Below are 144,179 nucleotides of genomic sequence, written 5' to 3' on the forward strand. Positions count from 1 at the left end.
TTAACCCACCTCTGAAACCCGAGCAAGAAAAAAAGAAGAATATCTGTGCATGGTTTTGAAAAACCATCCGTCCTGGATTTTGTGTCTGACTTTTGACAGAATGTGCTCATTTTAGATGCAGCGCTAATTCATGTATTTATTATTTTCTGCTATAGTGACATCATTAATTGGTCAGTGTGTCGGTACTCGAGGTCTGACTTGTTAAAATTGTCCTCATAGTCAGCCAGCCAACCAGTGAGTCTGACTCTATCATTGTTTGTGTAATTTGTTGTGCTATTTCAATTGAACACATCAGCATTTACCAGGATTATATGGGCATCGTTAAGGCTAATTGGTAAAAAGGTGCCTTATGTGCAAACACATGGTGTAAACAAATACATCCAGAGTGTCTTTTCCTCACATGCGTTGGCTGGTCTTATAGGATTAATTCCTTTATGGTATTTCAGCTCTGGGTAATCATATTGTATAAGTACTCCTCATGGTCCAGCGCAAAGGATCCCTTCTACTCCTTTTATGTACATCTTATTATGTAATGAATCTGGCAGTTAATTTTATGGTAATCACAGCTCCATTTTCCCAAGGTTACTCACAAAGTCGTGTCTTTTGTGCACTAAATTGAGTTGAAGTTGCTATCAGGGGATCAGAGGTAATTGCCATTACTCAGTACAGTAAAACTGGCCACAGGTGAGTCGATAACAGGGACAAAGGGCTATCTTCATTAGGTTTCAAAGTCAGCTCTTTAATGGAGTGGTTGAACTTGTTTGACCACGAGACTCTATGAGAAGAGCGGTCCTCCACAACTTCCATAATGCACTTTCATAATTCATCAAAAACACTGAATCTTTCAAGAGGCATCTGTCATCAGCTTAGATTTTTATGGACAATAGGCTGCCTTGCAGTTCACCCAACGGTTTACAGACAGGTTGAGCAGCAGATGAGATTTGAACATAAGACGCTGCATTAGGATGCCTGTCAAATCTGTCAAATTTCCCCAAACAGTGTGTGCAAGCCCCTCCTCATGATGAATTAATGATTAATCAGGATTTTGAAAAACAGTCTGTGAAGTGAATGACTGAAGAATAATGAGATTGTCTTTGATCATTTTACATTGGCACACGTGAGTAGTAAGTCATTTGAATTCAGCTATTGAAATTCGCTGTAAGCTGCAAGATCATTAAATGTTCCTCGAAAAGATCTCCACATCAACAAACCCACTAGTGAATCGCTGATATCCAGGAAGATTTAAGTTAGAGCTCTCCTGCGCTGCAGCAGTCTCTCAGGCCTGCTCTGACATCCGATCCTCCATGTGGACAAACCATTATTATGTCTATGATTGGACTCCCTGTGTGGGAATACCCAGCGCTCTCCTCTCTGACTGTGTGAGCCTAATGCTGTGTGGCAGGTCCGGCACTCCACTGCCTAAACACATCTGTCATGTTTTGTCATAGTGACACAGCAACCAGCTGACTCCCACCTCTGTGACAGGGTATACTATATCACACTGCAGATCTTTGTGCATGAAAACATGTGCAAAGGACAGAGACAGACAGAGGTGGAGATGTAGGGGTAATAGAACCTTAATATTGAGCACTATCAAGAAAAATGCATGCATAAACAGAACAGGATGTAGAAGGGACAAAGAGCAAAATGGGAGAGAGGCTGAACAAAGCAGAATAGCATTTATACAAGCCGAAAGAAAAAAAGAAAAAATGTACCCACATCCCTAACAGGTCCAATCTTGGCCATCCTGCTGGCCCAGTGGTCTGACTCACACCACCTAACTCTACAGCTTCCTCAATCTGAGTCTGAGCGAGCGGCGAGCGGCGAGCGTTGGTCTCTTCCCATGTTCCTTGTTATCTGTCCTGTTGTCTAATTACAGAAAAATGCCAAAAAAGCCTTTCAACTCTGGCATGTGCCCTATTTTATGTTTACTTCAACAAGATAAAATGGCAACAGTAATATCTGAGAATCTAATCGATAAACAACAGTATGATGGAAAAAAATTAAATATACTTCAAAGCCTTCTTACCCATCCGAAACTGCTCTTATCTAACAGCCTGTGCAAAAATATTGTCTTTGATTCACTTTCAACTCAAGTTACTCCGCGAGTATTGATAACAACAGGAATTGATTAGGTCTAGCCCAGAAAAGTGAAACAAATCGGTAAGATGTCCGCTGGCTACCTCTGCATGTTATGTTCACTTGGGCCTCTGTTTACCCTTTAGCATCCAAAGTCCAATATGGACTAGAGGCATTTAGCAATAAACAGTGTGTCCAAAGAAAAGTTTATGCTTCCCGTAACACACAAACACAAAAGTATACCCTAAGTGTAAGTTAGAAAGCTGTAAAAATAAAAAATAAAAAGTTTCAATAAAGTGAGAGGTAATGTGAATAATGTGAAGCTGATTAAGAGGAGGCATCCTTATATGCAAGACTTCATCTTTGTGCTCAAGAATCCCTGAGGGTTGTTCATGGATTTTGATGGGCAGTACCCCAATGGATCACTTTAGCACGGCTACATTTAGCATTGTATCTCCCTGTAGGAGAAAATAGCTATTAGTAGCTTTTTAAATGATCCACACGCATGCACATGTCTGAGGATTGTTTGTGCCTTAAGCTATGGTAACTAAGGCTTCACAGTGTGGAGAACGGAAATGTTAATAAATGAAGATGTGATGGGTTCACACTGGAAATCTCAGGGCTCAAATCTGTAAGAGAGTCCCTGACTTTCGGAATATGGTTTTCGTCACAGAGCGCTGTTGGATCATGACATTTTTTTTCTATTATTTGATGGATTCATTTGTAGTAAATTACATTCTTTATTTTGAGTTTTCTGACCTATCAGGAAACAATTTTGAACCTAGTCCAAATTTAGAAAATAAACCAAAATTGGTGAATAAATACATCTTTATTTCAAAATAAATACAAAGAACAGGACTGTAGCAAATAAAAACTGCAGCAACCTTATTGCTGCAAGCAATAAATCTGCATTTTGGAGAGACTGAGCTATTGTTTGCCAGCGGGTAAACACTTAAAGTCCCACACATACATACGTTTTGAAATTGGACTAAAAATAACCCATTTTAAGAGAGGAAGAGTGGTCATTTCAGTGACACTCTTTAAACTACAGGAAACAACATGTCTGGAGCCAAATGAAACCTGCTGGCAGCCTGGCAAATGCTCTTTTGATCATTGCAACATGCATGAGGTCATTTACTTATTGCACAGTGGCCTGTGGGCTTTTAATGCCAGCTTCAGCCACGGGGTTTCTGAGAAGTGCACGTGGGTATAATTCTTTGCTCTCAATGCTGAGCACTTACAGTACAGAGACAACAAGCTAAGTTGAAACACTTGTTCCCAGTGGCCAGGCAGCGTGAGTGACATGGATGAAGGAGAGAAAGCCGACTGTCACTCAAGATTTTCTTGCCTGTCATCAGGAATGTGGCGCTTGTCATCACATCGAGCAGATGACGGGTCACAGGTGGAGCTAAAAGTGGGAACAGCTATGGAGAGAGTTAGCTGAGACTGACAGGATGAACAGAGCAATTAGAGTACCTGCCAAGGGTTTTTGAGTTCACTAGAGGTGAGGATAATCTAAGAGACAAAATGTATCTGTTCCCTTTAGTCTTTCCATTTTAATCTCTGCATGTTTTTGTCAAATATTCACTACCTCCTCATGGTCTCCATGGCTCAACATTTTAAAAGCAACAGGGTTCAATTATTTATTTATTACTAAACAGTGACTCTCGGTATTTGCTCAGGTGCCTTTTACTAGGTGGATTGCTTATTTCATTTCCCCAAATTACCTAATTTATCACCAACCTAAAATCAATTTCATTGTTCAGCCTAGAACTAAGTCATAAAAAAGTAGTTTTTTCTCCCTTCAAAACGTGTAAAATAAGTATTTGAAGTACCTTTGTGACAAAGTGTTATGCCTATGTCATGTGGGCTATCTATATACCTTCTGTGCTGTATGTGAATATTGAATGATAAATTGCAGGTACTTCCCCCATTGCTCTTTGTAAAGCCTAACGAATGAAGGGGTCACGTTCAGAGCAACGACATCTCCGAGTGTGTTGGCTCTCTAAACAGCAGGAAACAAACATGGCCCCTCTCCAGGAACACAAGATGGCAGAGGCAGATGGCCAATTACAACCCATAATGCCTAATTGTAAATGATGAGGCAGGTGTCAAATTAAGCCTACCTACAAATGCAGGGGAATTCATAACCCACTGCACGAGCTGAAAGTATGCTGTAGTCTTTTAGGGAAGTTGCAGATAGAACTTACAATTAATTTATATAAGTAAAAGACTGTTTCGGGATAGTTTAATGAAATAAACTCCCAGTGAGAAAAACTACTTTGTAAAGATTAGTAAAAAACATCATGGTTTGGCTTAAAAAGACGACAAAAACTAAAACATTGCAAAACAAAAATGCAACAAAAGTACTTTATGTTAAGGCAACAAAACTACTACTTGGTTATGTATAGGCAACATTATGTTTTGGATCACACTGGACATCGACAGCAGTCTCTGTAAAAACCTTGTATTTTTTCAACCCATACACCACAAAATCCTCCCTGTGCAGACTTCAAGGAACTCAATTGAAATGTATTTGTGATACCTCAAAGGCAAACATAGTACACAACAAAATAAGTAGCCTTCGAACCATATTTCACAATGCAGTTTTGTTGTAATGGAAGAAAACTTTTTGGAGACAGGGCTGCACATGGACAGTGTTTCAGAGTAATCTAGAGTCTCTCTACAAAAGAAAGGTGTGAGTCAAAGTTGTCTTGGGCATTGTGGGAAACCATGATAGTTCTAACATTTGTTGATGTTCAGACGGTAACAAATGTATTTCTGCGCTGGATAATTTATTCATTACCTTTCTTCAGCTGATGCAGTTGCAATGTGGCACTCGTGTGTCTTTGTAGAAGGGAATTTCTGTATCTGTGGTCCACATCTGTTGGTCTGGTCAATAGTAGTTGTACACTAAAACACTTTTCATGTGTTCATTTGTTTCCTTTCAAGTCTGTTTCTTGTAAACCATAAGCTTAAAACCATGTCCCCAGGTGAGTCATGTGGAGGGTACCTTTTTTTTTTTTTTTTAACCCTTTCCTTGTGTCAGCAAAGTGGGCACTGTGTCCGTATACTCAGGACAAAGTCAAACACAGTGGGTGTTGGCTTACGCCAGGGTGGTCGCTTCTCACCAAATATGTTTGTGATTTTTCAAGGACAGAATCGCAGGGCCCAGCTGGGGTGATGGAGAAAATACTGTTTGGAATCCTCAGAATTGCGTCTTCTCTTTGCAGATGATGTGGTTCTGTTAGCTCCATCAGACCTGCAACATGTACTGGGGCAGTTTACAGCCGAATGTGAAGTGGTTGGGATGAAAGTCAGTACCTCCAAGTCTGAGGCCATAGTTCTCTGCCGGTAAATGGCGAAATGTGCCCTGCAGGATGAGAGTGATTAACTGCCCTATCAAAGACAACAACATGGCTCTGCAGTGAAGGTGTTTTGACATCAATGAGTCACTCAAGGTTGTTGCTACAAGGCCTTAGGAGGGCACTTTGTATGTCTCAGTCAGTTAACCAAGTCTACATTGCTCTCTGTTTGCTCCTCACTCTCCCCTCACAGGTCACTGTGTCCCCAATCTCCTCCTCGTCCTTCCAAACCTGATTATTGGCCCTCCATCCAGACACGGTCACTTCTGTTAATTAGAACAAACCTTTTAGTCGTTGAACATACGTCTTCTCTTCTCACGCCGGCCAAGGCCGGAGCACACTTCCCGCAGACCATCATTAATTTGAAGTGTCTAGCCTTTCTGTCTTCTCTCAACCCCTGCCACCTCTCTGTGGTGGCTGCACAGCTCCTGTCCAAAAGCATCGAGCTGCTAAATGGCCACAACCAACCATCCGGAACGACCGGGCAGTGAATATTAAAAATCCATCAAGCAGCAAATCAACAAGCCAGTACATGGCAAACACTATTATTTTCATATGGTGTTACTGTCACCCTTGGCCCTCCATTAACACTGTGGTGTTATAAAGAAAGTGAATCAGCGCCATTATTGTGTCTGAGAACCAACAACCTATTAGGGACTTTTGACCTGCTGGTTCAACATGCTGTCACGGCCTTCACGACAACAATGTTGAGAAAGAGAGACTGTGTGTGTGTGTGTGGTGTGTGTGTGTGTGTGTGTGTGTGTGTGTGTGTGTGTGTGTGTGTGTGTGTGTGTGTGTGTGTGTGTGTGTGGGAATGATACAGTGACTAAAACACAGATAGAACAAATCAACAAACTTCAGAAGAACACCCACAGCTCAGTAAAAAAAAAACACAGGGATTCTGAGAGCCTTGGACAAAGCAAAGATGTTGATTGCTTGCACTCATAGCCAAAGGTTGTCCCTATAAAAGCTTGCCCTTTCCTGAGCAGCCTGGCCTCTCGCTCATATGAGCACGCTTATACGCTTTTAACGATGCTCTCTACCATCTCTGTGCTCAGCCTTCGCCCCAGGAAAACACTATTCCATTAACCCCCTCCCCCTTCCTCAGAGCAACACACAAACATATTTGATGAAGCTGTACCGTATGTAGAAATCTGCTGGGGGGGTGTCTAGTCAGGCCTTAGGTGCTGGGTGGGGTCATACAGGTGGAGTTCTGGGAATTTAGGTTTGTACAGTGCAAATGCACAGAGGGGGGAAGAAAGATTGGAAGATGAAATAGAACTAAAACTCCGGCTGTTTGATGACCTCAATGTCAGAATGCACAGCTGGGGACTGAAGAAAAAGACAAATAAAGGAATGGAGAGAGAAGGATCGAGATAGACCAAGGATATATATACGCACATATCTCTCTGCTATTATAGGGCTGTCTGTGATATTGTATATTGGCTGACCAAGAGGGAGAGGAGGTGATTGTTGTGTTGGGGAATTACGCTTCTCTCCAAACAGCGGATTTGGAGCAGTGAAAATGAAATGACTAATAGTTTTGTTTATTTCAATAAGATAATTAGATCATTGATAATAAAATGTATTCCTATTAATCAGCAAAAACTGAGTCATTTATCATCATTTTCCTAGTACCACATTGAACATATTTAGCATGGCAAGTACATTTTTCACGGGAAACAATTAAAACATGAACAATATTCAGAGGGACTAAATGAACAGGGCTTGTTCTTGAATGAAAATTAAAAAAAGCTCCTCTCTTTCACCTTCAATGGATTGTTGTAACACCTATTCTCCATAAAATAGCAGTAAACCACTGGCAGCAGTGGTTGCCAGAATCCAACAGTTATTTCAGAGTGGCAAAACCGTAATTTAATTCAGAAGTATATTAACTTTAATTGTAGTACCATATTGTACAGTATAAATGTGAAGTTCACGGTTTAACCCTGTAGAAAACATGTCCGTTATACACTGTATTTCTGCAGTTATGCCTTTGTAATCGTCATTGATGTTTTTTAAATGTATGTTTTATAGTACACTTCTGTAAGGTTTTCTCCATATTGACAAAAGCTACTGTAAAGTGAAGACATATGATGTAAAAAACAATGTCTCTTTTATATTTGTTGCGTAACGCATTAAAACCATTCAACCCCTAGCACAATAGAAGAGGAGACAAGTGACAGCTTTAGGGAACAGAACATTTATTAAAAGGCAGCATTGTAAAAAAAATAAAAAAAATCAAAAGGTATTATTTAGCTCAGAATCTATCCAGTGCATACCCTTTCACAGGGCACCAATGGAAATTAAACCTACATCTCGAACAGCTTTTGCTAACTAGCTATGTAGATATTAGAAATACACAAAAAATTACCATTCAGCAAGTTCAGATTCACTGACTGAAATGTGTACAAAACCACACGTTACTATAATTGGCCAATTCCCCCAAAAAGAGGAAAATATCTCCTCCACTATTGCAGCAAAATACACGTTTAGTTTATATTTGCTAGTATTAGGCAAGTTTAGCATCAGCATTGACTTAATGAATCTACTCAACAGTAAGCTGTTATATAGAAATAATCAAACATCTCAAAGTGATTTACTTAAAATGTTGTGTCTGCCATATGCTTGCTAGAAGTTCCTCTATAATCTAATCATAATCAAACCCTAGTCACAAATATTTTATTTCATCCTCTCAACATGATATTTATAACCTTTTTGTTTGATTCCAGAATGGAGGATGAACAATGATTAAATAGAGGTTGCATATGGTTTCTCTGACTCCATTATTTCTGGTAAAATGAAAATACTGCATACTACTGTCAAATCTGTAAGTAGTCTGCTGTTGATGCTCAGTGTTGTTTTGGCTCCAAAAAGCAAAATCTACATTATATTATTGTATTTTACAATACTATTTGAGTTTGGCTTTACTTTTTTCAGCATTTTTTTAATATTAAAGTCTTCTGCGACAACTTACTCCTGTTGCTGCCATCTGTGTTCCTTGTTTACGTCTAAGTCGGCCGTGTTCTGTGGCTCTCCAGTATTTTTCTCCATTGTTTGGTTGATAGGGGCTTCAGTGAGTCGCCAGAATGCTCGCCATGCCATGCACAATAAAGAGACAGAGCATCCCGAGAGAGCTAGCCTTTGGCAAAGGACTCTGTCCCCCTGACCAACTCCATGCAGCCAGCTGAGAGTCCCGCTTCGCCTGCCCACTCCACAGCATATGGAAGCAAAGTTCTGCCAATGGTGCAAATGCTAGTTTAGATCCATCTGCGCCCAACTGTCAAAAGGTGGCACCTGAGGCCAAGTCTCCCCATACTAAACTCTGCTACTATCAGACCACGGGTGCGCTGAAGAGAAACTGCTGCAATATAAGCTTCTCCTCCCTCCAGCCAACGTGATAAGTATTTCATCTCTCCCAATCTCCAAAACCATTTGCACACACATCCATAAAAAAGTGAAATGATAACCCTGTATTGTTTGTAAATGCGGGTGTTATTGTTGATATATACTTCCAAGTCTCATAAGAGGGACCAAATTGAATTTTGAAATTATTATTATACATGTTTTTGACACAGCGTTGTTTTTTTATTCCTTATGCAAATAAATGAACAGCGGCCGCTGACTCTGATGCTCCTTCTCTCCCTGCCACAGGGCAGACATTAGTGTCACACTCTCTTCAATAGAGGCATGTCATAAAAGACACATCAATAACCAGAGACGTCTCGATGTTCTCCATTATTATTTTTTCTTTAATGCCAGCAGAGGCATGATTTAATGCCTCTCCCATTTTTCTCCTGCCTGCTGTCTGTGGAGTTTCATTAGCATACAAAGCCCTGTTTTAGAAGTGGGGGGGTTCTGGTAGATAGCAGCCAGCCAGTTAGCTCATCTTACTAACCCTCTTTGTGTGCGCTTCCCGCTGCCAGGGCTAAAGATGATGGTTTTGTGGCATGTTTGGGAGGCTCTGTCCCATTAATCCTTCCCATACAGCGCTCTAAACCCAGCAGAGCACTATTCTACTGCAGAGCTGCTCAGATGGGCCCCGATACTATAAGAAAGAGGGTCTAAGACAAGCAGCATTTGGCAAGGGAATATAGAAGTTGGACAAAGGTAAAAAGTCATTCAGGCATCTGTGCTTACTCAGCTGAGTTTGTATGTATGTGAGTGAGAGAGAGAGAGAGAGAGAGAGACAGAGAGAGAAAGAGAGATGCAGCAAGAATATAAACTCTGCTTAGATGGGCGGTTTTATTTTTGGGAAATCATTCCACGCCTTTCATAACAGGCATCTCCTCCTATTCCATCTGGGAGATGGTGCTCGCTTTTTTTTTTTTTTTTGTATGCCACGCCTGTCATGCGCTTCGGGGCTGCAGTGTAAACTTGCTGCCAGGCTTAGCCTGAAAAATGCATCTCTATGCAGGGAGGTGCTTCCTTCAGCAGCATGGCTGTTGTGTTCCCTCATCCTTCCAAGTATCTCCAGCATCTTCAAGCCCTTCCAGCTCTCCCTCACCTAAATGGGAAGCATCTGCAATGTCAGGGGGAGACAGGGGAGCTGCAGACATCCAGTCAACAAGCTATTCATTTTCCTTCAGCCTTGCCTCCCTAACCGTGACGAGTTCTCTCACACTAACAGAAACAAGACAGCAGGCACACACACACACACACACACACAAACACACAAAATTATGGAGGTCCCACAAAATTTGGCAGAATATCTCAAATTCAGACTGGAGGGCCTCCAAAGTCCAAAGTAAATTTAATGTCAGACTTAATATCTACTCAAGCCAATACAGCCAATACCTTTCAAGGCTACTATTTAACATAAGTAACACTTTTCCATGCCAGACAGCTGCAGCCGTGACCTGCCGTCAACGTAGGAGTGAATTGGTGTCACTTTAATTTGCCCATATAGAATCTGGTGTGAAACCGCCATAAACTTAAAATGTCAGCTTGCACCAAGCGCTGTCATAGCAAGAGGAGGCGCGTGTGCTATGCGTGTAAAGGTGGTTATTGTAGATGTTTGAGGGTGCAGAGGAAATAAAAAGCCCTCCATTATAATGTGCTACCTAGCTCAGAGGAAGAAGCCATATGAGGTGTGTAATGACATTTAGCGCTAGCATAGAACTGGGAATATATCTAATTACCAGGCTAATCATCAAGGAAGCTGTGGGCTGATCCAAAAGGCAAAAAGAAAGAGGTCACGGAAAAAACGACAGGATATTCAGTTGCGTGCAATATCTGCCTACATCAACACTAAGTGTTAGTGTCACCATTGTACATTTCTACACTGCTCGCACCCAAACATGTGGAGCGCACATTCGCAATACGGCTCCCTACGGCTAGTGCAGCTGTTTGCTTTAATAACTTGCATTAGAGTAAGCACATCCCTGGAGGGCGGTACTCCGAGATGGAAGTCTAACGCTTCCATCTCCCTAGGTCACAGCGCCCAATCCCTCACACTGGCAAGCCAACACTTGGACATGGAGCAAATCTAGGGCACTGTGTGCTCATGTTCGATCTTATCACACTTGTGTAAATTTCCTTCAACGCTGTAAAAAGTTATGCCTTAGCTGGCTAAGGGCGCGAGGTGAGTGTCTGGAAGAAGTTTCCCGCGTGGAGTGTGCGTATGTGTGTGTGTGTGTGTGTGTGTGTGTGTGTGTGTTCTTGAGCTTCGCAGGACATCTGACAGGCCAGTGTGCCTGCGGATTAGAGGGGCCTCTGTTTGGGTGGCTGCATAATTAGGACAACTCTGTTGACAGTGCTGCAAAGTGGCCTGCTGCTTCAACACCACACATATTCCCCCTTCTCTGCTCCCCCGTACTTCCATTTTATGGGTCCTCCCCACATTAAGCCCAGCCTTGGAACAAAACCAACCTAAATGAGGTAACTTAGGGAGGTGATGGATGCTGGTGGGTGGTAAACATTCAACTCTAAGTATGGTGAAGGGCAGAGAGGCAAGACTGTTTCAAATCAGCTAAATTAGATATATTGTTACATTAGATGGCATGATGGTTTTAAGAGTCCTGGGTTTCTAGTAACTTCTGGCTCCATGTTGTTTCCCCTTGTGTGTGTGTGTCCTTCCAACAATCCACACGCATGAGATCAGGTCAACTGGAAACTTTAAATTGTCTTTAGTCGTCACTGCATTTCCTTGTTTACTTTCTAACCCTCCTATCGACTGACAAGCTATCCAGAGTGCTTTAACGCCTTTCTCCTTATGCATGCTGGGATGGACTTCAGTTCCCTGTGACCTTCAGTGGGAATAAGCATGTGGTGTTTGGATAGTTCCACGGACTCATGGCTCAAGGGTTATAAACATGACCTCTGTAGATTGACTGAGGAAGAAATTTGGGGAATTGAATGAAGATATGAAATATTTACGTCTTGAAGCAAAAAACAAACAACAAAAAAACATTATTTTCTTGCTTCTTTACTTCATTTGTTCGAGGCCCTCACCAGAAAGAAGAGAATTTGACTGCTCCACAGAGAGCAGTTGTCATACTGTAAACTACAACAACCTGTCTAATTGAGCCGCGCAGCTCAACACCATCCTCTTGCCAAAACCAGCCAGGAAGTGCTCGATTGAACTGTGAGTGGAGACCCGTATGTATGTGTGTGTGTGTGTGTGTGTGTGTGTGTGTGTGTGTGTGTGTGGGTGGGTGTTTGGCTGGCTGTAAGACGAGGGATCCTGGCTGTGATGGAATGCTCCGTGGCGAGGTCTGTCATCCTGTTGTGCTCCAGGTAATAGCTGACATTTCTTCATTTGTGCACCTAATTGCTGATTTACACTGCCTCTAATGGCATGTGAAGTCAGATCCAGACTCTGTAATGGGCAAGGGAATCTAGCCAGAAGTGTCCGAACGGCTCACTCTCCTTCTCTGTCTCTCCCCCCTCCTCTCTACCTCTCTGTCTCTTCCACTCTTCCGTAGCTGGCTGACATCTTCTTTGCATCCTTTATTTATGCACTCTTTCATCAGTATGGCGTCCTCTTGGCAAAATGCCAAGTCAAATTGTCACTTAAGATCAGAGATGAGTTTATCTCTCTCTCTCACTCTCTTGCCACCTCCCCCCCCCCTCGTTTCTTCTTTTTTCCCCCTTTTTTTTGGCTGCCTTCACATCTTCCCAATCCCGTCATGGGATGACTTGTGCAGTCCCTGCATACAGAGGCTAACAAACGGTTTAGAGATCACTTGACTGGAAAGAATGTAAAGCAGGGTGGCAGAACGTGAGTCAATGGCTCGGCTTAAACTGACACCAAGCAGAATCACGTTATACACCATTTTCCCTGCATTTAGTGAGGATTATGACATTTGGAAAGAGGACACAATATGTTTTGTTTATCATTAGGGAAGCAAAGCAATACAAAATGAATATTTTCCATATGAAATGAACCCCAATCAGTAACACAATAAAGTTACAACATTACTGCCTGGTACCATCTTTCTTTATTTCATGTGGTTATGAGGTGGAGACAAAGAGATGGAGGGAGGGATCAACCATTTATTGCAGCATAAGGCCCAAGTCATTTCCTGGAAATGAACACACACTGGGGTGTGATATATGGGATCTCCTCTTCCATGTAACGGCAATCTAAGTGTCCTTTATGATTTCATTCAAAATCCCTCGTCCTTGTGTGGTGCAACTAAACACGTTAAGGCAAAATGACGGATGGTCCCTGTGAGTGTAAGGAAAGCGGGTGGAGGATACAATATGTATTCTCCACCCGCCGGGTGGGGGATTGGAGGGTTCCTATTAATTATAGTGAAAGGAATTCGACCCGCTGCATATTGTTCAGGTCTGCGAGATGAGCGCTGCAATGCTTGCATGCATGTGCATGTGTGTGTGAGTGTGTGATGGCTCAAGTGTCCCATTGTGGCATGCCAGTGTTGTACGAAACAAAACTGACTTTAATGGCTGCCTTAATGAAAGGCGTGGGCCCTAATTAAGCCCTCTCTACATTGGTGGTGACTCTCACTCTGAGTTCCCCAAAGGCCTGTCCCATCTCTTCCTCTACTACATGTTGCATTGACATCTAAGAGCTTCCTCTAATGGTTAAATTGTGTCTGGTATGTATGTTTGTCTGTGCCAACATATGCTCGAGCAGCAAAGCTTTCGTAACACAAAGTCAACTGTCAGCTTCTTTCTTGTGGCAGCGCATAAGCACTGAACCATGTGTGAATCTTTGGTTCATCCGGGACCTCGTCTTAAGGTGCGAAATACGACATTCAGAGCATTAAAATAGCAGCAAACAACTATTTGCTATGTTAAGATATAACGGAGTAATGTCTACATGAGCAGAGAATGAAGTCACTCTCCCTCCTGAGCTTCTCCTCACTTTGTTTAAATGGCCGGGCCTGTCACGCGTTATTCTAGAGCATGTTGGTGCATGTGAGCGTGCCTCACTGGTTAGCTAACTGACGCCACCTTCCACGTGCTCATACAGCAGTTACAGCTAATAACGCTGTCCCCACTGACGGCATTTACGCAGAAGCCTAGCGGCAACCCTCCAGTTCCCCCTCAGGTAAACACGGCAAGCTCGTACAGCACTCTTGGCGTAATTTGCACTTCAAGTGCTTTCAGCATCTTTGATGAAGAATATTATTGATTGGAGTAATGTTAGGCTCGGTAATTCCTAATTGTTTTTTGCAGCACATGCTCAAAGAAAACTCAGCAAGTAAAACAGCAAGCTGAGAATTGTGTTTGTGAGTTTAGAATTCACAACATGTCCATCCATGACTCTTGTTTTTAACCTTTTGCCAAGGTAATGACTTTCCCCAAACATAACATCATGAATAGGAGAAGCATGGAGGGTGAGCTGACCTCCTGGGTGTTCTTTAGCAATGTGACAAAGTGTGGTGGCATCCAGACAAAGTGACTCTTTGAATTATTAAAGGTTTTGGACATGTGCACACCAAGCAGTGATTGATGGTCACACAGACATAGCTATGTCATCTTCTCATCTTCCTCATAAACACACAGGAAAGCAATCATTCTCCGTCGGTCACATACACGCACTACACCTACAGGATGAAAGTGTTATTAATTGCGAGAATGTTTTGCAGTTGTATGGGCCAATCTCTGGTTATTTTTGTGTATTTAATTGCCAGCCATGACCTTCAGCTGTGTTTAAGTGCAAAGCAAACATTTGATATAAAAACAGTCCACATATCTCGACGGCATGGTTTCCACTCTTCTCCCATCTTTTTTTGTTTTGCTTGCTTTAATCATGTTTCTCTAGCTAGCTGTCACAAGTAAATAATGAGTAGACTCAAGATGTCTTTGATTTGCACGGCCTTAGCCGGGTCACAGCTCAATTGGCACAGACGAGAAAAAAATCAGCCTATTTGCGGAGGGCTCATTAGAAGCCTTGCAGTGCGAAGCCGGGGTCACTGGATGATATTGAGTCTTTTTTTATTGAAAACCCCTTGATCCTGGAGATCATGAAAAAATATGCTCAACCATGATGGCAAGAGAGAGGGGAACGATTTCTCCAGATGACAAATTATAGGCTTCGGGCTTGGAGAAAAGAGAGAGGCAAAGGGTGAATACAGCCATGCAGAAGGGAGAAGGAGGGAGAGGACATAATCTATACCTATGTGACTCCAAAGCCCGCAGATGAAAAGTCACATCATGTCAGACCCAGTTTTGATGCATGCTGGCCACAGATGAGGCAGCTGGCAGATATACTGTGGGTAAGAAGGCTATTCGATCAACATTTCCAAAAGGGATTTCAACATCAATGTTTAAGTGCATGTAAATCATTTCTATCTCTCAGAGCCAACTGTGAGAGTGAAGACAAGCAGCCATTAGCTTAGCAGAAACACAGTACCTGTCCTTGTTGTGCAGGATAACATTTGTAAACCTCACTCCTGCCCCTTTTCTGTTCATATACGTTCTTACTGCTCATATATTTTATGTTGCAGACGGAATCATATCCCTTATAAAGATTACATTATTATATATAAAACATTGGCTTCAAGCAACTGCAGCTCTACTTTGGTTTCCTGTCTGGACTCCCAATGCTAATCTGATTCACAGTAGCACTCAACTCATATTACTTCTCAAACTTTGTTTCCGTCTGCCCTGGTGCATAACAAACAACTTCAAAAAATCTGTGGATGTATGTGTGTGAATGTGCGTATTCACAGATATAGCATGGTTTATAGGATTAACACTGATCAATGAATACATCAGCAACATTTGGTGCATCATAAGAAACATCCTTCCAACAGTTGTAGAGGATACCATGCTCTGTTGGCCCCAAAACATCACATTGTAGTAAAATGACTCGTAGTTTCCTTTTCTTTTTTTGTCCCGTGCTGAAATATTGTGCTGTTAGTTATTTCTCAGTTGTGGTTGACTTCTATTAATAATGCTATATTCAATTATCACAGAAAGTGTCTTCTCTCAGCCTCCATTCTTCTGGCACCACCCGTTCCTCTCATCCCTCTTTCTGCCCGTTCTCTACATGGCAATTTCATTACCTCGGAGATACAGGGATACCGGCAATAATTATTCATAAAAAATATGCACCTGCAAATTAATGGACAGGCATTATGCATACTGCTCCATCCTGGTAATGTATATGGAGGATTTTTTAACTCAGGGTAACACCCGCACACAGGTTAGGACCTGCAACTTATTATTCATATTCAGCACTTTTTCAGCCAAGGTTAAATGCAGGTATGGAAGAACAAAGTGGTAATAATGGTGTCACTACAAGGGATATATGTTAATGCACACTGTTCATTTATGTCAGAATCACCACTTATATACAGCACTCAAGAATTTTCCTATCAGGCTCAGCCCTTGGTTTATACATTCTTTTTAGTTATTCACCTAGGCTCTGGCAGAAGCAATTTGCAGTTTAGCAGCAACTTGTCTGGTGCTTAAAACTAAACATAAATGGTTTTGGACAACTTTAATCATATGCATTTGAACAACCATTAATCAGTAGCAGAGAGGGGGATTCAAGTCTAGGAGTTGAGATTCAAGTCACACTTAAAACGCAAACACAGTTACTTCAGACTTGGCTTGAGACTCATCCTCAAAAACTTGAGACCCAACTCTGACTCAAGATCTGAGACTCGTGAACTATTCATCATTCATCATTACATCATTTTCTGCATTATTGACGCACCGGTACCAAGGTATGGTTAGTTAATATATTGTGATTTTATTCATAAAGATTCTTTCTCCGTGATTTAATAATATAATAAAATGTTGATATTCTCAACGGCCTCATCTTTTTCCTTCCGTCATTATGCCGTTGCATTTCCTGCATTACGTTGTCCAATCACTAGCTTGCTAAATTGTTAGCCTTTTGGCGTCCAGGTTGCCGTTGCTTAGCAGCTGTATTCTCAAAACGTAACCACTTGAACACCAAGCTTATCGACTACGCCACTTCCAATAACGAACCCATGTTAACGAGCTCCATTTGAAGGCAGCAATCGTCTGTTGATCACAGGTCATGACACCTGCTGTCAGCAACCGCATAATTAACCGTTGCAATCCAGTCATATGTGTGGCGCATATGACAGCAGTGGGGAAAAGCTGTGAAAAAAAAAAAAAAAAAAAAAAGGCTGGCTAACATATAGAGAGACGGAGAGAAAGAAATTGAGATAGAGGTGAAGTCAAGCAGAGTCAGAGGAAGCTCAGGACAGAAGCTTCAGGTTGTGACATGTTAATTGCTCCTCTGCAGCCAGGTGCAAGAGAGAGTTGTCATCCTGTAAGTTTCTAAAACAGCCTGGGAGTCATGGCTCCACTCTTCTTCATTCACGACTGAAGGGTACTGACACAAACAAACACACGTCTACACAATCACACACACACACACACAAGCACTGTCTGCGTTGGCACAACAGCATGTGATGTTTATCATCCCAAAGGGCATCACGACACACCGCCAGTCCAACTCACTCCAACTGATTGCAGCCAACTCGCTAACTGAGATGTAGTTGAAACCTCACCTCCCCATGCCACCGTTCATTTATAGCCCTTTTTCGAACAGCAGGTGTGGTGCTTTTTCGAGTATCTTTGCAGGTCAGATTTTACGACCTATAATTCCTGCCCTCCAAAATGTCACTCCTCCTGTGGTGGTACTTTCACCAAGAAATATCAGGATGGATATTCTAGTGATGACTTTTTTTTGTTTTTTAAAAGCCTTGAAACTGGTCACAAGGTCATATTTTGAATCATAAAGATTGCATACCTTGAGTAGAAAACAACTCAGGGATGTGTAAGTAAGACATTGCCACAAAAAAAAAACATGCAAGGCAACAGGAGGGAAGTCACACTGTGAGGACTAGCTTTCTAAAGGTCAGACTGTCAGTTGCTGGGCAGCCACTCTAATCTCCACTGACCTGACCTTCAATGGCACAACATTATCTCCATTAGTGTCTACAAAAGCAGCACTCCATTTATATGCGGGCACATCCATATTTATATGCCCGTATGTTTGTGTCTGCACCTGATTGTGTTTATATGCCTGTGTGTGTTTTGTGAGAGGCTGGCAGAATTTCCTTGCATTTGGCATTCTGCCCGGCAATGGGACAAAGGCTCTCACAACCAAGGCAAAGGCAGCCAAAGGTAATAGCCAAGGGTAACTCTATGAGTGCTGGAGACACTAGGCCGTTACAGCGACCAGGCAGAAAACATGCCCAGAAAAGCCTGTAAGTGCCCAGAAAAAAACTGCAGAGGACCACGACTGCTTCTTGTTGAGACGGCCCTTAATTGGTTTGGAACCCATGTCATCACCACTTAGAGTAATTTAAGATATGCCTCCGCTACCCGGTAGCCACGCATGCACGCTAAGTGGTGAGGTGGTGAGGACCCACCCTTGATCATGAACAGGTTTAAATGGAATATTGTTTGATATAATATGGTGTAGCTGGTCTCTGGAGAGAACTCTCCAGTGGATGGTAACGTTTTTATGCCTGCTTTTCATGCTTTGGATTCTATCTGTAACGGTCACTATTCCCAACCAGCTCTCACCCAACTGAGTTAAAAGTGTGGAGGAAGCAAAGATGAGGGTGTCATGTTTTTTTTTTTTTTTTCAAATGCTCAACTGCATCTTTCTAGTGTTTCACCTGCATATATCACAGGATATAGCAATGCTAAAATCAAATTAGAAAAAATGAGAAAGAGTAAAAGCTAGAGATAATGTTGGATGGGAGTTTAGAGGTAACGTTAGGAGGAGTGTGGGGGTTCAAAGCTCTTTCCCTACCGGCAGCTGAATTATTGCCCAAGGCACTGCCGACGGCAAAAGAAAAGTTCAAGAGGTGTGGAAAAAAGACGAGAGGAGTAGTCTTGGGGGGAAAAAAAGGCTTTCTTGGGGCTTCACAGTCTAGTAACCAGGATGCTGAGTTGGATGTGGCAAAATGCCCCAGGGGAGGCCAGGAGCACTGAGAGACAGTAACCTAAGATGAGAGGTACCTGAGCTTCAGCATCAAACCACTCTTGTGATCCACCAAAGGCTCTTATATGGCTTCTGTGTTCGCTGACTGTTTCCCCAACAATGGCCATCAGAAGCGATCCTCAAAGTCCGGTCAGGCCAATCTCACTGATCGTGATAGACACCAGTCAAGCAGAGTGAATTTAGGTCTTTTTAAGTCCTCGCTGCCTTTAAAAATGTATTATCATTTGGTTTAAGGATTAAAACGTCCCCTTTTTTATTTGCATTGAGGAAGATTTATAGCATCTGTTGAAGGCAGAACATTTCACGTAGCAGCGTTTGACTAAGGTGAAGGGTCCCACACTACTCTTGAGTATGGTGTATTTATTTCCACGTTTGATAAACAACTTTTTCTATAAATGGATCTGTTTAGAATACTCTGTGATTCCAAATAGGAAATGATAAAAGTAGAGGAGAGCATTTTCAATTACTTTTAAGGCTTTTTGCCCAGAGAGTTTCTGGCAAAGCTTTTCCTATCATTACCCCCCCATTTATATTACTGCCTTAAGTCCCCTAAATCCTACGACTACTGCATCTCACACAGCTGTGCACTTTTATGGCATTTGCTAATGTACTGTAAATGACATAAAATATGATAAGCTTAGTTTTCTGCCAGCTCTCGCTTTATATCATTTTTTACACCATTATGAATTCCCATTTATTTATTTGAAGGCAGGTGCAATTTTATGTCCTCTCCATGGCTGTAAAGTGCTACTTTGAAATGCAAATGAAGCTTTGATTGAGAGAATTTCATGGGAAGGGTGATGTGTATGAGGTGGTAGTGTGAAAGCAAGTCCAAGGGGAGATGTTTTGTGGTCCCATTTGGGGCTTGGTGATGTATTACCGGAGAACCACGCGGGCTGGTAGAGGACGCTCTAGGACACGCTGTTGAGCTCCTAACTCAAGTGCCATTCGTGACGTAAAGTCTTTGCAGACCATCAACTCTTTTGTGTCCTCATCGTAAACCACACCTCTTTTAAAAGCCGAGTTCCAACCACACTACAGCTTTCTGTCGTTTTTCACCACTTTAAAGACATTGCCTAAAGCTTTCTGAAAATAATATTTTTTTCGGCCCTTTTAAGGCTAGATTTCAAAGAAAGGCTTTGAGAATCCAAATGAAATTACAGGATGGAGTGTCTGCTTATTGCCTTATATGCACTTAAAGGTAGGGTGTATACTTGAAAGGTAATGGCTTTCTGCGGTCAAGTGGTATGGTGGCTCCCACACTGAAATGGATCTTTACTCCTTTCTTGACAGACTCCTCTTAGTGAAGGTGTGGCATAATGTAGTTCCGACTCGGGCCTCTTATCTCGTGTCAGTGGATTCCTGCACACCTTGATAAGGCCTCCTTTTCCTCCCTTGTCTTGTAACAACATTCCACTCTGTCTGACAGGTACTGTAGCCAGCAGGAGTCTGCCTCTCATCTCTCTGCACACACACACACACACACACACACACACATTGGCTTTCTCCACTTTTCCAAAAAGCTTTTTTTTTCTCACTAATGTAGCAGAAAGCGCTCGCAGCGATGGACATGCATTTGGTTAAATCCAAAATGTATTGCACTCATCCTCATCACCTGCGTTTATGTGTGGAGCTGCTGACGCCTTACAACCTGCTAACTGGACGGCTTAACTTAAATAGTCTCTAATGGAACAATGGAGGTTTTCATTAAAGCCCCGTTGTAATAAAAGTAAGTGGGCTGTGGTGACAAACCTCTAGTCAGTATCAGTGTGGTTGGGTCGATGTCATGTCGTGCCAGGGTTTGCATTCATCTGGCTGAGTTTGATCGAAGGTTACTATTATATAACCCTAGTTATATAACCACAGGCAGAGCACTATACCAATGGGGCCTTTCAACTCCTCTTTGGTTTTCTGAAGAGGGAGTAGGATGGTTTAGGAGCAGGGTGGGCTAGCATTATATACTGTGGGGTTTGTGAATATTCTGAGAGGCACATCCTGATTGGCTGGCTACATTTGTGCAAGTTTTCAGTGAGCGAAGTGATTGGAGGAGAGTATTACCCATAGAGTCCAGTAGAGGGCTCTACCTGTGCTTTGAGAACTCGGGTTAGAATATTTTTACCTTTGTAACAGTCTATTGAGTTGTTTGTTGTTGGAATTTGAACATGACACAAGTATATGGGTGTTGAGGGGAAACATCTTAGCCCTTCTTTTGATTTTTTGCGTCATTTTCAAATGCCGGATTTTTCAGTCACCTTCTCCTGAGCACTATTTTTTCCTTTTAGATAGTTAGTTCAATTAGGCAGCATGTGACGCATGCATGAGAGCATTCAGCAACACGAATTGTCTCAAATGTAGTAGCACAACTATGGCCTAACACTACCTAAGAAATGGTGTTACTCTATCTGCTTTCACTCTCTGCAGATAAATGCGGAAATCCTGGAAATGAACATTAATCCTATTTTAATGCCACATTTACAAGATAAAATAAATTAAGAGATCAGACGACCTTTAACTATAACTGACACTTACACAACACTCGCATAAGCACAAATGGGAATACAATTTTTCATTTCTAATACAACATAACATTGTAATTGAGAAGGCAGGGATCCTTATTGCAACATTTATGAACATTTATGGTAAAGGCGGAATGTCTGAGTTGCCTGTAATGGCCATGGCTGAGCCACTGACGCTGTGATTTAACCTGGCACTTTGGCAGTGGCGAGCCTCTCCTCCAAATCAAGGCTAAGTGGCGGATTCATCAGTGCCCTGTCGAGATAAAACACTCGCCGGGCGGTGACACGGAGATGAGGCCCTGATTGGGACAAATACATCTCCCTCTGGTGTCAGCTCTCATTCACCGGTCTGAGCGCAGGCAGAAAGAAAGACAAATGTTTTGATTAGGGGTCTCTTTCAATGTCACAGCAGCCAGCGAAGAAGAATGAGATGAGGCTGTCTCCAAGGGAAGCAAATAGTTGAAGACGATGAGAGGAAAATGGATGTCTCCACTGTATGGAGGCTGGCGAATGGGGATTTTATGAGTCGGAGAAAGCTCAGCGAGAACATCGCTTTTAATGAGACTGCATTCCTTTTTTTCTAGAAGAACATTTAGATTTCTGCTTGACGGTTGTTAAAATTCAGGATGTAATGAAAATGATCTTTCAGAAAAGTAACAGTGACACTGGTTATGTCAGTTATTCTTAAAGTGGCAGAGGGTTATGGCTGCAATGCAGTTAGAGGAGTGTTTCTAACCTAAAAGTTAGTGAAAATATCCTGTTTAGTTACCAATTAGCTGTGTGATTTGCAATGATTAACACATTGCTTATCTCCTCATCCTCACAGTGTTGTTGCTATCATGGAATCTGGGTGTGAGTGAAGCAACACGAAACAAGTCTGTGTTGATTTATTTCATCACAGATAATTATAGGACCATTAATCACTGGAAGTGGATAATTATAAATCCATCTCAACTGAAGAAATGTGAGCATTAACTGCTGCGTCCCTTGAGAAATTGGACGAGCGGGGCTCTCATCCCTCTTTCTATTTCATTCTTTCTACTCTAATCCGTTGAAGGAAACAGGAAATGGGAAATATGTTGAAGTATGCCATCTCAGAGAGGAATCTACCTTGAAAAAAGTGATGTGACAATGTTTTCCAATTCTATCTGTTTGTCTATCTTCTATCTATTAATATTATCTATTCATATTTCTCTTCACATTGTGGATTTTCCTCTTGAACTATTTTAATAAAGAAATGTAGCCTAGATATAGACATCACCAAATGTACAAGTAATGTATTTATTACCAAAGAAAATGTGTAATTAAGGAAAAAAAGACGCATAAAGGGAAGTTATTCATTAACTAATAATTCAGGGATATTATTAAGTATATGAAACATATTATTCTCAAGTAAAGTTATTATCCCAAAGTAAGAATGAATAAATACAACCTCCGATTTCTTAAAGCATTGCGACTTGTTAGAAACATCTCATTAAACCTTTACATGAGGTGGACACCATTCTTAACCAACCCCAGCACACAGATACATCTCTTTGTCTTCATTTTCCAAGGGCTTTGATCTACCTCTTGATTTAATCTCACTCAAAGAGAGACCGCTCCAAGTCTTGAAAGTCAAGGTACACTTTTATCTTGTCAGCCTTTCAAAATATGAGTTATGGCTGGACAAAAGGCAGCTTAATGTGACTTTCTGTGCCTGTGACATATCATGTAATGGAAAAATGGGACTCTCTCTCTCAAAATATATGAAATGCCCTATTGGACAAAGGCCTTCTCTCCATCGCATCCATCAAATCAGCCACCTGAGTCTGTTTCAAATGCTCATCATTCCTAAATGAACATGATCAATCCCAATATAGGCTCAGTTTGAACACCCTTCAAGGTCCCTCCCTAGACCAAAAATATTCCCTTTGCAAATCATCAAGTGTCTTCACATCATACACTCAGTAAACACTCGAGTGTTCTTGTGTCAGCAAAGAGACAATGGCAAGGCTGGCCTTGAGCTCTAAAAACAAACATTCAAACAAACAAACCAGTGACAGACAGCACCGAAGAGGAGGGGGCGATGAAGTGGTCAGAGTTGAAGAAAGAAAAGATGTAATAATGGAGGAAAGAAACAGAAGGTACCCTTCCTTTTCAATCAGGCCCCATCTGAAGGCCCAAACGGCTTCCCCTCTCCTTCTCCCCCCCCTCATTTGCATCTCTTTTATGTCCCTGCTTCCTATTATTGAAATGTGTACGCTAAAAAAAAAAAAAAAAAAAAAAAAAAAAAAAAAAAAAGTCTGGTTTGCAAAGCGAGCCGCTCCATTTCCCCACACTTTTTTAATCAATACCAGCCAGCGGAGGAGGGTTATGTGGCGTTCAGTCACATTTATGCTAACTAGAATATTTGAACCGTTCTCTTTGAGCTGGAGTTACCTTGGAAACCAGCCCACAGGAGTTGCTGCTTTATAACAGTAATTACAATCAGCGATCAGACTAGGTCTTGTATTTCCAGAACAAAGCTCACATACATCATGTGAGTGGACTACTTTATTTGTTTGGTGTCACACTACATGGACTTCTTAGAGGCTGACAACCTTAACAACCTTTAGATAGCATTAGATAACTATCTCTATATATCCTTAGGTTAACCCTCCTGTCGGGTTCGTTTCTCCCCCCTTACTTTAGTGTTCCCGGTCAAATTTGACCGGTCTGTTTTAACTGCTCTTACATTAACACGAAAACCATTAATCATCACCAAATTTTATTTAACACCTTTTTAAGCTGTAAACGATGACATGAATAACTGCTGTGAATATACAAAGAATAGACACTGAAAATGTATCGCTAAATTAGGTCTAGAGCCTTTCTAGACCTAATTTAGCGTCTCATCAGTCGCCTACTCATTGTGTTCACAGAGCAAAATGAGAGCAAGGCACAAATAAAGGTTTATATAGGGGGAAAGTGAGAAGATAGGAAACATTGTTTAGTCTGGAAGGTGTGGTTCACGTGGGGGGATGGCACATAAGCACGGGATAGAGATGGGTTCCCATAACAAACACTTTTTATGGGAGTTTGAAATGTGTTTGAAATGTGTACAACTTTATATATGGGGCTGTGATATATAGCCCCATATATATATATATATAATTATATATAATGAAAGTGAAAGTGGTGATCAGCAATTTTATATGTCCAAATGCCTAGTGTGGAGGATATCATAAGGCCTTGAGGCAATCAGATGTAAAACACAATATTTATGATTGATTAAAGTTGTAAATCAGATTTGACCCGAACACGACAGGAGGGTTAAAACAGGTTTCTTTGTTTACTGCTATGGATTTTTGAAGAGGAGAAGAATCCGTTCCATGGCTCATGACGTCTTGATGACCTTTGGCCCGACGGTATTTGAACTGCCAGAAAAGATGCAGCATAGAGAGAGTTAATAACCTGTTTGTGGCCCCTGATATTCCAGTTTCTGATGTCCATGGAATCTCACTTCGTCTGGCTGTATAGCTGATGAAAAAGTGAGTGCCTGCAGGGCCTCCCCGCTGTTGCCATTTGTAATTTTTAGAAGTCATCATCGGAGACCATCCGTCTTGATTATGCCTTGGCAACTGTCATGCTCCACTAATGCACAGTGTGAGAGAGGGCATAAATACAACGTATTCCAGCAGCACTGATGTTTATCTTCCCTGCTTCATGAATTTGCATTCCCACAGACAAATCTTCCTAATAATGGCAGCCATCTCAAAGCACAGATAGGCTGGGCGTATTATCAGTCTGCATACAACAGTGTTTGTTTTACAAGTGGACAGGCAGGGAAAAAGGATTTGAACATTCTGAAGAGGAAGACAGATTGATAGTAATACATGCCTCCTCTAATGGGCTTGATAGAGCTTCATGAAATATTCATTATTGGTAACTATTGTTGTAACATTGCCAGCTCCATCTGAGGGATTGCATTTTTATAATAATGAAGTAGCCCATGTAACAAAAAAGCCTAGCTGCTCTGAGAAATAGGGCATCAAAACCTTGGTGAAAGCAGGTTGGAAAATTTCACAAACCAGCATCTGACAAAAAAAATTGAAAAAATTCCATTATTACAGTGAATACATGTGCAACCCAGAGCAGAGCACAAATAACATGGCATACCATTGAGGCCCTGTCATTCATGTGGGGTTCTTCTCTGTCTGAAGTTACACTTCTTTTGTTGGTCACATGTAATTTCCCTCTTTTGAAAACACACAGAAGGCAATTTCTTTCAGAATGACCTATTACTTCTGGATTGATAAAATTGAATTGAATAAATTTGATTATAAAACATAGTTGATCAACGTTTGACATTCTGTGTCCACGACGAGTATTTAGTTTGCTATTTTCCTGCAATATTTCTTGTCACACATTTGCAGTAATGTTGCTTTAAATTCTCAGAAAATCGCTTGCTTTTCCTGCCTCCTTGCCGGCCCCAGCTGTGGTCGGAGGCATTATGTTTTCGGGTTGTCTGTCCGTCTGTAAGTACTTGTGAACGCACTATCTCAGAAATCTGGCACATATACTCATGGATGAGGTGACAATAAACTGGAGTTCAAAGGTCAAAGTCACTGTGATGTCACGTTCGTCCCATTTTTGTGAACCTCCAATTTCTATCTCAGAGTAAGCCCTTGAGTAAACTCCACCTGTACTCAAGGTTGAACAGATTGTGATGGTCAAAAGTCAAGGTCACTGTGACCTCAGAATACTGGCTTTTGGCCACAACTCAATAATTCATATGCTAATGATGACAATTTCACATAAATGTCTAATAGGAAAAAATAACAAAATGATGACGCTTTGGACTGCCATGGATGTAAAACTGCAACATAACTGGTTGACAGAGGCATATAACAGTAAGACGTAATTATAGTTTCAAATTTGATAAATGGAATGCATTTATCACCAATCTGAAACTGACTTTCACCAACATGGATGGGAGTCATATAACCACAGGCAAGACAGAAGACATTGTTATGTGTTTTTTTTTATGGATTGATGAAGCTAACAGCTGCATGCTTCACTGACATTCACAAATTAATGATCATGTTGCAGATAATTAAGTGCACAAATCATGGCCTTTAGACCTATTGTGAGAATGAAAGAATGCATGCTGGATTTGTGGGTTTATTACTAATCAGTGTCTGATGACAGGGACACAAATATTTTTCACTGCTTCAGAGGAGTAGCAGGCCTGGTGGGGAGATGGATATGGTGTGCATAGCAACAGGCAAGTTTCAGTAGCACTTCAGATAGGGTAATCCATATTGCAGGAGATTTGTGTTTTTTTTATTGACATACGGACTAGAAAAGACACAGTTGGAGTCCTTTTACAGGAGTTAAGTTATAATTTACAAAGCTTTGGAAAGGCTAAAGAAAGAGTCTATTCATGTGCTTGAAAAATGAAAGTTTTCTGGTTCCTATGGGGTGCATCTGTTCTTTGTGGTTTAAACAAAAGGACTAGCAGGGGCCCCCGCAGGGCAAGTGGGTGATGTTTTTCATTTGACTTATAGGTCATGGTGGTCATTGCAATAGGATCTATAAGAATAGCTTGATTTAGTCTCTGAAATCACACTTTTATCAAAAAGCAAAGCACCAGTGGATTCAAAGAAGATAAAAAATAAACCTCTCCGACTCAGTCCAACCCCCCAGCCTCCACCCCGCCCCACCTGTTTTTTTCTCACCTCAATGCCTCCACTTATAAAAGAATGAAATCTACCTGCAGTAATTCCATAAAAAAAAGAAACCGTGGTCATTGACTACCAAACTACAATACATAATAACCAAGTCACCCACCCCTCCATATTCTGAAGCCATCCCGTGCTTCTAAATTGCTGGTATGAAATGCCCAGGCCAGAGGGGTAATAGTTTTTGATAATGATCCTGGGCTAAGCTTTGGTGCTGTGTGGCCACATGCCTCACACACAGCATGCTGATTATTTCTCTGAAGTGGCATGGATGTGTGTCCGTAATGGTAATTTCCAGGCCTGATTGGCACAGAGCGATGAAATTGGGGGCAGTTAGCTCTGAGGGGAAAATAGTGCTGGAGTGTGTGGAAATGCAGCAGCCGGCCAATGGTAAACAAATTATCTGAAGTGAAATGACAACATTAGGCACTGCAAAGTGCCGGTCCACATTATGAATATGGCTGCGTGCACAGTCTTTAACTACCTGCTTTTTCCCTCCATTTGAAACAACTGGGCAGTCCTTATTAAAGATCTCTGGCCTCAACTTAAATGCAGGGCATTCAGTCAAAACCAGCGTCTATGATTTGATGCACATACATATATTCAATAAGGGTAGTGTGCATACACAGGGGTTTCACACTTACTTACTTGAATATATAAAAGATAAATATATGTGGAATGAGAAATTTTTCATCTGCATTTGAAAGTGGATGATTTATAGACAAGCTTTGAGCTCTTCGCTCTGGGATGGAAGTGATTCTGAGATAGAAAAAAGGAAGATGAACTTCGTATGTTATTACTTTTTCAAAATCTTCGGTGTGTATTTAAGGAAAGGTGTCTGTTAGATAACGTGTGGATTAGCTCTTATGAAAGATTTCAGCAAAACCACAACGCTCGATTTAACAAATCCAACGTGCTGAAGTGAAACATTTCTCTGTTATTGTACCTAATCTTCCCAGACAATATACGAACTGAGTAGTTAACTTTTTTTCATCACTTAAAGTTCTATTCATCGTGCGGATTTAGCTGTTGCAAAGTGAGAAAACCTGCTGTTTTGTCGAGGCTGTTTTCTGTAGCGACAGACGAAAGGTGTCTTTTTTTTTTAACTCCGTGTCCCCAATTTACAGAGCCTTACCCCTGAAGGCATGGCTCATTGGGTTCACAGCAAATTGAGTTTTTCATTTTTTAATATTTCTTTATTTTTGTTTCATTTTTTAACAAGCTTTTTGATAAACCCCATTAGGATGATCAATAAAGCATTATTAACGTGGATCTTCAGCTCTACGGGCATCTGAGTACAATTACCCTCCTCCGGTCGAATTACTGTCAGTGAGGGAGTTAAAAGTGAGGTGGTTAATTCTTAATTGGGCATTTTTGTCATGTAAATATTTTTCATGAATAAGTGAGGGGACAGGGGCTGTCTTCACGCTGTTGCATTTCATGCCTGCCAGAAAATAAAGAAGAGGTAGATTAGGGATGGGCACAGTTTTTTTTTTTGGCCAACGCTGTGATGCCCAGTGAAGGATGAATGTGGCAGATGTGACAGAGATGTATTGGGTGCAGAGGAGATGGATGAATGAATGGTGCCACCTTGATGTAAGTGCCAGCCTTCTCAAACACATCACCTTTATTTCTCGATGAAGACTCAGCCAGGCTTTAAATTGAATGAAGGAGTTCACTTTTTAACTGCTCAAATGGCAAGCGCAAGCTCGTGTCAGTTAAGTCTTCATCACCGGTGTATTTTAATAGGCCTTCTAGGACATCGATTTTCGAATGGCAACTGTACAAACCTTCAGCAAAATTTGCTGAGATTAAACTTAATACAGAGGTAGGACCAAGTCCAAATTCGAGACAGCATTATCTGAAGTGACATTCAAGGTCCTTAAACTTTGGTTTCTAGCAATAAAACGTGTTCTCAACTGGCAGCCCCTTGTTTGAGAACAGTCTTTGTGGGCTCCATCTGCAATTTTAATTGGCTGCTGGTAGTTGTTGAGTTCTCACCGTGCTTCCTACAAGTAGCAACCTTGCTACAAGTAAAACATTATGTTGGATCATCAGGGTTCATTGTTTTTAACTTCAGAGTCACAGAAGACATTATGTCCTCCCAGGCCGAGTTGTTCTTCCCGATGAAAACTGATCTCTGCGTGTGCAAAATCACACGAGTCGCAGCTCAAGTTCAAATGAAGCCACGCAAAATGGCTCACATGAGCGCATTTGTGTTAGAGATGTGCAATTACAGTTTATTAATATTTTTAAAGGGAGGGGGTGTTTGTCTCACAGCAAAGTATGACAGAGAAGTAGCATGAACTCCTACTGCAAATGATGTCTGTGTTCAGAAAAGTAATCAAAAGTATAAAACACCTAAAAATGTTCAAGCTGATACTGCACTGCTCCAATTTATTTTTTTCTTCTTCTTAATAACGCATGAGGCGAGGAGTCCAGAGAAGCGGGGTAGGAGCGAGGGTATAGGCCGATTGTAGAAAGTACCCAGGCACGTGTGCTGCCAACAGAGACATCCCTCCAATGTTAAATCAATTTCAGCAAAAGGCTGAACTGTTTGATAATATCGGTCGTGACTGAGCAGATACAAGATTCCCTGGCGTTTACATTGTTTTTCCGGAACATGCCAAGAGAGATCTGTCGAGTAGCTGTCCATGCGGTATGTTTAGCGTGCTTCATCTGCGTGCTGACTGTGTGGTGGAGTACAGCCGAGATAAGCTCCTCACGTGGGAACACAGCCAGGGCTGAACAAAGCTGTCTAGGTTTGAAGGGCAGTACATATGGTGAGATGAAGTCTCACCTAGCGAGCGTCACCCACAATATACACGCACACTTAGGTAGGGCCTTGTGAGCCATGGAGAAGCTCAAAATGATGAAAAGCCCATTATATGCTTTGAGGTACAGCGTATTACTCTTTGTCTGATGTTGGTGTAGTAATAGATATATATTAAAATGAGATAGGATTGCGTTTTTCTGTCCATGTGTGTAATGTGGAGCTGTGTGCATGAATTAATATTAAAACTTCTGCTTACATCTCAAACAAGCTATCCATCACAGGGAATTCGGTTCAAGGCTGAACAAAAAAAAAAAAGACTTGTAGGGATTCTAATGGCATTTTCCAACTAAATTAAAATCATTTTTTTGTATGACAACAATCATTCCTCTGAAATCGTAGAACAAAGCTAATCAATTTCCTTGTCTGCAAAAGGATAAGTCATTTCCTTTGAATATGAAACCAAGCATACAAAGAGCTGCAGGAGATGACTGCAATGTGATACAAAGATGTTGCGAGATGAAAACACGGTTTCACGCTCTCCGCTGTCTTTGCTCTGCTTATTATTGTAATTCACTACATGTTATTCTTCTATCAGCTTTTTATTTGCATGTGATTAAGTTAAAAAAAAATAAAAAATGTGTATGAGAGAGCCCCTTTCAGCATAGCAAGAATACATGCTCCAGTTTGTACGTGTGCCTGTGTTCATCCTGCTCCTCATATCAAGCAGAATGGATAAGTTATTCAAGAAGAAGGCAGACATTCTGTTAAAACTTAGAAGTATAAAAATAAGAAATAGCTGCAAACAAAACTGTCTCAGTAAAGTGTAAGAGGAAAAGTGACACTTTTAAGCTCTTGCTGCAGTTCGTGCTCCTGAATCAGACCGTCGCTGTACAAATGCATGTCACAGTGTGTGTGTGTGTGTGTGTGTGTGTGTGTGTGTGTGTGTGTGTGTGTGTGTGTGTGTGTGTGTGTGTGTGTGTGTGTGTGTGTGTGTACGCTTTAGTTGATAGGCAACCTGCCAGTGTTTCTAACTACACATCAGTACCACTCTGTACCCTCCACTCTGATCCACAACACTACCCCTCTCAGCAGCCGCCATACCCCTCCCCATTAACACACCCTGTGCCTCTAATGGAGTTCACTGCACACCACTTTCCGCCTGAGCATGCAGTGGAGGAGTGCAGCTAATAGCAGTTGCGCAGTTGGAATACATGGGTGTGAGCTGGAGTTAATGTATGCCACTAGAGCAGTGTTGGCAGACAAGATTGTGTTATCTGCCGTGGTGTGTAAGAGCCCAGCCCATCTGTACAGTGACATCCTTCATAAATGAACCAAGCTGAGCTGTGACGGCTGTCTCCTATAGCCTGTGCTTCAGTCCTGGTGCTGCACTGACACCTCTGATATATGTACAGTATCTTGTCTCCGCATCATGAATAGTAAAAAAGAATGTGCCACGTCTGTGGATCACCCTTTAGGGTACTTTCAACATGAGTTTGACAAGAGGGTTTGAGTGAAATTGGTGGAAATGGGCATATGGCGCACTTCCCCTTAATTTCCCCTTCATTCAGCACTCGAGACGATGAAAGCAGGTGTTTGTAAAGCCACGCTCATTCCCCTCTTTGATCTTGAATTTCCTTATGCCCCCTTCCCCTGACCATGTTGAAAATGATGTTAGGATTTAAATGGGTCAGAACTAACCTTCCCTTTCTTCTTTTGTTACAAAGGTGCGGCGGCCATGTTCTCCCAGCAGCCTCAGGACTTGGTGGTGGTGGCAGGCCAGCCGGTGACGTTACCATGCACCATCCCTGGTTACCATGGCGTTGTCCTATGGATCAAAGATGGCCTGGCGCTGGGCGTTGGCAGAGACCTTGCTGGTAAGTAACAGCCTTTATCCCCTTGAGCGTGTCATCATTAGTTTCCTCTATTAATTACACTCTCTGCTATAACTGTCATATTGAAATGGTCACTTTTTTATTATCTCAAGCCCCCACATGTCAACATCCTACCCTCTGCCAAATATATCACTCCACATGCAGGAGGTCTCATAATACTGTGTTACAACAGAAGTATTACATTACAAGTGTTATGAGAGACATTGGTAATTATATCACTCAACATGACCAAAACAGGATCTAAAAATGTATTCCTGTCTCTGTGTTAGGTGCAGTACTAAATCACTAGTATTTTTTGTTTGGCAGAGAAGCACAAACATCCGAATGAAATGCAAAATCAATAGTGGCACTGGTCTTTCTCTGGTACTTCAGGCTGCTAAATGGCTTTTTGAAGAGTAGCTGGCATCATCTAATTACACTGCACCTCATGTATAATTGCCTTAATTGTTTAATTTGGAGTAAAAGTGACTACTGCATTGTCATTTAGTAGCCTGTTGTTCCACCACTGGAGACTTTATGTATATTTATGACCTTGATGAATTTCAAGGAAGCACATCACTCCTCTAAATAAACATTTACAACCTTTGAAGCACTGAGCTATTGAATAGAAAAAAATCCATAAAAGTGTTCTAGGCATGCATCATTTACTGAAATGATCATTAAGTTCTCCCGAAAAAGAGATCCATTTGAATCTGTACACAGCACTCTATACACAGTATGGTGCATTTTGCTATAACGGCGTAGTCTTAACTTTAGACCTTTCTAATTTACCTTACAAAGAACCCTGTGCGACCTCAAATAATTCTAGAGTAATTGCAATTCACAGCCACAGAATATCCAACTGCTGCCGTTATTGAAACACAAAAGCCTCCTGATCAGGAACGATTATATCATTATTTCATGTGAGATTGGGATTTCTTCTACCCTCTGACCTTTAATAATCGGAGGCCCTCCCTGTTGCCGATGTGGTCCGTAATTAAACCTCAGTGGCTGACAGAGCCCCAGTAAAACCATCCTATTCCCTCTTCAGGTTCTTATCAGGCCCAGGGGAGACTGAGAGGTTGCAGTAAACAATGGTCCCACAGTCTTCGAGGCGCTTTTGAAGGAAAAAGAGGGAAGACAGGGAGAGTACTTATGATTGCTAGAGACAGATTGAGAGGAAGAGGAAGGACGGATGAGCGAGCACAGTTTTATTTGGGGTCATGGTGGAGCAGAGATGTTGAGTTTGTTTCATATACTTCGATTTTTATTGATTTTAAGTGGCAACAGACACGATTTTTTGTTGTTTCCACTTCAACAAGAGGAGACAATCAAGATGAAATCTCATTTCAACAAGGGGAAAAGACAGAGAAAGGAATAGAACAGAGAAAAAGGTAGAGAACTATGGGTCACTACGTCCAAGTGGACTACACTAGTATGACCTTTAACAGTTTGGCAGTCATTGACAAGATGCAGTAGTCTTTCTCCACAACAATTTTCTTCTTATTTGGCTGGCTAATCAGGGCCAAGATGTAGGGTTGGAGTGATCTTTCTACCGGTAAATCCTTTCAAAGATGCACTTGGTTTTGTATGAGGAGGTGTAGCTGCCTGCCTGGAGAAGATAGGTCGCTAAAATCAACAGTATGATACGGACAGGGGGGCTGAGTGCCTTCTATTGAGACGAATGACACTCTTTCCAAATAAAGAGCTCCACAGCTGTTCTTTTTATCACTCCTGCCTACATAAACAAGCGATGCATGCGGCAGTTAAAGAGTGACGGTACATCCACTGCAAGATGTACACAATGAAAGGAAAGTGGCAGCTGTATACATAAAAAGTGCGACGAATCAAATGTTGCACGGAGCATTTCAATAATATAGGTCTGCTCGGCTATTCATAGAAAAGAAGCTGCGTCGGCAAACGGTGTTCTCCGCCTGGGACCTGTTTCCATTCACAGGAGCAGTGATTAAAACCGAGAGAACTCTTTCACCATTCAGTGCAAGAAATCATGGCACAAAAGCCCTATGATTCCTATCCGTCCCTGAATTTCCAATTTATTCCCCTTGGGTGTCACGCGTTTCCACTCAAATCAAATAAAAGCAAAGTAGCCCCATAACCACTCAGAACATACCAATCAATGTCATGAATATGCATGGCAGAGAATGTATCTGCTACGCATAAAGATGGTGTCAACAGACAAAAGCAGCTGTAAGTGAATTCCCCCCGGGCAACGCAGTAGAGACGGAGAAGGAAGTGTTTGTATACATTATGACGTGCACTTGGGCTTCAACAGCCAGCATGTGACTCTCGTGAGAGCCAAATGAACACCGGTCACCTGTGCACAGCTGCAGCTAAACTGTTTCTATCCCCTGGTGGTTACACTGTGTGAAACACGTTCTAGGTGAATGCTATAAATCATTAGGCCACGCCTCAACTGTCTGTATACTCACATGCACACACACACACACACATGCACGTGGACCATTGATCCAGCCTCAAGACAAATCCATTGCCCTCTGATGGATTCATTACTCCTTAATGGGCTTATTTTACATTGTTTGCTTTGGGTAACACATTGTGTCTTTGGAATTTGCTGAGACCTAAGATCAATGGTCCTTTAGAGGTACACATCACATGTGCAGAGGTGATCCGTCTTCATATGTGTGCGAGTATCATTTAAGTCATATTGACGAAAAGTGTGATCGAGGTGCTTATAAGGTGACAAAAAAGCCCATTACAATACGTTTCCATTGTTGGAAAATGAGATTATGATATTCTTATCGCTACTGTCCAACACAAATGCAAATTACTTTTCCTTTCGGATCCAGCTAATGCACGGAGATGAGACTGGAACAGAGCCATATCCTCACACAGCAAAATTATTCTTAGTTTGCCAGAGGCACAGATGAGGTAATTGGCCAGATCATCTGTTTGTGTATTAGAACTTTACATGACTTACATTACAACAATTAAAACAAGCAAAACAAAAGTGCATTCCGGTTCTGGGGAAGGTACTAAACTTGCTCGATGGACTGGAGTCAACTCAAGGTCACGTCATCCAGAATGTGCAATAATCATTACCCCTTGTGATCTGCAATGACATTATTGCTTTGAATCTCATCAATGAACATAAAATAGAAGCCAAATGGTACTCTGGGTGACCTTGTGCACACTCTGATGTGTCCTCTATTTTAGGCATTATCCTGAGCAGGAAAAAGCTTTTCTTTTTCAGCCAGTGGTTATTAATGTTATTAATAGAAGCTTTTAGTTGTGATCCGGGTTTCTATTAACCCTGTTACATTTACAACCTGTGTTACTGAAGCCGTGCTATCGCTCAGTGTAGGACACATTGTGGCAAGTACTGTTAAAATTCAAAGAAAGGACACATTTTATGGTGCGTCTGTGTGACTTGTTTTCCTACAAAACATCTTCTCTCCGGCTTTAATGTTTATGTTTAGGCGTTCTTTTGTCCTTCGTCCTCCCACTGTATAGACCCCTTAAGATTAAAGGCTACACGTAGGAGGATGAAATGTAGAGTGGCTTAATCGGATGTAACTCACCCCACCAGCATAAAATGAGGCTCACTTCATGCTCTATTACAGGCAACTGGATTCAATGGAGCAATAGTCAGTAATTGGACTTTGAGCATATGATGAGTTTTTTGCAGTAGACAAATTCAAGGATTTAAAAGCTGCCCAGTCTGTTCCTTTTCGGGCACTAAAACGTATTACCAGCCTGTAAAACCTTTACAGTGAAAGACTGGAGTGTTTGGGGATCTCTGAAGTGAGCATGAGTCATAGCTGTTACTGAGAAATCAATATTTTTCCTCCCCAACATTTGTTGGCATTGACCGGACAGTTGGATGGATACTGACGAAAATGACGTATGAAGTGTGTTGAGGTGAAAGTGAGAAATTTATTTTACAAAGCAACACAGTTCTAGTGAGGCTAAGTCTTGCTGTACAATTCTCCAATCCTATCCACATTTTTTTTATCATTGATCAGTTACTGAGGGACCAATAGAGGAATAAGCAATTCTCAGCTGGAAATTGGTGATATATTTTGGAGTGCTTTTTTTTTTTTTATGAACAGACATTCTCATTTCATTCCACATGCTGTATCACCAATAATTAGAAAGATGGAGGGGGAGAAAAAGAAAAGGGATCTTCAGAGACGAGCAATTCTAAAAGCATGAGAAATAACCCATAAAGCTTTCCAGTCGAACACATTCTTCTTCCTGCTTATTTGCCCTGGTGGGGGATGCACTCCACAACACACTCTCAATGCATATTTCGATGATAGTTAGGGGGATATCTTTTAAAAACCTTCTCACTTGACTTGTGTGAAATGCCTAGGTCTCTTGGATATTGCTCTGCTTTCTGCCATTATTAAACTATAAATCATTTCACAGAGCAATGCTGAAACAACTCAAACTCTAGCTGTTCCTGTTTACGGCTGCAGTAAAACATAATTTTGCAGAATGCAGCAACCTCCACAGCAGGTCATTAACATTGCCAGGAGTGCTATAAAAACATGTTTTATAGTATTCATGTTTTAATCTTGTATAAGAATGCATTCTGAGTAAATAAGCAAATGAACAATCAAAAACTATACTCACCTATAAAGTAATCTTTAATATTCACCTGCTGATTGTTTGATTTATCTGGTTACGCAGCTCGATTACAGCATGCTTAAAGCCAATGTGTCTTTTTGTAATGTTTCATTGTTTCAATAAATGTGCAAAAGCTTTCAAACTTGGCAAATGAGCCATATTTTGATTTTTCGAAGGTGATTAAAATGAACAAATGTGTTTGCCCTGCAGGCTATCCTCGTTACACAGTGATTGGCGACCACGGTTCAGGAGAGCATCATTTGCGGATCCAGCGCGTGGAGCTGATGGATGACTCTGTGTTTGAGTGCCAGGCTGTCCAGGCTGCCATGAGGTCCCGTCCTGCCCGTCTGACTGTGCTGGGTGAGTCCGAAATTGAACACACACAGAGTCCAAACAACACCCCTGTTCTAGCGCCAAACGCCCCCAATCGCTGAGTTTTTCAAAAGCAACTCATGGAAAAGGCTCCGCTGGCGTCACTGGCTTCTCACTCTCTCATTAGTTTTTAAGTGTTTCATGTTAGTTTAGGAGTGCTTCTGAGGATTTAAGGGGCTTTAAGCTCGTATGCGTCCTCCCATAAATACTGGCCAGAAGCACCACCAGAGCTCTAGGGGCCCTAACAAAAGTGGTGCTTCACAGCAATAAAAGTATACACTATGTGTCCTTGTTCACTTCCCAATTACACAGAAAGTATGAATACGGGTACACGCTCAAACAAAAGGGGTTCACCTGCGGTCTTACTCAAAACATGATAAAATATTCCGCAGTGTAGCCAAGAGAACAAAGGATATCATTTCTATTTAAATCATCAGAAAGGTATTAAATCAGTGCTAATATTTCCCATTTGGCAGACTGTGTCAATATGACTAAACTTGACGGACCCTTACTTTTCCACTTTAATTTCCTTCCTCTGCATGCGGCTCCCATTCTCTATTATTACTACAAGCTTGAGAGGTTACTTGTTCTTAATTAAACTTCATTGGGTTATCATTCAGCAAGGCCATTTCTGCCTTATTGGGTGACACCAGTGAAATCGCTGGCTTGCGTCTCTTTCTTTGGCCTTTTCCAACCTCCTGCTGCGTTCCGGTCTCCCACTGCCTCTCACAACCTCCCTCACTGGAGGATTCGCTGGAATAATAGCAAAGTCAATGACAGAGGAAAGGAGAACAAGGGAGAAGGAATGAGGAGAAGAAAAGCGTGGAGGGAGAGAGGGGCATCTGCCATGCAGTATCCTCGCCACAAGCGACTGATCCGCCTTATTGATCCAGCCTAATGAAAAGTGAAACTAACGATTTGTAGGGGAGCAGGCAGCAGGAGTAAAAAGAGAGAGCGGAAGACAAATTGCAGCATAGCGTTGCTCTGGCTGCCAAGCCCCCTGCAAATGGATATGAGTGAATAATTATGGATACTTCTGGAGCTGAAAAATGCAACTGCACTTTCTTTCCTTCCACTACTGTCCTTCGTTCACTACTTTGTTCAAATCTTTCAAAGTTTAGCTCCTCTGTGCTTTTCACTGAAACTTTGCCTATTGATCACAGTGTCAAGGAGAGAATAATTGTGTATTTTTATGGTTTTGCAAGGTCATTGTCAGTGTTTGTGATCAATTCCGCCGTTAAACTAGGTCCAATTTAGGGCATTTTATGTTCCAACAATATCGCTAAACATCATATCTAATGCCAGTTTCTTTAGGGCTTCAAAGCATCCTTGGTAGGTTTCTTAAATGTGCGAAACTGCCATTTCCTTTCTTTCGAACAGCTGCCATACACAGCAGATGCAAATAATTCTGTTTTCTTCTTTTAATCCCCTTGACACTGTGCTTTTCTGATTTGGCAAGCCCTACGCTGACTACTCACAGTAATTAAAACAAAGAAACAAATTATTTTGCAAATGCTTGACTTTGGAATGCAAGCGACGTACAGCAGCAGCAAGTGGCCCTACTATATTTAAATAACCAATCAGTGGTGAGACAGGGGAAGCCTTTATTACCTTTCGGCTGATTAAAGGGTGAGAGAGTTTATCCCCCCCCCCACGAGCCCAAATAGAAGGTGTTTGTTTAATCCCCTGCTGAGCTAGCTGACTCCTGAATGCACTGCCAGGGAGAACTGCAGGGTGACACACACACAAGGTAATGGAGGAAATATATGCAAGGCCTGTGTCACTGCAAACTCCAAGCTGTCAATTACTTGCCAGTGGTGACAGAGTGTGTCTATCGACTTGGAAGACAGCTACGGCCTCACACACCTACACACACACACACACACACACACACACACACACACACACACACACACACACACACAAACACAAATACATAGGCCTATACACAATATACTTACACACACACACACACACACACACACACACACACACACACACACACTGCCTGCCTGCCTGCCTTCTTCGAGCTGACAGCAGAATAAATCTAAAATTCTCCCCCCTCCATCTTTCATAACTCAATATCAGCCCCAAACTCCTCCATGTGCCATACCAGAGGAACTTCTCTCCTCTTGACTTTGATAGGCTCGGAAATAACGGAACATAAATATTTACTAGCACATAGAGAAACCCCTCTATCACTGCCAAAGAACACATACTCTGCTTTTCCTTTCACTGATTTGCTGATTTCGACCTTGAAAAAGCCAAACAGTTGGATTTGAGCCAGAGACAGAGCAGCAGTGACCTCACCTGACCAGCACCATTTGCGAGAAAGTGTGTAATAAGAGGCAAAAGCGTTTGTTTTCGCTTCCATTCATTTCAGCCAATACATCAAGTGTGGAAGTGATGCGATTGGAGAGGAAAACACTGACAATGTCAACATTTATAAAGAATAATGAAGTTCCTTCGTTAAAAAAAAAAAAGCTCTGGGAGCAAAATGGATGGTGAACTTAACCCTTCGGAGCGTTGGCATGGCCCGCAGGCTTACCCCTCAGATGCCAAAAGAGAACCAAGGTCTTGTGAATTAGTCATGAAGGAAGGGAATGGAAGGTTTCAGGTCCAAAAAAGACCCCTGAGGCTAATTATATCCCTTGCAGCAAGTTGGCACTGCTCCAGACCCTTGCTCTAATCTTTCTACCTTAGGTTGGGGACCAGTAGAACAAAGGGAACGGAGATCACCGTTGTTTGATTAAGGTCTCTGGCTGGAAAAGTATTTTGAGGCGTTGTTTTTTTGGTTTTTTTTGTGAACCGGAAGCGTGTTTATCTTTTGGACAACGGAAAATGTGTCATAACGTCAAAATGAAATGAGGTGCCATTTATTGACTCATCGCTGACATTTCAACACATCAGCTTCTGTCTTAGATGTTTTTGTTTCTCTGTCTCTGTCGTCCTTTCTCTCACTCTGTCTTTTATTTGCTGTATGACTCACCAAAATCATTCCTAGTTAATGCAGAGCCATGGCTTTCTTCGGTTAATAAATTCTCCTAATTTAAAAGACCAAATTAAAAGGATGCACAATTAATGCACAGACGCTTCGTACACTCTGTGAATTTAAGTTTTTTAAAATTGCTCATCAGGTATTTACTTTACCAGCAATAAATTTACCAAAGTGGTGGAAAACGCATTCATTCTCAAATCATTAATTGGAGCTGAACTGCTGTCACTGTAGTTTTCATGCAGGGTTTCTCACACAAACTCACCGACAGCCCTTTTGTCAATTCACCCTGATACTCAAAACATTGAGATTATTACTTTTTTTAATAATTACAAGATCCACAGGATGTGGTTAAGTGCAAGCTGCACTGTGCCCAGTGAAGTGACATGAAGGTCGTATTGTAGACGACACTATTGAGTTCAGGCAGAAGCTGGGAAATGCTTTTAGAGGTTAACCTTACTTAACAGTGCTTAATTAAATATTTCACTAAGAATAACACATAGCTGTCAGGTTCTGTAATACCGTGTAATGTAGTATTAATACCACACATTATTATGTATCAAGCAATACTAGTCTTTGTATAAACTACTTATCTTTTTGTCCAAATCAAATACATTTTTAAGTAAAGTAAAACATTTTTTATTATGTCGATTAAGCAAAACTAGTGTTTTACAATGGTTTTAAAGCCATAGTTCAAGCCATTCAAATCACATACACCCCATCCCCAGTTTCTATTGGAAGATTGTTTTAATATTTGGGACAAATACTGTTACTGCACCAAATATTTTAGTTGTTGAGTGAATAAGAGGTTTTTCTCCATCCAAACACATATTCTGGTTCAAGAGAGTAGCCTGGGAATATGTAAACCTTATCTGCCAATCCTTGGCTTTATAGCCATCTGATAGAGCCAAGGCTGATGTGGTCCAATGCATCCCTCAACACTCATGGTGTTACTTCAGATTGGAATGGAGTAAATATAACAGGGTCATTGTTTGGTTTGGAAGTACCTAAGAAAATCGGCTGGTATTAAAAAAAATGCTTCCTGTTAATGAAAGAATGGTTTGGAACAAATGCAGATTGCAAATCTTTAAACTCTATATTTTCATGTTAAGAGATTAACTTAATGTTTTATTGTTTGTATCCCAGATTTAATTATGCAGCATTTACATCAGCTCACAACTGCTACATTTAATTAAATACATGTTGTTCTTTTTTCATTTCATAACTGGGTTGGCTTGTAGCAAAGTTTTGTTTTAAAATTTGTTTTTAAATTGTCTCTGAAGACATTTCCAATGTGTCTGTGTTTAGTTATATAATACGATTTAATTATCACAATACTTTTAATGTTAAAAGAGTACATAAAGGTACACTCAGTATGTGAGTGGGAAGCTGCTGTGAGTCAGTCTTCCCGGCATGCTATTTAGTTAGCATTGCTAGGAACCCATATCTGACTCATTATATTATTACAATGAGCTGTGTGTAGTCGTTACAAGGGATGAAATCTGAAAGACCTTCCACAAGATCTTTCAAAATGACAGGCAATCATAAACACAGTATGATGCTGGTCTTCTGACAAACATAATTGATGGCATGCCATTCGAATGAGCCATTGTATGCAAGATGTTTGTTTTCCCTTTCCTGCATTGTTAATGTTTTGGACCCACGCTTCAGCAACAATTTCCACGTACACAAAAGCCCAAGGGTATCTTTTGTTATTGCCGTTTCCAATTGCCAAAGCTGAATCAGCCATTTATGTGGCTGAATTCATTATTTCTCAAGGATCACACTGGCATCCTTGTTAGTAATGTGTATGGACTTTGAGGGCAGGGTAAAAAAAGATAAAAATAGCTTCATTACTGAGGAATTAGAAGTGTTTGTGCTGAAAACAAGACACAGATAATGTTCCACATGTTCCACAAATGTGTGTTTTGTCTGAAGCGCTGTCCGTGGTGCTAGCCCTGTTCTCCACTGAGAGTGTGTGAGCTGTTTCACTGCTAAGCCAGTGATACTCTTCACAGCGAATGGGAAATGATGGGTCTGTAATAAGAGACATTATTCAAAACTGCTGGCCTGACTATATAACAATAACAATATGCAATTTGGCTATTGTTAATGTTGTATAGTAGAAAAAAAGCTTATGCAAAGTAGTAAACTCCTCTGTTGTCTATTCACCTGTGCTGTTATTATTTTTTGGGGCATGCAGCATTTTATCTAAGTTGAGTCTCAGGGTAGCCTCTGTGGTTTTTGCATTGTGACAGCTCAGCAGGGCTAGAAGTAACTTTAGTCAGTCTGCTGTTTAAGGAGTGGTTTTTCCTCTATACCCCTTATAATCTTTATTTGATCATAGAAAAGTCATATCCTAAGCCTGAGTGGTACTGTATTTGTGTATGTGAGCCAATTTCAGAGACACAAAGCAGCAGCCTCCCGTGTAAGTAACCAATTTGTCTCTTACAAAAGTTAATTTAGGTCTAGCCAAGCATCTCAGTAAGAGTATAAGATAGAGATAAGGTGTCCTAAACGGCAGTCATTGTAGGAGAAAAATATGACTAATGCACACTGTATATTGCGCTGACTTTTTCTGCCATTTAGTCAGAAACACGAGACGGAATGATAACTGCATCTTTGATATCAGCGAGGCTGTGAACAGGTGCGCTATTATGGTAGACAGACTGTATGTACAATGTTTTATCTTCTCCGAGTTTCGACAGGAGGAGAAAAGACACGAATACATCTGTGCTCTGCAAAACAACAACAACTGTGTACAGGTGCTGAGCTGATTTGAATTCAGACTACTTTGTGAATAGGCTTGTTTCAGCTCACTGTAATTGTTGTTAGCGAACTAATGATTGGCGTTACGAAAGCTCTGGAGCCACATTTGCAGAATTTTTAACTTTCTTTATGGAACCTAAATCCCAAATTCGCTGCCTCTCACCCTAAGACACACACACACACACACACACACACACACACACACACACACACACACACACACACACATACGTACACACATAGTGCAACACAGCTGTTTTTTGAGCAGCGATGTCAGCACCCCAGTCTGTGGAAAGCAGCTTCTCGGGCTGCACATGGCTGCGCTGTGAAGGAGCAGGCTCTGCACGTTTCTGACAACTCTGGCATCCCTCAACTCCTCATCTCATCTTCATCCTTCCATCCCTCCATTTTATTTGGCACTGCTTAGTAGGTAGATCCTGACACCAACACAACCAAAGGATCAAAGATGAGATATACGCACACTAAGATCTATGCAGTTTTTCAATTTATTTAAGCTGTAGGACTAACAGAGCTTCATCAGAGCATATATATCACATGCATCATACGAAGCTTAATACTGCACTTGTAAAATTGTTAAAGTGTGTTTATGTGAACTTTGTCTGACTTTGAATCTTCTATTTCTTATCTTCTTTACCGCCATTTCTTCCACTTTCTTTCCCATATCTGCCCTCCCAGTTACTTATTGTTTGCCATGTGGTAGCACACACATTCCTGCAAATAAGTTTTATTTATTTATTTTTGCCTTTACATCTTGTACAGTCTGCCATACCGTTTGTGATTGCCATCTGTGATCCTTTTTTTTTTATTTATTTTTTTTTACAGTAAAGTGGTTTTGTGTATTTCTTTCACTTTCTTTTTCATTAATCTCTCTCACCCTCTTTCTCTTCTCTTGTGTGTGTGTGCGTGTGCTCACACATGGCTTAGGATCATCTGGCTTTCAAACAGATGTACAGTGACAGGATTTGAAGAGGGTCGGTGATTTGGGCCAGTGAGCCACGCATGTTCCCTGCATCCACCTGCGCTGGGTATTCCTCTCCTCTCCCTTTTACCTTCTTTTGTCTATCTATCACAAACCCTGCAAGCTGTCGCGATGGGGTGACAGACGGCCCGTGCAAGCATCCCTCTGAAATAGACAGGCAAGTCAGGGAGCTCATTGTTGTTCGGGACACGTCTGCTGAAGCGCAGCGCTACAGCAGCTCCACATTGCCAGCCTCGCCTCCCCCTACACCATCCAGACTCCTTGCGAGGAGCACCTCACTCATTCATTCGCCTCCAAATTGCTTTTTCTCCCTCGCTCGCGCTCCTGGAAAGCCGGGGCGCTTCACAGGATTTCTTCGCCTGCTATTGAGAAGTTCTCCCAATATTGGTTTGGCTCAGAAAGCCCAGCAGGTACACCGGCAACAACACCGGGTGTTACCAGCCTGAAGAGGACTTCTCAGCCAAGCTTTTCCCTCACATAAAGTTTTATGTTTTATGTTTGGGGAATTTTATGTTTGGTGACTTGGGAATTCATATATATTACGGGACAAAAGGCAGCTTTACGAGCCCCAGGGTTTATTTAGGCCCGTCTTGGAGGTGACGGACTTATCGCCTTGCTCTGTTGAGATAATTACACATCAATACGCCTTTGACTCATTTATGGATATCTTTGATTATGCAGTAAAAGGAAATGATCTCACTGAAGTCCAGGCTTTCTGACATCACTGTGTCTTTTTCTTTTTAATTTTGACTGAGGTGACCAGGGTGGGGTTTATACTCAGATATGTCTAGCATTGGTAGATTTGCAGAAATATATACATCTTATCTCAGATTGGGTGAGGTAACGGACCTCCATAAATTGTTAACCGCCTTAAGACAAATTACCAATCTTAGGGACTGGAATGAGTTCATGTAAATTGGGATGGACTATTTCGATTTCTCTGTCAAACCAAAAATTATAGCTTGGAGCTTTATACCCACTATAATATATATGCCAAATGAGGTCATGGGTCAAAGTAACTCCAATAAACTCTTTCATATGATAAAAGTAATGAACTGTCTGTTTCTTACTACTATCTTTAAGTCTTTAGTTGAAACCCAACACCTTAGGTTTTTGGTTAATACAGACATGCCAAAGAAAAAAGCACAAACTCCTTTATGATTGATCGGCTTTCATCTTTAGTTTGTATAAAACCTGCAATCACTGAAATGTGTCTGAATGTGGGTGTCTGTGCGTATGCATGCAGACGGAGTCCATGTCTGTGCTGGGAAAATGCAAATTTGGGAAAGTGTTGAAAGAGATTACAATATTATCCCTAAGAAGAAAGTAGTGAGTGGAGCAGGGTTTGCAGTGAGTCAGCCCTGTAATTAAAGAGAAGCGATCAATCTGTACCACTGACCACACTACTTATGCCAAGTCCATCGAATGGCTGCAGTAAAGAGCTAATTTAGAACCATTAGGGACTGCCGAGTTTGCAAACAGCCCAGTAATGATGATGGCTGATTCAAGTTCAAGGCTTGGCCTCTGTATAACTGTCAGACCTGACAGTTATAAGGCAGAATCAGGGGAAGATCTCAGAAGAAGAGAAAAAGCTAAATATTTATTTAAAATATTTTTCCTTAGTCAAAATTTGTATTAAATGGGTGTTGGGTTATCGGTCAAACCCTCTGGTTTCTTCAGCAGACATAAAGGCTTTCACCTGCCAAGAACAAGAGCACAAAAGCTTCTTCTTTTACCAGACTATTGTGTAATTGTGTCTAACTGGCTTTTAGCCTTGGTGAGAGGCTTTCTTCCATGTTCTTTAATGATGGCGATTTAAAAAAAAAAAAAAAAAAAAAAAAAAAGATCCCAAAGGAGCACAAGCCGAGAGCCTTTTACATGTGCTAGTTACACAGAAAACAATTTCAGTCCAGACTGTCAGAAAACTGTCTTCACAGTGGCACTCAGTAAGACCTCAAACACAATGGAGGACAGATATACAAAGGTTTAGATGCAGGATGGAGGCAGCCAGGCATGTCCGTCTCCTTCCTTGTCTGCTCTTCGTCAGTGTCTTGCTGGCAGGCCGCCCATCCGAGGGGACATGACCTGAAAGTGTAACAGGGCTCAGTTTGGTCTGCCTGTGACCTCTCTGTCGTGTACCTCCACTATGCACGCCATCCTCTTGCATCTTATGCTCTGACATCCCTCAATGGAAAATGTACAGGTGAATAATAGAAGCCAACTGAGACTATAAAGGTCACACTGTGACTTACTGAAACAGTCTGCAAGGGTATAACCTTTCATCCCCGTTCATTAGTGGGGCCACCTTCTGAGGTAGCAACTATTTATAGAAAGCAATATATATTAGTGTGTTAATAGGAAGAATGTTTACCCTGAGAGAGAAAGGAAGCCTCTGTTGTCTCTGAGAGTTTTAAGCATAGATTGTTAATAAGAAGTGGACATGGTCACATTGACGTGACAAATTGGTTTGTGGACTGACGTTTTGAAGCCTCGAATTCGTCATTTTGGCCATGGCCATCTTGTCTTTTGTCTGTCGCATCTTGTTTTTTTTTCCCGATAAGACATCTTTCTCTGACAAAATTGTTTCAATTAACTTTCATGGACTAAGAACACAGTGTGAAAGGGTTAAAGTTGTACAAACAAAATGTGAACAATACCCACACTGGAAAACACAATGGGAGCAACCTGTCAATCACAAGTTTACCACGCCCTAAAGCATACCCTGCTTTATCCTTTATTTTTACACTAAATGGGACCATAATTTACGAAATGAAAATCGCACTGCATTGAAGAAGACTTGAAACTAGAAATTGAGACCATAAACTCATGGTTACAATAATTACCGAGGTAACAAATCAAGTAATAAGTAGGGTCATGTTTTTACAGACTTGTTAACAACCGGACTTCTTTGAGCATCAGGGCCCTGCTGGCCATTACAAATGTAGCGAATTTAAGGCACTTCCACATTGGCTGGACTTGTAAGACCTGGACTTTGCTGCCTGCTTGTAAGCAATAAGAGGAAAATCACCTCAAGTCAAGCCTGAGTCCTATCAGTCACACACTGTCAGACTATGCTTTCTAATCTCCCTCTCTCCAGAAAAAAACCCCTTTGTGGCCTGACATTTAATTAATGCTTCAGTCATGTGTGCAAGAAAACACTGACAGCATGCCAGAAACACTGGATCTTTGCAATCAACTGTCACAGTGCTATCATTGATCCTTACATTTTTCCTCATTTTCTTCCATTCTTACAAACGGGAGAGCTGTTTGAGATTCCTGGCACATAATGCTCTCACTTTCTCCCTGTCTCATTTGCATACCATACAGTAGCTCCACTCTTAACATAAGAATAAACTAGTGTGATCCCCTTGACCTTGTTTCCAATTGCTGATAAAGGACCAGAAGGTGACCACGTTCTCACAAAGATTCCTTCTGACTTGCCTAGATCAGCACACTATGTTGTCTGATCTGCAAGTGCTGACCTGGGATTCTTCTACTCCCCCAACCCTCCGCATATTAATGAAGACCAGATGAAAGGGAGCCGGCCAGAAGAAACACTGTGTTTTAAACTCAAATGCACAATAGGAACTAGTGAGGGGGGATTTCTTTAACTGCAGATTCACTGGTCCAGTTGGTCCAGACTTCACTGCACCCACACTGGTCTGATTCAGTCCTTACTCATTGTAAGTGTGTCGTACTGATGGGTATGTTGTCTGATAAATTGAACAAACAAATATTTTCTATTTTTTTTAGTCTGGATTTTTTTTATTTTGTCATTAGTCATAATAGCAACTGACCAAAATGCCTCCCCCATGCACTAATGAATCACAGCGCTTGAAGACTAAGATGAGCACATCACTGTTCTGCAGGATCTGCAGTGCGATGTTACAGTGGATGACCAGTCTCAATGTGCTACTCCACTTGCGCTGTATGACGCTAGTCATAGACTTAAACCTACATCTAATGGTTGCAATAATTACGATTTCAGTCCTGGTTGATTTGGGGTCACCGGCTGTTACCGTAGTAACAGAAAGAGCGGTTTAATACTACGGCAAACACTCCTTGAGCAGATTCTTGGTCAGAAATACAGCAACATGGTGTATCTGTTTACAGAGGAACAGAAGAAACTCACATTGTTTAAATAACAATTTTGGATAAAATAAATAGTGATGCTGGAGCGGGGGAGGAGGGTAATATTCAAAGAAAAAAACTCTGACATTAAAGTGGCAAATCTATAATTAAAAAAAGTGAGGTGATAAAGTTAAAGCTGCACACAGGCTTATATATAAAAAGCTATGTAGAACATAAATACATTCAGTGGCTATTTATGAAAAATGCCGACCATAAATAGAATCAATAACACGGTTTGATTTGATGAAAGTCTTAAGGATTATAACTTTAAAGTAAGTGCCATCCTCTAACTATAAGATCAGACTAGAGGTTTTGTTTGGTATTTTTAAAAAACACATTTACAGCAAATTAAATCTAAAACTGACTAATGTAAATTTTTAACAAGATTTCCTGTCAGTAATTGAAATGAATAGTGAGCAGCATAGAAGATGTGACACGATGCTCTCATTTATATCTACCATAAAAGAGCCCTTTCATACTTATTGTCATCAACAGTCTCCCAATTACATCTTCTCTCTTTTCATTCGTCTCGGTGCTGTTTGACAGCATAAATCTAACCCATTACAACCTTCCTTCCACTCACGATGCTTTTGCAGGGGGGATACGGCAGCTGCCTGCAGCCTTTGATTTCGTCTTGTCCCAGATCTGCATTGTAATGAGCACTCAGGTCAATCAATAATTCACCGCAGTTTCAGTTATGAAAAATGAAGAAAAAAAAAAACAGAGCAGCTCATGGCTAAAACAAGAAAATGACTTTGATCAGCGGCATTGAGAGGCACGTATAGCTGTTGTGATGCTTTCTTCTTCTTTTCTTCTTCGTGATGCATTTGCTTTGACAAATACTGTTGTATTTGTCAAAGCCTAGGGGGGAAGAAATGTGGGAGCAAATGCATCACAGGGAGGGTTATACACTGACTGAATCACTTTTAATGCTGACATTTTTGTGTATATTTTATGTATACTAGCGGGATCTCATCTGCATTGATTGATGGCAGAGCTGATTGTTATTTAGAGAGTCACGCTGTGGCTTGTGCAAAGCTTTTTGTGCCTCAAACCGCACCATCTACTTTAGTTTCTGAGTAAGTACAGGGTAATCTGTTTCTTACTGTGAAGTAATTACCTTCCCTGAATGAGCAACCACAGATGTGCTTTTTATTTTCTGAGGAAAAAATATTTGTATAAAAACCCAAATGTCGTCCATTGTTAAGCACTTTTATTAAATGGAAATTGACTGTTTGATGAGGTTAGGTGCCACGCAGTGAAATCCTTGCAGGTGCCATTTGTTTCTTGTCTTGTGTGGTTCAGATGTCCTGTATCCCAATGTTGTGGAAAAGCAAAATATCAGACTGATAATTGCAATTTAAAAACAACAATAGGGAAGTCATTACATGCCAATAAACTGTCATTCTGCACCAAATGTTATGCATATTACAACTTCACTACATATCTACATAAGTCCATATAGTTTATGCGAAACTGCACAATCCATAGTGGTTTCCGAATAACAGTCAACCCATTCATTATCATATTGTTATCATTTGGCTAATTCCCTCTCTTCTCCTGTGTCTGAATCTTTAGTTCCCCCAGAGGACCCAGTCATCAGTGGAGGGCCGATGGTGAGCCTAAGGGCGGGTGACCCACTCAATCTGACCTGCCACGCTGACAATGCCAAGCCAGCAGCCTCAATCATCTGGATCCGCAATGGAGAGGTCCTGAATGGGGCCATGTACTCCAAGGTAAGCATAGAGGTGTGTGTCATACCGGGTTTGAGGACCGGCTGGGGACAGGGTGGGGGTGTTACGAAGGGTAAGTTCCTCGTAGCATTTATTGCATTCGTATTAGTTGTTGCACTTACTGTATTCGTATCAGTTCGCTGCACTTATTGAATTCGTATTTGTTTACTGCACTTATCCTATTCGTAGTAGTTTGTAGCACTTATTATATTCGTATTAGTCTGTTGCAATTATTGTTTTCGTAGTAATTTGCCTCTGCACTATACTTTTGCTCTGGTTTATGCTTTAAGATGCTTGTTTAAGAAAGGGGATGCACTTATGACTTCTAGTGACTAGTAGTTCTCTTGAATACCTATGTTGAATACACTTCCTGTAAGTCGCTTTGGATAAAAGCGTCTGCTAAATGACTGTAATGTAATGTAATGTAAGGGTCACATGGTGGCTGTGTTTTCATTCTCTAGACCAGTGTGTTTTTATAAAAGTAATCTGAGATAAAGAATGAAAACACCTGTTACTTTACATTTTTGCATGCCTGTCTTTGCCGTAAATAACAGCTGCAAAAGTACTTAACACCCATGAGATGTTTTGGAGTGACTGCCTGAGTCATTGGTGGGCGTTTGCCTCGGAATCCAGGCTGCTTTTTGAAATGAAATCCCTTGAAAATCCAGGTTGTGTTTTGATTGGGAAAAAAAAAAAAAAAGATGTCTGGCCTTTTTTCCCAGTAAACAAATCATCTCAGACAAGCAGATGGCGAGATCGGGGAACTATCAGTGACTTCACGTTTCCCTCTGGTGTTTTGATCTCCTTCTTCACTGGCATTTGTCTCTCTTCATGTTCCCAACCTGTTATGAAATATACTATGTCAGTTTCCGTGCTGGAATTTGCCCGAACGTTTTCACAGATTTTCACTGACAGATCACATTCTGGGTTTTGATGCCATCGCACATGGTAGCCACTGTTCACGCCAGCCTGGTGGGGTGATCTTCTGACCCCATAGACTCTTGACTGGCATTCACCCTTAAGGCTAATCACGCAATCAACACTGTCATGTTCTATTTCCATTTAAAACAAAGGACATAAAGAGATCAGGCACTTTAGAACACTAACACCTCCCCCGCCTTCCCTCACTCCCTCTGCTGCCTCATCCCATTATCGGCTTTTTTCAAAGAGCAGATAAATGCCATTGATTGGACTCGGGTACGGCACCAGTCCGATTTGAATAAAGCAATCGCTCGAGGTGCCGCTTGCTAATGGTGGGCGGAGAACGCGTTTCCCGTCTTCACTTCCTTTCAGAGCGAAGGCAGATTATGAGGACATTCTGTGCTGGTAGCTGATGGATGCTCACATGTCTGCTCAGAACCCAAGTATGTCCCTCTTCCCTCTTATCTCTATTGCCTACCATTAAAAAAAAAAAAAAAATGGGTTCGATTAAAGGCAGATGAGTCTTTTTTGGGGGGTCCAAACAGCAGTAGTGGGACATTTTGTAAGCATAATCATCTGCTCTGATGGTCTTCTCATATCCCGCAGATCAAGGGGACTAATGAGAGCAGATGTGGTGGAGGATTCCCAAAATTGCCTTTCCTGATGGTGTCATATCTAATGATAGTTCTGACCCAAAGATAATTTCACACTAAGGCCTGCACAAGCTCATCGCTATGACCTCTTAGGAAACTATTTGCTGGACCAGTGGTTAAAGAGAAAGTGTATGATTAAGGCTATCGTATAGAGGAAATGTGTGTTGGTTTTACCATATAAGAGGGAGTCACTGAATCGCACTGCTTATCATTAGTGAGGGTAGCTTTCAAAAGACAGAACTTTAGTATATTATGGGGGGCCTCTCCAAATAAATAAGTGGCAGAAGCTTTTCACTCTAGGGTGAATGGTCAAATACCAAGACTAGCTGTGAAAATGTGGGCAGAGGAAATTAATGAATAATGTTCTCTCTTCCCTCAAACACTCATCTCCCATCTGCTCCAGTGGAGCTGCTCAGTGGCAAACAGCAAAGGACTGTTTGCAATATGCAGCCTCCGGCTCTGAGCTGGGGTTTGGAGGTATGCACACTTGCTCTATGATAGTTTTGCACTGGAGTGGTACACAAATCATTAGCAAAACCCTTATGCATTCCCCTACCCAATCTGCTACAATTTTTTTTTTCTCCCCTGAATGCCCTGGTAGCGAGCTGAGAGGTGAGCCGGAGAATGGGGATTTATCTCGGTGTTGGGAGGTTTTAAAAAATAAATAAATAATGACGTTTTTATGAGCTGTTCTTGCTGGCAAGCGCAGAATAGTGCTTTTTTATTGTACACCCTCTCGGCTTTGCAGTGAAATGATGTTGCTGTTTATCGTCAGGTAAAATTGCAAAAGTTTGCATGAAGCTGCTACTATTGATGGATATACTTCTCAGCAGAAAAAAAAATATCGCTTTACCAATTGTAGTTCTTCTCTATTACTCCACCCCTCTGTCTTACAAGTGTTCAAAGCAGACGATTTTTTCGACCTCTCAGTTTTATTATTTTCCTCTCGTCCTTCATGAGTTCTTTGTGTAATTGGAGCTCTTTATTATATTTTCATCGTCACACTCATTGAGTAATAGGATGGGGGAAATACTTACAACAAAAACTTGCTCAATAAAATCTCAGTGGGCATTAAACATGTTAACTTTTATTCATTATGAGTTCTATATGGTTTCCAAAGCGTTAGAGGAGAATATTAAGTCAATGAGCTTTTTACTTCAAACATTAGTATAATTCATTTTGCCAGTTTTGAAAGATCTTAAATGATCTTGGCAAGCTAATTAACCTTGTTCATTCAGGATTCAAAATAAAATGTGTGATATAAAATATAGATCACTTCAATTAATTGCTTTTAACAACCTTTGAAATTATATTTTGAGGTGGGTTTAGTTAAACAAAAGAAACCTATTTAACCTCAGTGACCATCGTAAAAAAGGCATATTTTCACTTCTGTATAAACATATTGTACAATGTAAAAGCAATCAACTTTTTGAATGAAATTACCCTTGTGTTGACCATAATTTAAAATGGCTAATCAAATATAACCCAGAGATACATTTGATATCAAATCAAAGGCTTGTTTGATGGATGAGCAAAATATGAATGATGTATGAATTATTAGCTTTTGCTTACTTGGAAAATTCAGCACCATTCCTCGGGGAGGTTTCCATACATCTCATAAAACGTTGGCAGGAATTCTTAGTTATATAAAAAAAGCTTTATCATGTGCAAATATCTGAAATGCATTCATCAAGACATTTCCATCCTTACAGTGATTTATTGGGCTGAAGACATTGCAGCCACCTCTAGCAAACAGACATATTACTGCGCAGTAGTAGAATGTACTATCCACTCTAATATTCACACAAGCTGGAAGGATATGGTGAATACATGGTGCAGGGTTATTTTTGGGTGGTGACTCACAACTCGCTCTATTAGCAGTGGAGTGTTTTCTATTATGTATGTGGATATGCATTTATTTGTGTTTTTTTAAGTGGCTAGCAAATGAAGTGTTAGTCTATATAGTTTAAAGATTGGACATTGATTGACTTCTCAATTACACATAATGCTCGCAGGCAATTCACCAAAATACCCCATTTCTGCCGCCAAACATGATTTGACCATCAGTAACACATTAAAGAAGTCTAAAGATGGTGTGCTTTTGATGACGTTGCAGATCCAAGTCCCAGATTACCTATTGTTTGGTTTCCAAAACCATTAGTGATGAGTTAAAACATCCTTTATGTTGTAGTCCATCTTAAAAGATTGGCAAATTTTGGCCTTAAAAAAAACACATTTCAGAAAATATACCTCTTAAATAAGCACATCTATTAAAAAAGTCATGTTTTATTAAATCCACTGGCCTTTCACTCTTAAGCAATCTTGAAAAATCTCAAGGTTGAGGAAAGTAATATTAAACAATTTAGTGTTTTGTTCATTTTCGTAAATACGTTATAAGCAAAATACTTTTTAAACTTGACTTCATGGATTAGCGGCACTGTTCAAAAAGGTGAGGGGGATAAAGGTTAAGGGTAAACACAGTGCCCGTTTAGGGTTAACGGTGAATTAGCTGAGCTGGCAACACATCAAGTGTTATTCAGTAGATAATCCATTTGGTTCAGCCGTATTTTTTAATTAGTAGATAATCCAAATGGATTGGCTTTGTGAAGCCACTGTCTGGTCTTCTACTGACAGGTCACCCTCTTGTTAAATGAACGTAGGTCTTGCCAGTTATAGCTTTAGGTAAAGCTAGCTAAGCTATCGTAATACCGTGTATATCTGTCTCAAAATAAAAGCCACAACGACATCATTCAAAAAGTTGCAAAGAGATGATCTAAAAAAGCACAGCCAAACCAAGACTAAAAGCCAGGAAATATTGGACCCATATTTAACAGGTTGTCAAAAAGAGAGCGCCAGTTGGATTCTGCTAATGTTTGCATCCATGAACTTGATAAACAATAGGTTATCTTATTGATATGTGTTTTTATTGCCTTGTCTCTTTTGTTCAGATTTCACCTGACGCAGCTTCATACCTTGAAAAAAACAACCATTTCTGTCTCAGTCTTGTTACTTTTTCCATTCCGCTCACAGCATGGTTAAAAGTATTCTTCACATAGGCTCCTTGCAGGGATATGAAAATTTATCAATTTGTAATGTAGCATGGTGTCGAATTCAATGCAGCAGCCAGTCAACCCCCTTCCTAAGATTAATGACTTCAGACAGGTCCATAGCGACGAAGGAAACAATCCTGATTGTGTCAGAAAGGATATTACATTGACATATCCCACGTCTGACAGCTAATGCGTTCTGCTTTAGAAGTGACTCACGCACAGCTATGAATTTCATCACATGGTTCCTCACTTTCAAATGGACTTCACAGGGACACGGATGGCATCTATAATATCCTCATACTTACAAAATGTTTATTAACACGCAGAAAAAAAGATGTTGTTTCTCCTCAATCCAATATTACAGACTTTCTACTGTAACTTAAGAGGTATAGCTTTAGGTACTCTGACTTTAAAGTGGTTGGATAAAAAGATTTCCTTTGAAGTGTCTTGATGTCGGATTTTAAGTCCAGTGACATTTTAATTATATTATTCACAATGTGATATGCTTTAGAGAGGGGCACGTACTTAGATTACAGTTTTAGCTTTGTATTCAAGTAGAGAAATGAGAAGATAATTACCACTTTTTTGTACATTGGCAATGAACCTCATTTGACTCTAATGGTGAATGGGTATTGATTATGGTGCTTGAAATATATATATATGCTGCTATGCTTTTGTGAACTTAAAACTTAAATATACAGTAATGTACCTTGCTGCGTTTCAGCCATGACATCTCAACTTAGTTTCTTTGCCTGTCTAGAACTTTAATCTTGTATTGTAACCTTGGAGAAGTGTCAGTTTGCAGACTTAAATGTTTTAAATAGATTTTGAGGATTGACATATTTTTCTTGCAAGAAAAGGAAATATCTACAAAGCAATCCATACATTTCCAAGGCTAATCCAAAGGTAGCAGTGCAGTAAAGCAAGTCCCGTGAGCTCCCCCTGGTCAACAAAGCGCTTCTGTTTCTATTTTAAGAAAATGTTTGATGCACTTCACTACAGCGAGGGCCTTCTTCTTCAAATACACAGAGCAAGAGCGAGCCTCCTTTAAAGAGATGGCAGGGAAATGCATCTTGACTTTGTGGTTGACCACACTGTGCCCCGTTGCCCACGCAATTTGTTCTAGTCAGTGACTTTGTTCTGCCCCGCACTGGTTAACATAGACTCCGAGCCCCTTCCCCAGAGCGTTTTGGGGAGAGTGAGAGCTACCAACCGATTCCAGATGGCTTCCACAATGTAGGGGCTCAGAGGATGAGCGCTGAAAAGAAGATTGATTTCCTTTGTGGAGTATGACAAGCCATGCACTAGAGCGCAGCTCTCCAGACACACAAAAAAGGCAAAAAAAAAAACATCTCTCCTTTTTTTTTCCATATCAATCAGCCTTGCAGTAAAACTACAGGGTAGATCATTCTCAGGGTTTGCCGGTGGTCCCCCAAGGGACAAAATGTGTGTATTCATGATTTTGCTGCTGTTTTATTGTTGTTTTTCCCACTTTTACACCTTCTCCGTCAAAGCTTATTTGGAGAACTGTTTGTTACATATCTTGTCTCTTTTTGAATATAATTTCAACACTTTAGAATTCAGCTTGGATCCGAGCTATTGAGGATACAATCCAATATGTATTTGACTCTAAAGTTTGGTTTCGCACTTTTTGGTGGCCAAAGTCAAAAGAGATGGAGATTCTGTTTATTGATTATGAAAATCCAAGTCCAAGGTTTTAGCCAACTTTATGGTAAAGATTTAGAGGCCTAAAACGTTTCAACCAAACCGATAGTCACCGATAGTGCCAACTTGACAAAATGTTGCTTTCCTCTTTGCAGACCCTGCTCCGGGATGGCAGGAGAGAAAGTACCGTGAGCACGCTCTACTTATCGCCTTCCAACATCGAGACAGGTCAGCAGATCATCTGTAAGGCCTCCAACAAGGCAGTCCCCAACGGCAAGGAGACCAGTGTCACAATCGACATCCAACGTAAGTATACCACTTCTCCCACTCTGTCTCTCTCCTCATTGCTGTCAGTGTCTCTCTCGTCCCTTTTACTCTTCAACTTTCTGTCTTCTGATTGTTTTTTGAAGTCCCTTGGTTGGCAATCAGTGCAGATGGGGACGGCGAAAAAAAGTCTGTGCACGGCATGCATTACTCGGTATTTGAGGTATTTCTCACATGTAGAGGTGTGAAACTGTCTGTCAGGTATACGTGACTAACACTCTGTAAACATCTAGGACTCATTTTAGGCTCTGATGGATACGTATAATTGGTTTCCATTTTGCTTTCATGCCATGTAGGTGGGTGGATGGTTTGATGATGCATCACTTTTTTTTGTTCGCTATGATAAAATATCAAAGGTGCTGTCCATGTTAAATGAGGGATTGTCGTTTTTGGTTCAACTACCTGCCTGCTGTTGCGCAATGCACACTGTCTCCACCTCTTCTATTTTTCTTGCTCTTGCCATCAATCTTTTTGATGAGAGCATGCACAATTCCCCTCTAAAACAGGCAAAGTAAGCCCAGCGTGTAAAACACATTCAGCCCCAATTGTCAGGGAATCTTTTTTCGATCAAGAACCATTCACAGTAAAAGAGGGGCTTCGAACAAAGGGATTTTGCATCACTCACGGCCCCTTCAACACCATTAAGTATGACTAATAAAGCAGAAAATGCTATTTAGAGAGGCAATATGACTGACGGCTCCATTCTTTTCATTATGTGCACCACAAGAGGCAAGCATGGCAAGAGCGGGCACGGCACGATCGGGCCAACTCAGGCGCGGGAGTGAAAATGATTAAGTCGCTAGTGTTTGCAACCCTTGCAGTTTGTCCTCGTCATTTTTTTTTTTGTCATGCAGTCAGAGAGGGAAGTCTGCCCACATGTAAACTGATTTGTCACCATGTATAATGATGTGTCTGTGATAAATGCTCGCCATCATAGCATCATCCTCGCTTCTGAATGTATGATTTAACCCTGAAAAATGAGTGCCGCAGATCTCTAATTAGCATTCCAAAATGTGCTCTTTACACAATTAAAGCTCCCGACAACATTTTTTTCACAGTGTGAGATCAAACTGAGCGACAGCAGAGACTAATTGTCGAGATTCAAGTTGTCTCCCACAAGGCTTAGCCTCTCGTTTTCCCTTTTCTCCCTCCTCCTCGCTCTCCCAGCCCCCCTCCCCTCCTCAGACTTGACAGGTAAAGTGTTCAGCACAGTTCAGCAGAGCCTCCGGAGTTTGCACCACTTTCAAATTAAGCATCTCCTGAAATGAAACGTGCTGTAATTGAACTTTGATTCATCCGTGTTGGGCATCAATTTGCTTAATTTCAACGTTGCCTTATTCAATTACAAGGGTCTTGGCTCAACAACAGCATCGTAAGCACTGCCTGTTAATTATACAACGACACAGGAATATACACTATGATGCAGTTGTACACCTCATCTGCACTTTGAGCACAACACTGACTTCTACAGACACCTGCAGCTAACACTAAATACATGTCTACTGAAGAGACATATCCTTATGTATTCAGATTACAGCTGCATTTTATTTATTTATGAGTTGTTGAGACTCCTGTGATAACTCAAATCTATGTCAATCTTTTGCTGTAGTTTAAGTGAGTTTACTATGATAACATTTTGAGAATGGAGAAGTGGGAGGTTGGGAATCTGGAAACCACTTATGAATGCATCGCGCATTGCAAAGAAGAAGTCTATCGGGGATCTTTTGTGTAACAATGAAAACAGGTGCAGGATGAATAAATGATGCAACACCGGCAGGCAGAACAGTAGCAGATTAAACTTGACCTCTTTCTCTTGAAAGACCAGACCACCATGTTCTGGCCTATGCAATTGCTCCTCCACAGAGGGCGATGTCGAATGGGGGCAGAACGGGGGTTGGCTTCAGGTGCTCCAGCCTAAAATGTTTTCTCAAAAGCACAAGAATCTTTTTGTGTCATTTATCCTGAGTCTCTCTGACTGGTTAGCTAAACATTCATGTGAACTGTACATTTTAACTGTGTCATTTATCCTGGTAACATCAACCAATTAATGGCTAAACATTCATGTCCCGAACTTGGTGGTTCAAACCCTAGCACATGTATAACAACAAAATTCCTTAACTGTGTTATTTAAAATAAAAATGGTAACATCAACCACTGAATGACTCATTTTAGGTGGCAGGAGTGAAAATTACTCATCTTCCCCAAAAAATGTGATATGATTTTAGAAATATAAGGTCTGTGGGAGAATAATTAGATACAAAATAGGATGTAGGCTCAACAGGAGGATCTCTTCCCTTGGCAACTACCATCTTTTTCCAAAATTATGTATAGATTTTTGAGGCATTATATTATCTCAGAACATTTGAAAAGTAGTGCAAATAACTGGCATAAAATAGGAAAGAAAAACTCCTCGGGTAAGCATGCCCCAAGACACCCCTATGCTTGGGCCCGAATGCTTACTACGTCTGGCTCCGCCCCTGTGTGCTATGATAACCAAGAGATAAATATTGATGAAAAGCTGCTCTTGTCATACAGAGAAGGCAGCAAACAAAAGCGGTGTCCTAATTCAGGGGCTAGATCCTTCAAAGGATGCGGCCGATGGAGGTGAAATGATCCTCAAATGCCTTCCAAATATGGGTTTCTTGGATTCTTGGCTTCTTTGAAGAAAAATCTAAATGGGCCAGGCTTTTTACATGTGTTATGATATATTCATTCAGCTATAGTGAGCAAGGTGAGCAAGGATCTGGACACAGCACAGATTCACAGGTTTTCAAATGAATGTTCAGCTGAACAAGACAACACAGCATGGGTAGTTGTAAACCACCTTGGACACGAGTTTATGCCAACTGCTGTTACATTGTATGTTTTATGTTTTTCATGTGTTTTAATGCTTGCTGCAAAACAAATTACTAACGGGACAAATATTAAATTGGATTGACTTCATCTAACAACACGGCATGCACAAATCCAACACACACCAAACTAGGCTTTTGCCAAATATATCCCCCTAACCAAATATTCTATTGCCCTGATAACTCCACGGCAAAAACAATTACATTACATTAATTTAGCAGACGCTTTTATCCAAAGCGACTTACAATCAGTAGTATATTACATATCATTCACCCATTCACACACTGATGACAGGCTACCATGCAAGGTGCCACCATCAGACTCTAACTAACATTCATGCAACATCCAGTCCACACCGATGGCAAGCCTTCGGGAGCAACTTGGGGTTAAGTGTCTTGCCCAAGGACACATCGATTGCCGAAGCCGGGTATCGAACCACCGACCCTCTGATTGGAGAACTACCTTGCTCTCCACTACGCCACAGCCGCCCAATTGATATGAAGATTCTTTTGTACTTGCAAATGTTCACAGTTCATTTGGAAATCTTTTTATGTTTTCATATTCTAGAAAAAAATAATCAAATTTAGAAAAAAGCAGCCCAATTCCATCACCCAAAATACTAAACTAAAACCATGACCCTGTACTGTCATAATTAATAAAATAATATATTTCACCAAAATGAAAAGTCATATTCTGTGGTAACTTTACTGTTGCTCACTACTTAAAAACATGATGGGTTCACCAATTGTCAGGCAATAGAAAAAGGCCAGACAAGAGAGCATGGATCACCTCTTTGGAGCATGAGAAACAGAACAACGGACTTCTATTCCCTCTGCCCACTATTCTACTCTCTTATTGAGCCTTTCTTAGAGAAGGTGAAAGCCTTCACCACTCAAGGCAAGAGTTCCTTCAGGCGATTCATGTCCAACGTCAGCTTGTAAAATAAATGTAACATTTGACCATGTCTTCTTTTCAATTATGCTGGGTGTTCGCTCTATTCTACAGCACGAAGCAGTTAAAAATCAGAATTCAACATCACTGTGTAATAATTGTTGGCATGTTTCTAAAAAAGATTTAGTCAGGCCAGCAAAGATAATAAAAATGTTCAGCATTAATAGGTCCTTGAATAGTTGTATATCATCAAATATTATTCAATGTCTCTGTGGCTTTCATCACCCTGAGGTCTGTTTGGGTGCTACTTCTATTTGTATTTCATTCCATTCATGTTCATATATTCATCACTAATGTAGATGTTCTCATATAATGTAATAGGTCACATTTTAAGCTTTTATCTGAGATTGATTATGTAGTTTGGTCATAATTCATACATATAAGGAAAAGCCCTAGAGAGATGCAATGTTGCATAGTAGTCATGTTTTGTGATGTGCACATACTGTACTGTATGTTACGTGATTGTACAAGGCTGGGCACAACTAAATGCTGCCTGCATACATATAAAGAGCTATGAAACTAGTTTGCCATTTGTAAGAGCTAGAGTCTAAATTAGTTTCATGTAAATTCATAAATTTACTTTTATGTTTTTGGTTGCAATTAAAAGTCAGTTTCAGTTTTTGAGAAAAAAACAAACAACTGAAAACATAATTACTAATAATTAATACAATCTCATTAGCTTGGACAGAGATGGTTGCCAGAACTATATGATTAAGTTTTCCCCACAAATACAAACAGTCATAATTGGTTGCCATGTTTAAAGAAAAAAAGAAAATCCATTTCATGTTCCTTTGCATGTCATGCACTCCCATGTTTTAGTGGTGCTGCATGTGCACCCGTCCTGTAAGAAAGATGAAGTGATTAATGGCGGTCTCTGGTGAACAGCTACTATTAGTCTTAAGTTTGACCATGATGAGGGCCGGATGCAGTAAGTCGCTGAGGCCAGAGTGCACACTACAACCACTCCTGTCCTCCAACATCTCATTGAGTTACATGAAAGTCCCTTTGATCTTAAGTCGGCGCTTTTATGCCTATTTTTGGTCAGGGGTACAAAGTCAAAGGTGGAAAGTGCAACCTAAGTACTCTTAGGTCCACTGGTCTAAATTAGATTTGCCCTGCTAAGTTATACGAGCCTTCAAGTGTCGTTTAATTTCCCTTTTCCTAATCATAAGTGGGAAATTATGAGTTGACAGCAAATGAATACACGGTTAATACCTTGCACATATTTCTCTGACATTGTGGGGGGCTGGCTCTGTCTTGAAGATTTAGATTAAGTGGATGCTGATGCTCTGATCTAACTCTCTGTCAGACAGAAAATGAGTTACTGTCTCCAAATGATTGGGTATTCCCTAAAACCATGGATACTGAGCATTTACACTCTGAATGGTGGTATTTCGTAATGCATGTCTCTTTGTGTGTAAGTCCCAATATTCTGAATTAATAGTGTCATTTATTTTCCTGCCCGGAGTGTTCGAATTGACCGTATTAGTGAGATAATATTAATGGCAACAAAAGTAATTAAAATCTTCTCAGTCTGACTGCCCTTCTCAACATTTCGTCTTCCTCTCACTTCTAAGCCTAGGTGCCCTTTTTTTTCTCCATCCTTACAGTAATCCAAATGAGAGTAATCTAAACACAACCGGGCACACAACTCTATAGCTTAAACCAGCCTAAAATCCTATGCATTTCATACCAGTATTTTTCTTTTATCATCACTTTATTGCTCATGATTTATATCCACTCAGCATTTTTCCTTCCTACAGAAGTTCATACAGAGTTATCTGACCAAGGGTTGGACAAATTAGCATCTAAATACAGTATGTACAGGTGATGTTGGCAAAATGAGAGGGATTTAGAGCCGACGGAGGTGATTCAGACGCATGGATAGACTGCTGACTTCAGTTGTCCATACCAGTCCATTAGCAGACTGTAATTATTTGATAGCTGACGGATGCTACCCCCTGATTCTGTTTTCTCCAGCAGCATGACTTAACTTGCATTATGCCTTTTTTGACTTTAATCACTAAACTCCGCTACCCACCGTTACAAAACCACTGCAGTGAAATATGATTCTGATGCCACAGTTTCATCCTCCTCCTCAAATATTTTCTAGTCCAGCTGCATATCTGCAGAGCATTGCCCCACATAGAAACGCGCTTTGAAACATGTAGAGGGAAATGAATGCGCTGGGGACGAGCAAAGCCAAGGTTCTCCATGTGTTTGCATTGCAAACAGGCTGAGCCATGTGGGGGGAAATTAATGCCATTTGTTGAGACTAATTAATAAAGAACATGCAGATGTGCAACTGGGGAGGATTTGTTTTTGGTTGCAGCTACATGTTCTCCCTGCTTAATCAAGCAGATAATGGCAAACCCATGTGAAGGCGGATGACAGGATTGGAATGTGAGAGGAAAAGAGTGAAGGATAAGGGCTAAAAGGAAAACGCTTTGACATTTCTGTACGTGAGATAGCGGAACATCTGCCATCATTAAAGTAAATTCGTTGATGTTCCACGTTTGAATATCTCATAATCAATATGCTGGACCTCAGGCTCTCCGTCACTTTGTTCTCCCCTCAAGTATTCCACTCAGCCAGCCACATGACAGTGCGCCCATATTGCTAACGCTTCATAAGCCACGAGTGGATGGCCCACAAACAGCTTCCCCATCCTTCAGAGGCAGCCGGCATTGCTGAAGTTGGGTCCTACTGGAGAACAGCTGTCTACAGTGACCCAGAGAGATTGGAAACAGAACTTTAAGAAAGGGGAAACGACAATTTATGTTGGCACCATCTCCAGGAAACACAGAGAAGTCGAAAGATTGTTCCAAAAACACCATCTGGTCTTCACTTTGAACTAAGCGATCAAAAGCTGTCGGCCAACTATAATACCACCCCAGCCTATTCATCCTGTTGTTTTCACTGGATCTCCGATCAGCCTACTATCCCTAGTTTCCCTTTTACTCCTCCATCCCTCCCCCTCTCCATCCCTCATTACTACGTCTCTTGAAGATTCGGAGGTATAACAATCTTGCATATTGATGTAAGGTTGCATCAAATGCGCTCGCTCAGCAGCTCATGCGTTAATACTTTAAAGCGGCAAATGGACTTCTTTATTAAGCAGATGTCTGTCATATCTGAAAGGTCAAAGGTTAGAGAAGAGGCAACCCCTGACTCCCACCCAAGGCCTTTGGCTGACATTTGACAGTTGCTCTTATGGCTTTTGCTTGTGGTCTTTCAAGGAGACACAACTATCCAAGAAATTGCTGGTGCTGACATGGAAATTGGTGTACAGTCATCATGACATTAGCCCTTGCTGAGCGGGACTGAGGTCTCTTTTTAAGGCAGGGTCAGCTTTTACGCCTCAGTCATTTGAAAGGAACATTAATTAGAAGCCGGATTGACAGTAATGAGCATTTGTGTCCTTAGAAGTTTCTTGGCAGGAAGACCAGAGAAAATGTTGGCAGGATTGAAAAGTACAGTATAGGAACACTTTTAGTGAGAAAGGCTTGCGAAATTAGCCTCGACAATTAGCTTCCACACACACACTGTGTCTATTAGCACAGACACCATTTCCAGATCTCCCTCGCTGTCTTCTTGTATCTGCTTCTCTCTGTACTCTCCAGCTTTTTTTGCTGGATTTTATTACCAGCTCCAGCGCTATCACAGCTGTCATTTTACCCCTGAGGTTCCCATTGCAAACGTTTTTTGTCCACGCAATTAGCCAGTCGCGATGCTGAAAACACCTACTGCGCCCAAGGCATGGCTAGGTTTTTCTGTTTTACTATGACAACCACATGCCCTTTGATATGCACACAAACCCCCCCCCTAAAACACATGCAGATACACAGACACAAAGAGATGGCTGCTCAGTACCTGGAGAGACTTTCTGGTTCACTGTGGCCTGCAGTCTTCCAGGATTCACAATGTTGTTGTTTTCTTTACTGGCCTGGGGAGAGATGGCACAGGTGGAGCTCATGGATGTGAAAGTGGTAGGGTGGTTGGTGGGGGGTTGGTGGGGGGCAACAGTCTAGGAGGGAAATCAGTCTCCTGATGGGGAATTTGGTGTGTGTGTGTGTGTGTGTGTGTGTGTGTGTGTGTGTGTGTGTGTGTGTGTGTGTGTGTGTGTGTGTGTGTGTGTGGGTAGGAAGGAATATGGCACCTGGACCACCCCCGTCTCTGGGGCTTTGTGGCAGCTGAGCCAGCCCAGAGCATCTGCACAGCCACAGGGTAAAAAGCAGTTTTTCCTACACTTCATGCCCCCCCGCACACACAGAGAATCACTCTCCATAGCTATACACACTTTTTTCTTGGCTTCATTACAGCTGTGTTTGTGTGCTTCTTTAATTCTGTGTGGATCTCCGTGCCCAATGCTGCTATTCATCCAAATCCAAACTCAGTCCCCAGTTAGCACATTAGTATTATTGAACGCAGAGCAGATAGACTCGGTACACCTTTGAAACAGATGGCTGCACCAGCATCAAACCAAGAACCAGCTATATCCCTATGTGATTAATCTACTGCCCATGATGCCTACCAGTATTCCACTGGCACCACAAATGGAACATAGCTATGGCGCTGTGGCGGAAACATCCAATTCACATGGATAACATTGTACCAACTATTTTCTTATTGTGTTAAAAATGACATGTCTCATCTCATCTTATTAGCTAATTGTGTGGAAAGCTAAAATGAGAAACAAAGATGTGCTGCCATGAAGTCCCATGTGTTTGACAGAGTCTGTTGAATACCTATGTTGAATACACTTATTGTAAGTCGCTTTGGATAAAAGCGTCTGCTAAATGACTGTAATGTAATGTAATGTAATGTTGACAGCTATCTTATGAAGAGAATTGTTTCTTTTAGGCGATACTCCATCCACCTTAGTTATTCACATTATTATTTTATACTTTAACAACTACTGGTCAGCTTTATGTCAGTTTGATCAGTTTTTCCCTCGCTGCATTTGAAGCTCACAACAAAAAACATACCAGCCTCCTTTTAGAACGGAGAGCTTCACCTACTTGAAATTCATTCTCAGAGTCTGTTGGGTATATAACTGTTTGTTTCACATGGGACGGGATTGATATGGAAATGAACATGTATCTTCAAAAACAAGCCCACCTTTGTCAATTAGGATAAATTAAGTTGTTTATTATATTTGCATAATCTGTATGCTTGTTATTGTTAGAACTGTTTTACTGTTTAATGTACTGTATCAACAGGGTTGTTCGTTGTTTTAATTGCAATGGTTTGCACCATGGACTATTCACTGTTTTCAAATTGCCATTTACCGAAACTCATTATCAAGTCAAGTTTGCCTTTCATTCTCTCCTTATAACGCAGCTAATGAATATAGGAGAATAAAAATAGCATGTTCTCTCCCACACCTGTTAAATACACTAGGTTTATTTTGCAGCTGGGCCTAGACCTCCTAGGTGGGTGGAAAGAAGATAACAATAGGGCATCAAATTATTCAGGAGTAATTGCCTATTATTTGGGAGAAATCGCTGCCACAAACTGTGATAAGATGTCACAACTGTTCTAAATGCCGGCACAGTGTGTTGTAAAATTATCCAAATAAAAATAGATTTTCCTTGTTGTTTTAAGTGAAACATATTTACAGACAATACTTTATGTGTGGTACATAAAAAATTTATTTTACATGTTGCTGTGTTGTTTCTTTTGAGGGTGCATGTTTCCTTAACTAAGGTGTCTATTTTGTCTCCTCTGCAAAATGTCTGCTCTATTGTTTCATTTTCTCTCCCCGTGAGCCTTAATAAGCCACAGAAAATGTCAAAAACAGGGTGTTTGTCTCTGGCATACAGTTCACTACAGGATGTTTGAGGAGGCTGCCAGATATGTAATTGGTTGTCTTTGTGTCTTCATGTTTTTTTACTGTGTTTTTTTTTGTAGATCTCCCACTTGTCAATCTTTCAGTGGAGCCTCAGCCTGTTCTGGAGGGCAACCTTGTGAAATTCCACTGCTCTGCAAAGGCCAACCCTCCTGTCACACTATACAGGTGAGATCATAAAAAGACGTGTTTGGAGAGTACAAAACTTGAACCATCCTGTAATGTAAAAAACTAAGAAAAGGTGGTACGATTAACTTTAAATGAGGTGTTCTCAGATATATGGTGCTGGTGGATAATGCATTTTCACATTAGGGTAAGGGGGGGCATTAATCATTGCCAAGCATCTTCTCATGATGCCATGACATCATTATATCTGCCCACAGTTTGGGAATGAAGAGCAGAAAAACAATGAAACGCCATCATGCTGATAAAATACAATGAAAACACAATATACCTCGAGAAAATCATTTGGGAAACCATGTACACGGCTTTGTTGCACAGCTGCTTGCTTCGTGGTCATATCATCTCCCTTGAACATTAAATGTCCATCAGTGTGTTGCAGGAAAGCCGAAAACATAATGTGCATGACATCTGATGAAGCTGTCAAGAGTACAGCTTTTCTGAGATTGGGTTGTGCTCCACAGTATACAGTCGAAAGGCAGGTTTTCCCCCAGGGGTCTGCTCTTGTTTTTTTTATGTGTGTGTGTGTGTGTGTGTGTGTGTTACAATGATGGATGGATATGGCTGAAATTAAATACTGTAAGTTTAAATTAAAGCCCATGCTTTATTCCATTATTCTCTTAAGCTATTAAACAAATAAAATACTTTTCCTAGTTGTACATCAACAGATGGCTGCCAATTTAATACTAAGCTAACCCTACAGACCTTTTACTGTATATAAAGGTATCACCAGACAAAATGTTCATATTTGAAAAAAATCAGCCAGCTGCTGGACAAAAGTGAGAGTCAAAGTCAAAAGTGAAAAACAGGTCTGAAACACTTGCAGACTAGATTATTTCAAATAATGAAAGCCATCACATTTCCTGTTTCCATTATAACCTGAACCACATGTTGATGGCCAAAACAACCCCACTGAAAATACAGTTGTAGATGAATCATAACCTGTCACACATCAAAACAAGTTAGGACAAATAAAGAGAAGGGCAACAAAATAAACCCCCAAATTGTTCGACATAAAAGCCTTCCTTATAAAGTGCTTACCAACATCTGCGCAAGACCTCATCATGATCAAGTATGTAAAGCTGCATTCCTTTTACCCATTTCCTCTGTTTATTAAAGTGTTTTGATAGGAACATTCTCAGTTGTTAAAATCAGTTGTTTTCTTACTACTAATTGTGATGAAACAACTAAATGGACAGTAATTATTTTCATAAAGCGTTGCATGGCCCTCTAGAAATGTAATACTCAAGTGATTTGTCAAGAGCTGATTTTTTGTGTGGGAGGTTTTAAAAACCTGGCAAAATATAAAATAAAAGGAACAAAATCGATAGCAAAGAGAATAGGCCGGCTCTGAATCTTGTAATGGTACTGGGAAATGAAATGGATGTACAACACACTCACAGGTGGCAAAACAGAGATGTAGCCTTTTTGATGGATTCTGCCCTTTTGAAAAAGAAAAGGGGGAGGGAGGGCAGTGATATTGTGGGAAAACAAGGTTTGTATTTGATTGTGTCGGTGCGCGGCACAGACAGGACGTCTGTTGCGCCTGCAAAGAGATTTCACCTCTATTGTTAGGAGACTGGATCAATGCTGGAATCAGACTTCTCCCTGGGGTACCGAGAGCTAAGATGCAATGGCAGTCGAGATGACTTTTTCTTTTGACAAACTACAGAGCGAAAAACGGTTGGAGGTTGAAGCTAAGGGAGAGTAAAACTGCTTCTTTCTCACTTTAATTTCTCTCTCTTGCTTTCTCTCTTCTGTCTGGTTCTCTGTCATTGACACAATCCACTGTAGGATTAAATGATATCACACGGACTAATAACTTTTGATACTTCAAGGTTATACTTTCTACCAGTTCCCTTAGTTTCATAGTGTCTCATTTAGATTTATCTGCAATTTACACAAGTGCTTCAGGACTCCTGTGCACCATTGGAGTTCAGGACATGGTAGACAGGGGATTTTTGGACCTCATAATGCCCCTGCAAATTCCCCCCTCGATAGAGCAATATCGCAGAGGAGAGCAGGAAGCTGGTCAAACAGTGTGGGGCCATTTTTCAGTTCTAATACACTCTGTCTACCCCAGATCAGATACGGCACAAGGACAGAGTAGTTCTTAGACGGATGGCCTCTTTTCCATCCCCAAGAGAGTCATCCATTCCCAATGTGCACTGCGCCACTTTGCCATCCTCCAATTCAATGGACACTTGAGACACAGACCCCAGATAGTAGGGGCACCAGTCAAAGGCATGGTGCTTTCTGCTACCTGCGACCCCCTTGTGATTGCCACGCTGGTTCAATAAATCTGACTTTAAAAGTGAAAATGGAAATAAGATATATTTCTACAGATACCTGAACTTTTGCCAGAACACAGCTCAAGGGGAGAGTAAAGAGCTAGGAAGTCAGGGGATCGGAGAGGGCTTTGTGTGGAGGCGGTGGTTGGAAGAAGGGATGAAAGTGGTGCTGAAAGTGTGAAAGAAGTAAGAGTAATGGGCACGCGTTCCAGCCGGCACTCAGGGAATCAACACACTCTCTGAGAGGGAAAGACGAGTGGGTCGGAACATCTTCATTACTGTTTATAATGGTAGGAGGCCTAACTGGCATACATCACAATCACTCAACCACCCTCTGATGAAGACGCAGAGGGTTTCCTCTGATCCAAACAAGAACCCACCAGAGAGAAGAGAAAGAATAACAAACAAAGCAAATCAGGTCCCCAGTCTGCACACACAATCATGCACAGAGCGACAACAAAAAACCCATCTTTTGCATGGCGCCGCGGCAAAACAATCCAATCCTCCCCACACGTATATTCTCAGTGTTGTTGTTGTTGTTATTATTACTGCTGGGTTGTTAGTTTGCTTCTGACTGACACAACAATCACTATACCTTCCCTCTTTGCAGGCCTTGGCGGTAGCTAATTGATACATGCCACTGTCTGTTTTTGGACAAGACTATTATTTGCTCCATTATTTTTGGCGTCGCTGTCACAAAGACAACCAAATCACCACAGGCTGTTGTGGATAGTAAATATATCATATTGTTATTCATTCCCAAGGCTGCTCAGAGTATTGTTCTTCCCCACTTGCGCCATCTTCAGACAGTCTGTCCATTGCTGCAACAAACACAACCACTAAGCTTCGGTCAAATGTACAGTATGTGTGATGATGTCACCAACATGCAAATTAGTGTAGGATGTAATCTAGCGACTTTTAAGGAACTAATGGATTTAATGTAATCTACTTTCTTTGGAAAAAAAGTTGGCAACACTGCACAGGACACACTGCTTTTTATTTTTCACAGTTACTTTGATTGTTCAGCCATTTATACTAATAGGGGTATCAACTGAAACTAATTTAGATACTCTTTGGTAACTGGGGACAGCTACTTGGAAAATAAAAGTGCTATCCTCTTCTTGTTCTGGTTGGGCAATGGTTGACGCATGTCTTTGTGCCGTAAGTTGAGCCTTCATTTACTGGTAGATGGTATCTGGTGGCAGACCGAATTGCATAATGAGAGCGAGGCTTATCGGGAAGCAATCCAAACACAGATTTGGTCATTATCCCATAGCCATTACATTGTGTAATTAACATTTACTTAATAATCATAAGTTTAATCAAAACACTTTTTATGGTCATTCCTACTTTTTTCCCCAGGTTTTAATGATATAGTCCATATGGCACAGTCTTTGTTTTCAGATAGACAGTATATACATATAAGTTCATACATGCTTTTACTTCAGCCCCTAAAAACATACAATAGCTCTGTAATTTATGTCTTGGTCAAAATGAAAGCACTTAATAACTTAACATGCATGTTTAATGTATAATCCTCTGAGATTTCAATAGTCATCACTCTCAATATGCATGTATGGGAGAATGGAACAGCACTGCACTGTTCTGTTAACCATGCTGATAATAACTGTGGGGCCTGATTTACTGCTGATGGCCCAGATACCTGCCTAATTTAATTTTTACTCTTTTATTGCCTTAAACACATTTAGCAAATACAAAAAATCTCCCCCCTCGTCCAAGTCTCCTTCATCCTCTGCTTCCTCTAACGGCGGATCTGTTTATCTGTATAACAGTGTTAGCTTACGGAGCCATGTGCCATGTGAAAACATACCGCTTATACACACCTGTGTTTGCACGCATAGACACACACACACACACACACACACACACACACACACACACACACACACACACACACACACACACACACACATACAGACAGAGACACTCGAGCGTACAGGGTTCACACTGTTTGTCTGAATCAAATCCCTGAATAGGATACAGCAGTGTAAAGTGAGTCAGCTATTGAGTAAGCTTGCGCTGGCCCTACTGACCTCCCAAAGGGAATGCAGGTGTTTGTGTTACCCTGGGCCTGCTATGTTTAGACATGAATCTTGGACAAGGCCCAGCACACCAACAGAGGGTCCAAGCTCCCCACGGACGACAGCATTCTGTCTCTGCTCCTTCTAACAACGTCGAGGGCTCCAAAACCTGGCAGCCACGAGCTCATCTCGGGAGCAGCCGGCTGCCCAAACATCTGTCCTCACACTGTTCCAACTCCTACACTATGAGCTGGTGAAGTGCAGGTGGAAACAGTGTCATACTGATATATATGCATCATTGTTGTCATCATCATAATATCACATCCATTGCCGGTGTATGACAGGGCCTATTCCTCCTAAAGGTCCCTCTAGAAGCTGTACTGGAGCTTTTGATCATAACACATGACCTTCATCTCCAGGTGGAGTTTGCCCAGTTGTCATAGAAATGCAGATGTTCAATTAGTTTGTTTTTCGGAACACTTTTTCTAAATGTTCTATTTGCGATTTGATTGAAAGCTCCAGAAAAGCTACTTAAAGGGACTCTGAGGTGAGGTTGTTTTGTCGGCTGCTGTTTTCAAGAGCACAAATTAAATTTGAAACTCAACCTTTAAGCTGACGTGAACAGGAAGTCCTCAAAGTGCCACGAACCATTAGAAAGTGCGACATCTACAATTCTTTGAAGATTCGTATGACTCAATTTGATGATGAAGACCATGTTCGGAACTCTAGAATGGCCACTAATAGGACCTCAAGGAGAGATTGTTCGTTTCGCTGATTTCCAAGAGCAAGGCTGAACTCTGTGAAGCTCATTACCGGTGTAATTTGCATCATGATCATCATTACCATCTTCGTTGTTGTCGTCATCGCCGTTCTAAACATCATCCTTCTCATCTCTCTTCCTCATCATCGTTATCATTGTTGTCACCCTAATAATTGTCGTTATTGTCTTCAGCATGATTAGCGCAACCGTCACTTCTATAATTAATACCATCGTCATCGTCTTTATCACCGTCGTCGCAGAACATTCACAATGATGTTTATATTCAGTGACACATTGCTATTAACATCAATAGTCATCATCATTAACATAATCCCTTTCACATTACTTTAACCTTTTAATATGTTTCACAGGATTTCTTGGGCTAATACAATATATTGGGGATATGATTGGAAGACTTTGGAGGTTTAAATTGTGTATGCTTTACTCTTTTCCAAGGCTAGTTTGGGTATGCATCTTTTCAGGCATGCTGACACACAGACACTATATGAGGCTATATGGGGGCTGTGGCGTAGTGGAGAGCAAGGTAGCTCTCCAATCAGAGGGTCGGTGGTTCGATACCCGGCTTCGGCAGTCGATGTGTCCTTGGGCAAGACACTTAACCCCAAGTTGCTCCTGAAGGCTTGCCATCGGTGTGGACTGGATGTTGCATGAATGTTAGTTAGAGTCTGATGGTGGCACCTTGCATGGTAGCCTGTCATCAGTGTGTGAATGGGTGAATGATATGTAATGTACTACTGATTGTAAGTCGCTTTGGGTAAAAGCGTCTGCTAAATGACTGTAATGTAATATGAGTACTACTACCAGTTAAGTCAAATGCAGCCAGGCCAATGCCCTATTTTTAACATTTTTTGGAAACACAGGTGTAGAAGAGCTCTCAGCTGTAGTTACACCACAATACAACCCTGGAAAGATCTACAGCTGGGAGAGAAAAAAAAAGCGCCACACAATCCCATGAAGGCCAATTAGAATTCTGCTTCACTTCACTTACTGATTGAATGAAGTAATCTGTTCTCATTTAAATGATAGCATTTCAGTCAAGCATGGGGCCAGCTTAGTCATGGAAATCAAATGAGGTCCCTATCCCGTGAAAACTGCTCCCAGTACTGGCAGGAATATAAAACGGAGACAAGCACGGGTTTCCGTTGCCATTGTTTTCATTCGCCACATCAGCATGCAGCCACATCTCTATTGTGGAGGTTGGCAGCGTTTAGATGCGTGATGCATTGTATCTCCCGCAGCAGTGTCTAAATTTCCCAAAGAGATCCGAAGATGACTTTGCCTCACTTTTATAAATTGGCCTTGTCTGTTGTAGCAGCAGAGAGCCGTCCACACCACGCAGAGCCAGGCACCGCTGCCCCGTGACATCGTAAAAGTCTCACGCAAACACGGACGGAGTGCCTGTATCCCCGTCACAGAAGCTATCACTCACAAACACAAGCAGATGTTCTTTATGTGATCCCGCGTCAATTTATTAACATCAGCTGTTGTGTGTAATACAGTACATGTCAACCGACGTCTTCATAGGTGGGGGCGCAACCCATTTGTCATTCTGTGATTTGTTTTTCTTAGCTGGCACTCCATGCTGCTCTCTCAGCCCGGCGTAATGAGGAACGTGCTGTCTGCTCCGAGTCACCGGGGAGCTTGTCACAGCATGGAGGGCTGCCACAAAAATATGCTGAAGCCAGCACAGAAAGCCTTACCCTAGAATGATGATTTATTCACACAAAAGATTGCTATTGACATAATGAGGTGTGAAAACCTGTCGTAATGCCTTTTCCCCCCGTTCCTTCATTTTTTTCCCCCGTTTCTTACCGTCTCCTTTTGCTCTGCCTTCTAATCTTCTCACCAGGTGGGCCAAAGGAGGAAGCATGATCAAGGAGGTCTCCGGAGACACATATGAGGTCATCGTGGACCACTCCTTCTTTACAGAACCCGTCTCCTGCGAGGTCACCAACCCTCTTGGCAGCACCAACATCAGCCGCAATGTCGACGTCTACTGTGAGTGACTCCTTAAGCAATACTGCATTCCTTTTCTAATAATGCCGGCAACGTGATAATGCATGGTTATGGATTTTTCACCGTCTAGTTTGTTTTGACACTGAGCTCTGAGAGTTGGCCTCACCACCAGCTGATGCTTAATTATGGATGTGTTGTAGAAAGTCAATGATGTTTATTTCAACAGTTGGTCCTCGCATGGCTGCAGAGCCTCAGTCCTTGCAGGTGGACCTTGGATCTGACGCTGTTTTCAACTGTGCCTGGACTGGAAATCCCTCTCTTACCATAGTGTGGATGAAGAGGGGATCTGGAGTTGTGAGTTCATTTATTTGCACTGCTATCAAGTATTTTTTTTACATCTCGTCACATGCATACCATAGTTTGAAAGCTGTTTTTCTCTGATAAAGCGTGTTTGAGACATTTTTATGATTCCAGCACCTCCATGCATTATATAAAGTACTGTAGGTATATGGTATATATTCATGTCATAGCCATGTGTTTGAAAAAAACCTAAGATCTCGAGGCCATTACAGTCCCAGCCACTTGGTGACCTGCTCTCACCACGAGATCTGTTGATCTGATCCACAAAAAAAGTAGACTCGTTCCACCTTTCCTTTTGTCAACATCAAAGACCAAAGCCAACCCTTTTACTCCACTGAGCTCAGACCCTAAATTGGATTTTAATAATTGAGGAGAGGTGCCCTTTAAGGTATTAAATGGTTCCTTTCTTTCTCCCCATAACACTGCCTTGTTGCTATCTCAAATGCAAAGGTCCCTTTGCTCTCATTGCATTTGATCATCTTTGACTTTTTCTGCCGCAGGTTCTTAGCAATGAAAACCTCCTGACACTGAAATCCGTGAGACAGGAGGATGCTGGGAAATACGTTTGCCGTGCTGTGGTCCCACGTGTAGGAGCGGGGGAGAAAGAGGTCTCTCTCACCGTCAATGGTGAGCTATATTATTGATATGTCTTTCACACAGACAGGCTCAGATGCACACCAGCAAAGTTGTCAAATGCATACACACGCAAGCGTGAATCTTGAGGTCTGGGGTCAACGGCGACAAAAAGAAAGCAATTTGTCACAGGAGTCGATCCTCCGTCTCCTCTGTGGTTTACAAAAGCCTTGCATCTATAAACTTCCAACAGAATATGCGGCTTTATTTCTCGCCTGTGTTTATTTATTTCTTTATATTTTTTATAGTTTAGCAGTATCTTGGAGGCGCAGTTCATTTTACCAGGCAGACCTAGTAACAAAACACAAGCCATCACACACACACACACAAACACACACAGCATTAGGAAGTGGCACCTAGCGTGCCCATGCAAATTAATTTTTCCCGACAAACAGAGCCATTTCATCACCTGCCATCATGGTGAAGTCTTTAAGTAGAAAAAGCAATACATTTAGACTTAGTCCTTTCAAGATACGGTCACACATTTCATAAACAGGTGAAATGTACTTAAATGCTAATTATATTCTGCATGAGTCACAGGGAAGCTGCCTTTTCTGAGGCACTGACTGACTAATGAATTCCAGCCTTGGTGGGGGACCTGGCAACTCTCAAACAAATGACTTCATTATCAGCACTTGATATTCAGGGAGCATGCTTCAATGTGGCAGAGGTTTATAGTTGTGGGATTTACATGTGTCTTATTTTCCCCGTGTCCATCTGAAAGAAACCTGGGCCAAAAAGAAGGGGAAAAAAAGAGAAACAGAAAAGGGTTTTAAGAAGCTGGAGAAATTATGTGGAGTTGATGCTGACAGTGTATCATTGTACATTTAGAAAGCATACAAAACAGTTTGCCTGTAAGCAACAGTGGTGCTGATTTGGGGATGAAGAAACATCAAGTAGCAAACAGTGTGTGTAAAGATTTTCTTTTCAAAACCCAGACGTTAGATTTGCATATCAGAGAGAATGGGATACCAGTATTCCCTCCAGCACAAGATCAGAACTGTGACTTTCTATGAACTGCAACGAGCCCCCTCCTTCTCAGCCAGTAATTCTGGTTGAAATCAAGGCAGAAGAGGCGTAAGAAACAAAAAAAAAATTCATGACTAATTCCATTGTCTCCCATTCTGTGGATAGCAACCTATACTGGCATCCTTTCTGTAGCCTTTATGTGTAAACAGAATACATAACATCCGATGGACCAGTTTATTTTTGATGCATTCCTGTTCTGCTCATGTAAGTATGGAGAATGTGTTGCTTTACAAAAACAACGCCATGAGAGAAAAGAAGACGGATTGCTTTAATAAAGATTATACCATCGCAGAAATCCGAGCACACCGGGAAACATACAACAAAAGCATGTTTGGTTCCTGCAGCACTTCATTCAAGCAAGCTCTGGATGCCTTTCAGTCTTTTTTTTTTTTCATTTGCTTATATCCCTACTCATTTCTTCTGCGTCTTGTACCTCCCTGCCTGAATTGGTATTTGACATTCAAGAGCCTCCTTCCATTTTACCCTTTTGAATAATTGAAATTCATCTCTTTTTTTTTTTTAAAACCACATGAGGAATCTTGAGTCATTTCTTACCCGATCCTTGAGGCGAATCAGATTGTAAAAAAAATTGTGAAATTGCAAACACTGCGGTTGAAGTGTTGCCGTGTTGCGGGGGGGGCGGTTCTCTCCTGAGGTTCATTGATTGTCCTATGCTACTGTCTCAACTGCAGATGAATGTGAGCACTCCTTATACCTCTTATCAGCCTTTAACCCCTCCGTCGCTGGAACTCAGTTGTTTCTGGCAGTGAATAACTAACACCACGGGTGAGCAGGCATTTGGGGAGGTCGACCATGACGCGACAAATATCGACCGATGCTGTGCGTATTCAGAGCATTCACGACTTGACGGCGTCTGCGGCACATTTAAATGTTTCTCCGCTGTTTGTCTTCCCTGCAGTTATCCCCCGACTCCTTAATGCCATCATTTAAATTACATGTGTTTATAATTTGTCATTCCCTCTGTCTGTCTCTTCTCTGCTGTTTTGTGTCACTGATTCCCACTGTGGCCTACCACATAGGCATGAGGATTCCTGCTTTTCCCTGGGGAAGAATGTCATTTAATTATAATCAAACAGCTAGCAGGGGAGGCAGTTTGTGTTAAAGTCACTAATGGATACATATTGCTTACTCCAGTCAAACATTTTCAGAACGGAAAAGCTCCTCAGCGTTTTATACGCAGCCTCAAGTGGCTACATCGTGTATGAAAGACGGCCATGCGTGTGATTATGTATGTAGCATACGATATATATGCATAGGTTTTACCACAGTCCTGCAGAGGTTGGAAATGAGAGAAGTTATCTGACATGGTTGAAAGGCTTTAGCTTGTGTACACTTAAGGACCATATATTCATGCAATACATATTAATTAATATATCCACAAGGCATGAGTAGATCTGCAGTTGTTGGTGGGCAGAGCAGTATAATGACACACATACAGTACTTGTGCAGCCTAGGGAGAGATAGCCCATTACCACAGTAAGGGAGAGGGAGGGCCTGAGAATCCCTCAATATCCCACAGAGCACCCGGGTTGTTATAGATCTTTTTTTTCTTCTGCTATTCCTCTTCTCGAGACAGCCTTTATGTGCCTAGTTAATTAGTATTCAGGCCCTCTTAAAAACTGGCAATGACACCGCGTGAAAATGGAAAGTGCAAATTAATGAAGCAGAAAACTGTATTTAAAATGCAGCACATTTTATCTGACAAGCTAAATTTCAACATCGTATGTTTAACTTCACCGCGGCTCCAGCCTCTACTGGACTCTATGGGTAACACTCTGCTACAATCATGAGCACGCATTCGCCCACCGAATACATGCAAACCCCACAGTGTAAACGGCAGCACACAGACTTTTATAAAATATTTTCGCATGTTCTGTATGAACTTTTCAATCTGTTTTTGGTGTCGTCTTCCTCAAGTGGTTATGTGCTGTTCCAACCGACTGAGAAAGTTGCACCTTTCGAATTTGGATAAAGCACTAATTATGGCTAGAGTATAAAAGAGTGTGAGATTCCGGCCTGTGTTATCTGCTCTGAGTTATTACTGTAAGTGTATTTCACAGTGTGAAGCAATGATATTATGGCTCACACTTCAAGCAGAAAGGTGATATGGATGTGAGCCAAAGCAAGGGAATGTGGTGAGGCTGTCAGAGCAGTTAGGGGTAGGAAAGTGTGTATTTCTGCAGAAGCTAAACAGGATGGCTGCCTCAGCTGACCAATTAGGAATGAAGGTGAAATTATTTGTGATTGCGTCTCTGCAACCACTCCGACTCGCTTTCTGGTTATGTATATAGATAAACTAAAACAGCAGGAAGGTTAGCCTAATATAAGCAGTGATTATCCCAGTTTTACAGTTATGGCCCTTTATATATACATATATAGCAATGTAGATAACAAGCCATTTAATAACAATACACTCACTCTCACTAACCACTGTTTGAATATATTTTAGAGTGAAACTGGAGTGTGTAAAATACATGAAAGGCTCTCAAGGTATAGAGTTTAATATATAAAATCTCCACTGGTGCAATACACATATTGAAATCATGTAGCCAAAAGTATTGAGTAACATATTAACATCTCGAGAATGAATATACTCCAAAAAAGTGGGTACATTTAATTTGATATTGTTAAAATATAAAAAATAAGAGCTGTCTTTTGTTGGCAACTTCAACATATATATATAGAGAGAAGATCTCCTCTCCATGGATTTCTCCTGAGGAAAATATGGCCACCAGTGACCAAACCAGACGTTTTTGTTTGTTTTCAGTTTCCCTGTAGCTGTTTTCTGCACTCTTTTATCAGGAGAAAAACAACGACAGAAAAATCAAACGAGCGGCATGAGGTAGCGAGGAAATGTCAAGCTTTTGTTCAAAGCGGATGCCTCAGTTTTGGGAGTAAATGTGAGCCCCGGCCTTTCGACACCCACACTGCTATTGTGTAATCACATAGCAATGTCCACTCCAGAGTTAACACCTCCTCAAATGAATGCGTGAGACATTGTGCCCAACATTTGATTACCTCCCCTGCTGCTAACATTGATGTTGTAGTGCCACCTACCTCCCCGCTACCAATGTGTTCGTGCTCTGATCACATAGTGTGAGTAGCGAACCTTGTACTCACACACACACACACACACACACATACTTACAACCCAGCCTGAGCCAGTGAGATAAAGCTATCTAATTATATTCCTCATTTGCAGCTGTGATCCATAGAATAGATCCTTCCCAGCTACTACCACCGACCTTTAGCAGCCTGTAGGCAATTGATCTTGCCGTGTGTTGACAACCGAAGCCCATACAAACCACACGTCTCCTGTTCACAAGTTAAAGGGATAGTTCAGGTGTTTTCAAGTGGGGTTGTATGATGTACTTATCTTATTAGTCAGTGTATATGTAGTCCGCACTCAGCTATTTTCTCAGAAGCAGTACCAGCATGGGAGCAAAGTGATGTACTGCTGTGGACAGCCTAAAAGTTTAGTTTATATTTAGAATATTTTCCGTACTGAACTGTAAGTGAAACCTGTCAATGCTGTTTTGTCAATGGAGACGGGTGGCTTTAGAAAGAGCATGGATAATTTTCAATTTCAGTTCAGTTCACTCTCGGAAAGAGCTGACAGCAATATAAAGCAGTGAAAATATTCTAAATTATAGATGCATTTAAACGGATATCATCAACGCCATCAACTATAGTGCCTCATTCAACCCTATTTCAAAACACCCGAACGATCCCTTTAATACATGCACAAAAAAAAAACCTTACATGAACTAAAGCACATGCGTGTATACAAATACAGTCACTCCATGTTGACAAAACCAGTGAAAGAAGGTGAACAGCTTCTAGTACATGTTTCCTAAATTTGTCTACAGCATTGATTCTGCAGCAGCCTTCCAGCACCCTCCAGTAGCATACCAAGACGCCATCTGGCAAAGTCTCATTAAAATGCTAATTCATTTTAATAAGGGACAGGTAATAAACTGCAATTATGTATCGTCGGAGAGATGGCAGAGTGTGGGAATTTGGGGGAAGTTGGCTCATTTATCAAGAAGCTGCCCCACTTACCACCGCCTCAAAACCACATTTTTTAACCTTAAACATCACAAGAGATGTGCCTATATGGATAGTTTTGGTGTTTTAAAGTGGGGCTGTATGAAGTACTTATCCATAGTCTAAGTATTACCTACAGTAGATGGCATCCAGCATGGCCACAGTTTGGAGAAACACATATGAGTTTGGGGATGGGAGCTAAGCAATGTATTGCTGCGGACACAGGCAGCAGCAAAACATATTTTTGCCACCTTAAAGAAAGGCTCACTTTAAAAAGTAAATATTGGTTTAAGCGTACACTACATTAGGAATATTTTTACTGTTAGACAGCCCTTTCTGACGGGGAACTGAACTGAAAATGAAACTTATTTATGCTCTCTTCAAAGCCACTAGACTCCATTTCAACAGCAGAGATAACTTTCACTTGAGAGCATTTCTTTTGCCACTCAACAGTGACAGCTGAGCATGTGGTTCAGCAATATCATAACATGTACAGTTACATACAAATATCATGAAGCAAATAAACACAAAATATTGTACATATATCAAGATCAGAAAAATACATTGAACAAAAATGTGCATTCTTTTGTAGTTTAAATCAGCTGTCTTTTACCACTCTTGGTAAACTGCTGTATAATATACTTGGATTAAATACACAATTTCTTAACAGTTATCTTGAACCGTAATTGCATCCTATTTAATATAAATCTAATGTTAATGTAATCCATTGACTCTGTCCACTGCGTTTCTGGAATTTCACTTCCAGTGAGCTCCTCAGGACCAAAGGCAAAATACACTTGAAAGACAGAATTGGGTCATGTGTGACATCTTGTCTTCATATTAGTGCTGTCACCTGGTGTGAACAGCCTCCAGACCAGATGGTAAACTGACCAGTCGTTTAAGCTGAGCTGCCCTTGTCAGGCAAGATCTTGTAGCCTGATCAAGGTTTAACACATGCTGGCTCAAAGTCCATTCCTGCAGCTCATGCTGAATAAACTATCCCTCTTTACATAATTTGTAATTCCAATAAAGCGATTCCATTGAATCAACCTTATTATGGGAGAGACCTTAATTTTACTTAACACTGTTAAGAGGTTGTTAGAGTTGTATTTATAGTTACAATGTAAAAAGAATAAGAAAGAACTACCTATGTAAAAGTACAATATGAAATCAAACATACCGTATTTTTTCTCAGACAGTGTCTTGATGGATGTTATCTTTTACCTTTTTGGATTGCATCTATATAGAAAGCTAGAACTTCATTTTTAGTTTTTTTTCATGCCAACCTATTGGTTAAAGGGTTAAATCTGCTGCAAGCAAATTGTATCAGGTGATACACAGCGAAGTGTGTTATCTCCCCACAATGGCATTTTTCTCTTTCCATCTGTGTAGTGCTGATTACGCTCCAACAGAACTGCTGTAGCACTCTCCAGTGACGTTTATCTCCATGGGAGAAATCAAGCCAATCATAAATCAACAATTTCTTGATCCAGAATGAGGTCTGGGCCCCCACTCATGCCCTTCATTCAGGCCCAGTGTGTCCTTGGGTAGATTGTACCGAGGGATGGGGCATGTTTATATCGCACTGCAATACAATTTTCCCCCAAAATTACTGAGCACTACAGGTGTTTCTGTTTGGAACAGGAGAGCAATTAGGATATAATGTACCACAAAAACCCGATTGAGCAGAATTGTCATATGACCTGAAACTGAAAAATGAATTTAATTATTCATGTTTCAATTTCTGTGAGTTGTAACTCATCTTTCAACTTTTTTAATCATTGTTCTTTTTTTCAGGCCCCCCTACTATCTCCAGTACACAGACTCAGCAGGCTCTACATGGAGAAAAAGGACAAATCAAATGTTTCATTCGAAGTACACCTCCTCCAGACCGCATTGTAAGTGTACTGGACTATTTATTTTGTTCTGATCTCATCCTTGACTCAACTTTGCAAGGCTTTATTGCAAGGACATCTGTGCAACTATAGTCATGATATTTTATGGATCCATGGTACATGAACAATGCAAATTAGATTAGAGAATAATGACCACTTATGACCAATACCTGACTGAGATATTGATATAATGCCTGACTGCATTATTGATCTGTTAACTACACATGGGCAGCACACATGAGAAGAATCATTTTACAGAATTAGCTCCATCATTTGTGCTCATATGAAAAGGTGGGCATGATAATACAGTTTGAACCCCCATTTTCTCATTTGATGCACACTTATGCTCTGTTAGCACTGATCCCATTAAGATTTATGGACCTTATATAAACAGCCTACTCTCTGAGCACACGCTGTGCTTATTATTAATTTGCTTGTGTGTTTGTGTGTGTGTGCAGGCATGTTTGCATATGAATGTAGTTAATTGCCATACTTTGTCATCCAATGTGTGCTTTTACTATATTGATGTACAACATTAATTAGCCACATAATTAATATCAGGTTTATTAGAGAAGGGTGCCTGCAGAGGCCGGTTGGTGGGTCTTAAATTAAATTTATTTTTCTATATGTCTACAGTAATAACAAATGGAAAACCTTATATGTACTTATGTAGAGTCAAGTCAATTTCACTTATGTGGCCAAACATCACACATTTGTCACAGAAGCCTTTACAGTCTTCTTAACTACATCTCATCGAAGTCAAATAACAGCATTATAACACCTGAACCGAGGCAACATTTTTTACACCGTAACACTGAATTTCACAACAATATTAAGCCACTTGTCCATTATCGCCAGCTTGAAGTTGAATGTGTTGTTTATCCTCTGAGTACCAATTCGTTACTTTCGCTTTTTATCCAGTGAAATTAATTTCCTCATTTGCCAGATAAAAATCAGCAAAATGGAATGGTCTTATTCTCACCGTAGTCACCCAAAACAAATGCAGTGTGAACAAAAGGAGAGGCATGTGTTGCATTATCAAAGCACTGCAGAGATAAATCTGGTTTATGCAAATTGCTACCCTTTTACAACATTTTCCTCGCCACATCACTCCAAGTGTCAACGCCACTTCACATTAGTCCGTCACGTTGCAGATTCATCACTGCCTTTTACCTGTTATGTCTTGCAAAAATCCCCTCAGTTTTGGACATTTTGTTTTGTTATTTTTTCCAAACAATGTTTCATTAAAATATTCTGATTGAGTTGCTGTTTATCAGAGAAATGCCAATATTAATTGGTTTGAAATTAATTTGAATGTATGAATAACATAGCAGAGTGGTTTGAAAAAAAAGTTCAACAGTTAGTCTTAGTAAGTTGTTTTACTCTAACAAATAAGATATTATTTGTTAGAACACAGTGCTTTCCAAAGAAACCAGACAAATCCCAAATATCACCAAATTTATTTTTTATACTTCTGTTACACATACAAAATGTAATGCAATGTGCCAATGTGCCATCACAGTTTACAATAAGAGACATTTTGTAAAAGTAATTTCCTTAAGTTATTCTGCTTCTTACGGAAAATGTTCAAATTAATTAAATAATTTGTTATTCCTAATATGTAATCTTTACATTTATTTAAGAAAACATTTTCAGCTTGTCCTTTTTGCCATCAAGATCATTTAGTCTATTCAAAATAATGCACAGTATCTATTACCCCGTATTTGTATACCCCTTCACAGCAAGCACTGCTCTACAAATGATTGCTTGCAGTCTTCCAACAGCCAGATCCAAAAAGCAATGTACTTTAATTCGAACACTGCATTGAGAAGAGATCTGCCTACACTGCAAACTATTTTCAATTATCTATTAGCTCAGTCTACAGATGCCAGAGACATCTCAGTGAGCTGGCAACTTGTCAAACACAAATGAACAGCAGCAAGTGGCCAGTTAACAAAAACATTGTAACCATAACACAGTGTTACCAACACAGAATATAATATCTTTAGTGTATTCTCACTGATTCATTTCCCTCTGATACCTCCCTCTGAATCACTAAACTCTTCACCAGACAAAATGAGCTAATGCATTCCTTGCATTCACCGGTATCACCTTATACCAAAGTAGAACATCATTATCCCTTTATTATTATAAAGCACTAAGTTCATCACATTGTGTGTTTCCATGGAGATCTGTGCTGTTACCAACATAAAGCTGCCTGACATAGTGCAGGAATCATCCAAGAACATATTGCAAGAATACTTACCACCTCTATAATCTCAACTTTTCTTCAGGCTTGGTCATGGAAGGAAACCGTGTTGGAGTCTGGAACGTCCGGCCGCTACACCGTGGAGACCGTCACCACAGAGGAAGGAGTTATCTCCACACTGACCATGAGTAACATTGTCCCGGCTGACTTCCAGACCATCTACAACTGCACCGCGTGGAACAGCTTTGGCTCGGACACGGAGATCATACGCCTTAAGGAACAAGGTGGGAGCCAAGGTTCGACAGGTTTCACCTTCCTCTTCTTCAAATCACGTGACTGTGGTTTTCTAGAAAGTGATAGATGGTGAAAAGCTGTAATGTTCTGTGTGCATCCCCGTTGTTGTACCTGCCCTGTGTCTGCGAGCTTGTGACTGTACATCTAGCACGTGTGATTAGGTTGGAGCCTTTGTTTGAATGTGCTTTTGTGTTCAAGTATGCATGAGGCAGGATTCCATAATGAACAATTATGAATATTGTTGATGCACAATAACACATAAAAACAACAAATATTGAATAGATGTTTCCATTTTTTTGGTTTTGAATAATCTATAGATTTTTTTTCTTACTTAAATTCTTACTTTAAATTCCATCCAAATAAAAGTTATTTGATATTAACATTCCAACTTGGAATTGCAATATGATAATACAAAACCCTGAAATGTTTGATGTACAGTAAATGTGATGATGACATAGATAAAGCCCCGACAAATTAGTTTTCTGGGTTAACATAAAGTGCAGCTCCCTGGTAATTTGAACTGATGACCCCAAGCATACACGCTGAATCTAAAATATCCTGCCTCCTGCTTTCTTTATGTTAAAGAGAGACTCTTTCTATTGCTTAAAAAATGAATACTTTCTATCTTTTGACCTTATCCCCTCTACCGTAGGGGAGGTCCGGTTTTCTATCCACTTATCGTAAATGATAAATTATAAACTGCTTATGTGAAAGTGACATTGATCAATGAAGACATTAAACAGGCTTTAATGGTGTAGGAGAAGCACTTGGTTGTTTTGCATTTGTTTAAAATGCTAGAAGGTCATAAATGTGGGCTGGAAACTCAGGCCATTAAAGTGTGCTTTAATGAGAACCTCTAATGTTGGAGCAGCATACAGATGCAGGTTTAATCTCTTCACAGTCGCAAATGCACTATAACATCCTCCTAGAAACACACAAACATGATTATGCTTAAACTAATGCAAAAAGTATTGTACTCTAATCAATGAAAATAAAACCCTTGGTGAAAGACTTCTATTAGCCTAAAAGAGTGTAAATTAAAAGTTATTAGACAGTGGGATAATGAGACAATAGTAGGGTAATGTTTACCCACACTGATAACAGAAGGTTTGGTAATACGTTTTCATTTGAAATGTTGAACTTTTTTTCGTGTGTTGCTCTGTGTCTGTGTATTCTTATTTCATATAGCCTTGTGCCTCAGGGATAATGTCAAAGTCACTTAGCGGGATGCAATATAGCATATCTTCTCTTAGTTCCTGTTTGTTGCAGAAACAGAAAAGAGGCAGAGATGAGCAGAACTAGTGCATGTTTGTGCCACTGCCGTACATTATGACTGTGCACTCTCTGTCAAGTACCCTACATTGAATTTAATGTACCTTTGAGATGTTTGTTGTATCTTATCATAGAAGGACGTTTCTCTCTGTTGCTCTCTGCAGAATCTCTCCCAGTGGCGGTGATCATTGGCATTGCTGTGGGAGCTTTTGTGGCCCTCATTGTCCTCATGGGCACCATTGGAGCATTCTGTTGCACCCGCTCCCAGAGAAGTACGTATCCTCTTCCCCTGTTACCTCCACCGAAGCATGCATGCCAAAGCACTGGATCGCCTCGCAAGCACACTAAAAGAAACATGTCCATCTATTGAAATTGAGATATTGTTTTCATTAATCTTGCATGCAAGAATTTGGTTGTCAGCTGCTTCAAGAAATGTCTGACAAAAGATATATGGCTGGAACATAGTGTGAAGATGGAATAGAAGTTTAAATCACTTGTTGAGATGGACATCTTTTTGTGGTGCAGAGATAATATTACTGTTATAAGGGCTCATTTCATGCAATCTCAGTCTGGCTGCATTCACATTTGAGGCTATTTACATCCTGCGCTATGTTCACCGCCACCCACCCATGTACCAAGTGACTCAGGTTAGAGACAGTCAGCCACTGTCTCTATCCAAGAACCAATTTGTGCTACTGGTCCCTTCAGCATGTCTATTGTCTGTATACTACAGAGGAAGCGCACCTGGTTATGCCCTCACTGCCCGTCTCCATCTGTGCTCACCAGAGAGAACTTGCAAGCAAAATTAAGACAGAAAGTAAGACCTTGTTATATGACAGTATCATCAGCATTGTCCCAAAACAGAATGAGCCGCCGTGAGAGGCTGTGTGAGATTGCATATGTATGCAGAAACAGATAATCTTGTGTTGGCAGGAAACAAATGATTAATAATGCTTTGTGTTTCGTTTTCGGGGAAACTGGGGAGCTCTCACAAACTAAACCCAGGGATCTTTGCTAAATTCTGCAATACTGCAAACTGCACTGAGGGGAAATTATAATGTCAACAAATACAGATTGGTGTTTGTCCAGATAATTTGAGATATGCGTGTCATCTGTTTTCTGCCAGATCTGAAAGGAGTCGTGTCGGCGAAAAATGACATCCGGGTGGAGATTGTGCACAAAGACCACAACGCAGCACGGGAAAACGAAGAACACACCTCCATGAAACAACTGATGGTGAGTGTGAGTGTCGCTACATACTACTTTCCTCTTCTCGCTCCTTTTATATATATATTTATAGATAAACATATTTGTCCTTCTTAAGCTAACATTAACATAATGAATGCACATTACTATTGTCATTGCTGTTTCCTGTGGAATAGATTATTATGTAGATTTTGTTCATTTATATGACTAATGGAAGCACAGAAATGCATTAAGATTGTATATGTGATGTTGTCAAGGCAAAGGGGCTATATTTATCAATGTGATGCCAGATGTGCTATGAGCAAAACAGACCCCAATACATTGTAACCATGCAAATGTTGATGCATTATGGGTAATCCTACAGTGGGTGTACTTCTGTATCTACATGCCTTCTAGACACACAAAGAACTGTTTCCTCTTTGGAACGGTACCAGTGTTTTTGGTTATCATGAAGCTTGCTCCAGGGCTGGGCTATTTGCAGCGCAAGGTTTTACATTTTTCTTTCAAATATACTTAATACACTCGGTACTTTATGTTAGTGCTGGCAAAATGAACTTGGCTACCTTACAAATCTGCATTCTGCTAAGATAAATAAAAGATATTCACATATACATTATTAATGCTCCCTGTCAGCCCTGAGTGAAGGTCGACGTCGAATTAGTGATGAAAGCGAAATCTTTCCATCTCAAAATGCCTTTTTACTGTGAGAGAAAGAGATTGGGAAACTACACAGACTCTTTGTATATACTTTTCTTGATTTCTCTGCAGGTTGAACGAGGAGAATTCCAGCAGGAGTCTGTTCTTAAGCAGCTGGAGGTACTTCAAGAGGAAGAGAAGGAGTATCAGCACATTAAGGTAGGACTCCTGAACAACGACAGCATGAGGGAGTAAAAGGTGGAGAGAGAGAGAGACAGCCTTTTGGGGTAGAGTGTGGTCTTTATCAACTCTGGGACCAAAATAGAAGAAGAGCATTAATCCCTTTCTTGTTAGATAGATCCACAGGCAAAATAACTCCTGTTGGAGAGATTTGTATTCATTTGTCTCTCATCAAAGGTGGTTCAAGAAATCAGAGGCTGGTTGGCCCTAAGAGTGTTACTTTCACCATATAGATGAAATTGGAATGCTTTAAAGGACATAAAGGACTTTGGTTCAAAGATTTTGATATCATTTCTAACCCCTTTTTTCATAATGTACTTTTATTACATACTCAATTTGGAATGTACTTAATCTTTCAACACATTGTGTTCCCATTTATGTGCTATCTGTCAAATCAAAACACTTGGTCCAGCAGATAAACTTCTGAACTTCTCCAGTCTATCAAGCACAGTCTCTAAATCTTGCCCAAGAAAATGTAGTTTGTTTTACCTTTAACAATGCTTCACACAATTATTTTGGTTTGTAATTTCAGTGCAGAATTATCGTAGGTATAACAGGTGTGTTTGTGAATACCTGACAGTTTTACTGTTAGATACTCCTTTACCAGGAGGAAAGTTGAGTCTCAGGATAAAAAAATCAAAAACAAACCATTGAGGGTAAACTCTCTACCTGGCAACGTATTAATTACTAACCTAAAGAAATTCAATAAGAAGCTCATCATGCTATCTAAATCACACTGTGTCTATATTAACCCTTTGGGTCACTGTGTTAGTCTCAATGATGTAGTCTTAACAACCAGCTACAGTATACAGCTGGCAGCACCAAATAGGCAATCAACATGTGAGAAAAAAAGTGAGTCAGAGTCCAGTTTGGACCCGTCTGGTGGAAAGTAACAAAAGACAACACTGCCAGAAACTTGATATATGAGTCTGACCCCAGGCAGTCCATCTCCTGTTAGATCAGTGACATCCGCTCTGTGTTAACATCCTTTGATATCAATAGTCCTGCTCCATAAAACTTTCTGAACACATATGCTGACTGCTTCTTTACATACTGAAAAAAAGACTAAAATGCCACAGTGGTCAGATCCAACCAAGGGGGTCTTGTTTAGTGACGCCAGGATTCAATGAATAGGCTATAATAAAACTGACTCTAGCGCTATTTATAGCCGCCCACCCATTTACATGGCAATGAATGGATCAGTCTGTACAGATGAGGCGCTTTGCATTCAGTTCTCCCATTGCACATGAAAGCACTTTGCCACTTGTACCAATAAATGATCTGCATGCGATTTGGCAGATTGGTTAGATTTGTGTTTAAAGCCCCTTTTAACGCATGTGTAGGACACTTTCTCTTCTATGTGTGCCTCAATCAGCTTTTCTAAAGGTTCTATTCAAACGAGAAAATTATCATTATCATTTTTTTCACAGCAGTATTTTGTTGTATCGGAGGCATTATGTTTTGGGGTTGGACTGTCCGGTTTATTCTTTTTAACACAATATCTAAGGAATATTTGGAGGGAATTTTGTCAAAATTTGGCACAAACGTCCACTTGGACTCAAGGATGAACATATTAGAAATTTGTATTCTATTAATGAATAGTCACAATGGCATTTTACTTTGTGCATTTACCAAAAGTTAGATTCAATTTAACCAGAAATACCTTGTGGTCTGTCCTTATATCTTCTATACATTGAAATAGCCTCCCTGCTATTTGTTTCCACATCCTGTTCTGTTGCAAGATAAATACTCAATAATAATGTAGAAGTTGCTGCTAAAGTTATTCCAATATGTGGTTAAAGTGTTTACTATCCCTTAAGAAGACCCTTGGTGCTTTTCATGTAAATGCATTTGTAAATCAAGCACAGCGGATTTTCTCAGTGGGTGTTTATTCCACCTATGACCCGCATTGTTGCCTGCAGGACTGTCGATTAATCCTCACACTGCAGTTTATATTTGACAAAGATGATATCCCCATTCTGACCCTCTATGAGGTGACCTAGGTGATAACATACCGGAGCTCATCAGTGCCATGGAAACAAATTCTGACCTGTTCATTAGTCCTTTTGTCCGTTGGCTCCCTGGAGTGTGTGCTTCTGTTTGCATGCTTACCTGCTCCCCCTGGGGCTGGATTTTTTGATCCTAGTTAATGACAGCCCGCGAAAGGCGAGAGCAGAGGGGGGACTGAACAAAAGATGAAGGCCAGACACGAACAATCTCCCTGTCTGCTGTCTGATAATGACGAGCATAACGAGAATCCTCTCAGGTTCTATCTCTCATTTCCCCATTATGAGCATTCTTCCTTTGGGATTTGCCACCATGCTCTCTATGCTTGACATTCACATACATACACAAGAGAACATGACAACACACACACACACACACACTCGTGCCCTAAATGGACCCTTAGCAACAGCACGGTGCCTGCAGCTTAGCAGACAAACAGCACAGCTGTAGCCTCAGAAGCCATTTCAGAGCAAACATGAAATCACAGACACTACAATTCGTTAAGGTCCAATTAAAGCTGGTATGTGCGTGAACTTTGCAGTGGCACGTTGGATGCCAAACTATGAATCATCAAGGCCTGCTTAATTAACGAGAAACATGATTTTAAGGTTAGCGAGGGGGCTGAAATCCTATCACTAAGCTTCGCCACTGTTTTTTTTTTGCTCAGCCTGTTTTCTTATTCAGGAATTGGAAAGGTAATTACTGCCAGTTTGACCTTGACTCCTGTTGCGCTTTGAGAAAAATAACAAGTTAATGCCTATAAACAAGGTGATGGTTTTCCTTTCCCCCTCTTTGTCCTTTTTTAATTTGATATTAGGTACTGCCCAGAAAAAAAATAAGGAAAAATAACAATTATAATGATAATAAAAATCTGTCTTTCCTTGGTTTTCTGTAGGACCCTACAAATGGCTACTACAGCGTCAATACCTTTAAGGAGCACCACACGCCTACCATGGCTGGGACTCAGTCCACTGAGGCTAGGAACCCCACCAACACAGGCACCCTGGGCAAGCAGCGGGTTCCAACGGGCATGTCCTTCACCAACATCTACTCCACCCTGGGAGCAGGTCCCAACCGTCTCTATGACTACAGCCAACGCTTCGTGCTGGGCATGGGCAGCAGCTCTATCGAGCTGTGCGAGCGGGAGTTCCAGCGCGGCTCGCTCAGCGACTCCAGCTCTTTTATCGACACGCAGTGTGACAGCAGCGTCAGCAGCTACAGTAAGCCGGACGGCTACGTGCAGTTCGACAAAGACAGCAAGGCGTCAGCCTCCTCCTCCTCCCACTATTCCCAGTCCTCCTCGCAGAACTCAGACCTCACCCGGCCGCTCCAGAAGCGCATGCAGACCCACGTCTGACCACCAGCGGGGGGGAGAGCGTTTGAACGGGGTGTGACAAGCAGCCGGGATTGTAAAACTGTGACAGAAATCAGCTCCCACGGGCCACTAAAGTAATAACTCCTGGAGATGCAGTGGCTGGTTGGCTTAAATACACCATGTGACTTGTTCAGACTTCTCAGTGTCCCAAAAAGAGGATCAAGAAGCCTTATATTCCCCTCATGCATAACTCATCAACCACCTCCTTTTTAAGCTCATAATCAGAATTGTGCCACAGAAAGGGTTACTTGCCAACACAGAGACAACATGAGTTTGGAATTTGAACATTCAATACTTGGTTTCTGCAGTGAAATTGCAAGCAGAGGGCAGGAATACTACAAAAGCCTTGTGTGACAATCAGCTCCCATGGCAAAGAGACAATTCTTTTGCCTTTTGAAGATTGTCATCCAGTAAAACTGAGATTGACGTTGCTAGTGTTGAGGCACGCAGCACGAACGTCACGATAATGAGTGCGAGCCAATGTCCTGCTGCTCTCTTGTAGATTGAAGCACAACAATGAATGTGCATGTGGTTTTTAGCTGTTAAAGCAATAACTCTTTCCCTCTCCCCACCTTCCGTTCAAACACAGTATGTCAGGATTGGCCTGTTGAAACTCATCTCCTGTGGGTGGTAGAAAACTTTCTCCATGTGCCCACAGACGTCTTGAACGGTTTAAAAGAACAACTGTTTTGTTTTTTCCCCCTCTCTGCAGAAATATCTGGGCCACAGAGCTGGACAGATAAAGAGGGGCTGAGATCTCATTTTAAATCCCTGAGTCATTATTTTACTGTGACAAAAAAAAAAATATCAGTGTAAATACGTGACTGTAATTTCTTTTCTAGCATCTAATTTCTGACTCTGATTTCCCTCATGGAGGACTCTAAATGAGACATGAGCGCCTCTTCTTGTCCTTATCTACTTTGCCTTGAGGGTCTGTTTGATCTGTGTCAATACAAACTTTGACTAAGCGGGAAACACATACACTGTCATATCCTCTGCTGATGGGGAGCGGCATCCTTCATGGCGTTACCGCTGCAAATCTAGGTCAAAGGGCGTGCAGCAGGAAAGCCCACAAACCGCAACATGTGTTGTACTTGTGAGTTTCTCCTGCGAACGCCCCGGATCATCAGCTAATACTGGAGGGTACCTGTTGAATGAAATGTAAACACTATATTTTAGCTGAGCTTCTTATTGTGAGGTTATCCAATTGATATTGTCAATATCACTGTTGACACTGGAGCTTAGTGCACCCTGACTGTATACCTACCTGTGATCGTGCCAGTCATCAAGGGATATGTAGAGCATTTAGAAAAATGTGATCTATTTTGCTCTCTGCTATTCTTTTCTTTTTTTTCTTCTTCTGGCTACTGTGGAGCTGATGGTGTTACGTGGACTCTTTTCAAGTGCATCCTTTTTATTTTTGTTCTGTTCTGCACTGTATGTGACACAAATGAAATTGGATTTTATGATTTAATCACTGACACGGTGTTTGTTTTGGTTGAGAGTAGAAACAGTAGTGATTTAACCACACAAATGCTCATTCTTAACGTTAAATTTCAAAGTGAGCTTGTTGTCAAGAGTGTTGATGTCATGCATTGAGCATGTTTGTTGGCAGAACAAAGTGACTGGGTAGTGTTGCCTTTTTTTGCAGTACTGAAAAGCGGGAATCCTAATGCAGATGTTTGCGCAGTGCAGATACTGTCAGGCACTTGGGCAAAAAGATGCTATCTTTATTCTCAGATGCGACAAAACAGTATACTAATGTAACTTTGGACCTCAAAATAAGATGTTGTCTCCTTAGGCTGTGTTAAAGCAGGCCCTTTAATAAGTAAACATAGATCATATCTGTAACAGCCGCAGTAAGATAATACATGATATATCACATTTGATTTTAGCCATCAGAAGCCTCATTTGTCTTCCAAGGTCTGTTCCAGCCATACTTTATAGAATCAGCTTGTTTGTTCTTTGAACAGCTCTTTGAGGGGTAAAGAGGAGTTCCTGGAAAATAAGATTGCTACTGAAAAACAGTGACTCACAATGTCCGTGTCACTTCTGTTTTGTCAAATCAAACTAAAATGTGACCAGAAGTATACTAGGTTACAATATGTCTTATCTAATTAGGTCGTTTTTATAGTATCTTCTGTAGCGGAGCAGTCAAATGGGATGAAGTAAGCCAGTAACAAACCATGAAAAAAGAGGCACAGCATTTCCAACAAAAGCAAGTTGCTGTAAGCACTTTATGTTTGATTATATTCAGGGCATTTGAATGGAGTTTCCACTTGAGTGGCAGTGGTTTGGACTCTAATTTTACAAATGGATTGGCGCCCATTGTACAGCTTAAGACAAAAAGCTCTGTTTCAACGCTGATAATCCAGTTTGGCACCTAGCAGACTGTATATAAATCTCTAATGCTGTCTTGTATATAATTTTTCCCGGCTTTTCTTTCTCTCTCAGTCAGAATTCAGTATATCAGCGCTTCACCAATCCACGTGGCATCAAAACTGTTTGCCAGACAATCATTTTTCTCTTTGTTTCCCTTCCAAAAATTTCACCAACCTTACTTCTCATAAATTCCATGAAAGGCTTGTGTGAGCACTTTCTCTTCTCCCCCCAGATCTCACTGGGGAAAACTCACAATCTGTACACCGAGCACACGGGAGGCTATAGGATGTGAAGCTGAGCTTAGCTGGGACAGCTTTGAAGTGAGATGCAGTAAGAGGTTATTATACCTTCAGCCCTTCTGAGAGATGCCCAGATGCCCAGCAATATATTGCATTTGGCCCCATGATGACTGTCAAGTGTGCCTCTGCCAGTTTATTATATATTTTTCTCAGCATTTATAAGTGCAGGATCAAATTCTTACCTTGATTTCGGCAGAAGTCAATTACAGTGTGATCTAATTTGAACAGGACAGGATACAGTTTTTTTTCTTCTTTTTTATTTGCATATTTTAAGCATAATTTTACAACCACAGCTTATAAATTCAAACATGTTCACCCTTCAAAACGTATCAGAATGCAGACGTTCAGCATGTCTCCCCCTCAGTACAAAACAAATTTGCCAATCCGCTCCAGTTTTACTTATCTGATGCAACTCTCCCGCACTGATCCAAACATAAGGCATTTTCCCAGTCCAGAGAATCTGCACACTGCACAGCAAACAGATAAATATTTGATAGGCCAGCCTTCTGTCCCAACCCCCCCTCCCCCAAATGGCAGCAGCTACAGTGGGCATGCAGAGCACCACAGAATGCCAGTGCCATGTCAGTCTTTGGGAATCAAAGCCCATGTGGGGACAAGGTCTGCCCTGCTCACCTGTGGACGCCTCTCCGGCTGGTGCTGGCTGCGCATGTTTGCCTGGCGAGAAGCACCGCACAGATGCCAGGGCATAACAGATGAATAAACACAAAGACCAGAACAATTACAAGGGGCTGCTGCCCTTTCCTGATAAAAGAAAGCAACCTTTTCAGAGTGGAGGATGCAGGGCAGTCTAAAATATTCAGAGATGCTAAAAAGACTAGCCTGCAGAACAGTGGATGAGGACAATTAACAGCTGAGAGACAGAGGGTATGAGCAGTGTGAGGTGGAAGACTTGTTGGTAGGTGTTTGTAATGGCTTCTCTGCCCACTGGCTATATTTGTTTACTGAACCAAACTTTTTGCTTGGTCTGAATAAACTGGGGGCGGGGGAAAAAAAAGGATGAAGAAATGCTGAACATTAGTACTGCCAATTTATCATCCATTGCCTGCAAAGGGTGGTTTACATGAGGCTATTTGAAGCCTCTCCCATTGTACTGTATGATAAGTGTTACTATCCACGATGGAACACACCAGGGAAGATGCCATTTGAAACATTGAATTGATCATAGTAACCCTTTCTTTACTGTGTAAATGCTTTCTATCACTCTGCTCCTCTCTTTCTCTCTCACTTCTTTGCTTTTCTACCAATCAATACCTTGTTAGTACTTTAATAACGTACAACTGTAAGGGAAACGGGGCCTGGACTAAATAGTATTTGCAAATAATCCTCAGTGTTTGCTTCAACCTGCAGAGCACGCCAGGAGTCCTTGTGGTTTGGTGTGCAGCATACATTGTACGATAAGTCACAGAAGACTGAAAGAATCACAGTAAAGCATTTGGAAGTCAAATGAGCATGCTCCTCTCTGATTGGTCGAATTTGTCCTGCACTCCAGATAAATCAAACTAGTTTGCAAATACTACATGACCCAGGTCTGAAAAAAGTACTTAACTTAGACGGTCATTTCGAGAGTTTGTATAAATAGTGAACCATAAGCATTATTGTAATGAAAAGACAACATGTAAATTCTACTGGGTAAACCACTGTTTTCAGTCAGTGGCCCTCTGTATCTATGAAAAAAAAAAAGAAAAATGGTTGTATTTTAACTGTACTGGTCTGTGAATCTATGATGCTTTTGCTCTGTATATTTGGAGAATAAAAATGATGTTTGAGTTTGCAATGTCACTGAGAATGAATGAGCAGATTTAGTTGGACACTTGTGGAGACTTAGAGGCTGCATTCACAAACTCTACACCTTTGCAATCAGAACTGATCAGTGGTCTCACTGAGAGAGATACTACACTTTGTGTTTCAGTGTTACTCTGGTATACTTACATTATATGTAAACATTGCCATTCTCTTTAATGACCAGTCTTTGGAAAAAAAAAACATTGTTAAACATTTAAAATATATATAATGAAATTCGAAATAATATTACAACAAATATACAATTCAGTGAACATTTTGAAATCATGAATAGCGCTAAATTCTACAACACCTTAACCTCCTTACTCCTAGCCCTACCCTTTGGAAAAAACGCCTAATAACTTACCCAAAATGAAAAAAAGTAATCAGGAATCGCTATAAGGCTATAAGGCTTTAATGCATGTGCATGTGGTGCCCTTTTGAAAGTTGAGAAGCTAAGAAATATATATCTATTGGAAGCAAACTTAACTATATTCATATTTCAGGGAAAATGTAGAAGCAGAGAAGGACCAAAAAATATGATTTTTATCCTCACCTAGTATAAAACCTAAATTTCAGAGGCAATATCACCATTAAAACCAAGATCCCATAAATGATGTAACTGAACATCTTTTCTAGTCTTTCACTGCAACTGTAACTATAACTTTGATGAAAAAAAGAAAATACAATATTTATGATTCAATTTATTAAGTGGTTTCAGTGTTTTGTCCATGTTAACTGTTTACAGGTTGACTGTTTACTTGGTTTTACTTCAAAACACTACTTTATTTCCATAAAGCCGTGTTACAAATAACAGACATATCGCACAAATATTTAAATAGAAATGCAAACAATTATCTACAGGTAGCTTCACAGGTCGATAAATGGAGAACGCAAAGGTATGGCGTAGCTTTGGGAGCCGGTAGTCGGCTGAAAGTGAAAGTAGTTCAAGCCAACATGGCCTATTGCTCCTATCAATGACGATTTTTGTGACCTTCTGTTGGATTAAACTCGCTCCAGGAATGTAAGTAACTCAAATCTTACGTTTTGGGCCAAAATAACTTGGTACTTGGTCAAATAATTTGACAAAAACATAGATTTGTGTCAGTGTGACGTTGACGTTTGACATTTCCAGAGGTCTGCTTCATTTCACCCATTGAAAAGTGCGCAGTGATTTCTGGTACATAAGAAAGCTCGGAATTTCTACTTTCCAGCGATACCAAGCGGGATATTGGAGATTGATGAGAAAAATATCCTGTATCTTTTGACCAAACTTGTTTTTCTATTTCCTAAGTTCCTCTTTATTGAAAAAAATCGTCATAATAAGTCATAGTTTGGACAATACACAAATGGTTTATGAATTGTTAAAGGTGAATATTTCCTATCAACATCATGGGTTGCTCTGGTAGCAGGGGGTGCTCATTCTCAGGAGGTGAACACAAGGGCAACAAATATGACATTTTCTGCATCATGTACATGACAGCAATCTTAATGCGAACACAAATAAACCAAGAACCAGTTTTACAGATACGATCATAATGAATTTACTATGGTCTATTTGCTAAATTCATTGCATGCTGTCTCTATGATTTTCCTGCCTCACTAGTAATGAATAAAAAGAAGCTAAAGCAATTCCACAATCTTTATTTTCTGCTTATTTCCGTTCGTGTTGTGTTTTGTAAAGTTAGGCCTGTCCAGTCAATTAAAAATAACTATGCTGTGCGACAGTCAGACATAGGACCCACTTGTCTGTTGGCATCGCTGACAAATTCCAATTTGGAGAAGATTTGTGTAGGTGTTGTTTTGATAGCATGTTAACTGAATGCAGCTCCTTGCAGCTTTTTGTGATGTGCACCAATTACATCGCATTAGAGAAAAAGAAGGACGAGGAAACTGAGAGGATGCTAAATAATGGGTGTAGAGATAACAACAGCACAGTTTACAGCAATAGCCTACAGGAACAGTGGCACAACGATGGAAACAATCACACAGTCACATGCCTGACTCACCCATCACTACCTCACAGTCGTACACTAATGGACCACTCTGGCTGTTTTGTGCCAGGCTCAAGCGTACTTTTACAGTATTTGCTAAAAGTAGGCTGTTTATTCAGTCCTCCCTCTGATCTTTCCCTAGGCCGTCAGCAGATTCACACAATTACATTTACACGCAGTCCTTTAATCCATTAATAGGACCATTGCAGTCTTCCTCCAAATTAAATGAACTCACATAAACACCTCAGCTCGTCTCAAGCACTGGCTCCAGTCCTACAGAACTGAAACTTTAAAGTGATTTGAATTCCCTCATGCATAGAGTCAATACAATGCAAGGGCAATTACTCTTTTGCTGGACTAATCCACTCGCAGCCTGCATTAGAAGGGAAAAAAAAGTGAGCATTCACTGCAACACATCAAACCAGCACCCAGACAGACAAAGGACTCACTGTAGGTTACCTCAAAGCAAGTGCTATAACCAGTCTGATCTTGATATTGAGACTCCATCTGCTAGCTACATGACCTCCCTGGAAAAGCTCCCCCCGCTGAATATAAAAAATGCTTGTGTTGTGCAAACATTATACAAACAGCACCATTTGTGATGGATTTGACTAATCATGGGGATCCAGCTCATTACTAAACAGATCTAGGCCAGACATTTGCTTACAATATTGCTTTAAACGCTCTCATTGGAACTAGTTATTGGAAAGCACTAATCATTCATTCCTGCCCATCCTGACAAAGTAGAGAGCTTGCCGAGCTCCCCATGGGCCTCACCTCCTCCAAGAGATACAGTACCATTCCAAAATGATACATAAATGACTCTGCATCCTTTCAAATGACTAGTAACGGCGGGCCGCTCTGTCATGAATTACCTTGGCAGATAATTGCATTTGGATCCAATTTAACAAAGGCACAAATTTAGAGGGAATGGCAGACTAAGCGTTACAAGATTATCTGCAGGCAGGTATTTACATGGCGAGAGAGAGAGAAAGAAGTAGCAGGTACGGCGTTAACAGAATGAACAACACATGCGGAGCCATTAAAATCCCTCCGAGAAGACGAACAGGATTTTGTCGGGGTCATTATATCGCTGCGTGTGTTGGCCAACATTTACACTAAGACTGGAATTGTCCCTCTGTTCTGACAGTCTCATTGGATTGTCAGTCAAACTTGTTTATGGTCTCCAAAACTATAAACCATATGGTCTCATAGCGAGCTGGGAAGTTAGTTGAGTGACACGTTGAAGCAAAACTCCACACTGCTGCTTCCGTGATGCAATTGCCTATGAAATGCCTCCTTTATAGTCATTTGTTTATTAGGGACAGCTGTTTCAGCGGAAAAAACTCACTCAACCGGCATCTGTCTTTCAGAGAAACGTGGATTCGTGAGAGGATCTGAAAAATAAGAATATATAACATTTCATCCGCTAGCTGCACATCAGGCTGGGGGAGTAGGATATGTAAAGAGAGCACTCAAAATTAGTTTTAAGCAAACTTATTGCATTATTGGAGGTGTAGTTTCCCACCTGGACATGGCTCTTTGATCGATGACTTGGTCAATTTTTCAGGCAAGGCAGGTTTGTAGCATTTGAGCCGACATAGCTTCCCAAACCTGCTCTCAGCAGGGCTGCAATATTTAAAGAGGAGGTGGTTCTGTCTGTTATTCAGACATCCATGTGAAGGGCTCTGCTAACTAAATAATAGGTATTTGAAACATCGCAAAATATTTTCTTTTAAAATGAACTCATAACATTTAATAAAAAAATAACTCCTTCAGCCGACTCCTCAGCATGCGTAGTTTGAAAGAGATCAAATGATATACCACACATTTTTTATCTTGCTGTGTGAATTTCAATCAACAGAATTTCCTGTCAGTTCATGTTTTTGCGCGGAAAACTTGCAGGTGTACACTATCAATATTAACTGCAAAGAACATCCCCACTGTAAATATACTTTATCCTTGGATTTGCCCTTTTTCTTTCCTTCCACAAACCTCCCGTAATAGATGCTTAGTCCACCGTTGAAGTATTACTAAAGAGCCGCTCCTTGCCAGATCCTGGGGGGTAAATAAAACAGAAAATCCTGTGGCCTTGTGAGGGCACTGAAAATCGACCGGGGCGACGCAATGTTTTTTTCTACCGTAGGATTGTGGATTTAAAGTTGGTTAAGATAAATAAATCTCCCCCCCTGATTACAAGGCGACTGCAGAGTCAATCCCAAGGAGCATCTTAAATGAATTATTGATCCCATGACCTTTCCCTGTGTTAAGGTATGCTCTTGTTTGTTCCAGCGCTGTTGACCGGACTCACATTGTGGGCAATTTGAGTTGATCAAATATTAGCTTTCCTTATTAGACTGTTAATTATTCGGGCTGTATTTGTACACTATTATCACAGGTGAGGCATGGGATGTAGGCATGTATCATTAAACACGCCTCAGTATGCACGCAGACTTTTCTGTGTGTGTGAGTGTCTGTGTCTGTGTGTGTGTGTGTCTGAACTCTTACTTTTTGATTTATGGTCAAATTGACTGAAAGGACATTTTTCAGCAACATAATTGCACAGTGTCCTTGACATTTGAGCACAAAAGAGTCAACATACAATCTTTTAAACTTCTTGCGTAACATATATTTGACTTAATTACATTCTCCATCATGCACTGTATGTTTGACAGGGCTTGTTGACAAAGAATCTTCTGAATCGGGGCCTATTGTGCCGATTGAGAGGAGAGAAATGTCAACCAGTTAATCTCCTGCCAGTTATGATGTGATAGATGTATCTTCTATACAGAGACCTGCTTTAATTTAATCTCTGGCATGTTGACATTTTGCAAATGTGGACAGAATGAAGTATATAAATTGTCAGAGGGTGGTATAAGAAAAGAAGCTTCACCAGCTGTAAAGTAAATTGGACGTGTGCACCAAACAATCATCATTTTCCTAATTAAGGTTTGGTTTGCACTTCAGTGGTGAGGGCTCTTTCTAATGGCTGGAGCTCTTAAATTGCTTTTCATTTGGAGCGCATTCAAAACAAATGGAACAGACGTGACATTTGAAGTGCAATCCTCTCTTCTTATTGCAAGTCCATTTGTCAGACTCGTCTTTTGGAGTTGGAAGCATACAAGACAGTGTTAGCTTGTATGAATATTAATAACACATGGGCAGTGGACACAGAGATATTTTTCTCGGAGAATAACATGATCAGTTGTTTCGGCAGCTTGAGACTTGGCTGTTGAAACCCAAGCTTATCTATTTAATTCCTGTTAATCATGATTAAACATTGTTTATTGCATTTTTGATGAAGGACAGTGATGACCTTTATTTTCAGTTAATCCACTGATATAAAAAACTAAACTCTATCCCAAAGCTAAAGTAAGACCTTGGTCTCTGATGTTATCAAGAGAGAAGGGCTTGAGTAGCTTCAATGATAGAGAATAACAGATTACATTTTTGTTCTGCTGTTGATCAGCTTGGGATGGAACTGTTTGCACAAATATTGACTCAACGCCCATGGTGTATTTCATAGATAAACTATTTTGGAGTAAGTTACTTTTCTCTCTCTCTCTCAAGTTTCAGGGTTGATGCACACTTCATAACGAACACAGCACACTTGATGGAAGATACTCTCGCAGATCAAGTCCAATGAAACTTTCCAAGTTTATTCAAAGCCGATTTTTCTTTCGAGGTTGAGACAAACACTGCCTAGATTCTCTTTTGTGCGTGAAAAGAAAAACATTTGACGTGACAATGCCAGAGCGCGAACGGCCAAACGACGACGCCATACAACAGTTCGTCTTAAGGTTAAGAGAAAGAGAACAATAGCTGCGAGAGCTGCTTACGCATTTAGGGAAATAATAACTAAGAGGTGTCAGAAAATTGAAAGAGGCAAAGATGGTCAGCAGTAGATCTCAGCATGGTTTCATACTGTGCGTGAGGGGAAGAGGTGGGTGAGTGACGCAGACACTCTCGCCGCCTTAGATGACTGGCAGTAGGCAGATGGCTTCCTTCACTCAGAGCAGCGAGAGGAGAAGGGTAAAAGAAAGTGACAGAGGAGAGGTGCCGACACACACACACACATACACACACACACACACACACCCTTCAACCCCTAACGATGCCTGCCCCACCCCCACCCGCTGCTTGGCTGAACGAGCGCCCCACATGGCGCCCGTTGCACAGCTGCTGGCGCCGACGTGACTCACGATGCCATGTTTCCATGTTTCCGCCTGCTGGATGGAAACAACGGGGGTGTGTGGGGTGGGGGTGGGGGTGTGTGTGTGTGTGTGTGTGTGTGTTTGGGGGGGGTCTTGTGTGTCTGTGTAGAAGGGGGCACATTGGGAGTGTTAAATGGGTCAGGGAAAAGAGTAGCCAAGGCCTCACAGTTGACCGGGGATGGAAATGTGGGTCGGGCCCCCTTCTGCCCCCACGATTCACCCCGGAGCATGAGGTCCAGCGGAGGGTGTAATAATGCCTTAATTGTGCCATGGATGGGAGTTATTGAGTTATTCACACAAGCGCAGAGGGAAGGGGGGATTGGGGGTTTGGGCCCAGGGGTTGTGACCAAGCCTGTAGTCAAGGAAGGAGCGGAGAAAGGACAAAAAACAATGAGTCATTTCTCTAATGAGCTGAACATTCCCTCTAAGTGTCTCCTGGTCAGTCAGATGTAAACCATTCACATTACAAAACAACCTCTTTGAAGACATTATGTGAGCTCATTATGTGAGCTCATTACGTGAGCTCACAGTTACTCATTAGGCACACAAACCAAAAACCAAGAATCGGTAATGCAAGTTGTCATTCGGTGTGAATGCCGATTTATTTATTTCATTTTATCATATTCTTCATTAATTGTCCTTCTCTCCTTTGTTCTTTCTTTCTATTTTTTTTTTTTAAGATGACAGGGTTTGTAGCAAATGCAGTCCAAACAGCTCAAATATGTATCAGGCAAGTGAATATGGCCTGATTGGGGAATATGGTAGAGATCAAACATTTATGATCCGATATCAAAGACTTGCAGATTTGGAAAGCCTGAACTCTGCTCATTTGCGTGAGGATGTCACTCAGGGATTATGATTCCATACTGCCCCCCTGTGTTCACTACCTATGTCAACAGTTTTCCTGTCAACAGACTGTCAGTGCGTGGTTTATTTCTGCACATTGGTTTGTGCAGCAGTTAATAGTCCCTCAACAAAATTTTATACAATAACATCAATGTGGTTACTTCAACTGACATGTCAATCATTTTCTACAAAATCTTGTTGTAAAATCTTGTTACAACACAATCACAAGCATCATAGATGTCATACTACAACAGAATTGGAATGTGTGTTAATTTTTTTGTCCTTTTATTTTAGTAAGCAAATTTGCATAATGAAGACATTTTGAACTCATTTGCACTTATGGGGAAATGTTTTACACTCAGGAGTGAAATGTCAAGCTTAATCAGGGTGCAGAATTTGGTGATTGAACAACGCCTCCATCTGTGATAATAGTTAGAAGTGTATGAATGGAAGAGAACTGATCTGGAGGTCATTCAAACACCTTTCAGGTGCTTTAGCTACTGTATCCACGAGGAGCAATCTGCACCCGAGAAGCATCCTAGTTAATGATCTCTCATTTAATTAACCTTTGATGCTGTGAGTGTATCATTTATCGCACACATTGATCTTATTCATCAAGTCAGAAAAACAATGTCTTATTCAAGATGGTGTATTGCTGTGTCCCATCAGTTACTTTTGCTTTGCTTGTGCTTTATCTCATAAAGGGCACTTTAAGATTAACATTAATTTACCCGTAATATTAAAAGTCCTAATTATCTCAAAATCCCATGTGGTGAACAGTTGGGGAGCAATGAAGTGATAAACACTTTCGAAAGCTGAGTGGAAGAAAAAAAAAAAAAAAAGAATATCTCGATTAAAAATAGATGGGAAGAGACAGATAGTGTGCATGCATATTCAAATGAGTGTTAATTTAAATGTCACCGATAGATCATCAGGAGACCTGAGGTAAACAACGCAGTTAGTTATTTGAATATCATTTTAAATCTCCTGCGCTCCGAGTGAATGGCAAAAACCTGCCAAGTTTCAGGCAGAAACAAGCAACACAGATGGCAAACAGTTAAAGTCAAGCCAAAATAATGATGTATTTTTGCTAAGAAATCTGTTAATAGCCTACAGTATATCCTTGGTGTTATTTTAGCTTGTGTTAGTCCACTTATTTAGTTAAAATTGTGATATACCAAAAAGTTGTAGTGTTTTCTATGTATAGCAACCTATATTAGTGTTCTCCAGGGGGCAACGTTGGAACTGGTATTTTGACTGGTCCAATATGTGTACCTTGAGTAGGAGTCAGGGCTAATGTTAGCAAGCTAGGCTAGCAAACTTTCTGAGTTGGTTCAACTAAGGAGGGGTATCTGCCCCCCAGCGAAGTGAAGCTTGACCAATGTTTTGACTAATTTGTCAAAAAATAAAGAAATATATGCACCATACCTGCAGTATCTCATTTTATATTTCCTTTAGCAATGACAAAATGGAATCAAAGTTTCAGTTCAAGATTATAGTATCGACATGTAAACTATATACACATATATAGAATATCTATCAGATATTCTCTGTTCTATTTTAGCGTCTCAGAGTATTCACCGATATACTGGCAGTGAAAAAAAATCTAAATTTGCATATTCAGAAAGCATCATGGCAATTCCATTGAGCTGCAGAAGTAATCAGCATTTTTACTTATTTGGAACTAAGATCCCAATCATTTCATTGGTTTTGGAGAAAGCTTGGATATGAAGTGTTGTTGGACAATGTCATTGCCTGTGTTGTACATTGTTGTGTCAGTGAAACAGCAGGCATGAGGAGAAGACAAAGGTCTCTTTTGAAGGTGAACTATAAGGATATAACAAAAATCAATGCCAGGGTCACGAACTGCATTATATTAAGGTTGAGAAAGCAGCCTGTGGATGAAAGCATTAAAACATTGTGTGGGAACACAGCGCGACAAAATATCCTCCCATATGTTATATGTTAAAAGCAAAGAAATATGAAGAAAAGTAACAAGCATCCATTAAAAAAAAAAAAAACTTTATTTTGCCAAATACATGGTATCATAAAGATGTGTATTTCTCCTCACTCGGGAAACAGGTCAGTAAGAAAATGTGGAAGCATTTTTTGTCATAAACCTTTGTAGTCAGTATAATTTTCCATGGGGGTGCTTGGATGGATTATTATGTCATATGGATTGCCTTTGCCTTGCTGACCTTTCAGGAATGAGTTTGTCTTGTAGCCTCGTTGACAAGAAGTTCTGTAGGATTGCAAGAAAGAATTGAAGAGTTATGTGACCAGAAGCAAGGCTGTATTCCTTATTTAACCCACACACGCACAAAAAAAGTGAAGCAAGAGCCAGTAAACTCAAAAGCTGTTGTGTTTACTGTTAGGTAAGTGCAGCAGGCAAATTGGATCATGATCAAGTACAGCATTATTGATTGGATTTCTGCGTGGGCCAAGTTCCTGACTTTATTTGCACATTGACATGGTGAGCAATATCATGGCCAGCATTCCATTACGCAAACAAACACATGTACACACACATGCTGCCCGGAGGCGGATCCACTGTTATATTTCAGAGGTAAGATGTGGAATTTGAGGAAGAAAATCCAATACCTACAGTAAGACGGGACAGTTTGAGACCTGAAGAGCATCCACTAATTTAAACCAGGTGCAGGCGAAGGCAAGCCGTCTGAGAGTGATACCCTTCTACTCCAAAAGGCCTAACACTCGATACTGCCAGAGGAGTCCTTGCAATCCCACAGCAAAGAATTAGAAGCTGTTTGAGAACTAAAGAAAAGGAGGCAGAAAATTGAACCTGGCTGTTTCTGACCGAAAGGTCTTCAGCACAGTACTTCACACCAAATCGAAATTCATTGGAGAGAGGAATCAGTGGAGACTGACAGGAAGACACTGAGGGAGATTCGGAAGGTGTGTTTTTTCGACTAGCATTTTCATTCTCAAGTATTTGGAAAGCACCTGCTCTTACAGAGGAAAATGGATTTTACATATTGAACAAATAATGGGCTACGAACTTGGTATTTAGATTGGTGCACCTTTTAATTTTCGGGCATATCTCTAAAGCTGTCCCATATTCCCCTCGATTTGGTGAGCAGTAATTTGTGTTGACCTTTTTGCTCTGTATTACCACCCACAGTAAAAGGCACTCTTTTTTGCCCTTTTTATTCTCTGGCACCCACCATCTCAGCCAAATGAAGAAAAAAAAATACTCCTTCCCAACCATAGAAATAGAATAGGACTAGAACTCTCATTCCCATTCAAATCAACATAGCGGGCGGCCATTTTTATGTGTAGCATTGCCATTGCAACCTTTTGTAGTGGGATAACTTAACTTCTGTATGAACCAAGTACCAGGAAGATGCAAACTCACTCATGCTGGCATGACATGTAAAACATCAGCATTTAAGTCTAGTGTGTGTGTTTAAAGTATGAATTAGCCTTATCACATGTAGATTTGGCTCTCTGACTTCCTCCACTGCCGGTTTAGCTGCGGTGAAACACACTCTATGGACCCACTGCCATCTGTTGTCACCATAACAACTAAGAAAAATCGCTATTTTCTTTTGTACTTCAGCAAACAGTTCAATATCTCTTCTATTCCTATTCTATTTCTATGTTCCTACCATTAACAAAGTCTTGAGAATCATAAATGTGCCTTTAGTCAGCACATATAGCTGGCTCTGTTTGCATGCTTGCTTTTCTAACGTCACTGCTTTGCTGCTAACTTTACTCTTTCTTTCTTTCTTTAGGTAGCCATATACTTGATTTATAAGGAAAATGAACAATGACAGTTAGTGTGAATCTTCATTTTTTGGGGGGGATTAAATCCCATGAGGATTGGAATTATAGCCTGCAGGTGGATGATGGAACCTCATCAGCTGGATCTCCTGGGACAAAGTGAAGCACATGGTGGAAATTTAGGAGGTGGGAGGACTGTGCAATACTCTGATTGAAGATTGACAACGGGGGAAAGTCTGAAAACGGAGCTTAAAGTCAAAACGTCAGAGTAAACAGCTGTCTTATAAAACATTTGACTGATACGCCACATAAAAGTGTATTTTTCCACCCACATAATTTCTCAGTTTATATGTATCTTTCATTTTAAAGCAAAAATGAATCAATGAGAAGTGAATCCATGAATTATAATCAGATGGCCACTTGAATTCAAAACACATCTATATAATTGACCAGTGGATTCACCGTCACAGTTTATTAAATTGAAATAGAGCTTGACATGTAAAACGATCGTACTGGGCCTCATCCACACTTGTCCTTGTGAACTGGGCACTGCAGCTCCCTTTGATTGTTTACGACAAAGCATTATAATTCACTATGTCCTGTAAAAAAAAAAATCTTCAGGAACAGGAATATTCTTGGCATTTCCTTTGGCATCTTCAGGAACAGGAATATTCTTGTCCAATGCCATAATGGTCATGAGACTGTTTGCTTGCTGTTTGGAAGCCAGTTCACTTAGTTGCAGATAGCAAGAAAGGAAAATGCAGAAAATACAACTTTAAAAACTAATAAAACTCAAGCTGGGCTGCAAACTAATAAAACTCAAGCTTTAGTTGCTCAAAATTTTAAACTGGAGAAATAAAATTTGAACTGTTACTGAATTCATCTTCTATGGGGGGTTTGTATTGTGAGTCAAAGGGCCATGTGCAGAAGGAAAATCAATTCCTCTAACGGTGAATATTTCCATGCGATCTTTCATGCTCATTTCTAACATACTCTGCACATTGTCTATTCTTTGCCACATCTACAGCCGCATACGCTCTCCCGAAGGTTAGTAAGTAAATCACAGAAAGCACTGGAAAGAAAATGATTCATTCAAGCCCTGCAGATTTTACTGTATATAATTGAAGAATCTACACATTAGAAACATGATACATCATGCATCACATCAGCATGGTATCTGAAACCGTTTCATAAGTAGCTGAATAATTTGATTAACTTTTGCTTTTGGGTAAATTAAAGGCAAAATCCAATCTAGTCAGTTAATTCAGATTAAAGCTGCAGGACAAAGGATTAATACCTACAATTTGGCAATACAATTAGGCTACAGGTTCTTTGAAAGAGTCTGATAGATGTCATTGTGCATCCAATGTTATTATTGGATAACCTATAAATAGATGTTTGCTCCAATATAGCAGTGATTAACAGCATCACACCAGTATGGCAATGATATGAAATAAGGCGAGTTCACGGTGGAAAATTTGAGCAGACGGTTCTGTTTGGTCAAAAGAATCCCGGAAGCATGTGAGATGCAGCATCAGTAGTTTGCCAGATAATTATCAGTATAATTGAAAAAAAAAAAGGCAATCAAATCGGTGGTGTGAAAAGTCAACCATGCTGTATCAAAAACTCAAAGTGAGGAGAATCTATCGAGGCATTCAAATATTGCCTCTATGAACATTCTGCAATATGCATAACGGCCTTGGACTTGACATAATTCCAGTGTGAAGAGTACAGCAAACTGATCTATTTGCTGCCCACTCGGAACTAGAAGAGGACTCTCAAAATTGAAAGTTCCAATGCTGGCTCATTTTAGGCTGCCAGACATCTATGTAAAGATAACAAAAAAATACTGTCTGGGTGCACCGACCTCATTTCAAATCTAAAATGACATAAGAGGAGCAATCTGCCCCTCTCAGCCATGGCCTGATGGTGGTGGTGGTGGCGTTAGCTGAGTAGACTGAAACATGTGAAACCGATATTATCTAGAGCAGACAGGCTGAGACGTCTGTGAGCATGAAAAAAAGAAAGCAAACTAGTTTAGTGCTCGGAATTAAAAGTCAGGGAGTCCTGTAGACTGGCAGATATTGTCCACCTATATTTGCAGGTGCCCGGCGTGGCGCTGTCGCTGTGTTTTAACAGGACAGCTCCAAGGTTAATTAAAAGAGCCACCGTCTCCTGACCGACTCTGCGAGAGGACACATAATTAAAGTGACACCTGTTCAATCCCATTTGTGGGCCCCCTCACAGCGCACAACGCCCTGGACCGCCACACAGAGGTCCGGCTGTGGCAGTGGACATACAGCTGTGGAGCACAAACCGGAATCACTTTTTATCTTCAGGATGCAGCCATGCGGGATGATGGCCGTGGTGCATTTGTATGTACTGGTTGAGCAGCATGACTGTGCTCACACAGAGATAATTCAAGCAGAATTTGTGAATTATTGAAAGCAGAAAATTGCTAAATGTTTTAATTACAAACACACTGAATTCACATTATTGCTTGAATTTTGTATTGCCTCAAGAGGACATTGTGAGTGCCAAGAATGAAAGAAACATGATGAATAAAGCATCCATGTCTGAGGATGATCCCACTGACACCTGACATCACAAACTGTCAGCTCTAATCTTCTTGGTGTCATCTAACAGCCGTCACTTCAGTGAGTTTTGTCAAATATAAACAGCCGATATTTTCCATTGTGCTGCGCCCAAACCTTTAAAAGCTGTCTTTCTGTGACACTATCTCATGACCCTTTTTAAACTCTTTAACCTTTTTTTTTTTACTTGACATGGCAGATTGTGGCTCTGGAAGACATCTCACTTCGCCGCACAAATTGTCATGTTTCTGCTGAAAATAACCCCCAGATGTTAAGACACATTCTCCCCGTGTCATTTCCTGCATGATGGCCCTCGTACGCTACCAGGGATTGTCTGGTGCGGGTAAAGGAAAGCTGGGACTCGTGCTGGGCTGTCATGTCTCACCAGTCCCCAGTGTAAAAGGTACTCCACTGTACTGTGTACAGATTCAGTGACCCAGTCTGACAAAGAGAAGCCCAGTGGGAGCCCGTGCCCTACTCACTGCACAACAGGTAATTATCACCACCATCACCCAATAAGCGGTGTGTTCAAAGGAGGAAAATTGATATGCAGATTAGGTTGCTGTGCCTGTCCATACCCTTTGCACACATTTACCACGTGCATACACAAGAATAGGTACGTATGAAGGTTCGTGCACACAACACACACAACCCAGCGCTGATATAATTGTCAAGTATATGCTGCAGCACAGAGGTGGGGAAATAGACACTCACACACACACACACACACGCTTTAAAATTCATTTTGACACCAGCAGATTAGGATGCAGAGGACGCCTTGCAGCGCTCTTTATTAACATATGCCATCACACCGGGGGGGTCAGCGTTGCTTAGCAGAGCGTCAACAGCACTGCAAAAAGTATTTATCAAATCAACACTGCCTTTTCCAGCTCCCATTACTTCCTGCTCTGCCAGTCTGCCAGTTCCTACTCAACACAACAGGGATGCCAATTTAACTCCTCTGTCAGACCTTACAGGGCGATATAACCGTAACACTGCAACAGCTCATTTACGCTGCTCAGTTCAGATGGTTATTCCTCTCTGCTCAAGCTGTAAAGCCTGAAATCTGGAATTTTATAGTTTTAAATGCTTGGCATGATGAAGCTAAACCACAGCTTGACCCTCACCAGAGGCAGGAGTTGTGCGGTGCTGATTTTTCTATTGTCGAAAAGTCTGAGATTGAAATCAGGGACAAGGTTGGGCTCTGTGATATTGTGTTTAAAGTGCCTGTGACAACTCGAGAACATGGTTTGCATACCCTGTCCTACCAACAATAAGTGTGAGTTCATTCTAACCATGATGGCGGTCTCGGTCCGTTTCTCTGTCTCTCCTCTCCGGCCACATGCCCTATTAACCGGTCCCCTTTATTGCCATGTTCTATCCATCCACCATTCCCTCCTTTCCCCATCACCTGACTGCCCCACCAATTTATACACCAGGTTCCACTTCCCCTCATTAGCACTGCAGTTGCCCCACCCATCCCCTCAGCTGCATCTCACTCCCTAATTAGCTTTTCAGGTCATATACCAGCCAAGGTACAGTCATTTCCTTCCAGGTCATCAAAGCTGTTATACTGCTTTCTTGTTGTTGTTGTTTTTTTCTGCTTTTGAGCTTCTGTTGCTCTGCTCCTGGATCTGTACCTGCCTACTTTCCAGTAAGTATATCAGTTCATTAAGTCACTAAACTGATTATGTCTAACTGCTTCCATTGCATTTGAGTCCCATCCCCGTTTGTTGTGATCACCGTATCATGACGACTTCTTTAACAATGACGTTATTAAGTAGAAGCTAGTTGCCACCATAGAGGTGGAGGATCCAGACTAGCTCATATGGGTCACGTTTAAATTATGTGGTGCATTTGGGCAGGCATTCACAAAAGATTTTGTCCTCGGTATGAGGATGTTGTTCTGTCCTGGGTATGTGGTTGTTTTTATATACAGCATACACATGGTGCAGTGATGTTTGGTGATTTTTGTGGCCTGAGGCAAACGGTGCAACTGCAGGTCTGTTTGGAACAGCTGCTTTGTGGTCTGAGAAGGTTTGTGTTTAAATTGTTGAATGAGGTCGAGAGGGGCATATTTTAGAATTTCCCCCTCCTGATGTAGCTTTCCCTTTTGGTAAATGAAATGATTGTTTTGTTTTAATATATCTGAAAAGTGCCTTGTCTTTAAGATGTTGGTCAGGTTCATAAGACAATGTACCGTTGTCCCCACTGTCGGTGCAGGACTATCCCTCCTGTTGCCTAGTGGTCCTAGATTAAGTTTACCTGGTCGACCACATACAATAAACTGTTGGTAGTTGGCCAGTCTCTCTCTTCGTACAGATGACATCCAGCCTGCATCACTTGCTTTTTCACCCTGAACAGGTCCACAGCACACACACACAAGGCTAAAAATATAAAAACAATGTTGTCTTTTGAATTGAAACCAAAGAAATGTCCTAATTTTATTTATGACTGGATAAAGTTGACTAAGTTTGAATGCTTTATGTAGTTTAAATGAAACAATATGTCTTTGTGATTTAAAGCTCAACAATAGCTTCTATCTCAAGTTTATCACCCTGAATGTGAATATCAAGGACATAACTGAAGATTTCACTAAACTCCAGGCTCCTAATGTGATCTACAGCCTATCAGTGATTAAATACTTTTTCAGGGTGTCTTTTCCAGTGTTGACAGGCCAACTTGTTAGAGTTTCGCAGCTGTATCCCTGCCAAGCATGCTTTAATGAGATGTGTGCAGAGCTGCTGCACAGAACAGTTGTTGTATTATATGCCAACATTATAGCTGTTCTCAACTTATGCATCTTCTTGTTTTATGTCTGATGCTCTGTTGTGCTGTCCCTCCTGCTGATGCATCGGTAGGTAGCCTAGGACATAAGTTATGTCAATGTGCAGAGTGTACTTGCTAATTTAATTTTCAACTGTGTGGCTGGCCTATGAAACCAAAAGCATTGTCTATAACCAAAAGCATTGTCTATAATATGTCAGCTTTGTTTTTCAGGTTTTTAATAAATCAGACACTGATGAGTTCTTACATCCTTTTTTTCAACATACATCCAAAAAATATTTCACAGTTCAGGGAGAACCACTGGTTATGAACCCCTGCCAGAAATCCTGGACCTTCTGACAACAGCTTACTCAGGACCCTGAAACGGTCAAATATCAATAATCCTTTACACTTCTCAGGGCCCAGCTCTGGGTCCCCTGAATTATTCAGTTTTCTTCCCTGCTCAAAGCCCCCTGGGGAGTACCCATAAAAAATGCTGAGCCATGGCTAGTCATAACTTTCTGCCACTGAAGGTTGGATTAGTATGAAAACATTTTCAGCGGGTGTTTGAGGAGTTGACATTTTTCTCTACCAACAATTTTTTCCATCCCCTAAAAATATTTCCAACTTGTTTAACAGGGATGGAGGGATTCAAATGAAGTAATCCATGGCACCTTGAACTTTACCACACTGAGAAAAAAAAAAAAGTACTTTTTTGAGTTATGGGCCAATTTTTTTTTGAGTCATTGTTAAACTGAACTCTGAGAGGATATGTTTGGTTTTTTTATACACTGATCAACTTACAGAAAGAACCAATGGCAGTAATCTTAGTATTTTGAAGGGGACATGGGTACAATCCCCACCTTGTGCATCGAGGCACTCAATAACAGAAGTGTGCTGTATGAGCCAGCAGATATCTAGGCAGAGACTTCCTTTTTATGTGTTTTGCTTTCTTTTTTTTTTTCAGTTTGACCAGCAACTTGAGACGCAAGACTGGAGTTGGCATGAAGTCACAACGTGTATGATAGGATAGTTACATAGTAGCCAGCTTAAAAGCTAATTTTATGCCAATGAAAGGCTAAGTAATGGTCAGACAGTATCTTGTCATTCAGAGATTGCATTTCCGCCAATGTGTTCTACCTCTTTGCTTCCATACGGACTGTAGCGTTGTTTATGACTACGTTAAAATAAAATATTGCTTACGATAAAAATTGCGGGGCACCACTTCTGAATATAAGAAATAAAAATAAAAATATGATCAATAATTTGGTGACAAATTATCCAGTCTCAATATCTCAGGCGTAAGTCCTGATTTCAGTGACCTCATAGTTCCAACCTTCTGAATCAATATGACAGACAACGACTTATATGGGTAATTTATTAAAAAGGTAATATAATGAATGTACGACAGGATTATTAATTAAAGAACAATACAAAACATGAATGAATGGATTTCAAATAATCAGGCAATATTATACCAAATAGTGAAGGAAAGTTGTGGGTCTCCTCTTTCTCCTATCTCTGCTCTATCTGGTCAACCTATATTATTATTCAGAGCTTCTATATCTCCTACACCAACTCTGGATCACAGTACGGTTGAAATGTTCCTACTTCAAGACGGGCGTTGGATCCGGTCCGGTGTTTGGAGAGGGATGGAGCTCTGAATAGTTCGCTAACTGAGGCTACTCGCTGATATTCTCTAACTACTCGTTTGGCGTAAACGATAATAATTAAAGTTGATATCTCACGAGATCAACAGATGTTCACTAAAAATAAGGCTTGCTTGAAAGAATAATTCTAAGATGCTCAAAGGAGTTCGAGGAGGGAAAATACTGGCAAAACTTCTGTTTCTAAAAATAAAATAACGGACACGTGTTGGGATCTCCGTCAGACTAAAAACATACACCTAACATAAACGAACAACGAAAAAACAAGAGGACAAGAAAAATAAGAGCGTGAACAAAGGAAGTCTCCTGGTTTTATCTGTTCAAGATAGGTGTCGGGTCCCAGGGTGTGGCTTGATTTTATGGCTTTGTTTTGCCAAGATGTCGGATTCCTTTGTTTCCTAGTTTCGGTGTGTTCTAGTTTGGTAGCTTAACTAATCCAACATTTTAAACAAATATCCCACATACTTTTCTTCACTATGAGTTTAACAGACCTTACACACTTGTACGGATACAGAGATGGAATTTAAGTTACATACATTTGGTATACAGGATTAACAGAGGTCATGCGTGTTAGATATGTGTATTTCCAAGTGACCACTGGAGGGCAGTATGGTCACATGATGAATACAAGTTAAAATATCTGACAATGATTTTAACTTTTAACTGATTTTAACCCCAACCAAACCAATACTTTGGTTGGGGTTATTGAAGGTCTCACAGACTTGTGCAGTATTATACAGGGATACAAGGGATTGCTGCAGAGATACCAAGGGTCAGTTCCTCTTCCTTGACCCAGTAGTTTATGATGTGACCTGGGAAGACCAGATGTTCAGTTATCAGATAGAAAAGAGAGGGGGAGGAGAGGAAGAAGGTTATTCATCGGTTCAGATTTTCCAGGCTGACTTCGTCTCTTGACTTCAGATCTTCCTCTCAGCCTGCGGAGTGTCAACCCTGACGCCTTTACGGCTGAAGAGAGGGGGAGAAGAATGCTTCGGGGAACACATGGAGAGGCTTCCATTTGTTAGTTATGCCAGGCTCGTCCAGCCTCGCTACAGGACTGATTAACCAAAAGCCTACTTGACCGTTATTGGTAAGAACACTGACTACAAACAGAAGCCAGAACACTTCTGTGCCAAAATCTTGTCCCCTTGCCTACAAAATCTGCATATAAAGGCAAATCTATTCATAGAGATTACATATTTGGTGTTAAAGTTCCAATAAACAATGCATTAGGTCTCATCTTTATTTTGTTTTTTGTCACTGACACACACATTTAGTTATCTCTATAGGACAAGAATTTGTATAGTACTTTTCAATAACAAGGTATCTATCAATACATACAACCACTCTTCAATCAAAATGGATCCCTTGTGTATGCATAGCTCATTAGATAAACATATCTCTAAACACCAACTTTCTAAATTTCGCATATGCTGACATTAAAGCCAGGAGGTTCTAATACCTGACAAAGATCTGTTTATAACTAACCTAGAACTCGGGGTATCCTCACACTTTCACATAATATATCATAAAGTTATGTTTAGTTGAAACATTTTTTGTCTCATTACAGATTTCAGGCTTAATTTGTCTTGCCTTGCTCCTTTACCCCAACCGCAACTTTACTTCCAAGGATGCGTTGACTTTGATTAACGAGCCAAGCCTTATTTTGCTGCCTCGAGGATGTACAGTTTAAAGCACTGAAGATGAACATTCCTGTTATGGCATTATATAATGGAACATTTTGACCTGTAAACTTTATGTAATTCCTTGTCTCATAAAAAGGCCTTTGTGTGCTGCCAGATTCATTATTAATTTGATTAGTTTTTGTGTAGATTGTATCATAACAGAGTATATAGGGTATTCTGCTTATTAATGTGGTCTTTTGGATCCTTCTTGAAAATTCCCACCTGTCCCGGGACAGTGATCAGGCCACAACGCAAAGACGAACAAGACGAAAAGCCTCTTTGGTCGTCTGTTTCGTCTCCCATATCTCTTCCCACCACACAGGCTGTACGCATCCCTCTCTTTTCTTGGAGCAGTCAGTGTTTAATTGTGTGCATGTATGTCTGTGTGTTTAGTGTTTGGAGTGGAAGTGTCTAGAAACAGTTTATCATCCTACACATCAGACCCTGAGGGTATGGCAGCGGATGGCACTATGTATCCAGCTAATGCGAGCCTAATAAGGGCTACAGAGACTTGTTAGTCAGACCCCATGCCTTACAGGGGGGTGGCTCAGCCGAGGTCTAATGCTCATGGTCCACGCCAAAGCTTCCCAGTTCAAGGCGTAATATCTTCTGAGTGAATTGGTTGTCAGAGCTAATGTCATTCAGGGATTTCTGATATTGTAACATCATTACAATATAATTATGTTGAAAGTAAGTATATGCGAACTGTATCACTTTTCTTTTCTCTCACTGAAAATCATTATGTATACCTCTGTTTCAGCAAAGTTAACTCAGATAGCCCCCCCCCTCAAAAGGACCATGTTCCCTCTCCTCTACTTGTCAGTGGCAGGCACTAAATGAATTAAAGCGGGGCTTCTCTGTGGAGCATATTCTCTTAAGTAGCTCATTGCCCCTCTGACATTCGAGAATGTGGGTGTTCATGCGTCCTTGTCTGTGTGGGTGTGTGTCGCGCTGTTTTTCATAAATAGCCACAGAGTGGGCTTTAATTTTTCTCAGTCAACCTTATTTCTGGATCAAAGAAGCCGAAGCAAGGCTCATTACAAGTTTTAAGGGGAATGTCAAGTTGACGAACACAATAATGAGATGCACGCGGTATTTCTACATTTTTAAGTTTTAATTATATTGAATTGCTTGATTTATTTGAGTACTAGAACTTTGCCAGAAACAGAATCTTAAGCATGTAGTCAGTGATCAGTGAGTCACTTAACTTTGTTGACCTTAAAATGTAAAAAAAAACCCTGCATGTTGATTTCCAACCATGTGTATCGCCTTAACAATAAAACACGGACACACTGGATTCAGCAAGGCCTTGGTTCCTATACAGCAGTCCCACACATGCATCATTAGCAGCAAGCCAGATTCTGGTGGGTGGTAGCTGACAGTGGAGTGTAGCTTGTTGTCTTCACTTGGCTCCATCAGCAGAGAGCGAGGAACACATCCAGACACTGTCTGCAGGGTCCAGTTCTCAGATCACTGAGATGGCTCCCCTAGAGAATAAGACAGCCAATGTCAAATAGGACTAAATTGTTTTTGCCTTGACAAGAACGTTTTCACCGTTTTCCTTTTCATAAACCAGTGTTCACTCTCTGAGCAAAAACAAAGCATAGTTTATTGTTTTGTTTTTTATTCCAAAAATAGAATAGCTTTTAATGACTTGATCTGATACATTAATTGCACTGAAACTGAACCCTGTCAATAAAGCAAATGTAAAAAGATGATTACATTGGTAAAAAAATAACAAACCTCCATAATAAAAAAAACAAATCAAAGAAGGCTATGCTCAAGGGTACAACAGAACTGCAATATCACACTAATTAACAAACTATTCTTAATCTCTTAAATCTCTCTTAAATCAATTCAAAACATGAGCTATGCTGTAAACACCTTCTTTTTTTTCTTGCAATTTTAGTCGCAATGATGTACAAAAAAATAAAATGATGTGGAAAAAAAAATTCAACTTAGACCTACAATAGAATTAAACTTATTTTAATTAATTATTATTAATCATTATTGAAAATGACTCTATGAATGCTCTCGTAAACCAACTCTCCCGTCTGTGCTGCACAAAGGTGATGCCGATCACCTTCGTCTGTCAAAATATCAGGTACAGCCAGTCGATCTGGCTGATGGCTCATCCCTGCTGTGCTCTTGCTCATGCCCCTCCAGCGCTGTCCCCACAGGAGTTCCCACAGACTTTACAGTTCAGTGGTCAGGCCTTGTTCATTGACTCATGTCCTCTGCCATGCTGACACAAACTAGAGGCACAGAAGATGTCACATGGTGCAGCATTTCAGAGGCGGTGAGCCAAGGGAGCGGAGATGATGTGGACCGAAATAGTACATCGGAGGAAAATAAAGCAATTTGAGGAGATGAAGGCCATGGACAGCTGGATAAAAATAAACACATAGGATGTACCTGCATAGTATGCATGTAGCCTGTGTATGTATGAATGAATGGATAGATAGATAGATGGACCAATCAAGCTTCTCCAAAATGTGGCTTTCCTGACTTACTCTGTGCGCAAAACATGAAAAATGGATCCCTAACCACTGCTGTAACCCTTGGCAACTGCCATGAAGCGTAACAGACTGGCAGCTAGAAGAAAGTGTGCAGGTAATCTAAGAGATTTCACCTTGTTGCCAGGAGTAACCAGACAAGTCAAGCAATCAAGCCAAAACCACCACCCGGGTGGGTGAATGGTGCCGGAGAATCCAGTTTAATATCTCTCTAGCAGGTGAAGCATTGATCCAATGGATGGTTTCTGTCCGACATATACCAAATCCTTTGAGAATTGAGGTGCCCTAAGTGATGACAATAAATATACATGGATTTTTGGGAGATATTAGTACAATAATATGAATTACAAGACACCTTAACAGGGTCATTAATATTGTAAGAATACACTACATAAAACATTAATTTGTAGTTAATAACAGTTTATTACAGTACTTTCATTTTCAAAGAAGTAATTTCCTTAGACAGCTTGGCACTGTAGGTTTTGGTAAACATAAAAGGGATAGTCTGCATTCGTTGGAGACACTTTTCAGCTGTAGAGTAATACAAGTTTGTGCTCTAGTGCCGTGGGTCCCAAACCTTTTGGCTTGAGGCCCCTTAAAATGAAACATTTACTTTAGAACCCTTAGTGTGGATGTGAATTGTGAGTATTTTAAACAAATTGATCTATCCTTCTAAGATTGTTTGATTGAAAAGAAGTCTTCAGTAGCTGAAAATAAAAATACTTTTGGGTATTTCCTTTACATTTTCCTCCTGTGATCCATGAGGGGGTCCCGACCCCAGTTTTGGAATGATGGCTCTCGTGAGTATTCATGCAACGCTGTGGCTCACTGATGTGTTTTTAATAGTTTTTGGATTGAAAAAGAGCTCTAAGGCACAGAAGAATGAGCAATAACAGACTCTGGCTACACATTGACTTCTATATTGTTGGTTCTGGTCTTTTTATTGGATTTGTTGACAATAAGAAAAAAGAAGAATATTGAATTAATGTGAAGTAAAAGTACACACTAAAAATGCATCAATGTGTTTGTATTCTCACAGTTTGAAATTGAATTTTGTGAAGGCAACATAGTCTTGAACACAAGTTCTATTGTGTAATTTGTGGCGATTTTCTGAGGGGTATTTTTGTTTCCTAATCTGTTGCTCCAGTTTTTTTAGTTTTTAGAAAAGTATGTATAATTACAGAACACATGTATAAACCATTCAGGCACAAAAAAAAAATGTAACACAATCTAGGACTAGTATGGTACCAAGTAACAGTTATGTTAATGTGAATGTGCTAGACAGTGAGACTATTTATTCCCCTCCAACACAGAATCCTGCCTGCCAGATAATTTATTATATATATTAGCTAATGAGCAAATAACCTCACTGGGGAAGTTTATGTGTGGAAGCTTTAAAAGAAGACTCATGAATAAAGGAGGGGGATAAACAGCGCTGCTCTCATCAAGAAAAGACAGCAAATGGAAGATCGCCAGAAAGAAATCCCACATGGCCCAAAAGAACTCATTAGGAAAAACAGAATCGATAGCCGGGTTGCTAGATTGAAGCAAGAATGAGCAAAGGACAAGGCCAGTCCATAGGCTTATTTTGGATCACCGCTTTGAGACAGTTTTGACTGCCGGCACCTTTCACCACCTTCGCACCTTTTTTTTTTTTTTTTTTTTTTAAAGCCCGTCCTCCACCTTCCTCCGCCTCTGCCCATCCATCCGTGCGACTAACCGGAGAATCCTGTGGTTCAGACCATGTCTCTTGATACAGTATCTGAGCACAGGATGGAAAGGCATCCATGTGAAGAGGACATTTTTATCCACATTCACCCCTGCCAATTACCGCTGCCTTGAGACTGCCTTTTAATAAAAACCCACTACACCTTCAAGATGAGCACACGAGGTACATGGTTGTATGGTGGAACAGTAAAGCACAAAATAAAAATGTGCTGTCAGAAATGTAATTTTGGGCTAGGGTGTCTTCATTCTGAAGGCTTAACTTTCAAAGTTCCTAAAAAGCAATTTTTTGGGAAGATTCAAGTTTAGTAGGAAGAAGTGAGAAATGAAAGATCTGTAGGTACAAATGTGACAGACAAACCTGATGAAAATGAAATCATCATACCTTTTTATTTTTACCCAATAATCTCTTATAGCGTTATATTTACCAGTTACTTCAGTCTCAGGCTACATACCAGTTGAACTTGGACAGCTCATCAGGATGAGTGGCGAGTGTTGGGAGGTGAACTTTGACACCTGAAGGGAAGCAGAGCAGAACTATCCTTCTTGCCTCAAGGTGAAAAGTTGTGTACTGCTGTTTTTCCGGTATCTTTTAAAAAAAAAAAAAAATAAAGTTGGAAAACCTAAGTCACAAAATGTTCTTTCAAGCCGACAGATCCACTAACAACAGGCTTGTTTTGTACTAAATGACAAATCTTGTGTTAACATTTGATGCGATGGAACACAGCTTTTACATTTTCACCTGCTGGGGGTCAGATTGCTTCAAGTTTCATCATGTCTTGGCGTTCACCTTGACTGAGTCCCTTATGGGACCTGGGGGAAAAAATGTCTGTGTTCTGCAGTTAATCATCTGCAGTAAGTGCAGAACCTGTCCATCATTCATTCGCCTGCTTCAAGGGAAGACTTTTCTGTCTGTCTCTTTATCTTCCGTATTGGTTGTGTTAAATACTCTGGTGTGTGCTCAGAGTACCTAGTGTCCTCGTGACAAAAAGATAGGCTTTATCTGTTTGGCATGGAGGAGAGCAGGTAAGAAAAGGAAAAGACATTATAGGATGTCAAAAAAGATCAGAAGGCAATAGGAGTATAAAGATGAAGATGGTACAGTACGTGCACACTGCGCTTTCTGTCACTGCTAATTACGTTCCATGCCTCATTAAGTGCAAGCCTCTCGGAACAACTGAGAGTGTTGATGATGGGAATCAGGAGTGGTTACCACTCTTGCTCTCAGTTGAGTCATGAGCAAGACGTAGCAGCCTCCTTGACACTGTGTTATTCCTCGGGTCACGGCCAATCAGCCGGGTCCCAGCCCAGCTCCTCAGTCTGCGCACTTTGCTTCAGAAGGAACTCCAGTCCATTAAGCCCAACCCGCCTGTCAGATCCAGTGCTAAAAGCTTGCCTTGGTGACCCAAGCCAACCATTAAGCTGTAGACTACACTAACTCCCATGGATATTTACAACCTGGGCACAACATTAAACTTATATGGTGCCATATACAAATGCAATGTTATCACATCCTGCCTAGATGACATGCATTAAGGCAGCCATGTTGCTCAAGCATGTGGCTGAGTAGCTGGAGGGTTGCGGTGACCTCGGCCCACAAAATATGATGTACCAAACCTTTGTCAACACTCAGACCGCCTAGCAGACGAGTAATTCAGATGTGTGTGTGTGTGTGTGTGTATATATGCTGACCCATAAACGCCACAGCTGCCACCATGTCTTAAATATTTTTACCAGTATTTTCGGGTTACATTAGTGTGGCGTATTTGGCACGCTGGATTACTTCATCACATGCTGTGAAACTGACATAAGTGTACAATGACATTTGATGATGTGTAACCACCTACTAATCTTCTTTGACTAATACCCACCTGCTGTGGCAATGCCCACACGCTGTGCTTTTACCCTCTCCTTCACCGAAGTCCTACCCCGACTCTCACATTTGAATACTTAAATTAGACCGGCAATTTTCCTCCCTCCAGGCATGATTAAAACTGAAATGGAAAAAGGGGATGGATTAGTAGCTGTAATGCCAGATGACCAAATAGATTGCATGTGAGGATAGAAAGACTGGGATTGATCGTCAAAATCACCTAGCTTGTATAGATAGATGGCAATGCGTTCCAGGGTACTTTCTTCACAGAAGAAGTCATTGAGGAGACAACAATTGCTAATCATCACGGAGGCTCACTGAGGACGCCAGTTGAATCAGTTTGAATCTCCAGGTCACAGCTTCCTGAGTAGACTCTCCTTTAGTTGCTGAAAGGGTAGACTACAGAGTAAATTTAATAACTCAATAAATCCTTGACAAGATTTTGATTCGCAAAGTCTGACAAAATACCACACATTTCAAAGTAATACAATGTAGTTCAACAACTTTCAACTATGGTTTCCAAATTACCTCTCTCCTACCCAATCTAAAGAAAAAACATGACATGTTTCATATAGGTAAGGTATTTGTTGATTGCCTGTGGCTTTGGATGGCATTACATTGAACACAGATTGTTATTTTTCCACTCGGCCTTGGCATTTTGATGACATGTCCCAAGGCTTTCACGTCTCTCCTCACAGACCTTTTTGATAACATGGAACTTTCCAGTCCGTACCCACTGGTTTAACTTCCTCCAACTTCTGCCACACTCATTTCAAAGTTCCTGTGATGAATCTTGGCACAATAACCGTTCTGTATGTTATCCTGTATTCAATAAATGCTGTATTACTTAATCTAAAGTGCAACAAACTGTACTACTTGAACAACTGTACTACTTACTTGACATCACAGTGTACCACTCAACATCTTAGTTTAACTATAGCAAGCAAAAAAAGTCTACTCAGGGAAGAAGTCGAGGTGGATGCTTCGGCCAAACAAACACGATCTTTCACTGAGGAGACCAATGTTCATTCACAATTTACATACTTAACTAACACCGCATACGTAAGTTACATTACAAGCATGCTTATTTTATGTAACAAACGTACTTATTTTTAACCCAAACCAAGATTTGTCCTAAACTTAACCAAGGTAGTTGTTTGGCCTCAACTAACTTACTAAGTAATCTGTTTTAAGTTTACTTTGAAGTGACACTTTGCATGTAACAAGCATTGACTGACACCTTCCTTGACGAGTCCAAAACTGATGCTAGAGGGGTATCTAAAGGCCTAAACCCTAGACCTCTGGCTCAGGTTCCTGCTTTAAAATGACATGCCCAAAATGAAGAGTATATCTCTGAAACTACAAAATTGATTTGAGTAATATTGGTATCCTAATCAGGAAAGTTAGAGGTTTTAGTAGAGGCATGTTAAGATGGAATCTCCAAATTGGCCATTAAGGTACTACATGTGGAATTTGAAATGTTCTCTTCAACTATACAACTAATTTCATTTTATTTTCATGTCACTATAGGTAATAACTCCATTAAAGTAAACAGTTTTGACTTTGTTTTGAACAATCAATCAATCTGATCACTATACATGTTCCTGATTAAAAGAAAAACATAACCCATTGGTCTATTTTGATATCTCATATTGCTTTAATTAGGATTTGGGATTTATTTTTTTTCTTATTTAATGTGAAATAATGGTTATGAGCTTTGAACCGAGCTTCTTCCCATTTGGAGAGAGAGTTGTTTTTTTTTTCGTTTTTTTTTATTCCAAGGACTGTCTGGCCGGCTTGCACTCAGGACTCGGTACAGCCCTTTGTGTGCCTTGTCTACAAATTACAGCACTGCCATTCTTGCTGAAATGTCAGGGTGTATACAGTAACCGCTCCACAGAATGGTTCTTGACATTAAGAGCAAAGTCATTTTAGATGCCAAACCTTCTTCGTGAACATCAGCTGTCCATGTTTCAAACCCACACACACTTTTACACTCTGTCAGTTGTCACTCCAGCCTGAAAGACAGACATCACTTGTATGAAAAATAGGCATCCAAGTTTAATGTAGAAGATTTACTGTATAATAACCGACTTAAAGACCCATCCCACAGAAGAGGAAGATAAATATTACAGCAAGACTAAACAGAAAAAGGCAGTCCTTCTTTTCAATAGTTGTATTTTAAAAAAAAAAAAAAAAAAAAAAAAAAGGAAAAAAAAAAAAAAGAAAATGCAAGTGAAATACTCAACATCTAACCCAAACCCTGACCCTAAAAATCTATTTCCCCTCAGGCTTATAAAAACCCTGTGAAATTATAACATTTCATCGGTTAAATGCTTCATCTGAGTGCTTGTCAGGGCAAGTGTAAGCCTATGATTCTCCCTCATACCTCTCTCACTCTCTAACACCGAGAGGGTCGTCAGATGATGCAAAGCGAACCCTCTTTAAAGGGTAAGCATTAGTGAAAGTGACAGAGGAATAGAGAGCAAGCGAGGAAAAAAAAAAAAGGGCGAGAGGAAGGGAAAGAACTCGTCATTGAGTTTATTAAGAGAAAAGAGCAATTGAGTCTGACAGAGGGCAGCATGGCAGTGGTGCTGGCAAGAAGGAAGCCGAGGCTGAGGAGCACTTCAAAGCATGATTGGTAACTGATTCCCTTGACTTCTCCCCTTGCAAATTAAGTATAATGTAACCATTTCTGCAAGCCCCACTAAAGAAAAAGTGTCCGCGCTGCACACTCGGAGGAGCCTTGCCTGAGAGAACGAACAGTTTGCCACGAAACCAAACAAAGCGTGCATTCCTTCCGCTGTGACATTTTAAAGAGAATCGCATACCAGAGCACAGTTCAGTTTGACAAACATGACAGGAGCATCAATGTGTTTTTTGTTTTTTTTATGTTTTTTTATTTTTATAAAAGCTCACTGATGGTGGACCGTCTCCGCCGTTGCTGCTTTAGAGCCATTTAGACTGAAAATAATTTGAATCAGCTGTCTGATTAGTACGACCTTGGGAACTGTCTCCATTCCACAGGGTAGCTCACTGCAGCTGAAGATTGGTGTTAAGTTTCGTCAACACTCCTCGGAGCGAGTCTAGAATATGTTAATTAACTCATTGATTGAGGTGGGCGGTTCATTTTAAAAGCAGAAGTTGAAGTCTCTGGTGTGGGAAGACGAAATGAAAAACCAAAAAAAAAAAAAAAAAAAAAAAAACAGTGTTGTGCATATCAATGCCTACATCAGTAGCTTCTGCAATCCATATTCCTTCACACCAAGGACACATTTAGTATCTGTTTCTCATTGGGGCCTTACATGCAAAATAGACCAACCAAGAGTGTTTTGGCCTCCCATACTCTTGCATTAATTACTGAATATATGGTTCTTGCTAGGGGGGGGGGAGTACAGTACAACAGGGAGTTTTGCTTTTGAGCTCATTTAAAAAAACTGGGTTAAACTTTTAGCAATAGTGCCATTGCTTGCTTTTGCAAACACAAGGACAACAGCAGCTTTAGAAAGGCAGTCAGCTTTCATCGAGGAGTTTTGAACACATTTTGAACTGCGTTATAGTCAAAGGCCTTGGCGTTCACTTTGATTGTCTCAGGATTGTCACGCATGTATTGAACATGCCGTCTCGTATTTTGTGTCAACAGGATGCTTTTGTTTCCCGTCTCCACTGCCACTCGTTTTCTCTCCATCCTTGGATTGGCACACTGTGTGGGAGATGGGCCTCTACGTTGAGCAAGAGGTAATTGAAAAGTGCAGAAAACAGATCTTTTCAATCAGATTCTGAAGGCTTTGTCCTCACGCTGTGCGGGCAAATGTGCCGATTGCAAAACAAAGCACATCACATTTTGCATCAGATAACAGCGCTAATGTTCAAGGAAAGCCAGTCTTTGTGGGATTGTCACAAGACTCCTTCGCTTTGTTTGTTTCCTCCATGAAAAGAAGAAAAAAAAAAAATGCATATCACGTGTAAATCAAATCCAGACTTCACTCACTCCGTTCTCTTTTCTGTGGAGGGTGTTGACTATCACAAAATAAAAGACATCGTGTGACTCACTATGTGCACAGCTGTAATGGCGGTTTCTCAGATGTATCTTATTGCCCAAGGTCACATAGCACTTTATGCATACACAAACAGACATATACATAGTTACATATTTTTTTTTTGCTGTAAACTCACCAGCTTTTGCTAGAGACACTACATTCATGTTATCTGGGTGTTACCTGAGACACATTTGGTCTTTGACAGTGTCTTTGTCTCTTTTTTGTCAATTATTTTAACAGATCAAATGTTGAGTAGTTGCTTCATGCCAAAGCTCTGTAGGGACTACTGCTATATTATTCTGGCCGGATCAATACCCAGCCGTCAGAAACGTCAGGCACAATACGAATTACAATCAGATTTATCAGTGTGCATGTACTGTAAATGAATTTAACCTGCACATGTTAGTGTAGTAAACTTTATATAAAGAGACAAGTTGGCAAACAAGACGGTACCCCTAGAGAATGAGTCGGTGCAAGATGTGAATAAAAAAAATGTCACAATGAAAACAAATAATTTAAAACAGCAGCCATGTTGTTACATAATGTAAATAGACAAAGCAAGCCACATTTAATTTACTACACTATATTCAACATCTTTTACCGTCAGCATGCACAGATATAAATGTTGTCATTTTACACCATTTAAAACACACAGCTAATTAGTTCTTCCAGCTTCAAACAAAATATGTACACATTGGTACAGCATATCTCTTTTTTTCACACTAATGACTTTAAAGCTGGCGAGGAGGCAGTGGTCTGATCTGATGCACACAGTTAACAGGATGGTATTGTAGATTAAAGGCACTGGGAAATATTGCATGGCAAAAAACAAAAAAAATACACGTAAGCTTCTGTGTTCATTTTTGACCATCTGGGAAGAAGCCGGATGACAGCAGAGCTCTGCAGTGCAGCACTAGCTCCATCTGTTGGAGCAGCAGAGGAAAGCCTCGTTGTCTCAGAGCAGAGCTTATTGTGATGAATGGTGGAGGAAAGGAAGTATGGTCTATTATGGTCTAGACTAGAGTAAGGCGCTGCCAAAAAACCACTGCAGGTTCTGTAACTCCTGGTACCTGTGTCTTATTATCCCTTTAGCGCTTACTGATGTCCACAGCCCAAGTGCAGTGGTTAGCACTGTCTCAGAGAGCTCTGCCACAGCACAGAGACATGCAGGTTAGAATAACTGTTGAATGGATGGATAGATTTTAAGACATTGAATTATTGGAAGATTTAAGCCAGTACCCAACTATGCCAGTACATGCTTGGAATATAAGTATCCCCTTTTAAATATAAATTAAATAGTTAAATTGTAATGTACTTATTATTAAATGTCATTGTAAATGTACTAATTGATATCACTGTCTACATATTACTATATTTATGTCAAATATGGCCTTGTGAAAGTTCTCACATGAACAGGGGAGTGCCAAAACTCATTTACAAACGCTGGAGGTGAAAGGCTTTAAATCGACCTCATTTCCTAAGTATCTTACCATATCATAATTCAATACCCGTCAGCTATAGTGGAAGGAGGCAAGAAGGGTGAATCCTCGTTACTCGCATTTGATCTTGCCTTTATCTGAGCTTCTGGGGAGATGATGAAGGCCAGGCTTTTTATTGCTGCTCTCGACTGCGCGGAAATGTAATAGGCAGGTGAAGTGTCAATGGGCTTTCTAAGACTGGTAAATTCATTTTGAAGTTCCCATAAACCCGATGCACGCTGGAGCTCATTCAAGCATGCACTGAGTGAAAAGTCTCACAACAAAATGTTGAATAATGTAATTCTTTTTGGAATCAGAAGGCAAGCTGCTCACTGTCACTTGTATGTTGTTTGCAGTCTGCATGCATTGAAACGCTGACTTCTGTCCACTAAAGCTCCTTGGATGTAAATCCATCATGATTGTCCTTTTTGGTCGGGGGTTTGGTGTAGAGTGGAATAAATGAGGGACTGTATAAGTTTTAAAATAATTCCAGGCAATTGCATATGCATTTTTATATTTGCTAATGTTTTCTTCTTATTCATTTCTCATTGTCTTGGCACAACTCTGTAAAAATACATTATGTAGGGATTTCTTCTGTAAATGAGATGGGGAAGTTGGAATGTTGAAAAGTGAAGTGTTCATATCTTTGTACAAATGTTCACTATAACTTCCAGTGTCTCTTTATCTTTAGGCGATACTAAAAATGAATTCCATTTCTGCCAAACTCTATCTAGCTCTGATAGTTTAAATGACCACAAGGCTGCTTGTGTGAGTGTCCGGATTCCCAGTAGTTTCCACCACTGCTACTGGCCTCAAAAACAGAAATAGCTAAGTTAAGACAACTTAGTCACATCCAGTTGTGCCTGTCTTGATCTCACCGTATTTTGCTGAGCTTCGTCCCGATGGTGCTGATTTTGTTAAGCAGAAACAACTGATAGCAGATGTACTGCATCTGTTGCCAGAATGATTGTATAATTCCTCGGAGGAGGGCTGCTTTTGGACAGTTAGTTTTTGTTTTTTTTTTTAAGGAGTGCAGCTCACACAGGATACACTTTTGTATATGTAGGAATCAGAAACATATTCTTCTTGTTCCTGATTCAACTCAAATTTTGGCGAAAGGACAGTGAGGAGTGTATTTTTCCAATATAGGTGCTGAATTTGAAATTGACTGCATATCTATAGCGTCCACACAGCTCTCAACATGGCAGTATCTAAGGTAGCTCGTATCTAACAGTGCTAACAATGGCGACAGTGCTGACAGAGCTAAACAGTGTTTACTGGAGGGTGGCTGCAATGCTTTTGCGACCTGCGTACGAGCGCATTGCAATGAGCTAGCCTGTGGGACACGCTCACATGCACTAACATGCACTAAAAGGCACAAGCGGCCGGTCTATGTCAATAATGCAGAGGGAAGCTCTGATAACAACACACACAGAGGGAGAGTTACTTCATTCTCATTATACATTTACATAGCAAATAGTTGTTTTCTGCTATATTAATGTTTTTGAATGTTGTATAGAGAACCTTTAATCGTTTTACTGTACCGTTGCAGGGAGTACGAAATTAAACTGGAGCAGTCTTTATTAAACTAAATTGAATACTGATGATTGGAGGAACTGTCTTCAGATAATTCACTCCAGTGTCTGCATAAAAACTGACAACAAAAAAAGCGAGAAATGCATTACGTTATGGAGCTGTAATACTGCTTTACAGCGGTCTGGGTGATGCCTAGTTTATGAGGATTACAGCCTAGTTTCAGGGGATTACAAACACACACTAGTAATATTTTCGTGCATACATTTTGCAAATGAACATCCCACCCCTAAATAGATGAATAACAGAATTAGCCTGTCGGGAGGTGTGCATTTCTAATTAAACGGTGCAGGTTTAAAAACAATGCTGCACATCTGTTTCCACAAATTACAAATGTTCACTCGGTGGAAACCAGATAATGTTGTGTACCCAGCACTCTCTTTTTCACTAATGATTATTCCAGAGTGATGAGCTTAATGTTTTGCCATTTGTCCAGGCAACACTGCATCAAGTAATTCACAGCAATAATGTATAAACAGATGTTTAATCACAGATTTTCTTTTTTTTTTCCCCAGTGTATTAAACACCAGGGATACATGCAACCAGTGTTTGAAGATTTGATGGCAGAATATGGAAGAGTAATTAAGGTTTGCCATGTGTTTTCAATTGGAGATGTTGACAAAGAGAATGTAGAAATTAAGAGTGCAACTTGCTTATCCAAAAAGTGCTTTAGTAAGGTTACAGTGATTGTGTGCTGCTTTAGATGGGTTGAAATGTGTTCAGAGGTCTTTATGCTTTGAATTAGAATAAACTATTTTTCTTAACAGGTCATTAACAGGCTATTTGGTTGCATATAAAGTGGCCACTGTCATCCTTAAAGCTTTTTATTGAAACGCAGAAGACAGTAGGCTCGGGTTACATTATCTTCTGACTTGAGGCAGACAGATGGGCAACTATACTGCAAAGCTTGTGGTTTGAGAGGATTGTGCACTGAAAACCACACAGCAGCTGGTGTTTCAAAATGTTTTTTTTTTTTTTTTTTTCTAATATCTCTGAACAGCTGAGAGTAGCAAGGGACTGTTTGTTCTCTTCAATGGCCACTAGATGACAGAGCCACTTTGTGGGCCTTACGCAGCCTAATTAGTCCTTGTCGTCCTCTCCAGAAGGGACTGAGCTCCATTAAAGTGAAGATAAATGACTGAAAGAGGGACGCCGAAAGTCTCTAATGTGTAAGATGATGCCTGTTCTGTGGACAGGTGAATCTTAATCAGTCACAGAAATAAATAGAAACAGATTCCCATTGGTCTAAGCTCCAGTCTTTGAAAAAGGGAGTGAAACAATATGCAGCCAGTAGATGGCATTACTGAATCACTCCTAACTGACAGACCCAGAAAACGTGTACAACTGTTTGTCTCGTGTCATGTTGACGTCTCTGTTCAAGACGTCTCAGGTTCAAACTTGTAATTTAGGCTGGCTGTATAAGCAAACTATTGTGTTTTTGTTTGATGAATAATGGATGTAAATTGCAACGTTCATAGACACAAAAGCAAACTTCAATTTAAAAAAGAAACAAAAAAAACAAAAAAACAACTGAGACATGAAGCAAAGATAAGCTTTACAGAGCTGGTGTTTCCGCTATTACAACACACGACCTGATCTATTACAGAGTTAGGAGCTGCTCGCTATACTTTGTGTAAGCAGTGCTCTGAGGAACTGGATACGTCATCCTCATAGACACAGTCACTTTATAAAACGCCTCAAAGCCTAAAAACATCCTTTGCCCTCATATTCAGTAAATTAACAAATAAAGTTAGAAATACAAATTTTTATATTTTTTTCATAATATAACTACTTAATTATAGTTATCTCTACATTCTCTATATTACTGTTCAACATGGCAGCCTTGAACAGATTAGTGTTCACAAGACAATATTTCAATGGGGTGAACGAAGACCGTCCAATTGAGTGTCCGCTTAAATCACCACATAATAAATCCTTCATAGAGGAAAAACATATATGGCCTTGATTGTTTAAAAAAATGTGAATATCTTCCGGATTTTCATAACAATTCCTCTTCCTATCTTTTAACCCTAACCAACGATTTTGTTTTTCCTTTACCAAGTTTTACAGACAAACAAAACAAAGATGATTAAAGTATAATGTCTGTTGCTTTTGTTTGACAGTTTGAAGTAAAGCATTCTGCGTTTCAGTTCACTCCAGACTTGAAAACAGGATGGCCTGACCGAGAGTTGGCACGGTGCGACTGTGCCACAGTCCCTTCAGCATTTGGCGACGCTATCACGCCCAGCCCTCCCCTTGTTGATCAGAGGCAAAAGTTGCCGACGCCACTGTGTCGCATTCTGGGGATAGCTGAACATTGGGACGCTGTGATGTGCCACCTGGCCCTTGGCCCCGTTGGTCAAGAACTCTCCCTGACCTCTCCATTAAAACTCGTTTGCCATTGAGAGCCACGTCAGGGAGAGTCTCTGAGGACCACTTGCGTGCATTCTCCCCGTGATGAAGACAGACCAGAGGGAGATTGCCGACACCTATTGGTGAAGCTTCGCCTGCCCTCTTCCCCTCAATAGGCCCCGTGAAGCCGCCCCGGCCCCCAAGAACTGCACAGTTGCAGATCAAAGATTGCCGATTTGGTCGGCAGCCAACAGACCACTCTGTGCCTCCTCGCCCCATTACTAATAACTATAAGCTCTAAAACAGCGTGGTGTCTGACTGATGCAAAGCCAGAAAGATTTTAAAATAAATAATTGTTAGACTTGAAAAAGAATTACAGTAAGAATGTTTTTCCTCATTTTGCACACTCTAATGCCGACAATTTTAATATTTTTTTTTGGTAGAGTGGAATGGCTTAAACTTTAAAACTGCTACATTTTACAAAATAAACCCCAATATATATATAATTAAATGATTTAGAAGGGAATTTCAGTCACCCATATAATATTATTCCAGTATTGTCTCGCCCACCCTGGGACTACACTAGACTAAAATGATTCACATCATGGCTTCACAACTACATGCTTCAGCCGACAAACTATTCTTGGGTGACCGTCCCTGAGAGGTTATAATAAATTCTCCTTTATCTCCAAACCCCCACTTCTCATCAGGATTATCGTGCAGAGTTGTGAAGTGTAAAACAGGTGTTTGGTTTGTTTTCCACATTCGGTCACCTAACCGAAGCCCCGTCTCGTCCCAGACACAGCATTTACACCCTCAATAACATGTGCTATTAGACCTCACATGTAGTCTACACCATGTTTGTCTGAGTGGTCCTCAACAAAATGATAATATTTGTCCAAGGAGCTGAGAGTAGATGCTAGAAAGCCCCTGACACTTGGTCCGACTGGCTGGAAAGACACTGTCTCCACCTGTTGCAGGTCAGGGGCTAATGCTTTAAGGTCAAAGGTTGTGTCCACAACGCTGGTTTGGAACTCTTGCTTTCTCTGCCTGTAGCATTCCCACCCTGGGTGCTGAATGTTTGAATCAACAGTTAAGACCAATCGGTGGGATAAACTGAACTGGTAACTTAATGGGCAGCTGTATAATGTCTTAAGAATGATTATGCATGCAGCACAAATGATTGTCAAATTGCTGTATTAACTAGTTTTATGTTACTATATTGTTGCAAAAGTAACTGGTTATTATTTTTTCCTTAGATTTATAAATAGTATCTGAGGTTTAAATGTAACTATTTTAAAATATTAAATGATGTATATTTTTCCAAATGTAGTGTTGGAAAAATGAAATGCGGTCACAGTTGAAATCAACCGGTTTACCATATACACTCTTGGGCTTAGCTGCAGGGTCATTTGGTGAGCAAGACAATGTGAGTTGGCAGCACAACAAATAAAGGGACCACATTAGAGCAAAAACAACTGTTGTGTGGATAGCGGGCTACGTTCAACAGAGCAATGTAATGAGCAGATAACTAGGCCGTCATATAACACATCCCCAAATACCATTGACTTGTAAGGCTCGTTTTAATGGTACCAGGGTTGTACGCCGCTTTTAGCCACATTTAACTCTGGGATTGTACACCCCGGAGGATTCAGAGGTATGGCCAGAGGCTAATTAGCTTGAAAAACAATAGCTCCCTGATCACCATTCCATTGTGCTGCCCTACATTGTGCGGCGTATCTGATTACAAACTTGTGATAAACAAGGAGCTAAATTAGATGTGCAGTTGTTGCCATTGTCCCCGTTTTCTGATACCCCTGCGTCCTTTGTACGCGGTATGTACGAGCCAAAGCGGACAAGCTTGAAAGGGACACTAGTCCCTGATGGAGTATAAATGTATGGTAACTGACAGAGAGGGAGAGCTGATACAGTTGCTTTGGTCTCTGCGGTCACCTTCTACTGGCAGGGCCTAAGGTAATTAAGACCACGAATGCAGTCCAAGTAGTGGGGCTGCTTAGGACGGAATATTAATGTAGCTTTGATGGATGGAGTCAAAAGTGATTTCTTGCAGCAGAGCGTGGGTTGAGAGCCAGCTGGTCCTGGGTCAGAGAGCTGTATGGTGGGCAGATGCTTACAGGCCCCCTTAGCCTCTGCTGATGGAGCACAATTGATTAATGCCCCCCAATTAGGGAAACATTAAAAGCCACGTTTTCACAGCACAATTCAGTGTCACATAATGCACGTAGGTCATTTTGTGTATTCCCAGGCCAATAGAAGACGGGGCAGCTCGGTTTGCATGGAATCCACATTTGGCAAATTTCCACCACATTAACTGCCTGGTATGCGGAGTGTTGATTCTTAATGGTTCAGCTTTTAGGAACAGCAATGCAGTGGGCATTTTAGATATAAAGACATCCATGTCAACAACATAGATTAATGTTAATCTTTTTTTTGGTCGCTTTAGAAAATGTTTGTTTTTCAACCACATTAACTTAAACTTGAAGTCCTTGACCTCAACTGATCCTAAACAAGCAGCTGCTAGTTAATGTGGGGCTCGTGACTTCCATCGAGTTTTCTCTCCAACAGTTGTAAACAATTTTTACGAGTACTTTGAGATTTAATTTCAACTACTGCATGAATCTCATTTTGAAAAATAACACCCCATGATGATTTTGGCAGCTCATAAAACTAAGCTAGTAAAAGCATTAGCATAGAACATCTCTTCCTCTTTTTACTATGAATGTGAAAATATTTATAAGACTGTAGGCCTGTCAGGCCTGGGCTTGAGTCGGCTTTGAGTTTTATAGCTTCTGAAACGTTTCAAAATGAAAACAGCCGGATTAATCATTGCCCTTTTACGTTGCATTCCTTTTGACTGTATCAGCGTTATGAATTGTGCATCGTGCTGGTAAACGGCTAGCTTTGTTTCAAATACAGCTCAAAGGATCACTTGCCATTAGCCTGGTGCATTTTTAGCATTTTGCAGGAGTTTGTTGATTATGACCTTCAATAAAAAAAAAAATTGGGCCTTTTTTAGCTTTTCTTTATTAGACGACTTGACAAGCACCCATTTTCTTGCTCCTGACTTTCTACCCGATTCCCGTACGTGATCCACAGCCTCCCTCTGGACATGCAAGGAGCCAGGGAATGTGTCCTTGTTACTCTCCAAGCACGGTCGCTTATGGTCTTGTAACAAGAAGCCCTGAGCTGAGACATCTACTGGCTTGACTGTCAGAAACCCCCAGAGAGGGAAAAGGCAGCAAGAGGAAAAAAGGGGGAGAATCAACAGGGACAGTGTTAATACATGCATTTACAGTGGTATCCACATCTCCTGAGGTCACAGTGCAGTCACTATTGTCACTGCCCAGTTTTTTTAATAATCTCTTGTTATATATATATATTATGTGCCGCTTCCAACCAGTTCATTACATCACAATTCCCTTTTAAAACAATTAACGTCAAAGAGACTTGGCCAGCTGATTTAGTCTGCATCAGATTTAATTAACAAATGTGTTTAAAGTACAAATGACAACATTCACCACGCGTCAAAACTTCCTCCACACTATGTAATGGAAAAGCTGTTATAAAATATTCCGATTGGAGATATTCTTATAATATGACAGAGTGTAATTGATCATGTCCCTGAGGCTCTCTCCTGTCTTAAGCTGCATATGTATCTTAAGACGAGACAGGGTCAAGGCCAGGGACAACTGCAAGGCGCTTGTTAAGTGTCGGAGGCTCGTGCCGCTGGGACCCCTGAGCCATTCCTGGCATCCCGCTCGAGCAAGCCCCCATGCAGCACGCCTGGGGGGTCCGGTCCCATGCTGTCGCTCTCGTCCGTTGCCGCCGTCATATTATGTCTAGGCCTCTCCACGCTGATTGTATGGAAACCAGAAATAAACAAATCAACAAAACAAAAGGGGGGGAAAGGTGGACAAAGAGAGAGCGGGCTGCATGGGACAGAAGGGGCGATTCCATCTGTTTGGAGCTGTCAGCCTTTGAGCTTAGGAATTATTCCACTCACCACCGCTTAGACACACACCCTGTGTATAGCTACAGCGCTGTCAACTAAACTCTGGCTGAGCATGTAGTGTTTTTATAAAATAACTGAGATAGCAGAGGGTGCATTATATCATATCACCGCCACATCCTTAAATTATATTTCATGTAATTGAAATACTATGTCATAGTGAAGCGTAGTGGCTCTTTTTAGCATGCCAACTGTTCAAATAAAAACAAACACTAAATGTCATGTAACACATGGGGGGGTTCTGTATAATGTTTTCACGAGAAGTATGTTTGTATGTGTTGGGGTGTTCCATTGTTTTCGAGTTGGTTACGAGGCTTCAATAGGCTTTTGTAAGTCCTGTTTGTGCAGAAATAAGATGTGAGTCATGGAAATGTAGGACAGGTTGATTCACACACATGAAAATAAATACAGAATAGCCAAACAGATAGGATCTAGTGATGGATATGATAACAAAATATTTCTTTCCCACAGATGATTACAAATGTTTTGATCATCATGGGAATTGTAACTGAGACATTGTAGTGTTGTGACTGTTGCTATGGAAATGGAGCACAATTTAACAGAAAACTTGATGCCCAGGTTTGCAAGAATGATCCCGGAGCAAATGTTCCATTCAATGCGATTTAAATCATTATGCAGATCATTTAAACTCAGTATTTTGTAATTGCCTCAGAAAGAGATTCTATGGTTGAAATGTTTTTTCCTTTTTAAATGCACCAGGGGGGTCAAGGGTGGTCAGGATTAAGAGCCTTGCTTCATTGTGGTTTAAGCTTAAGCATTCACAACATACAATTTGCCTCTTTAATCTCGTGATGATGGATGACTTGACATTCAGTATTCCATTTAAAAAAAGCTTTGTCCCGACCAACTCTACTCTACGTGCCACTGGAGGATGAAGTATGGCTGGCAGTCGAGCATTAGTAATGGCCTGGTTCTGAAGTTTGTGAATGAAGTGATGGTAAAATATGTTTTTATACACTGTCCTCAAACTTCACTGTGTAATTAGCAATGAGTCTTCTACAGCCTGGTGATTTACTGCCTGCCATAAACTCCACGCTTTAGAGACTGTCAGTTTTCGAGACACCCAACCATCTGTAGGACGATATAAAGCCCCTATAAAACCAATGCGTTATTGTGAGGATTGATTACTATGTAGAAATAGTTTCAGGTCAAACTCCTGCTTCAGCTGGAAGACGTACAGAGGGTGGAATCTTTAATGAAGGGTTGCCATGCTCTATGTTTGTTACCGACACAGCACACCTGGTAAAGACCCCTCCTACTTATTTTGCAGGCCTGCCATTATTCGACACCTGCTGTTGTTCTTGTTTTGCAGTGACTCAAGAGCATTACATCAATAAAGGGCACGAGAAATTAATGAGGAAAGGAAAAGGAGGGCATTCTGGCTGTTGGCACATTAACATCCAGACATGAATTTTTAGAATTACCAAAGCATGAGAGCATTGTGCTTCTGATGATTGTTATCAGCGGAGGTACCTTGTGTAATAGCGGATGTGCACAAGTGGTTTTTACAATGTTGTTTACAATCTCTATACATACACAATAGATCCAGATGTTCAACGTGGAGTTGTTGAGCGATGAGGATCCAGGCCTAATAATGTTGTCCTTTGGTTTGGTTGCCGTGGTGACCGACCTATCTATTAATCAACATGCTTTTGAGATGAGAAAAAAGCCAATAAAGCATTGCATCTATGAGTTCCTCATTCGTCACACCAGGTTTACCGAGCTAATGACACCCCCTCGAACCTTCAGCCAGGAGAGGAGGGTCAATTGTTAAGTGTCCTCATCAGGTGTGCAGTCAATAACACTGAATTTAAGTTATGACCCAAAGGAATATTGCCGGAATGGTCCTCTTAAGTTGTGACCTGGTACAAGGTCTGCATGCAGTGCCAGCCTCCTCCAATTATGGATCCACGTGGAAAGTATAAATTGCTATGGCTTATTTGAACGCTGCAAAAAAATCTTAAATTATTTCTTCAAAACTGAATCCAGAAGTTAAGGGATGCACCGAGCCGATTCTTTAAGTCCCGTTACCTGGACTTTGGTTTAGGATCCGACCTCTGTACCTGACATGACCCAATGTTTAATTAATAAGCTGTATGTCTCACTGTGTGGAAGTGACTTGGATCCTTTTGACTTAAACATTGCTTTCCTCACTTTGTAAAGCAACATGTCACAAATACATACATGTATATACATTTATTGGAATGTAATTTATTAGTAAATAAATAAATCCAGCATCGGCAATGGGTGAGGTTTGAGCGGGTGGGGGCAGGGGGGGACACCACCATATGGAAGGACAATCATTTGTAATGTGTGATTTTATTTATGGTTATGCACTCCTGATGTTCTTTTTAATATAAATATTATTTAAAATATATAATGATGATAAATCCTGCAACTTTGTAAAAAAATTAAAGGATTTGCAAGTGTTTTTTAATGCAACAAATTGGTCAAAACAGGAATAAAAAGTTTGGTATATAATGTGTATATAATATTTACACATAGAACTGAATTAACTAGATCGGCCCTATTGTCACTAATACACCATTCAGCTGTTTTCAATTTAAACAAATTGATTATTTTCAATATTCATTTCTAAGAAACCAATGCCTCATGAACAAGTGTAACAATTTCACTCAACTGACATTTTTTCTCTTATTTTTTGAACTAGAAATTGAAGTTTGAATATTACACTAATCAACTTCAGATGACAGTTTCCGTGGGCATGTAGTGACATAAATACCATGCAGTGGAATAAGCTGGGGCTCTTCATTCCCTTTATACCATATTTAACCAGATTTATTACAGTAGGCTTGCAGCATTGTAACTGGCCCCTGAAGCATCCCTTGCATCATACAGGTGCCTTACAGTATGAAGAGGTCCAACAAAAAAAGGGTCCCTGTTGGAGACACTAATGCCTCAACTCCACCATCACAACTGCTCCAAACAATGCCTCCGCCACATCCCTTTCAGTCCACTCAACTGATGGGTAACTGGAGTCGCCTTGAGAGGAGCCCCGTGCAGCGTTATCAGGGGTGGGAAGGGGGTGTGAACAGCGGCAGAGATGCCTCCGAGGTCAAGCCTTTAATAATGATTACAAACTGGAGCTGGCTGCTGGAGCGACAGGCTGCAGCTGTGGGCCGGCCGGCCTTTGAAGTGCACCCCGCCTGTTGCAGGGTCCCAGGCCCCCTCGCATGAGGAGACGCTGGAACTATGTGGCTGCCTGTGGGAAAGAATGTCATGCGACGCCAGGGTGACGGAGCGCAGGATGGCTGAAGGGTGGACGGCCCCGGCTGGTGCTGCCGGCGGGCTTGTGGGTCGATCGTCGGGGACCACTGGGGATGGCATAGTGGGATGAGGGAGAGAGAGAACAAGGCTGTGTGCATGTGCTGCGGTGGCCAAAGTCTGTGTTCTTTGGTTACACACTGATACACAGGGTGGGGTGGGGGGGGGGTTCGTGAAGTTGGTGCCAAAAAGCACACAGACGTTGACTGTGACAGACACTCTGGCTGCATTAGAGTTATCTAAGTATTATTTATTTTTAAATCAAATGTTGATTAAAAATGTATTTAAACTTGAATGCATACTACATTAGCCCTCTTTAATTTCTAATAAATGTTAAACCTCACTTGTCTCAAACAATAAAATAATTTGTATGTTTTAATTAAAAATTGAGTCTAATAAAAACACAAAAAATGTGTATTGTATACTAATGTTAAAACATTGAATGCCAAATTAAAAACTGACTAAACTTTTTTTTAAAACCAAAAAAAAAACATACTTACAATACATAATAGGCATTGCTTATATGAACTAAAAACTCTCACTTCATATAAGTGCATAATAAATGTCTGTATGTTCCATCCGGCATCCAAACACAAAGCATCACGTATTTCTCTGGTGTAATTTATAGCTTTCAACGGGGAAGGAAAGCGGAAACCTTTTAACCTCTGTTGCGAGATGCTTCTAACATGAAGTTCACGGGGAAAGATTTATGGTCGATCTACATAATTACTACCTGCCCAATGATACTACGGGTGAATTATTATGTTTATAACCATATCAGGGCAACATATCAAATTATTACTTAGCTTGCAAAATGAGCAGTGACAAGATGACTACCATGATTTGCTGTAGTGGTGATGCTAGTGGGGAAGTATGCAATTATTTAATCGTTCTTATTCACAGGGAAAAGTGTATTTTAAATGCAGGAGTGTGCTAATGCCCGCTTCAGGCTGGGTTCACATTGTGATAACTATAAGTGGGAAGTTTTTGCTTTAACTTGTCGTTGAGGTAAATGTTGATTGCACAATGTATTGGCTATAGAACAATAGCCCAATTGGTGTTTGGATTGGTTCCCAATAAGCCTGGTTTCTAAATATACAGTTCTATCTGCCACTGGGTATGATCTACCAAGATAATTATGGCTTAATAAGGGGCCCAAATAAAGTTTATCAACCCTTGCGCAACCAAAACAGGAAGAGGATTGTGCTTGTTTTTTCCCCGGTAGCTATTGGTTGTTGTCAGCAGTTACCAGAGAATATCAATGTAAGTTCTGTGCGGTCCCTATAAGATGCTGTGATGTAAGTTATTGCTGGACTCTTTGGAAGTGGCAAAGCAATCCAGTTGTCTTTCGTGACAGCGGTGCAGGAGCAGAGGTTAGGTCCATAACATGGACCAGCATACAGTAATATGACATGAGCTTGAAAGTTCATTCTTGACATTGGAAGCAGTAGTTTGACAAAAAGTAGTCTTTTTTTTATTATATAATCAAATGTTGAATATTGAAAATATAGAAATGCTTTCATGAGCAGTATATCAGCTGTAATTTCATAATTTCGATTTTATTTATAGTAATTTCTCATTCAATTTAATTCTTCACATGTCTTTAACTCTCCATGGTAAAACAGTTTGAATTAATCTAAGTAAAACTGATAATATGTATTAATCAAAAATTGAGCATCAGTCCTTTTTTTAAATATATTTTATTATCCACATTACAACATGTGATTATAGTATATATATGTGAATGCAGTGCACTCCTCATGAGTAATTTGTGAATATTTATTAACACATTTCTTTAATATATCAAACCAAGTAGCACATTTCAATGTGTTTTTCTATAGTTTTTAGCCGATGTCTTCAAAAGACACAGATTTGTGTTAAGCTTTAACAAATAACAGACGTGACATCACCAATGATACATACAGATATAATAGTAATAATTGTTCTCTTTAAAAAAGAATGGAGAAAATGAAGAGGAGCAGCACTAAGCACAAGCGCAGCCATGACATCATCCGTTCCATAACAATGATCCATTGTGTTGTATAGGCTGCTGCTCTCTGGCAATGGCTGTCCGTAAGTTTTATTTGGCATTTTATAGCCGTTAGATCACAGCAGCCCAGTGTGCCATGCTCAAAGGTGGCCACTTGCTGATAGTCCACTGAGAGGGCTGCAAGAGAGAGAGAGGGAGAGAGAGAGAGCCAGGACATGGAGGGGCGGAGGGGGGTTGGAAGGGGGATCCACTTCTGGCCAACATTGACGAGGGAAAGTGAGAGTGTGAGAGGGAGGGATGAGAGAAAATGAGCGAGAAGAAAAAGAGACCACCACGGCTAAAGCAAGTCCTGGGTTTCAGCTCGGCCCCTCTGATGCAGAGCCGGCCTTTCATCTCCTCCACAAGGATTTCCTTCCTATTTCCCCCCCCTCCCCAGACGCGTAATTTCTAAATGACAGTGAAGCAAAATGGCTTAATACGCTCCAAACCCTCTCTTCTTTGTAGAGAGAGAAAAAAAAAAAGAAAAAAAAAGATATGACAGGGGAGGTCTATTGCTGCTCTCATGTTGGGCTCATTTGAAACAGAACTCGGGCTTGCAGACTGGGTGTCCACGATGTTCTGAGGTCACTGAGGATTTCAAAATAATGCGTGTAATGTGCAATGTCACAGTTTTATCCATGAATGTCCGCTTGTGACGACCTCTGTGTTACGTCAAATATTGGGTATTAGGCATCTGATAAGCTTAAAATTCAATAACTGTGTTTTATTGACGAAGGATTCAGTAACTGTTAAACTAATTGTAACTCAAACTGTAATTTGCATCTTTAATAAGCCACCCCTGATTTATTCATCATAATGGTCATGGCTTAGTTTTTGAGATCATAAACTACTTTTAATTTGCAGTTAAGTTCTGTCCAACTGAAATACGAGTGCAAGCAGGGGACATTTTGACTGTCTCTGTTGTTGTTGGAGAGAACAAAAGTCTGTCTGAAATGTGAATGTAAAAGTGACCAATTGGGCCCGTTGGAGGGAAGTTGTAAAGCCTCACCATCACCAGGAAAAGTAGACAGAAATATATCCTGTGATTACCGCGGCCAAGCAAACAGTTCTAATGTCAGAAAAGAAATATGATGGACTGTCTTCTGACTTGTTAGTCCCTTTTTAAATGTTCTTTATTTCCTTCTTTCTTCCTTTCTTGCCACTTTTTTTACAGGTCCATATTCAAGCTGTTTGTTGAAAAAAATTCTGTATGTTTTTAAATGTCCAGCTGTGATATACTGAAGCCCATTACTGCAACCTAATTGGAAGGTAAACATACTTCAATGCAGATTAAAGGGCTAACTTAATGCTATTACAGCAATAACATGTCCCCCTGTTCAGATATTTTTAAGTACCCTGCCGCACCACCACCCCTCCAAACCCAACTTTTTATGACCTGCTTCATAAATGAAACCATTCTCCGCAAATGTGCCTATGTCCTCTCCAGTGACCAATAATAGCCCTCAGTCTGATTGAGTGTGCCATAATGTAATTTGGATATTAGACTGGGTTAGCTTCATATGTATTGGCAGACCTCTCCGGACTCTGTGCTCAATTCAACCACAGGACTTAGGGATAATGTTTCCCTCTACCGCCATTAATATCAGGGGCTTTAAATACTGCAGAAAAGTCCAACCAACAAGTAATATTGGGCTACCTGGCACCTCTGTCTGTTGACATTAAATCCTATTTCTTATTCAATGTTGTATGCCGTCATTTAAAAAGTTTCCCTAGTAACACTGACTGTTTGGTAACACACTGGCTAGGACCGTCCACGGGTCAGAAGGAGAGGGTAGTATTTGCCAGAGCAGTCAATCCCTTGAGAGATGTTTGGGTGGGTGTGGGATTTAAAAAAAACACAATCACGTATTGTCATTTGCATCAGATTGCCTCACTGCATGGTATCACAACTCTTTGATTTAATACAAGATCTGGAACTTTGAATCTGTGGACCAGTGGTCAAATAATTAAACACAAGCAGCATGAGGAAAAATGTCATATTAGTATTTACATATATTGTGCTTTTACAAGTAATTGTATGAACCAGTTGATGACAGTTGTATTGCAGTTTGGTAGCTAAGTGGCTAATTGAATTGATTATCAGCTGTTAAAAGTGAATTCCTACCAAAGCAAATAGTCACGCTACTCTAGTCTGCAGCATGACTCATAATCTCTATTCACAGATTTATCAACTATCAGTTATTTATATAGTGAGTTTTTTTTTTTATAAATTTGTATGGGGATATGAAACATGCATCACAAAGTAAAGTAATTAAACGTCCCAAGTTTGTGATTATTTTCACTATCGCAGCGATATTAAAGAAAAGACTCATGAGTCTCCGGGCATGATTGAAGCCTACAATCGGACAACATGTTCTCGATTACTGTGTAAACAGTTCCTTTTCAGCAGTGTGACTCATTTACTCGGTGCACTGTGTAATTCAGGGTAGATGTAAGTATACCCTGTTTAAACCGACGCTGACCGACTTTCATGACAGGGCCGGATGCATTAGCTAATCATTGTATCCACAAAATAAAATTACAAGGACGAAAACATTTGGTGGAAGTGTTTTTTCTTCTTGTAATTCTCACATTAAATCCAATTTTTAAAGAACGCTACCTTTTCATTTCCTCTATCGCTTACCTTACCTGCATGCACCTGCGAGAACATTTTGTCTTGTGAAGATTACAGATAATAAACGCTTGCATGTGTCACATTCACATGCCTGTATAATTTGTAACTCGTGGATTGATTTATCAGTTAGATGATGGATTGATTGATTGATTGATTGACGGTATTGATGATTGGACAGTTGATTGATTTACAATGAAGCAACAAGGTTTTGTGTTTATGGCCAATGAGATGATCATGTTTTTGGTTTTAAAAAGATTTACTAACGCACACTAACATTGCAATGCCCCTCTGTGGTAGGATACGGTATGGCAATGTTAGTACTGTATGTATTTGAGTTAAGATTCAATTTAAGAAACACAGCAAAGTTGCTAACTCCAGTTCCAATGCTCGCCGTTCAGCAGGCCTAAGTGTGTATGTGTGAGTGACGAGGCCAATGGGTCTTGAACACACCAACTGACTGCAGGAGTTTCTATCTGCAACTGTGTGGAAACTGAACAATAGTCAAAAATGGAGTGACCAGATACAGAAAGGCAGAAAGATCTTTCTCCTAAAAGTTGCACCCCCCCCCCCCTCCTTTTTTCTTTTGAGGGGTAAATGGGAAATGAATCCAGCGATTGTTATGTTTCACCTGCTGCAGAGTCACCCCCAAAGAAAAATACAAAGCTTCTCTCAAACTCCTGTAGCTGGCTGAACTACTTAACCCAACTATTACATCATTCCAACTCGATGTGTGCCAGACAAAACTTGGCTGACTGCCAACATTCTTTCTGTCTTTCTTTCTTTCCTTTTTTTTTTTTTTTTTTATTACATTGTATGTACACAGATGCAACCGTTTGGTCCACTTTTTCTTCCAACCTTTATGCGTTTTTTATTGCCTGACGGACACTGCGTTTGCACCCTGTTGCTGACAGTTTGACAGTCCTCCATGCAAGTTAGACAGGTTATCTTTTATTTATGCCACTGCTCACCTCATGTATGCCACTTAAAGAGCCAGATGGATGTATGCAACACCAGAGTCTCTGCTGAATGGTGAATTGTATGTCTCTCCAAGTAAGCCCTGCAGGAGAATGCGCGCTGAAAGATGCCCTCCTCCTTATCAGTCAATGGGCGTAAGTCTATCAGCGGCTGAGGCCTGGAGGAAGAGCTCTGTTTTTAACTGTTATGAATAGGTGCTTTTTCTTGCTTCCTTTTTCTTGAACCCTTTGCCCGGAGGCAGATACTGTAGGTGTCTTTGCTTGAACTTAACAGAACTCTTAAGAAAAGGACTAAGGGGAAATAAACCTGTGGCGCTTGCTGAGAGATGCTCAGCCTTTGTTGGATCCAAACTAGTTTATTATAAATTCTTACTAAACTGAGAGCAACTTGCGAAATCAAAGTTAGTGTCAACCTCCACAACACGTAATCAGTCTTCTTATGTCGAAAAGTTTTCTTATACTATTGTTGCTTGTTAACATCAGTCAGAAACATGACAAAAGACTAATTAATGAAACGTTTTCTGAGTGTGTTTATTTGCACAATTCTCTTTCAAACTAAAGTGACTTAATGAGTGAATTACTTTATTTATAAAGGGTTGTTAGGTAGATTCACATGATTTATTAAAACAGATTCAACTCTGAGGGAAGTAAAAGGTGCAAACTCAGCATAAGAAATGACAGAACCTTAAATTAATGTATTATTAATAAGTCTATGTGGGCGGGGCACTTGTATGTGCATCAGACAAGAACTAACTAATTAACAGCCCTGAATCAAAATATTACCAAAAAAAAAGCAAGTAAGTACAGCAGTATTATAAAGGTAAAAAATGCAAACAATGATAATCTTAATAAAAAAGGTAAAATATCTCATTATGCAAAATTGCATCTGTCAGTGTTCTATTATAATATACAATATTATTGGATCAATATTAATAAGGCAAGTAATGATGCATACTTTTTTAGATAACATTTTTGTATGTCATAAGTGGTCAGATTGGAGCGAATTTTTCCATAAACATTCCATAAAATTAGCAGAATCTGCAAAGTCACCACTGACCGCAATAGTCAGACATGGTGAAATAAAATGTGCTTTATTTCTAATAAACCATATTGCTCTTTAGAATCATGAAATATTACATTTTTGATCACACCAACAAAGGTGAAGGTATATGTCTTGATTAATTCTACACACACAATAAGTGATGTCATGACTGAGCACTGAACTCTTAACACTGTAAACACCTCCGTCTCCAACAACATGTGCCATTACCACCATCCTATGAAAAATCTACATGATGATTAATGTACCTGTTGGTTGAGGCTAAGTCTTTACTGTACTGTGTTTGCACAGTGAGATGTCCAAGCATCAATCTGTTCGCAATAGGTTTATCTAACTTACTGTACTAAGCATTATCCTGTAATACTGTCTTTACTGCTGTCAGAAGGTTACAGTTAATCTCAATATGCACATTTGCGCAAGGCAAATATTATTCATTGTTTGAACAGGACTCTGATTTTTTTTTTTTTCTGTTATTTGTCTCGTCAAGAGAGACCTTGCCTC

The 144,179-nt window shown here is 40.6% G+C and overlaps 1 protein-coding gene across 1 annotated transcript; it reads left to right on the top strand.

The window, feature by feature from the left end:
• The first annotated feature begins 31,587 nt into the window (after positions 1-31,587).
• Positions 31,588-90,058, top strand: kirrel3b (kirre like nephrin family adhesion molecule 3b). Its single transcript, XM_054601633.1, has 15 exons — positions 31,588-31,726; positions 36,545-36,694; positions 49,180-49,337; positions 55,779-55,929; positions 65,665-65,770; positions 72,746-72,894; positions 73,079-73,206; positions 73,713-73,839; positions 80,740-80,840; positions 83,132-83,342; positions 84,789-84,884; positions 85,346-85,429; positions 85,739-85,848; positions 86,587-86,673; positions 89,597-90,058. The coding sequence occupies exons 1-15, from the start codon at positions 31,588-31,590 to the stop codon at positions 90,056-90,058; spliced, it is 2,259 nt and encodes a 752-aa protein (XP_054457608.1).
• The last annotated feature ends 54,121 nt before the right edge of the window (positions 90,059-144,179 follow it).

The sequence above is a fragment of the Anoplopoma fimbria genome, chromosome 1 (assembly GCF_027596085.1).
Source record: "Anoplopoma fimbria isolate UVic2021 breed Golden Eagle Sablefish chromosome 1, Afim_UVic_2022, whole genome shotgun sequence".
In the NCBI taxonomy this organism is placed as follows: domain Eukaryota; kingdom Metazoa; phylum Chordata; class Actinopteri; order Perciformes; family Anoplopomatidae; genus Anoplopoma; species Anoplopoma fimbria.

Coding starts and splice junctions, on each gene's coding strand:
- kirrel3b (XM_054601633.1), top strand. CDS start 31,588: ATGTTCTCCCAGCAGCCTCAGGACTTGGTGGTGGTGGCAGGCCAGCCG. Junction 49,338..55,778: donor ATGGGGCCATGTACTCCAAG/GTAAGCATAGAG, acceptor TCCTCTTTGCAG/ACCCTGCTCCGGGATGGCAG. Junction 85,849..86,586: donor CCTCCATGAAACAACTGATG/GTGAGTGTGAGT, acceptor ATTTCTCTGCAG/GTTGAACGAGGAGAATTCCA.